General features: G+C 32.7%; 8 protein-coding genes and 4 long non-coding RNA genes across 14 annotated transcripts in view; 9 read left to right on the plus strand and 3 right to left on the minus strand.

Moving 5' to 3' along the window:
* Window positions 1-53024: 53024 nt before the first annotated feature.
* On the plus strand, window positions 53025-54108 carry LOC130900736 (uncharacterized). The gene is made up of 2 exons (XM_057811547.1): window positions 53025-53302; window positions 53455-54108. Exons 1-2 carry the CDS (start codon window positions 53084-53086, stop codon window positions 53554-53556), a joined length of 321 nt encoding a protein of 106 aa, XP_057667530.1. The 5' UTR covers window positions 53025-53083; the 3' UTR covers window positions 53557-54108.
* A 2434-nt stretch (window positions 54109-56542) lies between these two features.
* LOC130900734 (AP-3 complex subunit delta) lies at window positions 56543-68614 on the minus strand. 2 transcript variants are annotated; one of them, XM_057811545.1, is made up of 19 exons: window positions 68450-68614; window positions 68266-68368; window positions 68115-68210; window positions 67937-68065; window positions 67680-67820; window positions 67497-67626; window positions 67302-67441; window positions 65139-65212; window positions 64650-64798; window positions 63564-63709; window positions 62234-62435; window positions 62004-62175; window positions 61658-61935; window positions 61449-61605; window positions 60387-60534; window positions 60089-60324; window positions 59883-60029; window positions 59524-59822; window positions 56543-56778 (listed from the first exon to the last, which is right to left on the minus strand). In XM_057811545.1, exons 2-19 carry the CDS (start codon window positions 68359-68361, stop codon window positions 56699-56701), a joined length of 2820 nt encoding a protein of 939 aa, XP_057667528.1. In that variant the 5' UTR covers window positions 68362-68368; window positions 68450-68614; the 3' UTR covers window positions 56543-56698. The 2 variants fall into 2 exon arrangements, with proteins under 2 accessions (XP_057667528.1, XP_057667529.1); XM_057811546.1 differs by having other exon boundaries at window positions 68493-68610.
* A 708-nt stretch (window positions 68615-69322) lies between these two features.
* Window positions 69323-72174, plus strand: LOC130900825 (protein HGH1 homolog). 2 transcript variants are annotated; one of them, XM_057811719.1, is made up of 4 exons: window positions 69323-69482; window positions 69537-70290; window positions 71561-71722; window positions 71784-72174. In XM_057811719.1, the coding sequence occupies exons 1-4, from the start codon at window positions 69395-69397 to the stop codon at window positions 71887-71889; spliced, it is 1110 nt and encodes a 369-aa protein (XP_057667702.1). In that variant the 5' UTR covers window positions 69323-69394; the 3' UTR covers window positions 71890-72174. The 2 variants fall into 2 exon arrangements, with proteins under 2 accessions (XP_057667702.1, XP_057667704.1); XM_057811721.1 differs by lacking the exon at window positions 71561-71722 and having other exon boundaries at window positions 69324-69482.
* On the minus strand, window positions 71969-73510 carry LOC130900826 (uncharacterized). The gene is made up of 2 exons (XR_009060221.1): window positions 73220-73510; window positions 71969-72173 (listed from the first exon to the last, which is right to left on the minus strand). It is a non-coding gene; the product is annotated as an uncharacterized LOC130900826 (long non-coding RNA).
* Window positions 73511-74108: 598 nt separating this feature from the next.
* Window positions 74109-75345, minus strand: LOC130901236 (uncharacterized). Its single transcript, XR_009060255.1, has 2 exons — window positions 75270-75345; window positions 74109-74330 (listed from the first exon to the last, which is right to left on the minus strand). It is a non-coding gene; the product is annotated as an uncharacterized LOC130901236 (long non-coding RNA).
* Window positions 75346-77066: 1721 nt separating this feature from the next.
* Window positions 77067-77987, plus strand: LOC130901273 (uncharacterized). The gene is made up of 2 exons (XR_009060262.1): window positions 77067-77155; window positions 77740-77987. It is a non-coding gene; the product is annotated as an uncharacterized LOC130901273 (long non-coding RNA).
* A 3772-nt stretch (window positions 77988-81759) lies between these two features.
* LOC130901419 (uncharacterized) lies at window positions 81760-82173 on the plus strand. The gene is made up of 2 exons (XR_009060282.1): window positions 81760-81888; window positions 81942-82173. It is a non-coding gene; the product is annotated as an uncharacterized LOC130901419 (long non-coding RNA).
* Window positions 82174-85291: 3118 nt separating this feature from the next.
* Window positions 85292-91892, plus strand: LOC130901005 (polygalacturonase-like). The gene is made up of 4 exons (XM_057812046.1): window positions 85292-85652; window positions 90070-90281; window positions 90345-90669; window positions 91600-91892. Exons 1-4 carry the CDS (start codon window positions 85358-85360, stop codon window positions 91842-91844), a joined length of 1077 nt encoding a protein of 358 aa, XP_057668029.1. The 5' UTR covers window positions 85292-85357; the 3' UTR covers window positions 91845-91892.
* Window positions 91893-94115: 2223 nt separating this feature from the next.
* LOC130900795 (polygalacturonase-like) lies at window positions 94116-97660 on the plus strand. The gene is made up of 4 exons (XM_057811665.1): window positions 94116-94441; window positions 95713-95924; window positions 96223-96547; window positions 97366-97660. The coding sequence occupies exons 1-4, from the start codon at window positions 94150-94152 to the stop codon at window positions 97608-97610; spliced, it is 1074 nt and encodes a 357-aa protein (XP_057667648.1). The 5' UTR covers window positions 94116-94149; the 3' UTR covers window positions 97611-97660.
* A 1096-nt stretch (window positions 97661-98756) lies between these two features.
* Window positions 98757-105623, plus strand: LOC130901138 (polygalacturonase-like). The gene is made up of 4 exons (XM_057812250.1): window positions 98757-99059; window positions 102182-102393; window positions 102454-102775; window positions 105328-105623. Exons 1-4 carry the CDS (start codon window positions 98768-98770, stop codon window positions 105570-105572), a joined length of 1071 nt encoding a protein of 356 aa, XP_057668233.1. The 5' UTR covers window positions 98757-98767; the 3' UTR covers window positions 105573-105623.
* Window positions 105624-107594: 1971 nt separating this feature from the next.
* On the plus strand, window positions 107595-121293 carry LOC130902029 (cytochrome P450 4C1-like). The gene is made up of 12 exons (XM_057813829.1): window positions 107595-107703; window positions 109718-109936; window positions 110024-110221; window positions 110408-110593; window positions 111922-111988; window positions 112693-112819; window positions 112880-112955; window positions 118296-118396; window positions 119582-119650; window positions 119740-119905; window positions 120823-121002; window positions 121072-121293. The coding sequence occupies exons 1-12, from the start codon at window positions 107664-107666 to the stop codon at window positions 121230-121232; spliced, it is 1590 nt and encodes a 529-aa protein (XP_057669812.1). The 5' UTR covers window positions 107595-107663; the 3' UTR covers window positions 121233-121293.
* Window positions 121294-127600: 6307 nt separating this feature from the next.
* Window positions 127601-144179, plus strand: part of LOC130902190 (uncharacterized) — a 21891-nt gene continuing 5312 nt past the window's right edge. The window contains exons 1-16 of the mRNA XM_057814091.1: window positions 127601-127713; window positions 128768-128965; window positions 130757-130954; window positions 131867-132052; window positions 132256-132322; window positions 133564-133690; window positions 133753-133828; window positions 134541-134638; window positions 137210-137278; window positions 137393-137558; window positions 137854-138033; window positions 138084-138239; window positions 141471-141533; window positions 142906-143106; window positions 143179-143376; window positions 143874-144059. Coding sequence (XP_057670074.1) covers window positions 127674-127713; window positions 128768-128965; window positions 130757-130954; window positions 131867-132052; window positions 132256-132322; window positions 133564-133690; window positions 133753-133828; window positions 134541-134638; window positions 137210-137278; window positions 137393-137558; window positions 137854-138033; window positions 138084-138239; window positions 141471-141533; window positions 142906-143106; window positions 143179-143376; window positions 143874-144059 — 2209 coding nt within the window. The 5' untranslated portion in view covers window positions 127601-127673. The remainder of the gene's footprint in view (window positions 127714-128767; window positions 128966-130756; window positions 130955-131866; window positions 132053-132255; window positions 132323-133563; window positions 133691-133752; window positions 133829-134540; window positions 134639-137209; window positions 137279-137392; window positions 137559-137853; window positions 138034-138083; window positions 138240-141470; window positions 141534-142905; window positions 143107-143178; window positions 143377-143873; window positions 144060-144179) is intronic.

Here is a 144179-nt window from a genome sequence, read left to right on the forward strand (position 1 = left end):
CATGAACATTTATCTGTCAAAAATATTTATTCGCGTTGGATACCAAATAATGTGATAATCGCTCAAAAAACGCTCGTTTGGATTGGTTCAAACTGCCGAAAAAATCAATAGCGATGCTTCAAAAGACGTGACAGGCAATGAATCGTAGATCTATGCAGTATACCTCAATCGGAATGAAAAAAATACTTCGAAAAAGCATAGAAAAGTATATTGATGTTAATGGAGAATATTTTGGAAAACAATATCGAATAGTCTATCTCGAAACTTAAGTAGCAGCCCTCGTACAAGACCCCACTTAACCCTTATTAGGGTCAGGTAGATTCTATTCTTTTTTGTACTAATATGATGGGTTTTATTTGAAAAAAAAATGTAGATCTATTCGTTTTTCATCATATTCAAGATAAAACTTGTTAAAGAAAAAAACTTCTAAACATTTTTTACGATTTTGACGAAACTATAAAAAACAGTGTAATGAAATTTGATAAGAATTTGTTTTGTAATCTAATACATGAATTTTTTTTTTATATCTAAACCCCATAGAGAGCGTTAGTTACAAGGTTTTTACCGAAAAACAAAAGAAAAATACTAAGAGGGAATTTAGAAATAATTAACGAAGTTCAGTGAGTTAAAGCCGATTCATAAACTTGACTTTCCGTTTGTCGTTGCTATTCGCGGGTGACGTTTATCGTTTGACGTTTGACGTTGCTATCGTTAACCTAAAAATTTCGTCAATCTTCTTGACGTGTGTACTGGTTTGTGTTTTCGTTATATTTTTGTTTATAATCCGGTATTTAAAGACGATGTTTTGAAAAATAACAAACAGAAAACAAGCAAAACCAAATGATTACCATAAACAAACAAACAGAAAGAAAAATAACGTCAACGTAACGCTCTAACGTCAAACGTCAAGAATGACAAACGCAATTGTTGCGAAAATTGTTACGAATCGGACTTTAAATGTTTTGAGTATGTGTGAATAGAAAAAACAATGTTTAAAGTAACCAATAGGGCATAAAGGAATAGAAAAACGAAATGGCTGACAGATGACTTGGCAGAGCAGGACAAATAACCAGAAAGAAACAGGAAACAGGAAGTTGTGGTGGGAAATAAGGGAGAAAGTGTAGAGATAGATTATGGAGACTGATCCACCCCAACAAAATGATCTTTCTTTAATTAAAAGTTTCATAACAACACGAAACTAAATTTGGGATATTTCTCAAAACTGAGTTATCGTTCGAGCTCTACTATAAAGGAATTATTGATGGAAGCAGCAAGTTCAAATTTTGTATAAAGCTTGTTAAAACTTGTCATTCTCTATTTATTATACGAGTCCAAGAATTTTGTGTGAAATGTTCACGATCGACGTTTACCGTTTGACGTTTGACATTGGTGTCGTTAACCTAAAAATTTCAACAATCTTTTTGACGTGTGAACTGTTTTTTGTTTTCGTTATATTTTTGTTTAGAATCCGGTATTTAAGGACGATGTTATGAAAAATAATGAACAGAAAACATGCAAATCCAAATAATTACCATAAACAAACAAACAGAAAGAAAAATAACGTCAACGTAACGCTCTAACGTCAAACGTCAAGAATGACAAACGCAATTGTTGCGAAAATTGTTACGAATCGGACTTTAAATGTTTTGAGTATGTGTGAATAGAAAAAACAATGTTTAAAGTAACCAATAGGGCATAAAGGAATAGAAAAACGAAATGGCTGACAGATGACTTGGCAGAGCAGGACAAATAACCAGAAAGAAACAGGAAACAGGAAGTTGTGGTGGGAAATAAGGGAGAAAGTGTAGAGATAGATTATGGAGACTGATCCACCCCAACAAAATGATCTTTCTTTAATTAAAAGTTTCATAACAACACGAAACTAAATTTGGGATATTTTTCAAAACTGAGTTATCGTTCGAGCTCTACTATAAAGGAATTATTGATGGGAGCAGCAAGTTCAAATTTTGTATAAAGCTTGTTAAAACTTGTCATTCTCTATTTATTATACGAGTCCAAGAATTTTGTGTGAAATGTTCACGATCGACGTTTACCGTTTGACGTTTGACATTGGTGTCGTTAACCTAAAAATTTCAACAATCTTTTTGACGTGTGAACTGTTTTTTGTTTTCGTTATATTTTTGTTTAGAATCCGGTATTTAAGGACGATGTTATGAAAAATAATGAACAGAAAACATGCAAATCCAAATAATTACCATAAACAAACAAACAGAAAGAAAAATAACGTCAACGTCACGCTCTAACGTCATACGTCAAAAATGATAAACGCAATTGTTGCGAAAATTGCTACGAATCGGACTTTAAATATTTTGGGTTTGTGTGGAGAGAAGATAAAGTTTATAGTAAACAATATGATACAAAGGAATGGAAAAACAAAATGGTTGAAAGATGACTTGGTAGAACAGGACAAATAACCAGAAAGAAACAGGAAACAGTCGAAAAATAAGCGAGAAGAATCTTTATTATTATTAGTAATAATTTTTTTTTAATTAAAAACAGCACGAAACTCAATTTGGGACATTTTTCAAAAGTTATCAAAAAGATTTATCGTTCGAGCTCTCCTATAATGAAGTTATTGATGGAAGCAGCAAGTTTAAAGCTTGTTAAAACTTGTCATTGATTCTCTATTTATTATACGAGTCCAAGAACTTTAAGCGAAATGTAATTATTAACAATATAATCAAACAAGTATTATTCGATTTCCCCTCGTATTTAAACTTTGAATACACTACGTTTAAGCGTTAAAAACCCCTAAAGGGATCTAGTAGACTCAAGCTGAGAAGAAAAAGAATTAAACATATCAATTACCGCTGAAATACTATACATTTCAACATCGGTGTTCGAAAACACAAAAGAGGCAATCTCCATCTTTATTCATCTCGAAATATATATTACGACTCTATCCTTTTTTAAATACAATCCGAAATTGAAAAAGAATCTGTTCTATTGTCCATTCAATACATCAAAACTGATATAAGTAGGTCCTATCTGATTCTAGATAAGTTGTTTTATTTCTGTAAATGGTAGAAAAGGTTTTGTGCCCGGTAGCAAATTGGGCATCGGTAAAATACAATGGAACGGTTAGTGGTTATTTATCGAGATCTTTAGTGAGAATAATTGGATAGATTTATAGAAAAAAAAGTATTTTTTCAGTTGTTCCCAACAAAAAGTATAACTATTTCAAATTCTATTAGGTTTACAAGAAAAATTTCCTACTAATATGATAAGAAACCTAAAACCTTATCTCAGATTATCTATCCAGTTCAGCGGCACTGCATACTTATCAAAATGTTAACTACGGTCATTTTCATATACCAGACTACATGCGGTAATGATGCACACAAACTGATATTTGTACTGGGTGTTTCATTATCTTTACAACTTAAAAAATTCATAACTTCGAAAATGAACAAGGCACGCTGTAACATGTCGCCTGTGATTGTACTAAAAGCTTGTGTAATACGGCGTTTCAAGTCATCAATGTCATTAAATGATATCCGGAAAACAATTTCCTTTAAATAACCCCACAAGAAGAAGTCGAGGGATGTTATGTCCGGAGACTTTGATCCATGGAATTGGGTCCGATCAATCGGTTGCGAAAAGTTTCGTTGAGGTGTTCCCAAACTGCTACCAACCAGTGTGGTGGTGCTTCATCCTGTTGGATGGATGCAACTATTTATGAAGAACCTTTCGGATTTTGCTGGAATGTTTGCCGTATTCGCTCCACATTTTCTGGACTTGTGCTGGGTCGTCCGGCTCCACTTTTATACAATACTGATCCGGTGTTCATGAAGCTTGTGTGCCATGCCCAGATGGAGGGTCTGGATGGTGGGTCTCTTTGGAATTTTGTCCTAAAGTTCCATTGAACCTGTGTATCTGATTTCGTCTTTATGAACCATGACACGCATTGAGTTTTCTGTTGTAGTGTCCACATCTTCACTTATAACTCTTCAGTCTATTGAAAAAAAACTTTATTAGTTGCAATAATACGTGCAAAAGACAGAATATAAATATTTATGTTCCAAGTATTGAGTTTTTGAAGTTGTAAAGACAATTTTGGAACACCCTGTATTTCTGTTAGTCTCCAAGAATACAGGACGTTCCAGGACTTGATATAAATAATTCGAGAGTGAGTAGATGGCGTGAGAATGATTCTTTGAATAAAAAATTCTCATACGACGCCTCGTTTCTGAGTTATAGGCCTTTAAAGTGCGAAATCATTATTTATAGTGTGTTTGTCGGAATAAATAATTCTACACTACTATCTGAAGGCTAATGGCAGCTCATGCTCAATGGTTAACAATCCTACTCACTCCCGGAACACCCTGTGTATCAGCAGTCATTAGAATGATAATATTTTATGCAAGTACTTAATAAAGCAAGAGAAAACATCAAAAAAAACGGCAAAGAAAATGACTGTTTCGGTAGGATCACGAAGAGAAGGAAGACCAAAAAATGGTAACCGGAGGCACAAAGAGATCTAATGGAAAGAGGAATTCGAGACTCGATGGCGTAGTCAAAAAATAAAAAAGAAATGGGGATGAAACTATGAATGAAAGAGATTTCATGGAGAGGTATTAAAAAAAGAGTCCGTGCTAAAAAACAAGTCACGAAAACGACCAATAAAGTGATAGCTAAAATCTTTTGCTATTCCGATGGTGTCCTGTCAGTTGACTTCAAGGAATCAACCAATTATTCTGACCTACTAAGGCAGTTGCGTCAATAAATCACCCAAAAGAGCGATGAAATTATTTGATTATTAATTAATTGATGAAATTAAACAGAAGTTAAAGGAATTTGGCAAAATTGGACGAGGTATGCAATTACTTCATCACTAACCTTCAGTCTTGAGTGCTTCGCTTCCCTATACTACTCTACAACCACCATATAGCCCAGATCTAGCTACGTCCAGCATAACTAAAAGCAGTAATGAAATTAATTAATTATTAATTAATTAATAGAATTGAACAGATCGTATTGGCACCAAGATGAATCATATTTTTTTAGTAGCATTGAAGCTTTACGTTCTGATAAATTTGTTGGTATATTCATCTGGATTTAAGGACTTTTTGACAAAAAAGGCTTCAAAATAGTTTGACGCTTCGACCTATTCCAATGATTACCAAAATATTGATTCAGATTCCAAGGAATTTGGTAATTTTAAATTTTGATACATAGGTGGATTTATTTTTTATTTTGGATCCACAGAATTTACATTCGTGTCTTTCCTCAGAAATTAATTTCCTGATGGTGAAGCTAACTCATTCTAATCAAAATTCAGTAGAATCTTAGCCCTACCATTTTGTTAAAAATGATTTGAACTGGTCTAAAGAAACGTTTTTCTTTGTTATTTCTTCAGTTGTATAATTTTTCTCTTCTTTATCACCTTCATCTGATTTGGCTAGACCTGCGTGTAGTTTCCTCCCACGTCGAGCTATCTACAACGTTCTATCTTGTCTTGGATCTTCCATTTGATCATCAGGTGCAAATTACGTTTTGTGGACATTCATACCCAAAGTATGAATAGATAATTTCGGCCAGAGTTTTTAGACGAACAAAAGGCTGCAAGAACGAGATGAATTTTTGATTTCTCCACGATTTTTCATACATATCTTCAATTAGTTATTTGATAATCTAATAAATCTGATTAAAAAACCATCTGGTATCTTATTTGACTCGAACAATAACAATCTAATCCTTACGTTATCCTTGTAAGTTAACATTTATTTATGTTAACAATGAAATCATGACAAAGTTTATTTTTCCTTTAGTTGAAATAATCCTTTAAACCTACTACAGGTAAGGAGTTAGAAAACGATCCTTTTTATTTAATTGTGAAGGATTTTGAAGGATTATATAAGCTGCTTTTGTAAAATTAGATATCATACGTGGAGTGATATCAAAAACCAAGTAATTTTCACAAAAATCGAGAAAATTTTGATACTAAATTTAATAAATAAGACAGAAATAGAAACTAGTTTACTCAAGCTCTACAGTTTGGTATAATTCTGGCCGGAAACTCTTTTCAATAAATAGTTACAATTTATGATAATTTTTTTCAGACTGTTTCTTTATAGCGAATGATTTTCTAACCAATAACAACGATTTAATAATCTACATATTTCCTAAATCATAAATTTTATCGAGTTAACTTAATAGTATAGTTTTGTTAAAAAATCGATTCAAAAATTCATTTCTGGTATCTTTAGATTATACAGGTTGTCTCTGTAAAAATTGGTCTTCGGATAGTAGTGTAGAAATATTTATTACAAGACATACGTAATCATCCATTTCAAATTACTCCTAATAAATTGAGCCAATGGGATCTGTTTTTAGTAAAATATTATACTGAGTGGTTGTCTTCAATCAGATTTCTAATAGAGCGAAAATTTAGTTTTTATTGATGTATCCCTCTTCTTTTTCAAAAAACAAACTAGTATTCAAAATAAGAAGTTTTTCTAGATTCTAGTGGATCAGGGAACTGAATTTTTGTCAAATATTTTCAAGGAGACTTGTCAATTGTTAAAAATTAACCAATTCAATTCACGAAACCTTGGATACTTTGGAAAATTGGCATAAACATTTAACAGCATATCTTCAACCTTTTTGGTCTTTTTTCATATAATAATATACAAAATGTACAACATTTGAACTAGTTTTAATTATAATAATGTTAGTTATACAACCAATGGTGCTGTATGATAATGTATATCGGATCATGAACAAAAAAGAAGTAAACAAACAAGAAAAGTACTAAAGAGGCGTGCGAAAACAAAACGAGTGAAGCAGAAGAACGAACACAGGGATCAAAGTCCTGTAGAGTCAAGCTGAGTTGGGATATTTCGTTAGAGCATTAAGACTCTGTTGGATGGAGCGTACAGCCACAATGGACGAAGACATTTGGGTGGAAAGACCCTTGTTAAAGGGAGAAGAAGCGAAAAGAATAAGAGGACGTCCACGGAAAATATTGATAGAGTCATGTAGAGATGATTTAGAGAGAAAAGAAATAGAGAATTGGCGAGAAGCAGCCATGAACAAGAATAATTAGTAATTACTCAAATTTAGACTACAGAAGGCTTGGGATGATGCGAGACAAAATATTTTAGATCCAAAATGTAGAAAAAAGGAAATTAATTATCAACTAGGTGAAAAGGTTGGACACTTATCTTTTCATATATTTTTATTTTTCAAATTATCAATTATCTACAATACTTTGTTTGTTGGTTTTATAAAGATTGTGTTCACATTTATTTGTGATGAAAATATGATTTGTTTTTAGGGAATTTTTATATTTCTTTTCCCATAATGCAGTAGTGAGAAATCACCACGTGTGCAATTTTTTTTATCAGTCAAATCGGGGGATCTAGCCGACCATTCGATGGTTCTACGTCTTCAAATTTACAGAAAACCTTGTTTAAATTATTTCTACATCATTTGGATGATTAACATCAGAAGAAAGTGTTTGTATTGTAGACACCTCACCATTAACTGTGTCCTCAGAAAAATAATTTTATGGTTAATGATACCAGCTCAAACATTTACTGTTTTAGGATATTGAGTGTGAGCCTCATACATCCAGTGACGATTTTCTCTGCTCCAATATCTCCAGTTATGTTTGTTAATCGTTGTTAACTGCAAATCTACGTTTATTCTGACCATCATCACCTCGGAATACTTATCTTCCATCAGGATGGTCTTCATTCAACTCCTGAACCAACTGAATTTTGTAAAGTTGGTTTTTATTTATGCAAAACTCTCAAAATAGAGTCATTGTCAGAGAAAAGTTCTCTAGTTGTCTTATGCGGACTTTCCTCAATCTCTAGAAGTACATCTAATTTTTTTTCATCGGTAAATTGAATATTTCTAACTGGTATTTTAATTTTTTAAAATGTCCAGTTTTACGAAACGAAACTGTAGACTGCGAAACGTGTTTATCAGGGTGTTTATAATTGAAACTTTTACAAACTTTCTTTTGAGCTCTTGTTTCATTACAACAACTAACGGACAGCAGCGTACTAGTTAGGATAACGGAAGAAATTAATAAAATAACCCCCGAGGTTGTACGAGAATCCCAAATAGTGCAGGCATTCAAGTTCAAAATGGTGTCAAACCTCCGAATTCTTCAATGCAGCTTCCGAATATTTCGAATTGAGTTCATCTTACTCTCCATATCAATATCTTTATGGTCGCAAGGTGTGCAAATTGTTTTTAAGTGGTGAAAACCACCCCTTATCGAAAAATACTAATATTATAGTTTTACCTACTTTTTTTTCAATTCAAATGTTTTTCGTTTATGCAGCATAAATATTTTAACATGTATAATAGAAAATTTATATATTTTGAAGCAATCAACCCTTAAAAATATTTAAAAACTATCCTTATGATGAAAATAATGTAGGAAAAAATTTTTTAACGATTTAAAACATTGCAATTTAATTTTTACTGTGAAAAATTCATACCATTTTGATAAAATTTAATTGGTTATTAATTTTAATTATTCAACCCTTAAAAACTACCCCTTTGCAGAGAATAAAATAAAAATAAATCTAATGACTGTCAACTTTTAGATTTAGCTTTCTTTTTGGTATTAAAGTTTTTCGTTTCTACTTGAAGTAATTTTTAATTGTCTATTTCCTGTCAACCCTTAAGAACCACCCCTTTACCTCTTGGTACTCTCAAATGTACCTACAGGCAACTTAGCAACAACAGAAAATTTTATTGCGCCAAAATTTGAAACTTTTTCATATCCTATAATTCACAAAAAAAATTTCAAAATCTTATTTTTTTGTAACTCCATTAATTTTGAAGCTATCACATCCTGCAAAAAATCATTTTAAGGGTAATTTTCAGGGCTACAAGTCTATGTATGTTAAAAGGGCTTGAGAGCCTCCACATTTTATTAATAAAGGGTCAAAGGGATGTGGATCCTCGCACTGTAGTGACAGATTAATTTGGTTATAACTCCGTCAATTTTCGTGCTACAAAAAAATAAAAAGAATCAAAATAATCGTTATAAAAAATGCTTTAATTTGACTGTTTTTTTGATTTTGCATCTTTCATAGTTATGGAGAAAAAATGAGCAGAAAAATTTTTTTTTCAAAAATCAAAAAAAATGCTAATTTTTTTCAAAATTATTCATTTCTAATCAGTCAAACTTTTAGATGTCGTGAATAACATTCAAATAAAGTATTTGGTAAAAAAAATAATTTTAATTTTGATTTTCAATGAAATGGCATTAGTTTTAGTGCATTTTTTTTTGGCTTTTACTATTTTACATCATTTCTCACTGAAATTTAAGTCGAAACGATTTTTATCAATAATCATTTGAAAGGTCTTTTCAAGCTCTTTAAAAGGTATTCCATGACTTTTTGTTGGAAAATGTATCCTTTTCCTGTTATTTGAGGTTAAATGCTCAATTACGAAAAACGGGTATCTTATAAATTACTTTAAATAGAACATTGATATCTTAAAATGTAGCTTAATTTCTTTGTTTTTTTTATAAGCTTCATTTTTGTTAATTACATTTTTTCCGATAAAATGCATCATTACAGAGTTATACGGAAAATATTATTGAAAAATGCGGTTTTTTTGACGAAAAATCGTACTTTTCAATTGCGAATAACTCAAAAACTATTAATCTGGCGAAAAAGCTTTATATAACGTTTTTCACTTTAAATTTGCTTATATTTCGATTTCTGGGGTTGTTTTTGGTGAAAAACTTTCCATCCCCGAAAAGGGGGGGGTTTCACACTTTGACACCATGTAGATCTCGATTTTTGGATACACACCTATCATCTGTCAAAATTTCAAATATATCGGTGCTACATTGAATAATTCGGAGGCGAAATTCTTGAATACCTGGCCTAAAAATCGTCTCGGTTCTTGACAAGAAGTGAATGGTGGTCATTTTGAATAATTAATTTGGAGATATTTACAAAATTTTACATCTTAAAAATGAATTTTCTCAGTTATGATTTCACCAAATTTTGAAAACTTCATATTGCTAGATAGAGGACTAAAATCCCTTTCCAACCAGGTGCATTACGGCCCCCTTCCTTATTCAAAACTTTCGAGGGGGGCTCATAATTCACAGTTCAGTTAATTTAAGTATAAAAATCGACTTGTTCGAGACTTTTTTCACGAAGTGTTATCAATAAAGATTAATAAGAAGTATTAAACTATACCATACTGGCAAGTACGTCTGGTAGCTAGAAATTGAGGATGTTTAAAGTTTGCCAAACAAAAAATTTTGTTAAAAATCTTCAGTATTATTCGTTCTATATACAATATCTAAACAAAAACATTCTTGGGCTTTAACAACGGTTATAATAACCGGTATATTTGAAGAACAGTCAAACACAATGCGTACACAGATATATCTAGAGGCAAAACTAAACCAGCTGCTTACAACTAACACAAAAGGATGTGTTACGCGGAATCATTTCTTTTTACGTAATAAACTTTGAGTGGGGTATTTTATTTTACCTTTCTATAATATATATTGTTAAGAAATGTACCTAATTTAGTTAACTCGCGCTTTATGAAACGTACGGAAGCTTTTTTGATTTTTTGTCATGGTATAAAGTTTGAAATCCAATTAATTTCTAAAATGTATCCAAAGATAAATGAGCGGATTTGGAAAGTACAAAATTTTTTAGTATTCATTTCATGTTTTGTGATTTTGTGAACTTTTTCGACTGGGGAAAGTATAATATACGAAGAAAACGTGATATAAAAGGTATTTTTTTGTGTAGCGTGGAAAGTTTTACATTCTAACTCTGTAAAATAACTTTTTTCCAGGAAAAATGATTGCAGTTTTCCGGGATATTGTTTAAACGCATAAGCAAAGGTAGATATTCAATTTTTAAATCTTTTATCGTATAATAAAATTAAATTTTCTTTATAAAAAAATGCATTCAAGTGTGCATTGGATGAATGACACGTTCCTTAAACGAAAACGAATTTTTCTTAATTTGAAATTATACACAATTAAAACTTTATTAGCTATTGCTGTCCTATATGCTACCTTCTCCCTTAAGGGGATGCGCAACCCAAAATACTGAGGCCATAACCTTCCCAGCTGGCTGTTGTGTCTTTGGACGCTTAGAACGTGATTCATCGACTGCAGTCCACTCAGATGATGATCGTTTTGATTCCAGAGTGAAGAGATGGATCCATGTTTCATCCATTGTTACATATTGACGCAAAAATCTGATTCAAATACTGCTCTGAATCATCAACACGTTGTTGTTTTTGATCAACATTTCCTTCAACAACCGTTGATGACTTCCAACCATGAAATGTGTAATCAAGTCTCCCCCAGAGTCAACTAAAACTGCGGTAGACGATTTTCGACCTGTATAAATATTTTCCAATTGAAGAAAACTAACCTCAGTTTTATTAACCTTATAAAACTGTTTGTTATTCATAACCTGATTGATACATTTTCCATCGTAATATACTTAAAACAGACTGCTGCTGGACGTAGTGCAATGTTCAATTATGGTCTCAGAAGTACCTGGCCTGACCTAGAGATGGCGGTAGCTGCTCGGAACATACCACTCGGAATTAGAAAGTACACAATCTATAAAACATATGTTTCAAGTTTGAAGACGCCATGTTTTTTAGTATTTGTATGGCGGTCATCAATAGTTGGAGCATGGAAAAAAGTCGTGTGAATAACAACTATCCAATAATTCTAGTATTGTAGTATTCGCTATTGATTGTTTCTCCCTTTATGGGATGCGATTCCCAAAATACTGAAGCCATAACCTTCCCAGCTGACTGTTGTGTCTTCGAACCTGGTTCACCGGCTGCAGTCCACTCCGATTATGATTGTTTTGATTCTGGAGTGAAGTTATGGATCCATATTTCATCCATTGTCACATATTGACGCAAAAATCTGATTTATTATTTGTAAACATGTCAAATACTGCTCTGAATCATCAAAACGTTGTTGTTTTTGATCGACTGTGAGTAAACGCGGCACCCACTTTGAAAAAAGCTTTCTCATGGTAAAATATCCATGCATAATTGTGAACACTCTGCTTTCTGATATCCACACGACCTGAGCTATCACACGCAATTTCAATTTACGATTAGATATAATCAAGTTGTGGACTTTTTTGATGTTTCCTGGATTAACCACATCAATTGGACGACCAAAACTTTCACCATCATCGGTGTCTACGACGACGTTTAAAATCAGCAAACCAATAACAAAAGGTTCTTTTCGATGTAGCAGAGTCCGTATAACAATTTTGAAGCAATTTCTGAGCTTACAGTCTTTTTTTCATCAAAAAGCACACGGAATTGTTTTGAATCCAGAAAAATAACAAAATTAGCTTCATTTAAATGGCTGTCACTTTTTTCTGACTCTTCCAAATGTCTCAAAATTTCACACATAATCTTGAATGTTGCTACTTCATAAACGTCATATGGATTTGACAATAACAGCGCCATCTACGTGTCAGTCACACCACTTATTGGGTAATATAATACGTTCATTATTTTATTGGTATTAATCGATTTAATAACCGGTTTTATTCAATAATTCCAATTATATAATGTTGTATATCTATACTTTTACATGATTCACTGATTCTAATAATTAAATATTGTAAGGTGGGCTTGGATAAGTTGTTAATCTTGTTAAATATTTCATCTTTGTCGCCTGAATTTTACTTTTTTGTCGTTCTGAATAACATCCAAATAGTCTGCGTATTTTTTTAAATAATTTTAGTTTGGTAGCTCTAATTCATAGGGTAAAACATCTTGCAATTCTCTCATTTATCTTTCCATCTTGTGCTCCTAGGTATTGGTGGTGTTTTACTCTATCCAGTTTTTCTTTATCTATCCTTATATTAATTTTTTCCTTGTTTATTTTCATTCCTATATCTATTACCGCTGTGTACCAAATCGCAATGTTTTCTTGTAACTATTATCCATTTTATGGTGTGGATATTCCATGCAGAAGTCCACTATTTTCACATGAAGAAACATATTCCCAAGTATCCTCGATTAAATCATCGTTAATTGTCAATTTACCTCCTTAACTAAATTTTCTAGTCTATTCTGTATATATATTATAAAAAAAGGATCTAAAGAAGTATAATTAATTTTGTTAATAGTGTGTGATTAAAATCATCAACAACAATCTCTATAACTTCGATAAATTCCATTGTATTAAATCCTCCGCTACTGATTTCAACCCCCAGGAGGCGTGTTTTAACTTTCCCTGTGTGAGTAGTGATTCAACGAAGGGAATGTTTTCATCCCGAAAAAAAAGGGTGCTAATCTAGAGTTGCATGGCTCCCTTAGTAGCTGCCATAGCCTAATTAGAATTTTCATTATGTTTTGTCGTAATCTAAGTGCCTCGCTGGCATTCTATACATATTCTCCCCTATTTTGTAATGACGACAATGCCAATAATATGGCTTCTTTTAACCCCCGTTACTCTGTTCCGCCTTCCGTATTTTCATAGTTTCGTATTTAAACACTGAAAAGAGATCAGTAATTTATTCGGAACGTATACAGGATCATCTCTCTCATTAACGAGTTTAAAAAGGTTAAGAAATAACTCGGAATTCAGTTTTCTATCAAATTCTTCCATATATTTTATTCAATATGGTAAAAATGATTCTAACAAATTCGATTTAAGCGACTAAAATCTACAATCGGGAATGATTATCACACCTGGCTTTGCCAAAGCACCCAAATGACCTGGACCTTCACTCACCAGATCTTGCAGGACTCTAGCACAAACCTAAAGCTCCGGTTGTCGTGTTTGTTAACCAGCAGTGAAGTTGTACTTTGCTAAAATATCCAAATGAAGCTCAACCATGTCTTCTCCAATAATTATTTGGGTTCCTGAAGTCATCTTGCAAGCCGATTGGACATGATGCCTTCATTTATAGAGCAAATGGTTAATTACAGATTGGATTCATTGTCAAATGGTCCTTCTTTGAATGGTTTCCAAGTCTACAAAGTGAAAAGTCATCTTGCAAGCCGATTGGACATGATGCCTTCATTTATAGAGCAAATGGTTAATTACAGATTGGATTCATTGTCAAAAAGTCCTTCTTTGAATGGTTTCCAAGTCTACAAAGTGAAAAGTCATCTTGCAAGCCGATTGGACATGATGCCTTCATTTATAGAGCAAATGGTTAATTACAGATTGGATTCATTGTCAAATGGTCCTTCTTTGAATGGTTTCCAAGTCTACAAAGTGAAAAGTCATCTTGCAAGCCGATTGGACATGATGCCTTCATTTATAGAGCAAATGGTTAATTACAGATTGGATTCATTGTCAAATGGTCCTTCTTTGAATGGTTTCCAAGTCTACAAAGTGAAAAGTCATCTTGCAAGCCGATTGGACATGATGCCTTCATTTATAGAGCAAATGGTTAATTACAGATTGGATTCATTGTCAAATGGTCCTTCTTTGAATGGTTTCCAAGTCTACAAAGTGAAAAGTCATCTTGCAAGCCGATTGGACATGATGCCTTCATTTATAGAGCAAATGGTTAATTACAGATTGGATTCATTGTCAAAAAGTCCTTCTTTGAATGGTTTCCAAGTCTACAAAGTGAAAAGTCATCTTGCAAGCCGATTGGACATGATGCCTTCATTTATAGAGCAAATGGTTAATTACAGATTGGATTCATTGTCAAATGGTCCTTCTTTGAATGGTTTCCAAGTCTACAAAGTGAAAAGTCATCTTGCAAGCCGATTGGACATGATGCCTTCATTTATAGAGCAAATGGTTAATTACAGATTGGATTCATTGTCAAAAAGTCCTTCTTTGAATGGTTTCCAAGTCTACAAAGTGAAAAGTCATCTTGCAAGCCGATTGGACATGATGCCTTCATTTATAGAGCAAATGGTTAATTACAGATTGGATTCATTGTCAAAAAGTCCTTCTTTGAATGGTTTCCAAGTCTACAAAGTGAAAAGTCATCTTGCAAGCCGATTGGACATGATGCCTTCATTTATAGAGCAAATGGTTAATTACAGATTGGATTCATTGTCAAATGGTCCTTCTTTGAATGGTTTCCAAGTCTACAAAGTGAAAAGTCATCTTGCAAGCCGATTGGACATGATGCCTTCATTTATAGAGCAAATGGTTAATTACAGATTGGATTCATTGTCAAATGGTCCTTCTTTGAATGGTTTCCAAGTCTACAAAGTGAAAAGTCATCTTGCAAGCCGATTGGACATGATGCCTTCATTTATAGAGCAAATGGTTAATTACAGATTGGATTCATTGTCAAAAAGTCCTTCTTTGAATGGTTTCCAAGTCTACAAAGTGAAAAGTCATCTTGCAAGCCGATTGGACATGATGCCTTCATTTATAGAGCAAATGGTTAATTACAGATTGGATTCATTGTCAAATGGTCCTTCTTTGAATGGTTTCCAAGTCTACAAAGTGAAAAGTCATCTTGCAAGCCGATTGGACATGATGCCTTCATTTATAGAGCAAATGGTTAATTACAGATTGGATTCATTGTCAAAAAGTCCTTCTTTGAATGGTTTCCAAGTCTACAAAGTGAAAAGTCATCTTGCAAGCCGATTGGACATGATGCCTTCATTTATAGAGCAAATGGTTAATTACAGATTGGATTCATTGTCAAAAAGTCCTTCTTTGAATGGTTTCCAAGTCTACAAAGTGAAAAGTCATCTTGCAAGCCGATTGGACATGATGCCTTCATTTATAGAGCAAATGGTTAATTACAGATTGGATTCATTGTCAAATGGTCCTTCTTTGAATGGTTTCCAAGTCTACAAAGTGAAAAGTCATCTTGCAAGCCGATTGGACACGATGCCTTCATTTATAGAGCAAATGGTTAATTACAGATTGGATTCATTGTCAAAAAGTCCTTCTTTGAATGGTTTCCAAGTCTACAAAGTGAAAAGTCATCTTGCAAGCCGATTGGACACGATGCCTTCATTTATAGAGCAAATTGTTGATTACAGATTGGATTCATTGTCAAAAAGTCCTTCTTTGAAGGGTTTCAAAGTCTACAAAGGAAGAACGCTATCTTGCAAGCCCATGGGACGTAATGTCAGTCCACTTCATTTATGGAACAAATGGTTAATTACAGATTGGGATTCAATGTCAAAAAATCCTTCTTTGAAAGGTTTTGAGCACATAAAGTACTGAAAATCGGTAAAGGGCACACCCTGGGCTCCCCAATAGAACATGATATGAGCTGCTACCTATGAGAATTGTCTGATCATGCTTATGGGCAGCTGTATACGTTCTAGGGGTATAAGTAAACAGATCAGATTATCAGATCTTCATTTGCACCATACAAGTCCTTAATACAGAGTCCTGGAATTGGAAAGTACAACATATTTTAGGTTAAACGTACGAAGAACTCGGAGTTTCTGGATAAAGAACACGTTTATTTTAAGTTCGTTGTGACTCTTGTAGTTAAATCAATCCCAAAAATGTACACGAAGAAAAAAATTAGCATCGTTGAGTTCTTGATGCAACAAAAGGAATTTTTTAAATAAGTTAAGTTAGGATAGGCTAGATTTGATTGAGTTAAATGTGGTGTACAATATTTTTATTTTTGAATATAGCAGCCCTCATATTCTAATAGTTTTCGTAGCAGTTGATTTGTAAAGATTGGAGACCTTAGTACCTACAATCGTTCATTCCATACATAATAATTGAAATAATCAACCCTCCATGTTTGTTTTCATTTTTCCGGGCACTAAAAGGAACATATACAAAGTCAAAATAGGAAACACTCGAGCCATATTGAAGTGGAGGCTGCCATAATACGAGCCCCGCTTTATTGTAAGGTCCTACTTCTTTTTTTTTATTTTTGTAAATAAAGAAGCAACCGTATTAATTAGGGTTGTGAGAGTTTTGTTTGTTTTTATCTTTTAATCTCCGAATTGTCCACGGGTTTCCGCCATGGGGTTAATTTGATTAAAAACAGCGTTGTTTTGTTATCGCATTTGTTGTACGCCGCTGAAAAAGAAGAAGAGAAAAAGAGAGTGAATATCAGTATTGGACTCACGGATTGTTGATTTTTCTTTTCGTAGATTTAAAGTTCAATCAATTCACAGTAAGACAATCATTACACAGTACTAATATCGTTGGAGAAGCTTCATTTGCGGACAGTGCTGCAGCTGAAACATATTCAGAAGGATTTGCAAGCCTTGTAATAAAAATAACAAGCCTGAGCAAGTATTCAATGCATTTGAAATGGCGCTCTTTTGAAAAGTGCATCTTTAAACTTGAGGCATCAAAGATAATATTGGATTAGCTAGAGAAGCTGCATTTGTAGACAGAACTGCAGTAGAAGGTTATCCAGCAGGATTTGTAAACTTAATTGTTGATAAAGGCTACAAACCTAAGATAATATCCAAAGCAGACAAAGCTGCACTATTTTGAAAGACAATCCCAATCAAAACATTCTTTTCTAGAAGCTGAAAGTGTGTCTTTAGATTTAAGACACCAAAGATAATATTGGATTAGTTAGAGAAGCTGCGTTTGTAGACAGAACTGCAGTAGAAGGCTATCCAGCAGGAGTTGTAAACTTAATTGTTGATAAAGGCTACAAATCTAAGATAATATTCAGTGCAGACAAAGCTGCACTATTTTGAAAGACAATCCCAACCAAAACATTCTTTTCTAGAAGCTGAAAGTGTGTCTTTAGATTTAAGGCACCAAAGATAATATTGGATTAGTTAGAGAAGCTGCGTTTGTAGACAGAACTGCAGTAGAAGGTTATCCAGCAGGATTTGTAAACTTAATTGTTGATAAAGGCTACGAACCTAAGATAATATTCAAGGCAGACAAAGCTGCACTATTTTGAAAGACAATCCCAACCAAAACATTCTTTTCTAGAAGCTGAAAGTGTGTCTTTAGATTTAAGGCACCAAAGATAATATTGGATTAGTTAGAGAAGCTGCGTTTGTAGACAGAACTGCAGTAGAAGGTTATCCAGCAGGATTTGTAAACTTAATTGTTGATAAAGGCTACAAACCTAAGATAATATCCAAAGCAGACAAAGCTGCACTATTTTGAAAGACAATCCCAATCAAAACATTCTTTTCTAGAAGCTGAAAGTGTGTCTTTAGATTTAAGACACCAAAGATAATATTGGATTAGTTAGAGAAGCTGCGTTTGTAGACAGAACTGCAGTAGAAGGCTATCCAGCAGGAGTTGTAAACTTAATTGTTGATAAAGGCTACAAATCTAAGATAATATTCAGTGCAGACAAAGCTGCACTATTTTGAAAGACAATCCCAACCAAAACATTCTTTTCTAGAAGCTGAAAGTGTGTCTTTAGATTTAAGGCACCAAAGATAATATTGGATTAGTTAGAGAAGCTGCGTTTGTAGACAGAACTGCAGTAGAAGGTTATCCAGCAGGATTTGTAAACTTAATTGTTGATAAAGGCTACGAACCTAAGATAATATTCAAGGCAGACAAAGCTGCACTATTTTGAAAGACAATCCCAACCAAAACATTCTTTTCTAGAAGCTGAAAGTGTGTCTTTAGATTTAAGGCACCAAAGATAATATTGGATTAGTTAGAGAAGCTGCGTTTGTAGACAGAACTGCAGTAGAAGGCTATCCAGCAGGAGTTGTAAACTTAATTGTTGATAAAGGCTACAAATCTAAGATAATATTCAGTGCAGACAAAGCTGCACTATTTTGAAAGACAATCCCAACCAAAACATTCTTTTCTAGAAGCTGAAAGTGTGTCTTTAGATTTAAGGCACCAAAGATAATATTGGATTAGTTAGAGAAGCTGCGTTTGTAGACAGAACTGCAGCAGAAGGCTATCCAGCAGGAGTTGTAAACTTAATTGTTGATAAAGGCTACAAATCTAAGATAATATTCAGTGCAGACAAAGCTGCACTATTTTGAAAGACAATCCCAACCAAAACATTCTTTTCTAGAAGCTGAAAGTGTGTCTTTAGATTTAAGGCACCAAAGATAATATTGGATTAGTTAGAGAAGCTGCGTTTGTAGACAGAACTGCAGTAGAAGGTTATCCAGCAGGATTTGTAAACTTAATTGTTGATAAAGGCTACGAACCTAAGATAATATTCAAGGCAGACAAAGCTGCACTATTTTGAAAGACAATCCCAACCAAAACATTCTTTTCTAGAAGCTGAAAGTGTGTCTTTAGATTTAAGGCACCAAAGATAATATTGGATTAGTTAGAGAAGCTGCGTTTGTAGACAGAACTGCAGTAGAAGGCTATCCAGCAGGAGTTGTAAACTTAATTGTTGATAAAGGCTACAAATCTAAGATAATATTCAGTGCAGACAAAGCTGCACTATTTTGAAAGACAATCCCAACCAAAACATTCTTTTCTAGAAGCTGAAAGTGTGTCTTTAGATTTAAGGCACCAAAGATAATATTGGATTAGTTAGAGAAGCTGCGTTTGTAGACAGAACTGCAGCAGAAGGCTATCCAGCAGGAGTTGTAAACTTAATTGTTGATAAAGGCTACAAATCTAAGATAATATTCAGTGCAGACAAAGCTGCACTATTTTGAAAGACAATCCCAACCAAAACATTCTTTTCTAGAAGCTGAAAGTGTGTCTTTAGATTTAAGGCACCAAAGATAATATTGGATTAGTTAGAGAAACTGCGTTTGTAGACAGAACTGCAGTAGAAGGCTATCCAGCAGGCGTTGTAAACTTAATTGTTGATAAAGGCTACAAATCTAAGATAATATTCAGTGCAGACAAAGCTGCACTATTTTGAAAGACAATCCCGATCAAAACATTCTTTTCTAGAAGCTGAAAGTTTGTCTTTAGATTTAAGGCACCAAAGATAATATTGGATTAGTTAGAGGAGCTGCGTTTGTAGACAGAACTGCAGTAGAATGTTATCCAGCAGGCGTTGTAAACTTAATTGTTGATAAAGGCTACAAATCTAAGATAATATTCAGTGCAGACAAAGCTGCACTATTTTGGAAGACAAAACATTTATTTCTATAAGTGGATGTCTGCCTTTGGATTTAAAGCAGCATCCTTCTGACCAATAGAAAAAAAGTCGGTGGAGGCTAGATCTGGAGGAAACAGGAGATGCGGAAGCAATTCGGAACCCATATTATGCAGATTTCTGTATCTTTCTATGCTTTGGAGTCGATTCATCACGTGCAATGCACTCGTCTGAATATCGATGCTTAATTACTCATTTGGGATAAAGATTTTACTCACCCAAATATTCATTCATGATTTTCAAGTTGAGGTTTGGAAATTTTCAGATTCTAGGGGGAAATATGAATATAAAGTCAAGAAAATGACGCATTTTGGTTCGCATTTTTTTGATCTTACCTATTCACTCGACATTTTCACAGAAGGTATAAAATAGCCCAAGGATCATTTTCTATATCATGACATCGTACGCTAAAACCTTGGGGGTGGTTGCCACCCCTTCTCGGGGATGAAATAATTATAAGAAAAAAATGTTCCTTGCTTTTTTTACGTAAAACTGACATTTTTAGAGTCATTTGCGGTTGAATGTTTTCGACGAAAAAATTGATATTTTCAAAGGTTTTTTTGCGAATAACTCGGAAAATTTGCTTTTTAGGAAAAAAACTGCAAGAAGCAAAATTGTAGTTCTAGTAAAAAGAAACAAAATTCTTTTTTATCATTTTTCCACGACCAATACGAACCGAGATACGGCAAGTTAATGGTTAATTTTTCGTGAATTACATAATTTGAAATAATCAAAATAAATTACAAAAGGACTTTGATTTTTTCGGGAAAAATTCATACAATTTTCCTTAAGGTATATAATATGAACTTTCAAATAAAGAAAAAAAAGTCTCTAGCATGAAAATTGAGCGACTTATGATCAAAATAAGGTTTATTTCTACGAAAAAATCAAAAAAACGCCCCCCCAATTACTCCCCTAAGAAAAATAGATCTTCCCCCTCTGTGATTCTCTTTATATATTTATTATATATACACTCAAGAAGTTTGACTGTTTCGAAATGCGTAATTCTAGAAAAATTCGAGTTTAAGTATCAAACGATTTTTTTACAATATCGTATTTTTCACCCTTGACTTCAAAATATCTTCAAAAATACTAGAGATACGAAAAAAATAGAAGAATACTAAATTCCAGCCTTTTCAATGACTAAAATTTTTCTGTGTGTAGATTTTGTACACAGTACCTTATCCGAGCCCTCAAACTCACCCCATTAAAAAATTAAGAGATATTGAGGAATTCAATTAACAAAATCTTGTAGCTCTCGAAAACCCCTACAAAATCATGTTTTAAAAAACTTTCTATCACTAAAAATGAAGAAGCTATGCTTCAAAATCAATTTTTTTATTTTTTTTTCAAAAATTCGAATAGCCCGCTTCGGAGCGTAGTAATTTACATAACCTATATATTTGACAATTAAATCAATTCAATTATATTATAAAAATTGTTATGATATTAAGGGTAGTTTTTGAGGGTTTAAATAGAATGAAATTATATCCTACAAGATAAAACGATTCTTATTTAACTAATTCAAGCTTAATTTCACCTATGCTAAAGTTTAAAATGTCATTTTAAACTTTTTTATAATTAGGGGTAGTTTTCACACTTAAAAAACAAAACGAGTTCAACGACACAACATAGAAAAATGAACTACAGGATGAAATGAACCTTATGAGCCTTTTTTTGAACAATATTTCCTGGACTATATCCCGGCAATGATTCGGATGATTTCGCCTGGTTGGTTTGGAGATTTTCCTTAAAAAAATTATAAAAGAAAAGCTAATAGAAGCGATTTATCGAATTTTTCCAAAAAAAAAAAGAGTTGTGAACATCCCTGTTGGTTTATTTTATATTTTCTGATGTATTTGATGTAAAATAAACGAAGTCGATGGTAATTTCAACAATTAATATATCCAGAATCAATCTCATATCAAAGGCATCAAACTCACTTTTATTTTAGAACGTATTAGATACAGAATCTGTTCAAATTAATAAAATACCGCTTGATTTAATACCGAACCGTATCATATCCTTAAAATCCTTCTAAATCCTTGCAAATCCCTCTCTGCGTTTTCTCTATTTCACCCCAAAGGTACCGGCGTCATCGCCATATCCAGCTTTTCATTATGAATCCTCGAGGGAGAGACACACACTCTCATACACATTTACTAAGGGTAGATTAGGATCGCAGGGGTTGTTCTCATTACATTACGTCGCCATGATGGTTTTGTGACGCAACGGCGTCACTTGTACAGCCGCTGATTGGTGCTTCGGGCTTCTTCGCAATTGTCAAGTGTAATACGCCAGACGCTTTTCGGGAATATAACTTTAGAAATGGATTTTAGATGAAACGATAGGGATACTTGAAAGTGAACGTGTCTGTAACAGACATCTAGAAATGGTAAGATTAAAAAATGAAAAACACATAGAGAGGTTATGTTAAAAAGTACCAATATTGCATTCTGGATAGAGGATAATGTCCAAGTGGATTTGTTAAAACAAAATTAAATTTCAGATGGTTTGAATTGAGATATGTATTTTTGTTTTGCAGTAGATTCAATATAAGGAAACTCTATAGGACTTTTTAACTTATTTAGGTCATCTACTTGGCTTGACGTGGTCTTTTGGTTCTATCTTGTCACGGCTTATGTTAATGCCGACCACGCTCTACAAAGAACTTGAGATGTTTTTAGTTAAAAATACAATATAAAAATTAAAAAAAAGTTTGACGTTTTTAATGGTGAAAGTACTCAAAACATGCTGTCATACGAGTGCTATTTGAGTTGTTTACAGATATATCTTTGTCAAGAAATGATTTTCTATGACTTTCGACGTGGTGCCAATCAATTCGCTTCAACTTTGATGTTGCACCATCTCGAGCTACCGTCAAGATCGTCCAAAATCATAATGTGACATACCGTGAGATCCAGGCATTCTTGGCCATTATTTCCACTCGCAATTATTCAATATTTGGCTGGAATAGCATGTGAATTCCAAACTAAACAACAATGGACTCTATGGGTCTTTCAAGATGAGCCCAGTTCAAGAAAAGTTGTCCCCAACGCTCCATTGGAAAAAGTAGAATAGTTAATTTTAAATGAGTACATCAGTTTGTATGCCAGAAGTGTTCGAAAAACAAAACAAAAACGTTTTTAAATAATCCAAACAACGAATTGATGGGTCTTCCGATGTAAGTACAGTCCTTGTTTTGCCCCAATGATTTCCTCTTATTTTCGCAGATCAAAAATACGTTTTTACACATCTGAAGAAGCTCTAAATCACACTTTGAGAAAACCGTTAATCGGAAAGTGAAAAACGCTTCGACATACCCAATTATAAATATTAGTTTTTATTTATTTATCTAGAAACTTAGTAGCAATCTTTATATAGCAGAATAAAGATTACAAGATTGTTTTTGTAGAATTCAGCTTCAATTACTGATGGAAATCATATACGGAAAACATCAATTATCGTTAATGAAACTTCAAACCTTCAAACTCTAAATTTGATTGTGATTCGGACAAGGTGAATGTTTAATATCAAAAATAAAAACTTTTTCGTATGTTGGCAATCTTTAAAACACCTCAACGAGCTTAATATATCTTCAACTAGCCTTGAAATGAATAGGGCATCTTCAGCATCAAAACTGAAGGCCTCTTTAGTGCTTTTTCCAGTTTAAAGCTGGAAAATGATGATTTGTTAACATTTAAAATGATTACAAAATATACATCCAGCCTCAAATGGATTGTTACATATTTATTGTTAAATTCAATGACCCTAATGTATTTGGTGCAACTTCAACTAACTTAAGAAGAAGATGCTTATCTTCAGCATCAGAAGTGGAGGCCTCTTTAATGCTTTTGCCAGTTTGAAGCTGGAAAATGATGATTTGTTAACATTTAAAATGATTACAAAATATACATCCAACCTCAAACGAATTGTTACATATTTATTGTTAAATTCAATGACTCTAATGTATTTGGTGCAACTTCAACTAACTTAAGAAGAAGATGCTTATCTTCAGCATCAGAAGTGGAGGCCTCTTTAATGCTTTTGCCAGTTTGAAGCTGGAAAATGATGATTTGTTAACATTTAAAATGATTACAAAATATACATCCAACCTCAAACGAATTGTTACATATTTATTGTTAAATTCAATGACTCTAATGTATTTGGTGCAACTTCAACTAAACTTAGAAGAAGATGCTTATCTTCAGCATCAAAACTGAAGGCCTCTTAGTGCTTTTGTCAGTTTAAAGCTGGAAAATGATGATTTTTTAACATTTAAAATGATTACAAAATATATATCCAGCCTCAAACGAATTGTTACATATTTATTGTTAAATTCAATGACTCTAATGTATTTGGTGCAACTTCAACTAAACTTAGAAGAAGATGCTTATCTTCAGCATCAAAACTGAGGGCCTCTTTAGTGCTTTTGCCAGTTTGAAGCTGGAAAATGATGACATGAAGAGTTTGCAGACTTAATTATGTAAATATTTTACAATCAAAACGTATCCAAATTCTTTTTAAATAATGTTTTGTAAATCGGCATAATTGTAGATACTAGTCACGTAACAGTCCTCGTTAGATGCGTGAATCCCACACTCAATATCCCGAATAACTGAAGGGATGGGCTGGAATGATGGACGACGATTGGTAAGTTAAATGGTCAGGCTTTCTTAGATTATTGGAAGGAAAACGGTATTATACCTGAGTAGGCTCAGATATTTCCATATCCAAGAAAGTTTTTTAAATTACTCGATTAAAAAAAAACTTTGTCATTAGAAATTTTCACACAATAACAATACCTGAATAATGTTTCCCAAAGATGAATTGGAAGACGTGGTTTTATCTAATGGCCCCCGCGATAACCCCACTTGACTCTTTTAGACTTCTTCTTGTGGGATCACTTGAAAAACATCGTTTACAAAACAAAACCTGCCAATATTCGGGCTTGTTGTATTGAAGTAAATGGACATTGAGTTTTTTGATCATTCAAGGTTTCAAAGTACAAATTTCCACTCCGTACAGCACTACAGAAAAATAATCATTTATCAGTTATCCTTGAAGATTTTTAAAAACAAAAAATGTACAGGGTGACCATCCGTTTCACAAGACCCGAGATAATTAAGGCTTTCCATACGTAAATCTCACTCTGTATTTATCTTAACCTCAAAGCCTCAAAACTCAATTTCCATATTGTCTTACAGCGCTTTTTGGTGACAATACAACTTTTGTAAATAAACCGCGGAAGTTATTATCTTACGTAACAAATTTCGTGATTTTTCCTTGTTGGAAATCTCAGTAAATTCGTCAAATCTCTCAAACACAATTTAGATATAATGGATTCGAATTGAAACATATAGAAACTCGTCCGAAATCTGCTACAACGCAAATTTCACGTATCACCTTGTATTATTAGATAGTTTATATTTTAATTTGTGGTAATAGTCAAGTTAAAAATAAGTTAAACTAATATCAGAGACATGTAATAAGTTTAATCATTAGAAAATCTAATTTCTTTATATTTTTTTAAACGAATAAGCGCAATTTACAGCCGCCCGCTTTTGCGGAAGGAAGGAAACGAAGAATTGAAGAAAATTAAGTGTCTATGGGGAGTTTCCATGACTGGATGGTTGGATATTACATAATCAGACACTCCACGGAGTCAAAAAAAATTATTCAGGGATTCAATGTGTCTGTAATGAGAAATATTTTCATTATTCTATGAAAAACAACATGGAAATAATATTCTTAGAGATATTTTGATCAAACAATCACTCTAGTGTCCAAAATAAGTCCTTAATCCGGCACTGTCCGTCTACAATGGAATTTCAAAATTCGGCGACTGTTATTAGAAATATTTATTATAGCAGACGGTTTATTTACAGTATTTCTTCTAAATAATTTCTAGGAAAGTAATCGCAGATATTATTTAATAGATATTTATAAGTAAATTATTATAAGTGTATTGTATAGTGTGTAAATAAATTAAGAACTTATAGATAGGGATGTAAACATTGCCAAGAGTCTAAGTGATCTGGAAGTGATGGAACTGAAAGTCGAACTGGAGAATCGTGAGCTGGAAACGTCCACTTAGAAGAGCGAATTAGTAGAAAAACTCAAAGCGGCTCTGATAAGTGACGGATTTCATCCAGAAACTTGTTTATTCAAAGAGAAGTCTTCCACTTCAATATCTTCAATTTCAATTTTTGTTTATCTACGACCACTATAGAAATTAAGCGCTTAAAAACTTAAAATTACATATTAAACATACGTCTAAAAGCGTGCGAAAAAGTCGAGCCAATGTCAAAGAAAATCATCAAACTTATAGTCCCAATAATTAATTTTAAAAACTACCATAAATTTAAATCATATTTCTGATTTCAACATAAATATTTTTTAATGTAGTCGTAGATTAAATATTGCATGATACTCATTCGTGAAGTACTTTTGCGCATCACAATGATCTTCATCAAGAATTGAAGCTGATAGATTCCGACATACATCATCACGCTTATTTGTTTTCCAAGTACTAGCTTTCAAAAATAAGTTTCAAAAAATCAGTTGGAGCAAGTTCGTTCATCAATTTAAGCGATTCTAGATTAGTTTCCAACCTCAATTCGTATTTAAATCATCTTTCAACTATGGTTGCTCTAGGAAATAACAATGTTTAGCAGCTGTGTCTTCCGTTGAAATTTTCTCCAACCATATTCAAGATCTACTTTGAGCAGGCACCCAAGATGTGGAAACGGAAACGCAATGGGATGGGATTACCTCCCGGTGACGCTATATACGTTTCGCTTATAGAAAACTACAAGAAGTGGGGTTCCGGAATCAACGTAAAAAAACTTGGATGTATCTGTATCAGATCAATAGCAGAAGACGTTGACTTATGGAGAAGAGCAGTTGGAAAATTCAGGATGGTGAAGATAAGACAGATCCTAAAGTGAACACCACAAGGGAAAAGAAGAAGGAGGAGGTCACGAAGAAGCTGGAAAGTGGAAATCCGGAAGACAGAACTACAGGCCTATGACAGGATAGTGTAGTCAACTTTCATACCTATTCTACGAGGATGATTCCAGAAGTACCTGGTCCAAAATATATTTATTTTTATATATACACTTATTCCAGCGCGCCATTTTTTCCAGCCTGGGAACAGAAATAATCCGAGTGCGCTAAATCTGGCGAATAGGGTGCATTCAAACCTTAATTCGTCAATTTTGGTTATAGCAATAACGGATGTGTGAGCTGGGGCTTTGTCTTGATGTAACATCACTTTCTTCTTAACCAAATGCTGCGGTTTTTGCTTGATATCTTCGTTCAAATGTTGCAATAAATTTATATAATACTCTTCATTGAAAGTTTTTCCTTTTTCAAGTTAATCAATGGAAATTATACTACGCGCATCCTAAAAAAACGACGCCGTGAGCTTGCCTGTAGATGGATGGAACAATGACTTCTTTGGAGCCGGTTCTCCCTTTTCAAACCATCGTTTTGATTATTCTTTTGTTTCAAATGTGAAGTGATGGACCCACGTTTCATCCATGGTTATGATACGATGCCAAACACTCGATGGAAACATCTTCACAACGCTGTTTTTTTCCCATTGTGAGAAAATTACCCTGAAAGTTTTTTGGACATTGAAGTTTAGACGATTGGAAGCACTTCTTAGAAGCATTTTTATGCTCTTTCGAATGGTGTATACCACATATCAAAATTCTCATTAATTCTTGTGATATTTGGAATTATTTTCACAAATACCTCACGAGATTTCTTTCTTGCTAATTCCCGGACCAGACGAAGTTGGACATTGAAGCTTGGACGTTTGGAAGCCCTTCTTAGAAGCATTTTTATGCTCTTTCGAATGGTATATACCACATATCAAAATTCTCATTAATTCTTGTGATATTTGGAATTATTTTCACAAATACCTCACGAGATTTCTTTCTTGCTAATTCCCGGACCAGACGAAGTTGGACATTGAAGCTTGGACGTTTGGAAGCCCTTCTTAGAAGCATTTTTATGCTCTTTCGAATGGTGTATACCACATATCAAAATTCTCATTAATTCTTGTGATATTTGGAATTATTTTCACAAATACCTCACGAGATTTCTTTCTTGCTAATTCCCGGACCAGACGAAGTTGGACATTGAAGCTTGGACGTTTGGAAGCCCTTCTTAGAAGCATTTTTATGCTCTTTCGAATGGTATATACCACATATCAAAATTCTCATTAATTCTTGTGATATTTGGAATTATTTTCACAAATACCTCACGAGATTTCTTTCTTGCTAATTCCCGGACCAGACGAAGTTGGACATTGAAGCTTGGACGTTTGGAAGCCCTTCTTAGAAGCATTTTTATGCTCTTTCGAATGGTGTATACCACATATCAAAATTCTCATTAATTCTTGTGATATTTGGAATTATTTTCACAAATACCTCACGAGATTTCTTTCTTGCTAATTCCCGGACCAGACGAAGTTGGACATTGAAGCTTGGACGTTTGGAAGCCCTTCTTAGAAGCATTTTTAAGCTCTTTCGAATGGCGTATACCACATCTCAAAATTCTCATTAATTCTTGTGATATTTGGAATTATTTTCACAAATACCTCACGAGATTTCTTTCTTGCTAATTCCCGGACCAGACGAAGTTGGACATTGAAGCTTGGACGTTTGGAAGCCCTTCTTAGAAGCATTTTTATGCTCTTTCGAATGGTGTATACCACATCTCAAAATTCTCATAATTTCTTGTGATATTTGGAATTATTTTCACAAATACCTCACGAGATTTCTTTCTTGCTAATTCCCGGACCAGACGAAGTTGGACATTGAAGCTTGGACGTTTGGAAGCCCTTCTTAGAAGCATTTTTATGCTCTTTCGAATGGTATATACCACATATCAAAATTCTCATTAATTCTTGTGATATTTGGAATTATTTTCACAAATACCTCACGAGATTTCTTTCTTGCTAATTCCCGGACCAGACGAAGTTGGACATTGAAGCTTGGACGTTTGGAAGCCCTTCTTAGAAGCATTTTTATGCTCTTTCGAATGGTGTATACCACATATCAAAATTCTCATTAATTCTTGTGATATTTGGAATTATTTTCACAAATACCTCACGAGATTTCTTTCTTGCTAATTCCCGGACCAGACGAAGTTGGACATTGAAGCTTGGACGTTTGGAAGCCCTTCTTAGAAGCATTTTTAAGCTCTTTCGAATGGCGTATACCACATCTCAAAATTCTCATTAATTCTTGTGATATTTGGAATTATTTTCACAAATACCTCACGAGATTTCTTTCTTGCTAATTCCCGGACCAGACGAAGTTGGACATTGAAGCTTGGACGTTTGGAAGCCCTTCTTAGAAGCATTTTTATGCTCTTTCGAATGGTGTATACCACATCTCAAAATTCTCATAATTTCTTGTGATATTTGGAATTATTTTCACAAATACCTCACGAGATTTCTTTCTTGCTAATTCCTGGACCAGACGAAGTTGGACATTGAAGCTTGGACGTTTGGAAGCCCTTCTTAGAAGCATTTTTATGCTCTTTCGAATGGTGTATACCACATATCAAAATTCTCATTAATTCTTGTGATATTTGGAATTATTTTCACAAATACCTCACGAGATTTCTTTCTTGCTAATTCCCGGACCAGACGAAGTTGGACATTGAAGCTTGGACGTTTGGAAGCCCTTCCTAGAAGCATTTTTATGCTCTTTCGAATGGTGTATACCACATATCAAAATTCTCATTAATTCTTGTGATATTTGGAATTATTTTCACAAATACCTCACGAGATTTCTTTCTTGCTAATTCCCGGACCAGACGAAGTTGGACATTGAAGCTTGGACGTTTGGAAGCCCTTCTTAGAAGCATTTTTATGCTCTTTCGAATGGTGTATACCACATATCAAAATTCTCATTAATTCTTGTGATATTTGGAATTATTTTCACAAATACCTCGCGAGATTTCTTTCTTGCTAATTCCCGGACCAGACGAAGTTGGACATTGAAGCTTGGACGTTTGGAAGCCCTTCTTAGAAGCATTTTTATGCTCTTTCGAATGGTGTATACCACATATCAAAATTCTCATTAATTCTTGTGATATTTGGAATTATTTTCACAAATACCTCGCGAGATTTCTTTCTTGCTAATTCCCGGACCAGACGAAGTTGGACATTGAAGCTTGGACGTTTGGAAGCCCTTCTTAGAAGCATTTTTATGCTCTTTCGAATGGCGTATACTGCATCTCAAAATTCTCATTAATTCTTGAGATATTTGGAATTATCTATTGTCTAAAGTTATTATACCAGGAGATCTGAATATAATCCATTTAATAGATTAAATATTAAGCTTTCCTCGAAAAACTAGTAATTTAGAATAAGGCATATTAGAATAAAATTAAGAAGAAAATTAAGACAAACCGTATATATAAAATCGATCCGAATATATTGTAGTATATTCCATATATTTGTTACACACCATATAAAAACCGTCACGTCATCATGAGAAATATTAAATAAATAGATTTGACGTATCCGGCGGAGGGTGAAATGAACTATTGAATGATTTCCATCGCCCAGTGTCTGATATTCGTCAGAAAAAAAAAATAACAGGCTTTCAAATTCGAACCGTGTGGATTTTTAGTATTTGAAAGCGTATAGAGAACGTTAAATAGAGGCTTATCATGAACTCTATCGGTCTATTTATTGGCTGCATCGCGAGAACAATGAATGCCGCTTAAAGTTTTTGTAATAAAATATATTCGTCATTTAAAAAATTCCTTTATTAACGTGTTGTGATACAGTAGTCACTTCTGATTTATCCAATCTAATTGAACAAATTAATTTGTTGTCGTCCTTCCACACCATTCGAAAAATTCAATAAAACCTCGGAATGTATTCGAAATCGTCCTCTACCTAACTACCCTCCAGATTAAATTGAAGTACATAAATGTTACTAAATTTGTGATGATAGTAACAAATATATTTCTTTTTCATTATAGTGCTCACAAAAATCTCAGTATATATAAATTTTGTATAATAGTTTTCATTTAAATTCGAATTATCTACTTATTTGGGAAACATATCGAATAGAATACAACAGATTACTGTTTGGTTATATTTTAGAAAAACATACATTCACTTTTCTTTAAAGCATAAGCTCCTTTTTATTTAAATCTGTTCTACCTACTCGTTTCTTACCTAATTTTAGTTTTTTCCCGCAGTTCCACAGCCGCCTAACAGAAAACTAGACATTTTTTTTGAAAATATAAACTTGTATAAACAGATTAGTATGTTGAAAAACTGCATCAATTTAATTATTTAAATGAGACCTAGATTAACGCGGGTCATACTGTAAATAAAGCAGGAATAGACTAGGATGCTACAACTTCCAGAACAACCCACTAAAAAGCATTTTACATTAGATTAGAACAAACTTATTGATGATGGCTTGCTCATAAAATTAGAGTAGGTCAAAACTAACCATAAATTGGTTCAAAAAGTTTTAAGCAAGTTGAAAAACTGAGTTGAACAAACCATTGTATTAAATGTTGAAATAAGAAGAATAAAAAGCTGTTATTCAAAAATAGTTTACTATGAAAAATGAAGAATTTGAATTGGAAATGTAGTAGCAAAAATCGGATCGTTAGACAAGTTATTTTAAACAAAATAGGCTGGTAGCCAGAAGAAATAGTAAATTTACGAGAAGACGTGAAATATTATCTCATTGAGGACAAGAACTACGAATTCGTAAAGAAAATTCCCGAGAAGAAGAAGAAATTGATGCTTAATAAATTTAGAAAGAACCATATGCTTAGAAACTTGTCTAGCTTTTAATCTGAGGTTTGGAACGATGTAAATAAATACAGATTGTTTCTTATTAATGAAAATTACAACATTAAAATACTAAAACTTTCTCTTTCTATTTATATTTTCTTTAAAAAGCTTTCCCCTGTTTGAATGATTCTTCATTAAAAATTCTGTTTACGAACTTTCCTTTCAAAATTCCACCGCCATTTGCTGCATCTTGTCTTTTTGTCGCATCTACAACCCTCTATGATGCCGCTTGCCATTACATGACCAATTTATTTCCTTATTTTAAGCACTCTCTCCCCATTACAGCTTTTTAGACGTATCGTGTAAGCTTATTAACCAGTGACGTACCTAAAACATCCTAGATAGGTTTTAACCACTATCCCGATAAACCAGATCCAGTTATTAATGTTAACAAATATCAAGTTTTCTTTTCAAAATATCTTAAAGTTTTTAGTTTTAGTTTAAAACAAAGGTTCTAATGATGTTCTGATACTAGCTAACTCAGTAAAAGCATCAGATGTATCTTCTGGGGATAAATCTGTCTGCACGTCCACATAGAAATTCTCCTGAAACATTTTCTGTACTTTTTCTTGAAGTTTGAATATTCTCTAGCAAAACTTTAACATATTTTTTTTTATAAAAAAGGTAATTTAAAATACATTCCGTCCAATTAGAGTTAAAACTACGAAAAGAAGTAGTCTTTGGAACGAAGTAGGCTTCATAAAGAATATTTCCTTTCAAGACACGATTGATTATTCTATGTAAATTTCAGTTTATAATGTTTTGTACCTTTTAATGTTTTTCCCTCTTTCGTATCTTATTTATTTTGCATTTCTTATTGCCCAAGTTTAAATTTGGGACCCAATCAGGGCTTAATGTATCGGTTACTCAAAAAAGAATCATCGTTTTTTCTACTCTACCTAATAATATTTTTCTATGTTCCTTGGACAGCTGGTTGATGCTGTTGACAAGTGACAGCTATTTAAATATTTTAAAGATACTGATTGTGTATAATAACTTCAAAACATCTCAAAAATGTGTTAATAAACATATAACAAACTAATTTGGGTTCTAAAACTATCAGAACATCTTGTTATTCATGTTTAGTAGACTGGAAACATCTTCTTTTGTCCAAAGAGGCTTGGATCCAATTGGGAAACCCATCCACCAGAATATTTGGTAACTAGAATTTCACGAAGTTTTTCAGCTTAGAGACTAAAAGACATCAAGTACTCATAGAATACTTGATTCACGATTTGTCTTGGTGCAATCAACTCCTTATTGAATACACCACAGCTGTCAAATAAGTAAATGAACTTTGATTGACGTAGGATCATTTGGTGGTAGCCATTTCTAATTCTACGGTTTTCTAGTTTGAATTTAATTCTTTCTAATCGTTAACTGACGTTCTTACCAAATTAGAGCACGTAAATTATGTCTGTACCAATCAGAACTCACCTCGACGGGTCTATTTGTCTTCCACTACAACTAAATACTGTCAAAAATTATTTTTTGCGTTCGCTTGAACAATATTCGTGTCGATTGGTGCCTTTGAAAACTAGCCAAATTCAGTAAAAGTTGTTGAAGAACGAATCACTACTAAGCAAATTTTTGAGCAGTTAAAACATCGAATTGATGAGTCATCCGCCGTAAAATCTTTGTTTGGTACCCAATGATGAAGCGGTTCATGCATTCAGATCACATGTTTTGGATTTTCTTGCGTTCGAATCAACATACAAAAATGTATTAAAAAAACATTAAACTCATATTCAATTATAAATATTTGTTTTTATTTATCTACTTCAAATTTTAGTAGCTATATTTTAAAGTTAGAGTAGATACGTTTAATTGATACAAAATTATTAAAATTTTTTTTAGTTATATTTATATTATATAGACACCGCCACTGCGCCCCTAGAGACGCTTCAACGACGCCCTAGCTGTCCGTTACAGACGCCATTTTGGACGCCATAGCTTGCGTCCTTTGTTCGACGATAGAACTTTGTGGTAAACGGCATGACATGTCATCATGTTTAAATATGCCCCGGAGTTAAACCGGACTACGCTTTGTTCCTTCTACTATACAGGATGTATTCGTGAATTTGCGTCGTCAATAACCAAAAGTTAACGTAGAGAACTCATTAAAGAAGTAGTGAATAGTTTTAACAAATTTTTCGACAGTTAGACATCCAGATTACCAGATGATACGTTAACCTCTATCTCCAGACAAATAACGGACATAAAGTTCATCAATTCATATTTTAACAATAAAGTTTACTGCTAGAATCCTAAAAATCATTTTTTGGATCAAGGTTAGCTGTCTTAAGTCTTCTTCTGACTGTCCAGACACTTTTCGCGTTTCTCTGAGCTCTTCTTCGACTTGAAAACCAGTGAGGTGTCGATGAATTGGTCATCCCCATCTCCACGGTAAGCTCTGCAGACTTACTCATGTTTAGAGAACTGGTTCTCGCTAATTGTGGTCGCTTCAGCAGCTTTATCACTTGTTGTGTACATTTTCAGATAGAATTTTTGTTTGTTTCCAGCAAAAATAAGTATTGGATGACATTTGTCACCTTATCAAACAAAACAAATTCGTTCCCAGTGGACATAAGAGTTGGAAAAGTTGGAAAAATCTGCTTCAAGGCAATATAAAATACCTCGCAGGACTCTCAATCGTTATATTAATCAAAATATTCACAAAAAACAGTCATTGGGCCGAAAAAGTATTCTTACTAAAGAGCAAGACTCAGAATGCTTCGAAGATCTTTAAGTAACTATTGGTTGAAATCATTCTTAAATAAACACCCAGAAATTTCTCCAAAACGAGCTCAAAATATGAGCTCAAAACAGTGCTTCTAGAACTTGACTTAATGGATAAACCAAGGAGAATATACGATATGGAAGAATGCCCCAGAACACCCCGAACAGTCGTCGCTTGTGACAATGCTAGTGGAGGAAAAATTCCCCCAGCAGTTTTATTTGAAGGTCAAAGAATGAAACAACCTAACCACCGGGAATTATGGTCACCATGACGAAGAAAGCAAGCATGATCATTGAGACATTCAACGAATGGATAAAACACTTTGGAAAATTCAAGCTTTCAGAAAAATGCCTTTTAATTTTGGTGCATCTTTCCATTTAGATCCATCTATAGACACATGAGCTGCAGCCAATGGACAAGGCTGTATTCGAGCATCATTGGGATGAACTTTTGTATCGGACTCGCCACAAAGACCGAGCTATAGCTAAACAAACGTTTGGGGAACTATTCTGTATCGTTTGGGATAAAGCAGTAACTCCACAAAATTTCTCTTCAATGGGTATCTATACGTTCAATCCAAATGCTATTGAAAAAGTAGCTGTTGCGTGTTTTAACAGAAAAAAATGTTGAGGATGACAATAATATCGAAAAAATAAAAGAGTAGAAGAATACCAAGATTTTGGAAGGGAGATTACACCTCAATCTTTACCTTCCAATTGTCAATCGTAGAAAAACATATCGCAGATTTCTGGTTGCCATAAATTTGAATCGAAACGACACTGTAAGCAAAAATGGTCGTCATCATGTAGGTTTTCATCGGTAGATGACGATTTTGCTTTATACAGCGAGACTTTAATACAAACCTTTTCCTTTTTCCTAGTAAGACGAAGCAAAACACAAAATCGAAAAGAGAAGATCGGATGAAAAAGCTAAGAAGACGTGCATCAAAGAAAAAAGGGTAAGAAATTCAAATATTGACGTGGAAAACATTCTAAATAAAGGAAATGAAGATAAATACTAAGAAGTCCAAATTGGAATAGAAAAAAATAACAGGAAGACAAGTCACCAAAATAGAAAAAATCGATTCAGAGAACGAAGATCTGGGAGAAAAAATTAGGTACGAAGAATCATGGTACTGCAAAGCTTGCCAAGAAGACGTTAAAGAAAATTGTGCAATTGTGCTCGGTGTACTTTCACGAAAACTTCGTAGGGATCATCAAGAATGATAAAATCATTTTTGTCTGCTCAGATTAATGCTAATTCAATGTCTAAAATATTTTATCACTCAACATATTCTCCTCTTAATTGGACACATTTATTACAACGAACCTGCAACGTCTCTAGACCTTTCAAAAAAAAATGTTTCTTCTTGCTCTGCAAACTAGACCTTCACAACTTTTATTACCTTCTCGTTGGAAGAAAATTTACAACCTTTTAAACTTTTTTTCAGTTGAGGAAGGAAATGATGGACGGATGGAGCCAATTCTGGTGAATAAGGGGGGTGTTCTAGTGATTCAAACCCTAAATCACGAATTTTTTGTATTAGATTTGTGTGCAGGGACGTTGTCCTGCAAAAACAAAACACCTTTGAATAGCTTTCCGCGTCTTTTTCCCGTTGTAATGTGGAATAGTAATCTCCAGTTATTGTTCTACCCTTATGCAAAAAATCAATCATGATAACTCCATGGCAATCCCAAAAAACTGAAGCAAGAACTTTTCCAGCAGATTTTTGGACACGAAAGTTCTTAGGTCTTGGAGAACCAGAGTGTCGCCATTCCATCGATTATTGCTTTGTTTCTGGATCGTAGGAATGTACTTAAGTCTCATCCATAGTAACAATTCGGTTTAAGGAATCTACATCGTTTTCAAATCGAGCACAGATCGAACGCGATACTTCTACAGTTGCAAGCTTTTGGTCAACATTCAAATATTTGGGGATCCATTTTGAAGCAATTTTTTTCATGTCCAAATTGACGTAAACTATATGATGAACGCGTTCGTATGATATATTCAGTGCTTCAGATTCCGTTTTAGTCCAATTCGACGGTCTGATAAAATCATGTCATGAACTGCATCGATATTTTCGGGGATTGACACAAAAACTGGCGCCTTCCCGATCGGTCATCATCTTCAATGGAAAATTTACATCTTTTGAAGCTCGCAGTCCAATTTTTCACGGTGCCATACGAAGAACATTGATCACCAAGGGTATTAAGCATATCTTCGTAAATCTGCTTACCTCTTAACCCTTTTAAATACAGGTAACGGACATCTTTTTTCTTCTAAGTTATTGCGTAACTCCACCAGTTTACTTTTTTGACGTCAAACTTCACACTGACACTTCTAATAAGTTATTGTTCGTTGCTATGATAACGCAATATTTTGTTTATGCATGAAACTAGATATCGATACATCCTCGTAGGCAAGGTTACTAGAATAATAGAAGGTTTGTGACATGCGCATGCGCGTTTTGTGAACAAACGATCAGCTGCTGGAACACCAGCTACGTCATCATGTGTACATTTTTGTTTTGTTTATATTTTTGTTGTCAAACAGAACGTCACGAACATCATGTTATCTGGCTATACAAACGAATATAATTCTAACTAACGAATTTATTGAGACTCACAGCTGTGAAGAACCGTTGACGTCACTTGTCTACTGCGCATCTTGTTATTGTCACAAACCTTCTATTATTCTATTAACCTTGCTCGTATTTATCTTTTTTGTTTTATTGTGATACATTTTACTTATTTTTTCATAGCTTCTTTACGCACGTATGAAAATTTATATTCAGTTCTTCAGAATTATTACGTAGTTTAGTTTATTAGTTTGTTGTCATCATAAATTTGTTTTTAACGAAAAGTTTATGTTTTTGATCAAATAAATCCACTCTTTATATCATTAACATACATATTAGGCACCATATATGAGAATGAGGGTTTCTATAAAATATCAATATACATATTTACTTTTTTATTTACCTTTTATAAGGTATAACCTAATTAGTATAAATCATTTTGAAGCTCATGCCATTAGCTTCAAGATATCAGAGGGAAAAATATAGTTTTTTTGTCAGTGATTTGCTAATGCGATGATGAAGTTTTTCCGTTAAAACCAGCAATTACTTTGTTTTAAATTTAACGAGGTGACCGACAACCCAAAAGTAGCTTGTAGCGTGACGAAAAAAAAAAGGGTTTAAGCAAGAAAAAACTAGCTTTTACAGTTCTAAACCCTTAAGACGAACTCTATCGAAAGACCTCCCATCAATATTATTTATTAAGAAAATAATATAAATCTCTTTATGTTCAATTTGTTTTAATTTAATCTGACATATCCCACAAATCAATCTTACTAAATTTCTTTGATATATTTGAGTGGTAAGGGTGGTTTTATTATCCTTTAAACATACTATATACTTGATCTTCAATTTACAGGATCTATAAACAGGATTATAAATTGATTTATACCAAAAAGACGATATATTATTAAAAGTTATTAAATATATTTTCTAAATAATGGGTTATATGAATTTATATATATATAACGTTCACCCTGTAGGGTAAAACATTGCCGGGAGTGTAATGTCGGTAACAGAAAGGGCTCTCTGTGTTATGCCCTATTCTCGGTGTCTCCCTTTGGATGGATGACGTTCAATTAAGCAGCAATATCCGCATTTAATTAGGAAAACTGTATTACATTCATCCCTTTCTATTCCCGTGTGTATGTAATATAGTACTATGGGGATGAAATACGGAATATGTTTATTGAAACAACAAAGGAAGTTCTATATACAAAAAAATTCTCGTTATTTTTTCGCGATATTTGTATATTTTAAGAAATATCTGAAATTTTACCGTTTCAAAAAAAATATGTTCAGTAAAAAAAATTTCGTAACGCCATGCGTATTCAAGATAAAGGGCAATTTTTACGACTTTGCCGCTACTACTGGCAACATTGGCGTTATACTAGAGACAAAATCTCCTTTTTTGAAACAAGCTGTATATACGTGTTTTTTATACGACACCCTGTACATGGTGTTCCACGACGAGTTAAAACTATCTGGTAGAACCGGAAGTTGACTATAACTTTGTTATTTTAAAAGATTACCCTGTATATTAATACAGTTTTGAAATCTGCATGAAATTTAAGTATACTTTTGTCTACAAACTTTTTTAAAAAAATGCATACTTTTTGAGTTATTAATTTTTTTATAAAAAATTTCACTGTTGCAGACACTTATAAATAATTTTCTTACGAAAATATCCTTAAATATATGGAAATAGTTCATATTCAGTTACTTTAAGCAAGGTCAGTCGTATTTGAATCTATGTTGAACAATTTTTCATTTTATACAGGGTGTATATAAAAAGTGTTTAAATTTCAACTTTATAAATATCAATTTTTTTTATTTTTTTAAATAGAACCAGCCGGTTTTTTCTATTTTAATGCATTCGTGGGTAAAAAATAAGGCAAAACCTTACCGTTCTTCCGATATTAAATGTTTTCTGTAAATTTTTAGAAATGCGGTCTAAATTTTATTTATTCGTTATTAAATTGAGAACGAGAGAAGTTGGAATAGGATTAGTAAATACAATTTGATTTTATTTTTTCTACAGACCTTGACAAGATAAAGAAAAAAACTTTTTTATTTTTTAGTGCTTGTATCACCGGGTCAAAGGAAAAATTTAGACCACGCCTACATCTCCACAAATTTACAAATTTACAGAAAACATTTAATATCTGGATAACGGTAAGGCTTAGGTATAGGAAAATATACATGAAGTTGCCTTATTTTTTACCCCTGAATTCATTAAAATAGAAAAAATCGGGTAGTTCTATTTAAAATAATAAAGAAATTTGATATTTATGAAGTTAAACTTTGAACACTTTTTATACACTCCCTGTATAATATGAAAAAATTTTCAACATAGAATCAAATACGTCTGAGCACGCTCAAAGCAACCGAAGAGAAATAATTCTCATATCTTTAAGGGTATCCGCGTAAAAAAATAATTTATAAGAATCTGCAACGGTCAAATTTTTAACAAAAAATTAATAACTCAAAAAGTATGCATTTTTTGAAAAAAGTTTACAGACAAAACTGTACTAAAATTTCACGTAAAGTTCAAAAATGTATTAATATACAGGTTTTTTTTTAAATAACAAAGACATCTTTGAAAATATTTTAGTTAAAAAGATCGTATCCGAAATCCTTAAGGTAAAAATTTTCATGATTCTACTATATAAGTATTTTGGCATATACAGATAGCTTTAACGTCGTCGTGGGACACCCTGTATATTTTATTATAAATTCCTTCAATGTCTTATTTCTTAGACCTTTTGATTTGTTTATGTTTCCAAATGTTCTTGATTTTATCAAAATATAATAAAGACTTAAAGAAAAGTTGAAACGTCAAATTTTATCTATCTTTTAAAAATTATTAAAAAATAAAAAAATCCAGAACATTTAGAAATATAAAACTATTTTATTTTAAAGGATATTTACAGAAATTGCAAAATATACAAAAATTGCCATATATACAAACACTCCCTTCAAAGATATAATGGAGAAGGGAAATAATGAAGAAACTTGTAAAATAAAATGAAAAGAAAACGAAAAAACTGTCAGGAAGAAAAGTGTCATATCTGTCTAAAAAATCAATCAAATGTCAGTCAATTCCGAACCATGGAACAGTGTGTATCATAAATTTCGATAGTGCCGTGTCTACCAAACCGCCTTGAAGCAAAAATGATAATTAAATGTACAGTACAATTGTTAATAATTCGATAGCTCCTAAAAAAACACGAAAAGACAATATTTAAGGAATGTATGCAAAACAAAAAGTGTCAAATAGACTAACTTAAACAAGTTTGATGGTTAAAAAGATTGTTAAACTCCCACTCTTGAATCTAGCGGTACAATTCGAAGACAGTTTACAGGCTGAACATCCTCAACGAACTGTAGGCTAAATCAACCGGCCGTGCGAATATTTACTGTCATCTGTCAGTCACAAATAATTCATTATTCAATTGAGTTCAGTTGAATTAAAAGTGTACTTAATACCTTCTCAACTAAAATAAATTCAGAAAGCTGCATTATTGCCAAATTGAAAGATGGCTGGTCTATTAGAAAACTAGTAACTCATCTAGGTTTCAATGCGAGTACCGTGGCCAGAGTGACGTAACGAAAACTTGCACCGAAAGGTTCTGTCTTGTTGTTGGTGTGAATTAAAGCTTCGGATTTGATAAACTGTGCAAGTGCTAGGAAAGAATCGATCCGAAATGTTTGCAAGCAGTCCAGAGTTGGGTTTGCACTTAATTATGTGTATCGTGGTGTCGACTTTTGGAAACGAATTGTTCGGGTTTGGGCTTGGATGAGTACCAATGGGCCTGGCGTTTATTGGACGATTGATGCAAGATTCTACTCTGAAATTTAGTCACTATTCTACAGAGGTGGTGGTTGGTAAAAAAACAAGAAGAGCTATGGGAAGCCATTGAAACATCTTAATTTATCGGAATTCAATTCACTCCATGCCAAGTGATTCAAAAGATTCGTTTGTTTACTTTCTAGAATTCTTCGAGAAAACTTTTTTGGTATAAATACGTGTTCTATGGAGTTCAAGCATAAGAAACTGATAAATGAATCAGTTAAGCTGATGTTGCACGTGATGGAATGCAATGTCGTGAAGCGGAGTTTCAAATAACTAACAAATAAAAGTTTAATATAATTTTGGTTAACCTTATTAAACAACATTAAAAATTGGATAAACTCCTCCATTTTTCCATGTTTCCGGAAATTTACCAATCAGATGCGTCAACTTTAACAGATTGTCACAACAACAACCTGAATTTTTCGAAAATTTTCTCGGTCGCACGACCTAACTAAAAAATTAACAAGTGACAATTCTACTGACTTGACAGCTGTCACGTCGCATGTCATAATAGCAGAGATGTGAATTATTTTTAATACATGTTTTTTGGTAACATTTGAGCATTCCAAATATTTTAGAAATTCGATTTCTAATTCTTTTTTCGTCAACGGCGAATTAATTATCATATCGAATTTCTCACGAGTTAATCTCCGTGGAGATCTAATTAATTACTAACAAATTCGTCCTCCAGTTCAATTATTTATTGTCAAATGTCAAATCATTGTCATTGAAATCAAACGGGAAATCAATCGAATTCGCTGTTTTAGTATCAACCGATACGATTTGATTCAATGTTTGTGAACATTGAATATGAACATTTTTGACGTGTCTCTGAATATTATGACATAAAACACAAACTTCAAAATCCATTTTAATCTCAAATAATCGCCATATTGTAGACAACGCTATTATGGCTAACAAATGGTGGTTTTTGGTGATGCTTAATATGTTTGTCAATCGTGAAATAATTGATAAAAACAAATTTGGAACTTGTACATAAAAAATCATTTCAAATACCAACATACAATGTTAAAAATATTCTAAATGCCATTATAGACATTTATATGAAATTAGTTTTAATACGTTCCTGTTTATTGCAGTTTCGTAGTAAATCCGAAATTCCCAGTGGTTTGTTAATAACAGTGTACATAATAGAGCACCGCCGATAGTGTACAAGCTGGCGAATGTACACTGTGGGGCGGTAATTCTAACACGACCGACTTCGATCCTCGCCGCGGGTGCCGCCGTCGCCACCACCATCTCCCGTTACTATGGTAACCATTTCCAATATATCTTTCTCTCTATCTATCTCTCTCTTTCTCCTTTCGATTCTCTCTTGATTGGCAATTTTGCTGATAATACGAGGGGATGTTCAAGTCGAGAATTTTCTTCACAAATCCTGCTTTAGTATGTGTCGAATTTTATATGCAAAATTATCTACGTCTCAATTTGTCTTTTGAGGTTACAAATTGAGGTTATGTTGGTTACTGTTATTGTACAAATTCTTCAACTTGTAACAAAAATATTTTTACTTGAACTCTGAGGTACTGAAAGTAAATTAGAGCCAAAGACAAAACAAAATAAAGATATTCAATGAGTTCTGCATTTTTTTTATCAACGTCTTTTTACAGGATTAACCACGCAAAAATAACAATCGCCGGCGCGGTTTTTTGCACATAACATGGAAGAACTTGGTGGTGTTTAACTTCTACTACGATATCCAGCATTTAGTCCGGATCTTGTACCGTCAGATTACTATTTATTAAGATCCATAGCGAAAGAATGGTTTTATCAAAAGCATAGTCAAAAATCAGTTATTTTCATGATGATACGAAGCTTATCAATTCCGGGAAAATGAAATTCAACACCTAGGTTCAAAAAAGCCCTTTTTCATCTAGTTACACACAAAAAATTTCCTGTAACTTCTAGGGTCTCATTAGATATGAGTATAGAATAATATTCCATAACTTTTCTCAGTCTACAGCTGCAAGTTTTGTTCAATTTAAGTTAGGTTAGGGTATTATCATCCACAATTCAGAATTGGGATTAATATTTTGCTTTTTATGATTATTTTTTTAACAAACAAGTTTTGGTTGATCATTTTTTCCAATGAAAATTATATGAATAAAGTTGTGGAGATTGCGTGTTGGTTAGCAAAGCAAAACAAATATAAATAAAGCTATTCAATAATTTGTAAAAGTGCATGTATTTAAACAAAACTATTTTTTAGACGACGCCATCTGAAAGTTGTTCGTTCTGTAATCATTTACATAACGAAATCTGCGTTTTTAGTGTTCCATGTAGTGAAAGTGACAGTTCCGTACTGCAAAACAATTTCGGGACGCTCTGGAGTGACTCTAGCTATTTCAATGTTGACAGTTCTGTAATTATTTGGTTTGTCTAAATTAATGAATAACAATGAATGATGATAAAAAAGAAAACATCAGCGATGAAGAGTTACTCGAATCCACGCCACCTAATTTCACCGAAGAAAGCAATGCGGTCGTTCTTAATTCGTTGCCGGATAAATCTCGTGCAAGATACGAAAAACAGTACGAGCTCTTTATAAAGTGGTGTCACCAAAAAAAATTATGATAAAATGTTTATAATTCTCTATTATTTATTTTCTCTCCGCAGTGTAATTGAAAAAGTTTTCTCGTAATTTTCAAACTCGTCCAACAAAGTAGCACTGCCAGTCCTTGGCATACAAATAACTATTACTTTGTTATTGATACATTTAGATTTAGTGGCACCATGGACTCTTGTAGAAGGATTTAATTTTACATGACATCAAGGAAGCAGATATAGTATTCCACGGAATTTTATTATTGAGTTACAGAGCTGAAATATTTTACAGTTTTTTAGATACACACTCAGGAAATTTTCGGATCGATTTTTCGTGGAAATATTTCGACGTTTCACGAAGGCATTCTACATCTGCATTGCTTTCGAATCGCAATTCTCCAAGTGTCTCCTTCAATGGCGACAAATCGTGACTATAACGAGGATGTTTCGGCGTTTCTCAACCCAATTCGTTCGACGTTCGTACGAACACGGTTCCAGAAGTATCTGGAACAAAAAAGATTCAAAATTTTTGGAAAAAAGTATATTAATTTTTCAAGCTAGCTCCAAACACTTTTCCCAGCGATGTTTAATAAGCTGGATACCCTTTTTATAATAAGAATCTTTGACCAACGAGTCTGGCGATTGCAATAACGGATGTTTGAACTAGTGCATTGTTTTTGCTTGATTTTTCGCTCGTTGTTCGTTGCAATAAGGTTGTATAATACTCGTCGCTGATAGTTTTCTCTTTTTCAAGATATTCAATGAAAATCATCCCACGCGAATCCCAAAAAACCGTCCTAATGACCTTACTTGCAGATAGAACGATCTTTGCCTAGGACTAGGACAGATCAGGTACTTCTGGAACCATCTGGGTTGTCTTTCAGTTATATCATAGACACTAGTTCATCCTTCTCTCTCAGGGTTATAAATGAACTAAAAGGCGTGGCTATGCGATCCCTGCTTCATTAAAAACCAATGCAACCTCTTCCCCAACATCCAACCACCTTCGTAGAACTAAATAGTTGGTATTCATTGATTTGTAGCATGTCATACGATTCGCTGACACACCAATATTCAAAATTGTTATTTAGACTGTTGATGATGCTGAAGAATCTATATGAATACCATTCAAAACCAACTTTCATCAAAACTGAAAGAGAAACATGGTTTAGACAAAAAGGGTGATAAAAGTAGAAGAATGAGGTAAAAGAAGAAGAGAAATACCAAAGACAAGATGCAGTGTTGGGAGATTTGAGATGAGGTAGAACTAAATTGAAATGAGAATATACAGAATCGCAGCTTGTGAAATCAATTGAAGACAGTTAAAAAAAAATGAGTCATACAGTACTTCAGAAGGTACTAAAATCAATATTTTCAATAACTTGAGTTATTACCATTAAAAAAATTCTCTTTTTCGTTCATAGATAAAAATAAATCATTTATAACAGATCTTCAAGTTATTTTTAAATTTTATTTTTGTTTCAGTTGATTTTCGTTTTATTTTCTACAATTATTTTGAGAAAATCTTCCACAATAAATTCTATAGAATTTATAATAACAACCAACAGGTATGAATTTCATATAGTAGGCCGCGAATCATTTCAACTAAACCGACAAACAATAAAAATGGCGGCTTTTAACGTACCGCCATTATTGTACAACTTCCGGTAAATAAAAAGGGTTCATAGTGTTCGCAATATTTCGCTTTATATTTTTTATATAAGGGTGAAACTTAAGCAAGTCATTTATATAAAGTATGGTCAATATTAATAAGGGTGGTTAGATGAAAAATTGAATTCAACTACGATGATTTTAATAAAAAACAAACAATCAAAGAAACCGAGGAAAAGGTAAGTAAATATTGTTGTTATAGTGCTACGTCTTATTCATTGATTTTTTAGTGAATATCTACTTTTTAAAATGTTTATATGCAAACGTATACGTCTAATGCTGATTAAAAGCTCCGTGCCAATGAAAACGTAATTAATTTCTATTAATCAAAATAAATAGAGCTTATTATGGACAAAATATACTATTTCCAATGTCTAGATTTTTTATTCGGTACCATAAATAAAAATCTGAGCAATGTTTTGAGATCAGGATGGACAAATAAATAAATTTCATCAACCTATCCATCTATTAGGGTATGTTTGATCTAATATGCGTTTAAAATCGTTGACAATTCGTTTCTTAGAAGGTCTAAATATCTTTTCCTTGTTTGAAAATGTGGCACGATTATGTGTCCGCTTAGAATCCCGTACCACACATTAACAGATCAACGATCCTGATAAAATCATGAAAATCATTCATTAGAAAATGGAGCAATGTCATGAAAAAAATCTAATCAATTGATAACATTTAGTAATTTCGCGAAAATATAAAAATTTTTATATAAATTGTGAAAATTCGATATTAAGAATTAGAATTCATACGTAGATTTCTGCAATTTCATGAGAATCATACAAATTCATTGAAAAATTGAAGGTTAATAACATTCAAATTCATTGAGTAAAGGAAGCAGTTTCGTAAAAAAATAAAAATTTTTTTATAAATTGAAGAAATTCAATGTTAAGAAAAGAATTCTTGAATAACTTTGTACAATTTCATGAAAATCATTCAAATTCTCGATCAATATGTGACAATTTCATGCAAAAGAATCGAATTTATTAATAAAATTTCAAAATTCCATGAACAATATCGGAAGTTGTGAATAAATTGTAGAATTCAATGTTTAGAAGAGAATTCTTGCATGAATTTGTACAATTTCATTAAAATCATTCATATTTGTGATTTATATGGGGCATTTTTATTGAAAAAATCAAATTTATAAATAAAACTGAGAAATTTCGTGAAAAATATCAAAAGTTGTGAATAAATTGTAGAATTCAATGTCAAGAAAAGAATTCTCGCATAAATTTGTACAATTTCATGAAAATCATTCAAATTCTCGATCAATATGTGAGAATTTCATGCAAAAGAATCGAATTTATTAATAAAATTTTGAAATTCCATGAACAATATCGGAAGTTGTGAATAAATTGTAGAATTCAATGTTTAGAAAAGAATTCTTGGATGAATTTGTACAATTTCATTAAAATCATTCATATTTGTGATTAATATGGAGCATTTTTATTGAAAAAATCAAATTTATAAATAAAACTGAGAAATTTCGTGAAAAATATCAAAAGTTGTGAATAAATTGTAGAATTCAATGTCAAGAAAAGAATTCTCGCATAAATTTGTACAATTTCATGAAAATCATTCAAATTCTCGATCAATATGTGACAATTTCATGCAAAAGAATCGAATTTATTAATAAAATTTTGAAATTCCATGAACAATATCGGAAGTTGTGAATAAATTGTAGAATTCAATGTTTAGAAAAGAATTCTTGTATGAATTTGTACAATTTCATGAAAATCATTCATATTTGTGATTAATATGGGGCCATTTTATTCAAAAAATCAAATTTATAAATAAAACTGAGAAATTTCGTGAAAAATATCAAAAGTTGTGAATAAATTGTAGAATTCAATGTCAAGAAAAGAATTCTCGCATAAATTTGTACAATTTCATGAAAATCATTCAAATTCTCGATCAATATGTGACAATTTCATGCAAAAGAATCGAATTTATTAATAAAATTTTGAAATTCCATGAACAATATCGGAAGTTGTGAATAAATTGTAGAATTCAATGTTTAGAAAAGAATTCTTGCATGAATTTGTACAATTTCATTAAAATCATTCATATTTGTGATTAATATGGGGCAATTTTATTGAAAAAATCAAATTTATGAATAAAACTGAGAAATTTCGTGAAAAATATCAAAAGTTGTGAATAAATTGTAGAATTCAATGTCAAGAAAAGAATTCTCGCATAAATTTGTACAATTTCATGAAAATCATTCAAATTCTCGATCAATATGTGAGAATTTCATGCAAAAGAATCGAATTTATTAATAAAATTTTGAAATTCCATGAACAATATCGGAAGTTGTGAATAAATTGTAGAATTCAATGGTTAGAAAAGAATTCTTGTATGAATTTGTACAATTTCATTAAAACCATTCAAATTTATGATCAATATGGAGCAATTTTATTAAAAAAATCGAAATCATTAATGAAATTTCCGAATAATTGTGATATTAAGGACTGGGAAGTTAAATTTGACGTCTGTAGACACAAATTTCAATGGTTTTTGTTCCTTTGGGACCACATAATACGATAAGTGCCGCTTTAAAAACAGCTTTTGTTTCAGTGGTCTGCATCTGACTCCAATATATTCCACGATGTTAAAAAGGGTTACTTGAATTTTCGTTATTTTTAAACCAATTCTTAAACACGACTTTTTCTTCTAACCACGCAAACAAACAAAAAAAATCGAGAAAATTCTACCAAAATCACTAAAAAGACATAAACAACTGAACCATCAAACACATATGGTGGTTCACTGCTATAAAAACCAAATTCAGCGACATCTAGCGACACGTGGTTTTCGCCAATAGATTTCTTAAGATATCTCGGGACAGATAGAAGATATCGAGATGCGGTTTTAGCTATTTTAATGTAGCCGTTCATTTATTTGCCCTCCCAGTACAAGATTCATAAAAAATTTAGTTATTCGTAGATATAAGATTGTTTTCAGAACGAGATTCAATAAAAACTTAGTTATTCTTGATATTCTAATTATGTGACGCCTATGATTACGAAAAAACCTTTGTACCTTGGAGTTTTAGAGAGAATGAAAAAAAAGAGAATGGTACATATTCCGATAACAAGAAAAATCTACTGTAATCTTGCGGAGGCTTTCATCAGAAAACAATAGAGGAGATACCACTTGAGTTTTTTCATCTCTCTAAAAGAGAGCTCTTTCTACTTTCATGATGGATGGATGGAGTTAGAGGAATTACTTATTTTTTTCAAACTTTTTTTTGTTATGCACCGATGCGTTCTTTTGAATAGTAATCGTTTTTGTTAATGCTATTCTGTAGAAATTAATCCCGCACTTTCAGTCTTTACAACTAATAGACACTAATAAAGACAAATTGATTTCATCACAAAATCCAATATTTCATTATTTAGAAGTATATCACATTAACCTTAAAAATATCTTTGAAACGACTCCCAAAATTATAGTTTAAATATTTCTCATCAAATTACGCGTTTACGTATTTGTTTGATGGAAATATTTCTCTCTGTTGGTGCCCCTGAATAATAGTTTCATTTTGACATTTTGACAGCTGACTGGACGATGCATTATTCGGTGTGAGCTAAATGTAAGGTTATTTCAATTTTAAGATATAAGGCAGTTTTTAGATAAAGTAAATATAGTCACAAATCTAGTTAGAAATTTCTTGGAAAGACCTAACCTTACAATGAATATATTTTAATTATTATGTATCAATCTCTGAAGAGTTAAATTATTTATAGCGGTAGAGGCCACGTCCCGCAATTCTGGTAGTGTGAAATTCGACATTTCGCTTACAGAATGAGTTTTTGTAACTTTTAAATCCAAATAATATTTCAGAAGTCAACTGTCAAACATATATGTTTATGTCAAATCAAGGTGAAACAGAAAATCGTATAAAAGACTCGTAACATATTCCAACATTCATTCTTTGGAACTTTTTCTGGAATTAAAAGTTTTTTTTCATTTGTATGTTAATATACTATTCCTGTAAATGAAACTTTGAGGCTAGAAAACGGGAAAAAAGACCTGGAGAATGGTACTGAACTATTTGGATTGAAGTCGCCTCTCTAATAATAGACGTATGGAGACAAATCGGGACTATACGGAGGGTGTTTCAATGTTGTCTAACCCAATTCCCAACATTTTACATTTAAATCCAAATATTTCCAAAGTCAACTGTCAAACATGTATCAGTACTACCAATCGACCACGTATGTTACAGCGTAATATCACTAATGTGAATTTTGAACAATTTCTAAAAATAGATTATGTGAAATAAAGGCGAAATAGAGAAAATAGTATAAAAGACTCGTAACATATTCCAGCATTCATTCTTTGGAACTTTTTCTGGAATTAAAAGTTTTTTTTCATTTGTATGTTAATATACTATTCCTGTAAATGAAACTTTGAGGTTAGAAAACGGGAAAAAAGACCTGGAGAATGGTACTGAACTATTTGGATTGAAGTCGCCTCTCTAATAATAGACGTATGGAGACAAATCGGGACTATACGGAGGGTGTTTCAATGCTTTCTAACCCAATTCGTAACATTTTAATCGTAAACCGAGATGTATACGGTCTAGCGTTGACTTGCACTACGGATTGGAATATCGCGTCGTTTTGATCTGTAGTAAGTTTCGACGTGTTTTTTAGAAGGCTATTCTAACACTGCGCGGTAACAGTTCGTTGTTCAGTGGGAAAATCAACTCCTTTCATGTCCCAAAAAACACGGTACACAACACCTACCCCATTGATGGCGTAACTTCCTCTCCATACCGCTGAAAGAGACGCGTGCAAAACTCAGTCTCGTCACTTATCTGGCTGTAATTTTGCATGAATTCTTCAGCGTACATCACTGCGTCGCTCTCCCAAAATGATTTTTTCTACAGCGTTGATGTCCTCATCGGTAACACCACCACCACTTTTAAGACAATCAGATCACCATTGATACACTTGAGATAACCTAACCTAACCTAACCTAACCAAAGAAACGAACAGACATCGGTACATCATTCTCGCTCATTACTATAAGTAAACTAAAAGGCGAAGTTACACAGATTAAAAATCAGTTTGTAGGACTCCAAATTTTACATATTTCAACCAATTCAACTCCATTTTTTTCAGCATTTAATTCTATTTAAATATTTTAATACTTTTGCTCTAAAAATTCATGCTTACTTGAATTTTTTTGCCCTAATCATGACTCTTTAGTCTATTTTTCAAATATCATGATGTTTGTCTTATGTACATAGCTCATTATTCAGGTTTTCATTGTCATATTGCTTTGAACACGTATTTTAACTATTAGAGAAAATAGGACATAAATCATTTTTGGTATTTCCGTAAAAACAACACGTGTATTTATGTCAAAGGCGTGTAAATAACATTATAAGTTATTTTGTGGAGCTGAAGTTGTAATAATTGAATAGTAGTATGCTATAAAACACGAGTTATTGGTCGTTTGGATAACTGATTGCGTCGCTACAGAATATCATCGGTTTTTATACACCCTTTGCGTCCATTTTGTGTTTTTTTCGTCCTTTTACTGTCAAATTACGTACCCAAACAAACAATATTTCTACTAATTTCTTTTACGTGATTTCAAATCAGCAAATTTGATTAAATACAAATCAGTGGTATTCAAATTATTCATACATCAAACAGAGAAAGTTTCAGCCCCTTTAGAATTGTTTTATAAGTACTTACTACTAATTTCCTTCAATCTTCACATTTTTAAACAACACGAAATGACATTTTCAATACGTAAATAAGGGATACTAACAATTTTCATTATATTTAGAAAGTTAACGTTATATTTTCATCTAATATGAAGTCAAAAACTGTAAAAAAATGTTTCAATATAGTACCAACATCTTAGTATATCAAAGATAGATTAAAAAGTCATCAATACGATTGAAAATAATAGATTATTGATTAATCGATTGGGAAGGGCTGAATTTGTGAAAATATATTAATTCGAGAGAAAAAAAATCGGAGAAACGTTTGCCTTATATATATTTTCAAAGAAACATCGATATTTTTCATTTGAAATTTTACACGAAATTGAATTGGTGCTCGGGGGGAATTAACTACCGTCCCATATAACGTCGACCATCTACCCCGTCCCTCCGGCGACTTCCACCCTGCTAGCGACAAATTGCACACATCCACAGGTCCAGGATATACTCTGTGTAAACATTGATCTTGAGATGGCCTGTGTTGATTGGACCTCGCGACACCTGGGCGTTGCTAGGCAACGTTTGGCCTAGAGCGACCGCGTTGCTAGGTTACCTCGGCGCTTACGAGGGGCGCTCCTTCGTCGCCGTTCCCCTCACAATTTTTACTGATAAAGGACGACATGTGTGTATGATTTATGCGTGTGCGTATGTAAGTGTATATGTCGGTTTATTAATTGCTTTTCTCGACAAAAATTGGTTTTCATTTAACTAAGGGTAGCTGCGTTTTAGGGATTTTTTTACAGGGATGGACTCACGATTCAATTCCACATTAATATACAAAATTTGATTTTTAATCGTGTGTTTTATATTATTTAATAATAGAAATGCAAATAGAAGCGGTTTATTGATGAAATAAATCTTTTAACAAACAAAAAAAACTGCAAAAGGATCTTAAATTTACTTAAAAAGTAAATTAACTCAGCAAGTATGGTTTTTGAATACGTATCAAATATATATATATATATATATATATATATATATATATATATATATATATATATATATATATATATATATATATATATATATATATATATATATATATTGATGTTTAGTACACGCCATCTCTTTAATTACTCTATTAATTATCTCTGTATTTTTAACATCTACCTTGATTCTGGTTTTTCACAAAATCCAATAATAAGAAAAAAGAATTTAGCTTTACATCCACGTACTTACTACTTTTTTTCTCTTCCTGTTTATGAATTTATGGCCTCTTTCTATGATACTACTCAACAAGAAAGTTCAATATTTATAATATTACTTCCTTGATGTTTTCACAAAATTTACTTTTATTAATCTTATTATTAAATAAAAACAGATAAATTAGAAAAAAATTTTATTAACGTATCAAACTTGTATTTATTATAAAGAGATTTTCAATTATGTTTCTTAGATGGTTTTTATTCCTAAATACGTATTTACACTGATCCACAAAAAATGAGACCACTACTATATTAAATATAGAAGAATGAAATTTCGAGGTTATACATTTTCATCGCATATGAAATTTATTTTAAAAGAAAAAAAAAATAAAGTTTGATATATTGTTATACTGAATAAAGTGGAAGTTCACCTCCTTAAAGTTCCTGATAAAGATTACTCTATAAGTAAGTGAAGAGGAATGTTTAAAGTAAGTAACATAATAAGAATTTTTCTATTTGCATTAATAGGTATAATTACTGATTTATTATAAATAGCGTTTAAGATTTAATGTATTGTATTCCTAAATTATTTAAAAAGTATGATAATAAAACTTTGTTTTCTATTCAATTTATATAATTTAACTATTTTTACAAAATGTCCATTTAACGGCAGTAATTTACGCAAATTTTGATTGTTTATTATTTATATGGAAATATTTTGAAAAAACTTCTTTTTTAACATTATATCCATTACGGTTTATCTAATACTTGATTATGTAGATGTCTTCGTATTGTGGGTAAATGATCTACTAGTGTCAACTGTCAAATATATGACATTTAGATTTTATTTACTTATAACCAAAATATTAATTCAATTTCTCACAAAATAAGTGATAAATGTTGATGTGTGGTAAAAATGGGTAGAATTTGTGCAGTACCTCATTGTTACACAGGATACAGAAAATGTACAGATAAAGTTTCATTATATAAAGTTCCCAAAAACGATCTCTTCTTAACTAAATGGCAGGAAGCTATATCTCGTGAAGATAGACCAATTACACCAAAAGATTACGTATGTGGAAAACACTTTAAAGAAGATGACATTCTCAGGAGAAGGATAATAAAGGATGTTGTAGTGAGTACTTGAAAATTTTGTTTATTATAGTTCAATATTTCTTCTGTTATCGATTATCGTCTACATATCTTCAGTTTTCCTTTAGCGGATTTAATAGTTGGTTGTGTTTCTTCCTTTCTGGGAGTACTGCTTCAGTGCAGTTTGTATTTTAGGAAGAATATCAAAGACCGAAATTAAAACCTGACGCTATACCTTCAATATTCCCAGAATTACCCGAGTTTATATTAAAAATGACTAAAAAACGTCGAAAATAGCAGTTTCCGATGAAACTGGCAAAGAATTAATTATAAAAACTAAACCGGAAATAAATATACAAGAATTTGGGAATACCATTAATACTGGAGAAATTGATATAAAAACTGAAGTTGAGGATCTGCAGGAATGGGAGGAGGATGTTTTGAAAAAAACATAACCCCACAAACGACGTATCGATACCAAAAAAACAAAAATTAAGAAGTTACAAGGCACTTTCAAAAAGTTCTGTAGTTGTATGCATTAAAAGTGGACTTGATGTGAATCAAAGATTAAAAAAATATCTTAAATGTACCAAGTGTTACTATAAAGCGTATTCGAAAGCTTTACTGGGTAAACATTTAATGAAACATCAAATTACATCTGAAAAAAATAGTACAAAGGATGAAGATGTAAAACCAGTTGAGAATTTTAGTTCTGTGGTTATCAAAAAAGAATATAATGAAAATTTCACTGTTGGTAAACAATAAAAGTATCAAAAGTAGGTTATTTTCTGTATTTAGTGTGAAATAATGTATACAGTGTTATCGAAAAGTAAAGAAATTGATATATTCGCCATTTCTCCTCATTTTACCACAATTTCCATACCTGTACTAATAAAATTATTAAAACAAATCTAAATCGAGAAAACGAAAAAAATTTGAAAAATTTTCAGGGGAAAGACGAAAAATTGGAAAGTTTTGAGAAGAACACAAAAAATTTGGAAAGATTTGTGGGGAAAACGAAAAAATTTGGAATGTTTTGGGGGGGAAAATGAAAAAATTGGAATGTTTTAGGTGGAAAAGGAAAAAACTCAGAAAGTTTTGAGGGGGAAACGAAAAGAATAGGAATGTTTTGAGAGAGAGACGATAAAAATTGAAAAGTTTTTAGGGAAAAACAAAAGAAATTGGAGGAAAACGATAAGAATTGAAAGTTTTGAGGGAAAAACAATCATTTGTGGTGAAATAATTGCTAAAAAACCTCAAGTCGTTAAATAGCTACAAAATAAACAACCTGTATAATAATTTGATGAATATTGTCTTGTTCTGAAGTTTGAAATATCAGAAACCATCAAATGAATAATTTTTTAAAAAAATGAGAAAATCAATTTTTTGCTCACCTCGTATACAGATTTTATTATTGAAAAATATTTGAAATTTAAATACGGAGAGCCACCCTGCATATATTGGTATATTTTCTGAATAAGGAGAAAATTTTCCTTAAAGTTTTTATATTACGATCCCCTCGTAATTTATTATTAGTTATATAAATACAGTGTTTTATTTCATAGTTGTTTCAATATAAAATTGATCATATCTTTTTTAAATACCCTGTATAGTTAATTAAAACTGCATTTTGTTTAAACGAATATTATAGCCGAAATATAGGGAGCCAACCTGTATATGTTTCTTAGATAAGGAGAATATTTTTGTTAATTTTTTCTACGTTATCGTTGAAGTAAACATCTTGTACATTTGCGAAAATTTTAAATTGTGAAGTACACGTCTTATATTAATGACTATTTTGCATTAGTCACAACGTATAAAAACACAAAATCAACATGCAAGATAACAAAAACAAGAATCTCAATCAAGGTCTCGACCTTACTAGAATATCAACAATTCAACCACGTGTTGTTTTAAAAAATGTAAAAAACCATTTTAAAAATAAATATTCCATGTTACTTTGTTACAAGATGCCTTTTGTTACATAGGAAAACATATTTGTAACAAATGGGTAGGGATTAGGTAACATTTATACCATGAAATTCAATGTTATCCGACTTTCTATTTACGGCATTGTATAGATTATTTACACTTTTTTTTAATCAAAAATAAATATCTTTACGCTAATATGGTTAGTAAATATTTTTATAAAAATTTCTCTTCGTTACGTAATTATTATTCAATAAACTGTTATTCAGAAATAACTCCCAACTCTACACCTACTGGATATAATATAATCAAAACACAGTTATTTTTAAACTGACAACGATACATTTCGAAATTTCCATCTCTATATTAATAATGAATTAAAATGAGGTAATAAAAAAAAATCTGTAAATCCCTCTATACCCGCTACTGCTTTTGATAATATTCAAAATGTATATATTAAACATCATTGTTTAATAATAATAAATTCAGTAGATTGTTTCGTTAAGAAGTAATAACATCAATTTAGTGGAGAATCATTAGTAATAACATGAAGTTAGCTGCGTTATTAGTATCAGCCATGTTGTTCCTATATTTTGACATGTGCGCGGCAGGTCCGGCTTGGAAATTATTTAGTTACTACGGGAACCAAAATAACGGATATCAGAATAACGGTTATCCTTATGGTTACAACGGGTATTATCCTCAAAGGACGAGTCGCGGTAGGAGTTATAGGGAAAATGGCGAAGAGAGATATAAATCGATATGTAGAATCCACGCGATTGATTCGCTAGCGTTTCCGGGACAAGTGGGAAATCCAGTTTGTCCTTAATTTGATCTTAATTATTAATTTTTGTGAATAATAAATTATTTTATTGGAAAAAACCATTTTTTTTATAATTGTTTATTACGAATTTATAAGTCTTGATAATATACATGTACACAGTGTGTAAGAAAATATAAATTTTGATAAACCATTTTTTCAATCTTTTTTTTTCATTTTTAAGGTAAATTTGTTGGAGGGTATCTAAATAAAAAAATTTTATATTAAACAATATAATTTATTGATCTCATTTTTAATATACATTTTTTTAAAATAAACTATACAAGGGGAGATTACAAAGTAATTTATAATAATAATATTATTGATTATTGATAAGTCTTTCATTTATTTTTAAGATACATACATAATAAGTTGTCTTAAAGACTTTAATAAAAAAATAATGGAAAATGAATTTATAGTAAAATTTGTCCAGAACAAAAATGTATTCAGCAAAAAATGAAGTTTTATTTCAAATTAATAATAAACAAGAAAAAAAGAAGTAAATGGTTTGAGTCCTAAGTGTAAAGTTGAACATTTTTATCTTTTTATTTAGAGTAAAACAAAAAAAATAATTTTAAAAGAAAATTCTGATCAAGTGGCACGACTTTGAAAAAACCTGCGGTGTATTTTTTTTGTTAATCGATTCAGAGTACTCGAAAAAAATAACAATTTATGAAATATTTAACAAAGTTATTGGAATTCCTTGCTAGGGGTTGATATACCTAATGCTTCTTCGTAACCCGAACTGGATTTTTTCTTCTTTTCCCTTCCTAAAAGGAAGAAAGTTAGTTAGTACTAGGAAATTGTAAAATTAATTTTACAAAATTAACTATGACTATAAAACGTATAAATAAATTCTATCACAATTATTTGAACTGTCGAATATAACATCAAAAACTAATGGAATTATTCATGAATGAAAAATTTGACCTCAAATTAAACTACAATTATTTACTACAACAATATCTAACCTCAAATTCCATTAAAATTGATTACCACTGCAAAATATAACCTTAAATTCGACTACAATTATTCACCACTGCAAAATATAACCTCAAATTTGAATAAAATGCATCGCCACAGCAAAATGATCTCAAATTTAATTGAAATTAATCACCACTGCAAAATATAACCTCAAATTCGATTCAAATCTTTCACCACTGCAAAATACAACCTCAAATTCGACTACAATCATTCACCACTGCAAAATATAACCTTAAATTCGATTAAAATCTTTCACCACTGCAAAATACAACCTCAAATTCGATTACAATTATTCACCACTGCAAAATATAACCTCAAATTCGATTAAAATCTTCTACCACTACAAAATACAACCTCAAATTCGACTACAATCATTCACCACTGCAAATTATAACCTTAAATTCTATTAAAATCTTTCACCACTGTAAAATACAACCTCAAATTCGACTACAATCATTCACCACTGCAAAATATAACCTTAAATTCGATTAAAATCTTTCACCACTGCAAAATATAACCTCAATTCGATTACAATTATTCACCAGTGCAAAATATAACCCTTAAATTCTATTAAAATCTTTCAAAACTGCAAAATATAACCTTAAATTCGATTAAAATCTTTCACCACTGCAAAATATAACCTTAAATTCTATTAAAATCTTCCCTAACTGCAAAATATAACCTTAAATTCGATTAAAATCTTTCACCACTGCAAAATACAACCTCAAATTCGACTACAATTATTCGCCACCGCAAAATATAACCTCAAATTTGAATAAAATGCATCGCCACAGCAAAATGATCTCAAATTTAATTGAAATTAATCACCACTGCAAAATATAACCTCAAATTCGGTTAAAATTCGATTACCCGCCTTTGCTTATCGTATTTTTTTTTCTTCAAAATTATCAACTGCAGGTCAATGTCAACATAAACAAAAGTAAATTTTATAGAAAAAGTTCAAGTTTCATCAACAAATCTTTCAAAAACATCTTTAAATAGTATAAGGACAATCGTAGGGTCAGAGATTGAAAAATAAATTTATATTAAAACTAATAAACCAATGAATGAAAATAGAAAAACAATCAGAGAAGACGATAAAGAGAACATATGAAGAAATTAAGAAGTGAAAAGAATAAATAAAAGAATACAAAGATGGAATGGGCAAATGAAGAAATAAAAAAAGGTAACATAATAAGAAAATGAATAAACAATTTGAAATAATATGTAAAGAAATGAAAATAAATCTAATAATAAAAAGACGAAACAAAGGAATAGAAAAAAGACCAAAATAGATGAAGTATTGAAAGGAATAAGGAGAAGAAATTGATAAATAAATACAAACATGAAAGAATAAACAAAAGAAATGAAAGAATACAAAAAAAATATCAAAAAGAAGAGATGGAGCCATAAAAAGGAATGAATCGGCAAAGAACATAAATGAAGGAACAACGAGAATAAATACAGAAGAAAAATGAAAAAAAAAATCGAAATGAATCGAAAATGAAGGGATATCGAGAAAGAATGATTTAGAAGAAATGAGAAGAAAGGAGAGAAAACGAATTGCAGGAATAAAGGAAAAGGAATGAAAGAATGAAAAGACATGTAACACTAAAGGAATGAAGGGATAAAAAAAATAAAATGAAGAACATAAATAAAGCAATAAAAAGAGAAAAAGAAGGTACAATGATATGAAATCAGCTATGGGAAAAGAAAGGAATAAATTAATAAAATGAAGGAATAGAGAAGAAATTCATGAATGAAAAGATATAATGAGAGAGTAAATGAAGAAATGACTCGATAAAAACGAAATGAAACGAAATGGAAGAATAACTAGAAGAAATGGAGACACGGAAAGAAGTGAATGAAAGAAGAAGAATGAAGCAATAAATAATAGGAATAAAGGAAGTAATCATGAGAATTGAATCGATAAAAAATAAAATGGAAGGAATATAGAGAACAAATGAAGGAATATATAGAGAAAATTGAAGACTAGAAGAGAATAAAGGATTGAAGAAATAGAGAGAAAATGATAGAATAAAAAGATAAAAATTAAAGAACGTGAATACAGGAATTGAAATGAGGAAATAGAAAGAAGAAATGAAAAGCAAAAATGAAGGAATGAAAATAATAAACAAAAAATAGAAAGAATAGATGAGGGAATTAAAAGAATAAAAGGATTTGGTAAAGGAATAGAGAAAAGAAATGAGGAAATAAAAGGAATAAACTAAGAAAAATTGTAGAATACTGAACCGAAACGAGAAAATAAGAAAGAGGAAACAAAAAGGGCAAATGAAAAAATGAAAGATAGAAACGATAGAACCAAGAACCGATATGAGGGAATAAAAATGAGTTACGGGATAAAAAGAGCAAATGAAGAAATGAATGGATGAAATTATAGAATCAAGAACCGAAATGGGGGAATACAAAAGAATTAAGGAAAAAGAAGGAAGAAACGATAAAATAAAGAACATAAATGGAGGAATAGAGAAAATAAACGAAGGAATAAACATCCTACATGAATAACCCACCTTTTTCTTTAACATCTTTGGACTTTTTCTTCTCCTTTTTAATATGTTTAACTTCCTCGTAATCCCTAACGACGACATCCTGATCCAAACCCAATAAATTCGCTTCGCCACTTTTATCCACCTTTATCCCTTTACGCCTATCGCTTTTTTTCTTCCTATTTTTCTCTCTATCTCCGCCGTTACCATCATCTTTGGAAATCGTTTCGTTTTTATCGGATTTTTTTTTCGATCGTTTCTTCTCTTTTTTAATTTTCTTTTCTTTGATTACCACCGCTTTTGATGTGTAATCGTATTCTGGCCTAAAACACATCAATCATTATATTAAATAACGAATATTCGATTAGAAACGATTTAATTACAAATTCAAATCGATATTTAGGGCTCGATGGGGATCGTCTTTCTCGGATCGATCACTACCAGCGTCGGATAACGTCGCCCCTTCCGGTAATTCCATGTCCCTTTTTATTTCGATCACCGGTCCTTGATTCAAATCGTCATCGGAAGAACTTAGAATAAAAAAAATATATATAGAACAGTTAGTCGTAGATTAAATAACGTTTCTAACCTGGCGGATTTGCGTTTCTTCTTTCGATTCTTCTTCTTTTTGTTGGTTAATTTATCGTTGCTGGCTTTGAGATATTTGTCGGATCGTTTTTGTCCGATTACTTTCAGAGGTACATTGAGATTTAATTCGGCTACGGGGACGTTTTCGAAATTTTCGTCACCGTTTCGATCAGGGGTGTCGATACTTTTTAAATAGTGAGGGTTGTTTTGTTGTTCGTACTTTCTTGCTTCGCGACTCTAAAAAATAAAATGAAAATTTCAATTAAGCAATTTTTTTTCTTCTCGATTTGGTCGCTCACTTTTCTGATTTCCTCTTTGGTCGGTTCCGGTTGATATTTGCTTATATTTTCTTTGTCCGTTTTGACGAATAGATTTTCCTCTAATTCGTTTTCGCTGTCCGAATCTGATTCGGTCGGCGGTTCGTTGATCCATTCGTCCAAATTTAATCTAAAACAAACATATAAAAAGGTCACGAAATGTATGTAGAAGTGTAGACGGATAAATGAAGAAAGTTAGAAGAAAATGGATAAAGATTCAAGAAACAAACGAAGAAAATGGAGGGAGATAAATAAATGAAGAAAGGAGGTAGAAAATGGATAAAAATAGACAGATAGTAATACAAAGAGAATTAAAAGAAAACGAGGAAGATAAATATGAGATAAAAAAAATAAAGATATGTTACTGATATGGATATATAATAAATGAAAATGTAGAAAAATGGAGAAAAGTGAAAAGAAATGAAGGAAAATAGAGAGAAACAAATAGGAATTATTTACTAAATATGGAGAAAAATAAGTGGAAATAGGGATAAATTGCTGAAGATGAACATGAATGAAGATGATAAATATATGGAGACAAAGCAAAATAGAAGAAAATACAAAGAAATTAGTGAAAATGAATGGAAATAGAGAAAAAAGAAAAGAAATTGAGGAAAATAGAGATAATTAAATAAAAATGAACATAAATGGAGATGATTAATAGATGGGGTCAAAGAAAAATTAATAAAAATGAATAGAAATGAAAAAAAAAAAGGAAAAGAATAGAGAGAAACAAATGGAAATAGAGATAAGTTACTTAATAAGGAGAAAAATAAGTGGAAACGGGATAAATAATTAAAGATGAACATAAATAGATGGAAATAGAGGGAAAAGGTAGAGATGGGGGTAAATAGAAAGAAACAAATGGAAATAATTAACTAAAAATAAACACAATAGAAGATGGATAAATGGATACAGGTAGAGAACAAAATAGAAATTAGAAAATGAATAGAAATAAAGGAAAATTGATAACAATGGAGAGTAACAAGTAAAAAAATAGAAACGAAAATGAAGATAAAGAGAAAAATGAAAATAAATTTTTACCCTTCCGGTATCGGCACCTTCTTCTGAGCTTTTGGAGCAACTGGATTCAATTCGCTATCAAAAAAACTTCCAAGTTCATCTGCTATTAACGGATAACTAATATTCTCAACTTCTCCATCTCCGTTATCCATAAGTTTCGAATTTCCATTGGATTTTCCTTAAAAATTAACTTCATACAATACGTTTCGATTAAAATTAAAACGACTTACTAGCCAAAAACTCTTCCTGTACGATTTTTATTATCATTATCGACGTACTGGCCCTTTCTTGTACCTCCAATTCACCAGATTTAATACTCTCGGATAATTTTTCCATAACCAAATCGCAAATACGTAAGACGTCGTCGTACTGTTCGTTAATTTCGTATTTCTTAACAATAAAAGTGAAAATTTTAAGGATGTTTTGTAGAAAAACGGATTCGATATGTTGCGGAAGCATCTTATATTTCACCATCGACCGGAGAGTTTCTTCGGGGTCTTTTAATTCACTAATAACACAAAAAAAATAAGAATAACAAACACGGTTATTGTTATTATTGTTATATCATCTATTTACCCTGCAAATTCCCCGCATAACCACGCCGCTGCATACAAGACTTCTTGCATTATGGTAAACTGCGACGTTGACGCGTATACGTCAATGATTTGAGCCATTTCTGTCACTGTAAAGGTTCGTATCGCTTGGACTCTTATACAAACATCCATTAATTGAGCCCCGATTACGTGACCTTAAAACAAGGTAAATATCAATGATGGAAACATTTTTTTTTATCATTATTCATTCACCTTGTTTAGATCCGAATTCCATTTGGGCGAGTTCTACTAAAACGGTTACATACCATTCGAAATTCGTAATAAACTGATAATTATTTTGGGAACAAATTAAAATGATTTTACTTAATAATTCGTCGCGGTATACGGTCCCTTCGGCTTTATCCATGTGTACCATCAATTTTTTCACTATTTCCATGAGGTTTTTCTTAGATACCTCGAATAAAAACAAACATTTCGGTAAAACAATTCATATTTATAAAATGTGATGTAGAATTAAACATTTCCAGCAGAACTAGGTTTTGAAAATGGAAAATAACATTTTGAAAGTCCTAATTACTGGTATGAAATTGACTAAAATTGATGTAAAATTATCTATTGCTTTCATTATATGAAAACTTTTTAAAACGAAAAAATATGTGTGTTAAAACTGCAAACTTCATATTAACGTACTTTATTTCATATAAAAATGAATTTTTTACGCATTTTTCATAGTATTTTCATTATATTTGGAACTATTTATCATTATTTTATCGAAATAATAAGTTAGGTTATGTACTAATTATTAATAGTATATTAATTGATATTAAACAATAAATAAAATAATTTTTGATAAAAACTTACATATTATATATTTATAATTTATTAAAACCCACAATAAAGTGTTTATAAAATTTTTGTTGCACAACAAAATATTTAAGAAACGATTTATTCATTTTTTAACGATTTTTATCAAATTTACTCATGAAAACCAGATACCTAGTTTATGTACAACGTGAGATTTGTTTTCCATTAATTGACATTTGACTTAAGTCAAAGTCACGTACAAAATGGTATACGTTTAAGCGGGAATTTTGAAAATTATTTTTGATTAAACTTTATTTTCGTCGAAATTAATCAAATTGTAATACAAAATACAATATTTTCATATTTATATACGACAATATTTATATTATAAAAATTGCTAAATCAAAATATATATTTAAAAACCATTTAATTGCTTACCAACTAAATAAATAAAAGAAAATACAAATAAACGTTAATAAGGTATTTTAAATTGAAAAATATCTACTAAAAACCGAAATTTTAACAGGATTTAATAAATTAGTAGATCTAGTACAACAAATTGAGCATAAAAAAATCTGTGGTTAATTTTCGACGTTACCTCTTATATATCAAACCAAAAAACATATCGAGACCACCACATTCGTAATATAAATCAAATTATACAAAAAAATCCATTATTATGATGAAAAATTGAAAAACCGACCTGAAATATGGTAGAAAAAACTTACAGATTGTTATTAAATTCAAAATATATATTTAAAAAATAAAAATAATTTACCATTCCGTATAACAAATCCAATGCTCTCAATCGTATAGACTCGTCTTTATCTTCGAGACATTGCAAAATCAAATCCTTGTGAGCCTGCACACTTTTCGGGTGTGTTTTTAGAATTTTCGACATCGCCAATAATCCCAAATATTTCACTTGAAACAAAAAAAAAGCGATACTGAGATTTATTATAAATGGAATCACCGAAAGAAGATACTCAATTGCGTAGCACCAAGAGCAGACGTTATAAAATCATTTTTTAACTGTGTAATATTTGAATAATTCATGCAAAAGAAGGACTTGACAAATCTAATACCATCTGAACGACTGAGAAGTATTTTTTACTGTGTAAAATGTTGAAAATTGAAGCAAAATAAGAATTACACACCTTCTGGACCTTATTTGGCATTATAAAATAATTTTTTACAGTGTGGTACATTGAAACTTGTTGCAAAAGTGGAATTTGACCACCTGCACCACCTAGTCGTTGCACAAGCATTTTTTACTGTGTAAAATATTGGAAATTAAAGGGAAAGAAAGAATTGACACTTTCTGGACCATTCAGACATCATGAAAGCATTTTTTTTACCGTGTAATTCGTTGATACCTCTTTCAAAAGTGGAATTTGACACTACCCACACCAACTAGGCGTTGTAAAAGCATTTTTTTACTGTGTAAAATGTTGGAAATTGAAGGAAACGAGAGAATTGACACTTCCTGTACCTTACTAGACATCATAAAAGTATTTTTACAGTGTAATTCGTTGGAACTTGATACAAAAGTGGAATTTGACACCACCTGCACCAGCTAGGCGTTGTAAAAGTATTTTTTTACTGTGTAAAATATTGGAAATTGAAGGAAAATAGTAAATTGACACTTCCTGGACCTTATTAGACATCATAAAAGCATTTTTATAGCGTAATATGTTAAATATTGATACAAAAAAAGCATTTGACACTTCCAACACCACCTAGACGTCATAAAAGTACATTTTACTTGGCAATGTAACATATTAAACAGTTAATATCGTCGTCCCTCGGTAAAACTACGCTACTGTATCCATTTTTAATAACAAAACGTCATGAATATACTAACAATTTTGATCTGAATCTTCGATAAGAATCCTCAATTTCTGGACGCACAGTTGTATGCTGGCAGCATGATTCGGCATACCAGAAGAAATACTTATAAGAACAGCGATGACGGTATTGATACATTCGTAAAGTAAACTCATCGCAGACGTACTAAAATCATATTCAAATTCGAAATTCAAAACTTTTTTTCCAAAAAAATTGATAAAATAATCTCTACGGTATATTTGAACTACTATTAAAAAGTTTAAGCATATGATAACATAACAGTAGCTATTTTGATTAATTTCGTGTATGACGTCATAGTATAGTTAAATTTGGTGGAGTATATCTGTTATAATGGACAATAATAAAAAAAATGATAAAATAATTCAAGAAAAACAGAAAAACACAAAATTTTGAGAACAATACCAAAAAAAAACATGAAAAACAAAATTCTGAACAAAATACCAAAAAAACTTTTCAACGAGATGGGGTAAAACGTTTTACATACCTGTGTATAAGATTTGTAAGGGGTTCTATTAATTTTTTACCTAGCCTAGGTTCTAAAGGCGTAAGGGCACCGAACTAGAAAAAAATGAAATGAAAATACTAACTAAGCATGTTTATAGCACTAATTAGCCCGATTATACGGAGTGTTTTCAAAAAATACGACGAAATATCTTATTAAATATTAAATAAACGAAGATGTAAATTAAATTTCATACATTTTCGAAAAGACCCAAGTAGTATAGTAAATAAATCGCTCTTAAACTATGTTAAAGTGATTAAATCATCACCTTAAACGATTTTTGATGTTGCTTAAGATTATTCAACACGTTTTTCAAATTTAAACAAAACTTGAAGTTGTTCGAAATTCATGTTCCACAATAGACACTGTTAACACGAATAAAAATTTATCCACCATATGTTTTTGACCACACTTCGTATTTAAATCTTCTTGCATTATTGACGATACTTTTATACTACATTTCCAAGAATTTTTAACTGTGTAATACGTGGAAAATTGATTCAAAACAAGGATTTGACACCTCCAGCACCACCTAGTCTTTTTAAAAGCATTTTTAACAGTATAATATGTGAAAAATTGATACAAAATAAGAATTTGACAGCTATTGCACCATTTAGACGTTTTAAAAGTAGTTTTTACTGCGTAATGTCTCAAGAATAATTATAAAAGTAGAATTTTACACCCCTAGTATAAAAGTATTTTTAACTGTGTAATACGAAAAAAAAATTATTCAGAAGAAGGATTTGACACCTTCAGCATGACCTAGACGATATAAAAGTATTTTTTACTGTGTAATGAGATGAAAATTGATGCAAAAGTAGAATTTGACAGCTTCAGCACCTCCTGCACGATTTGGGAGTATTTTTAACTATGTAATTACTGAAAAATTGATACAAAGGAGGCATTTTACACCTCCAGCACCACCTAGACGATTTCAAATAATTTTTACTGTGTAAAATGTTAAAAATTTAAGCAAAAGTAGAGTTTGACACCCCTAGTAGTAGTCGACATTATCAAAGTATTTTTAAGTGTGTAATATGTGAAATATTATTGTGAATATGTTAAAAATTTCTAAAAAAGCTTATTTTTGGTAAAATGATGGAATTACTTGACTTAATTATCGATTTCATTATTTCATTCGACGCTGCAAGAAGATTTACATCGAATAAACAAATAGGCCAACCCCTTACAACGAGAGCCCTTTCATTTTACACGAAATCATCCAAAATCTCAGCTAATCTAAGTTGACATGATGATCACAACTCAAAATGAAAAAAATAAAAATATCGCCATGCTCAATTTAGCCAAGATCGGGAAAGAAAAAGTGCAAAACGAAAGCGACTATTGTGTAATATTGCGATATATACCAGGCGTTAATATACATATTTCTATATGAATCAATGAGTATTTAAAAAAAAAACAAAATTATATATATATATATATATATATATATATATATATATATATATATATATATATATATATATATATATATATATATATATATATACATTGTTAACATTGTTAAACATTTTTTGCGACGCCCTTAAAAAGCTTCTTTTCGATGAAAAAACTCGGGAATTTTTTTTAATCTGAAACAACTACAGATCTTAGTTAATTTTTTGGAAGTTTTTCAGGAAAAAAAGAATTTCATTTGAAATATGAAAAATTATAGAACTTAATTCGGAAAATTTTGAATTTAGATTCTTGTTTATTGTTATTTTATTCAAATTTTGTTTATTTTATTGATTTGTGTATTTATATTTCGAATGAAAAGAAATTCCCAGTGTTTTTCCATAAAAAAAAAGCGAAATTACCAGTGTTTTTTCATCAAAAAGAAGCTTTTTAGGGGCGTCGCAAAAAATTTAATTGTTAACAACCACCCTAATAAACATCTGGTACCATCACTTTCTAATTTAAAAATACCTTGCTATGATATTTAATAGAGGTTGGCTCAATTTCAAACCCACCGCCGGTTTTACCATGGTAAAAGCCGAAAACTATTAAATAAAAACAAAATATCAATCAAATTGTAAGACAACACGAACTTTTCGAGTTTATTTTGTTTAAAAATTGAAATTTCCAAAAAAAATCGAATTTCATAAATTTACTTCGATATTTACCAAAAAAAAGAATCCTACTCACCAATTTAATTATTTTAATCAACATCCAATTATTTGAACTTGTAGTCATCAGTTTGAAAAAAACCGGAGCTAGACTGAGATAATTTTTAGGATTTTTTCTTGCTAATTCACATACAACGTTAACTGCAGCCGATTGAACACCTGAAATATCGTTCTCACCTGAAAATATGAATTTTTCAGTATAAAATCGACTCACCCGGATCAGGATCCTCAAGTTTCTCCTTTAACCTAGGAAAAGCTGGTCTCAAGGCATCTGGATACTTTAAAAATACTTTATACATCATTAAAACTGCTTTTTTTCTTATATAAGGTTTAGTAGAACTGAGCTAAAAATTATAATCAATAATTTAAACAATTACATTTTTATTGAATCACTTACCAAGGTTAATATATCGTTTGATAAATCCCTTGCTAAATCCGTACTAATATAACAACTCAAAGAAGTTAATGCTAGACCCGCTTCATATTGATTCTGAGAATTCAATTCTTTTCTTATCATATTTGTGGTAAGCATTAGTAACTATAAGAAAATGAAAAAATAATAATCAAGACAGTAAACGTGTTAATATAAACAATACAGTAAACGTGTTAATAAAAACAAGGCAGTGAACGTGTTAATGAAAATAAAATTCTAACCTCTGAATCACAGTGGAAAGACTGACTGGCGGCTAAATATCCTATTCGTTTCAAAGTGAATTTACTAGAGCTCATAACTTCTATAATATTAAAACCGGCCCATGATATATCATATCCCAACATTTGTAACTAAAATAGGAGATTTAAAAAATTGTGATTCATAACAAAATTTACTTACGTATGTTAGTTTAGCAATTGCGTTACTTTTAACCGACAGATTATCCTGTCTAAGCTCTTGTTTGATATCTTCCATGCATTCCGAAATATATTTGGCCTAAAAAAAAAGTTGATTAACGAAAATAAGAACATAACCTTATATATTTACGTACCTCATTTTCTTTATTATTTCGTATTCCTCTAACCAGATCGGTTAGATTCTTATCAAACATTCGTTCTATATTTCCTTTTACTTTTTTTAAAGCCATTTTTTAGCTGAAAAACCATTAAAAATCGATAAATAATACTAGCAGATTTTTAATTCTGTTATCTGGAAACTTTTAAATATCATCTTACAGTTTTGATTACAATTGAAATGTATAAATTTTGAAATAAATACATGAAGTTCATATCATATCACAGATTCTCCGTAATTGCACAGTTATAACATCAATACAGATATATTAAGGTACAGAAACATACAGATTAATTAGTGTCAGCCACGTTCAATCGTCACATCTGACAATGACATTTAGGATCGTTTTGCAAAACTAAAATTGGTGAATATATTTATTGTTGGGTAAAAAAGAGTTTAATACTTCTTTCCAATTAATTAATGATTCAATTGAAAATCCCGATTCCAAAATTGAAAATTTGTCATCAGAAGAATTTTTTTTAAATTTTAAACTGATTAATTGATGTTGTGTCAGCACGTTCAATGGTCACACTGACAATTACATTTAGGATCTTTTTGCAAAACTAAAATTTGTGAAAATATTAATTGTTGCGTAGAAAAGAGTTTAATACTTCTTTTTAATTAATAATGAATTAATTGTAAACTCTGGTCCAAAATTAGAGATTTTTTATTACTAAAAATTTTTAAATTTTCAACTGTCTGACAATGACATTTAGGATTGTTTTGCAAAGCTAAAATGTGTCAATACATTTATTGTTGAGTAAAAAAGGAGCTTAATACTTCGTTAATCAATTAGAAAATCCGATTTAAAATAAATTAAAGATGTTTTATTGGTAGAAATTTTAAAATCAATAAGAATCAACTATTATAAAGACGAAATATATTAACATTAATTGGGCACTCTTAAGTTGTTTCAATAACATTTTCTAATCCCTTATTAAAGATAATCTTATATTTCGAAATTTTAATTTATCTCACTTTACTGAACATTTCTCTACTATTCGTTTGTTTATGTTACCCGCTGCCAGTGTTGAACCTTGAACAGTTACATTAAGTGACAACGTGAGATTTGTTAGGTTATGTTTTCATTATTTTAATTAATAAATATGAGTGAAGCAATAGAAGAATTAACAAAATTTGTGCAAATTGGTGCAAGATTAGATTTAAAAGCTATAGCAGTAGAACATGTTTTAGGTAAAATAAATAATTAAATTATCTATTTGTGTATGTTATGTAGGTATGTCTTAGGTCTGACTGGTTCGGAAGAAGGTTTAAATCTTATACTACAAAAACCAGAACTGCTTACATCTTTGATAAGTCTTTTGGAAGATAAAACAGTGGCTATAGCGAAAGATGCAAGTATGTGTTTGGTGAATATATCCGCAAACGAAAAAGGAGCCGCAGCACTAGTTAATTTGAACACTAAAGAATATTGTCCTCCCCTACAAAAACCCCCGGAACATGTGATAAAAGAAATTTTAAAACATATTTTCAACGTTGAAAGTTTTATAGCTGACCAGTGTTGTATGATCCTTTCAAATTTAACCAGACCTTCTTATTTAATAGAGAAAGTAATTGATTTTATAGAAGATAGTGGTAAAAAGTTCGATGATATTATAAGTGTTTTTACAAAAGTGGCTTATAACAAAAAAGGCGCTAAACTGCATTATCTCGGTCCAGTTTTATCAAATTTATCACAAAACCATAAAGTGCGATTATTCATTCTAGATAAAAATAAGTGTGTTATTCAACGACTTTTACCTTTTACTGGATATGCTTCGTCTTTAGTGAAAAGAGGCGGGGTAGTGGGTACTTTAAAAAATTGTTGTTTCGAGGAAGATTACCACGAATGGTTATTAAGTGAAGATGTAGACATTTTACCACATTTATTATTACCATTATCTGGTAATGAAAACTTCGACGAAGAGGACAATGATAAATTACCACTTGAATTGCAATATTTACCAGAAGATAAACTTAGAGAAGAAGATCCTGATATAAGGTTAGTTAATTTTTTTATTTTATCAAATAATTTCTTATTATTTATTTCTACAACAACAAACTTAATACCTACTTAATCGATTTTTTACGTATTAAAAATCAACACAACCTCATTTTGTTATATTTCTTTAATCTTTATATTACTTTCTAAATTTGGCAACGTTGTTTAAATATGGGAGGTTATACATAAGTCATTTCGAGTAATGTGATTTTAAACGTCGGCCATATTGTTGTGATAGAAGATTATATTTCTTTTTATAATTGATTATGTCGAATGTTTTTATCATTAAAATTATAACCTTTGATCAAAATAAAAAAGAAATGAAAAGCTACTACTAATAATAATTTTAATGTAAATACCGCAATATTCCTCCCCCTATACAATATGGCGGCAGGTTATGACGTCATCTCGAAATGGCTAATTATGACAATGTGACGTCTTAAAATAAGTTGGTAACTCTGGTTTGTACCACAATAATGTATTTTATGTACATTTTTTTATAATTAAAATAATTTTATCATCAATTTTATTAATTATAAGTGATACAGTGAATATTAACTTAATTTTTTTGAAACTTGAAATTGAGTATAATCAAATCTGGGTATATTCTAATTTGAATATTCAAAGTGAGGTTAGATATGAAAATTCGTATTTTCCTTACCACTTCTTTCCACCAGAAAAACATTTATATTATAAAAAAGTTTTGATATTTTTTATTGTAAAAGATATAAATTTCAAGGCGAAAAATCGCCGGTTTTTTTATAAGTTGGCCCGCTAACTTGACAGACCTCAATTAAGATTATGTGTATTAGAGAACCAGCGTCATATGCACGTTGATTCTGTGCACAGCTTGAAATATTGACTTTAGAAAGACCATATAATGAAGAAAATTCTAAATTGAATCCTCGAGTCATTTAACGTGAAATCTGAAAAATATCTGATTTGTGTTTGAAATACAAGGTGTCTCAAAAGAAGTTCTCCTTTGTATTGCTTATTTATTTATCGAGGTAAATTGATTTCCAGGAGAGGTGATATAAGTTGGCTTCTTGATTTAACACCTATGAAATTTTTCCTGCGGGGTTATGTCAAATCTAAAGTTGAGACTTGAAACAAACCGACACAATTGAAAATGAATTCCGCTAGCGCAATGACTTACATTTGGTCGATGTTATTTTTAAGAAATAAATGCCCAAGTTCTATAAGTTTCTTAATTTTTTTTAATGCAATCTATATGTTTGATTCTAGTATGAGTTTAGAATATTTTTTTAAGGAATATGTTAATAGAGGCTCTAACACAATTGGTGACAAAAAAATCTAATAGAGAGTACATAAGGGACAAAAATGCTTATATTATACTTAGAGAACTTCATAAATGGGAAAAAGATAAAAAGGTTTTGGCGGCTTGTGAAAACCTAGTTGATATTTTGATAAGGTTAGAATTTTTATCGATAAAAAAATTTAAACACTACCCTCACGGAAATATCGTTTTTTAGAACAGAAGAAGAAATCGGATTGGATAATTTGAAATCCGTAGAGGTACCTGAAGATTTTGCAGAAAAATTTGATAAAATGAACCAAGAACAACTACAAGATACATAAATGTGTTTAATATTTTTTCTCCCCTATCTCAAATGGATCTTTTTCATCATATTAAGGGTGGAAGGATGAAAGAAAAAACTTTTGAAATGAAATAAAATTTATTTTTAACAATTTACGTTTTATTTTCCTTTTTTAAAATCTCCTTGTCCTTCACCGCTAGCTCCAAGTCCAACTTTCTGGTTTTCTTCTAGACCTCCTTTAGTTTTTCCCGAAGCACCGCCACTTCCTGATCCCGATCCACCTCCCGGCATTCCACTAGGTGGACCTTCTGCATCCACGTAACCCTGGAAATAAAATTATTAAAACAAACTAGATTATCACTTTGGATATACCAAAAAAAGATAAAGAAGGCCCAAATAAAGACACAACAACATCTAATACCCCCCTCAAGGAGCCGCTGGATCTCGAGTTTGATAAGGAATACCTCAGCCTTAATCAGGTGTCTAAAGACGAAGCAAGAGCAGGGTCATTCATCTTCCCGCCAAGGGCTCTAATCAAACAGGGACCACGGAATCTACTACCTCTAAAGCATCTTCATATCTTTGTCGAAGCTCTCACTGGCGCCATTAGTGGATAGAGGCCCAAAGCTGTGGAGACGATTCAAGGTTTAACGTCCCCGGAACCTAAGATTGCCTCGACCTCCTCCACCTAGGGCTTCAAGATAAAGCCTGTTTAAGGGCCAAGAATTCCCCTGAACAACGAGTTGGCTTTAAAAAATAAGTAGTAGTTACGCGAAATCGGAAAAGAACAGCTTCAGGATTCTACTGACGTGGAGTCTATCTGGCAGTGGAACCAAGCCTCCGCAGTTTCTTCGGTGGTTTAGAAATCACATCTTAATTCGTCAAAAAATACGAGTCGAAGTATATGATTGGCTTGTCACGGGAAACGACGGGCCTAATTTTTAATAAAAAATATAAATTATTTAATAATAGGCGAAAATTTTCAAAAATTCAATTATTATTTTACGATTAGCTGATTTTAAATACCGATTTTTTAATAAAAGACAGAACGATAACGCTTTCTCTATCCTTCGAGGTTCCAGCTCGGTTCTGAACATTCCCAAGCATGCGCAACTTGAACAACGAGAGAGAAGGAAGTTCAAAACTTGTTATTCTCCTTCTTTACCATTCTTCTCAACTAAAATTTTTGGCCTCGACATTATCGGTTATCAGCCAGATATGAATAAGCACGAACTTTACAGCTGAAAACGCTGTTGTCATATTTCCTTTCGTATAAATTAAATTAATCGTATTCTTATACGAGTGAATATACAAAATTGAACATTTTTGATTTTGAATTTAATAAATTATATAAAATAAAATCAACTTACCATAAAAAGCAACGTAGCACAAATTAGGAAAATGGTAAATCTCGTCATGATTATTTTTCTATGTTTTATTAGAGACTTTGTGTCGTATTTATATTAGATTCAAACTTAATTAAAACATGTAAGTGTCACGGTATTGTAAATATCCTGTTATTAAATTGTACCTGATCATTATTATTATCACCGAAACTAATTTACGTTATATAACAATGCTTATACACAGGGCGTTTATCTTATTTTCCCTTCTAGAGATTTTTTGAACTATTATTGACAGCTTATACCTTTCAAATTCTTCTTATCTACATCCCTACATATTGTCATAAAAATTTTCTTCTTCTATTTCTTCTCTTTTTGAGTTCCTGTTTATTTAACAGCTCCGAGATGTTTGCTAGAAGTAGAGGTAGATATCATATACACCGCGATCAAAACGATTTATTGTGTCCCCCTTTCTTCTACGATAATGGGGAACCCGGTGTTTACAGCTGAACTCTTAATCCCACTCCTTTTAGAATGTCCAGAAGATCTTCGTCGTTGTAGGTTGTCCCAATAGTTGGTTTTGCTCCTATCTATCAGCTTTTTCTATAGTTCTGTAGTTTATAGCACGGAAGGGTTCAGGTCTCATGAAGGATTTGTCTGTCCCCGCTTTAGCGAGCTTATTAGTTATTTCCTTTCCTTTCAGTTTCGGTGTCCCATAAAGGGGCAGTCAAGTTGCATCAATACCATCGAAATCGACGTAAATGATCATGTTTACTACACAAATGTCAAAATTTAACTGTCATTTAATACGGTTTGAAACGTTGTCAATTTGCGCCATCTACTGTTTTAAATCTCGATCTAAACGTAAATTTCCATGGAAATCAATAATGGATTGAAAAATAATAAAGAACCAACATGAATTTTTAATTATATTACGTTATTTCATATGTAAATTAACATTTCATCCATTTCCGGTTTTTATATCTTATTTTGATGATTCAGTTGTTGGTGGTGGTCCAGGTGGAGGACCGCGTTTTGGAGGATCTGGTCCTGGCGATGGGCCGCGACCGGGAGGTCCTTGTCCACCAGGAGGTCCTCCAGGGAAACCACCTGTCGAATTTTGCGCTTCGATGAGTCCCTAAAAAATAATTTATATCAGTTATTTCATATTTGTAACTCCCTTTTGCTTTTATTTTGATTTACAGTTTTGGCATTCTCTGTAGAGTTTCGATAAATCAATCGTCGTCTATTTAGTTCCATTTAGTGTTTTTCAGGATATTTCAAAAAAGTGAATTGGAATTCGGACACTGCTTTTCCGATCGATCGATCGTTTTGAGATTGGGGGACTGTGACGGCCAAATCATAATCAAAATCCTTCTATTTTTACCAGGTCTCCAGTCGCTCTTCTTCCAAAACATTCTCAAACCATCAATGCGCCTCCGACGTGTTTTACAGTCAAGATTACACATGGATCTAACTTCTTTTGACCTACGCGCAAACTCTCTCCCTCTGCAACCTCTTAATTTTATTTTGGCGTCTTAAAAGAGGTTCCTTCACTGTCATTCTCCTGAAAAGGTTATTTTCTGTCAATTTCCTTTTCATTGTAGAAGTACTCAAAGGCAGATCACTAGATTCATCGATCTGAGGTGTTATCTCGGGATTTGCGAGTCGTCGATCACGTTTACTGGTCAATAATCAAGCGTTTATCTTCAGCTGTTGCGGTTTTTAGAGGCCACCCTGAACGTTTTCCATAGCTTTTGCCTAGACTATGAAGACTTGCGCTTAATGTACAAGTTTCAACTGATAGTGCCTTGGTTTTAACCATTTTAAAACTCGCAAGTCGGAATTTCTCGAAAATATGACTCGGTTCAAAAAATATAAACCACAGTATGTCCTCGCGTCTCACAGGACTAAACTACAATCATAAACATCGATGAAATAATTGACAACTAAAGAATAATAAACAAATCGTTCGGTACTTACAAGTTTTAGCTTGTAGTACACACCAAAAGTGTACATATATGCAGATTCATCAAAATTTGTTTATAAAATAGTTATTTTTATGCTTTATACTTACCAAAAGAAGAAACACACTCAATATCACTAATGTCTTCTTCATAATGCTGTAATGTAATTATTTGGATATGATGTTGACTTTTATACCGAAATATCAAACAAATATTTGGGTATTGGGATGATAATTTAATATCATTTCCTGTAATTACATTAGTGGTGTGAAAATATTAAAAAATTTGAATGTAATTTTGTAATAATTTATATTACTACTATACAGAATGTCCAGTTGAGTGTACCGATCAATTACCGATTAATTTGACATAAATAAATTTAGAAAAAATAAAAGTTTTATTAATATTCAAATAAAAGTGATAATAATTTACGTAAAAGTCAATATTTAGCTATTGAAGCTTCAATTCTAAGCGGCTTGCTATCAATGCAAGCTTGTACAACTCATGCATTTGAGTATTGTGATTCTATACATGAATAATTATTTCTAACAGCTAGGATTTGTTGGTAATCAAATCTTTAGCCACTTCTCCTTTCATCAGCTCCCAAAGATTTTCATTTTGGTTCATATTGGGGCTACTAACCGGTCAATTTAATCTATAGAAATATTTTCTTCTACCAAAAAAGCTTCAACAGACCGAGCTTTGAGACAATAAGCTCCATCTTGCACGAAACTGAATGCTACCCCATTTGGACATCATTCTTTGAGCTGAGGAATCAAGTGATTTTGTAATAATTCTTTGTACTCATATTATCAGTGCCCTTTGTCGCTGATCACCGACCATTTTCCATTCTATAATTATTTCATTGCTTGCAACAATCTATGGTATGTTTGAAGGTATTTCTTAAGACGACAAAGTTTATCTGATTTGAGTTTTTATCAAACCATGGATTGATGTCTGCGAAGCCCTTGGAGGAGTAAGGAATATGGGCTTCCATACTGTTGGATCGACACAGTCGTGATGATCATTGCAACTGTTAATTTGGATCTGACGGGGTGACAAGTCTTAAAATCTAATTCTTCGAGCAGTGCGTTCAAAAGCATTCACTCTAGCATCCCGGAGATGTGAATTTATCACCTTTGTGATATCAAATCTATTTTCTAAACAAATTTTCTTCAAACATCCCTCGGAACGTGGAATGAAAATTGGTTTTACACCACACCTTCAGAAATCTTCAATCTTCGTGATATTTACTATACGATGCTATGCTGGTATGACGCATCGTGTGGTCGAATGTGATCGAATGTTTTGCTTCCGACGTTGCCATGGAAAGTCGTGCCAAAAGATTACCCAACATTGGAACGAAGTTGGAATCTTAGTTGTACAACTACACACGCCTCTTGTCCTCTCGCAACCAGAGTGGCCAGTACCACACAGTACTGGTATCGTGTAGTTGCAGCATTGCATCTAGTCTTCCTTCAAATGTTCAGAACGCGAATGTGTGTGTAATAGCTTAAGAGTACGAACAAAACAAGTGACTCGTGGTGGAGGTGTAGGTCGCTGTGGATGCCTCAAGTTAAGTCGCGGTCTATGTCGTCTGCACAAATGACCAGCGCTGTCAGTACAGCTCAGATCATTGGACAGTGATGTGTTTTATGCTTTAATCAAAATAAAAAATCCTGTATTTCGTGCAATGTTGTTTGATACGAGAGTCCCTCAAGAGATGGATGAAGGTTATATACTATTCCTACGAGCTTATGAGGCTCCAGGAAAATCCATGTATATATAAAACGACACCTGGTATATCACGAAATAGTATACCGTTATTTTTTTTATTAATAATTTCACACTAATAGTTTAATTGCAGGAAATAGTGAACATTTTATTATTAAATTATCAAATTTTTGTGACATTTGGGTATAAATATCTTTGTGATGATGAATATAGCAACAACATGAAAGCAAAATTGGTATTAGTTTGCGTACTCCTAACTCTGGTAAGCTTCCAATATCAAAACTTTATTTTTTTTATATAATTCAAAAGTATTGCATTTTCTTTAGCTTATAGATCATCCACTCCATCATGTTTTAACCATTTTTAACTTATAGTTCGTTAGTACCTGTTTTTGAATTTGAATTTCTAGCAGGTTTATTACACCAAACTCGAAATTACACTTTTTGGTCCTTCGAGTCGGGACAACTATCACTATACTACACTAACAATCATAATCGCTAGGTTTTCGAGCCTGGACAACTTTTACTACATCACACTAACCATTATACCTCTTGGTCCTTCGAGCCTGGACAATTATCACTACACTTCACTAACAATAACAATTGCTGGGCTTTCGAGCCTTGACAATTATAATTACACTTTCTGGTCCTTCGAGCAGGGACAATTAATGCTACATCAGACTGATAATTACACTTTATGGGTCTTGGAGCCGAACATTGGCCGCTGGTTTATTCCTATCTCGAAGGACTATACAGTAATTATGCAGTGGTAGTAGTTACTATTGTTTTCTTAAATACCTGACTATATTTTATATTATTCGATGTGTCTTTATGGGATTCTTTTTAGGGATTGATTCAAGCCCATAATTCTACAGATAGTGGCAGTGGTTTTCCTGGAGGACCTCCAGGCGGACCTCCCGGTGGACAAGGTCCTCCCGGACGAGGTCCTTCGCCTGGTGCGGATGGTCCATCGGGACGTGGTCCACCGCCCGGGCCACCTCCAACAGAATCATCAAAATAGATAAAATGACAAAAAATATGTTTGAATAAATAAATTGTACGAAAAAATTTGTTTTATTATAATTTGAAATGACAGGACTGACAGTTGTGAGATAACCAATTTATTCCCTGCAAAACCTTCTCATTTTTTTATTAAAAAATTTGATAACATTCTAAATATCCGTATTGTGAAATCGTATAAACAAAGGCCGTGTTATAGGGAAAAGAAGAATAAACTAACCTAATTATTCTTGTTGGAATATTAATCAGTTTTTGTTTTGTTTTGAATGAAAAATTATCGGCGATATTGTAGTTTTTTTGCGGTTTCCCTGTATTCTGGTGAACCGATTCACTAGCCAAATGGCCGACGATAGGGAATAATGCAGCCTCGGCTGTACCCACCTACCCCCCATTCAAATTAAAAATAAATGAAAACAAATATTTTCCCAAACCGAGAAGAACTAATTTTGCTTAACCTAAAGCTTTCTTTTCATCTTCTTCTGTCCTTTTAAGCCAGGTCAGCAAAACCTCAATGCAATCACCACAACCCCAGCCCTGCCGAGGAGCAATTCCTACATCAGAGCCAACTCCAACAATCACCTGCAGATTGGAAACTATATTGAATCTACTGACATCAATACGGTTTTCGTAAACAAGGATTAACCAAGGATCCCCTTGCAAATGTCACCAACGCACGGACGGAAGCTATGGAGAAATGTGATGAATCTCGAACAATCGTACTTTTGACAGAGTTAGGCAGGACAACTTTCTAAATAAATTAAAAACGCGGGGTTTGTCGTCCTCACGTATCGACTGGCTTAGAGTAACTTCCTCAAAGACTGATCCATCCATGTCGCTATCGATCATATCGCCCTCAGAAATGTTTGAGTTCAACGCTGGCGTTTTCCAGGGATCCATCAACGATCTACTCGACACAACTGCAAACCTGTATATTACCACTATCAATAGCAATCTTGAAAACATTCTGGAGTGAGGTAGAGGCAATATAATTGAGTTAAATGAAGCAAGGAATCAAAAGCAAAGAAGGCTCTCACTGCGGCTCGGGTTTTGGTCTTGTCTGGATATAAAATATTATATTACACAGCGCAAATTTGCTCGTTGGGGGTTGAGGTTAGAAGAAATATGTCTTAGCATAGACCCGTAGTCGAATTAACTAAGACAGCTTCGATCAAAAAGCTATATACTTCGTAATAGCGTCTAAGGCTTAGATTCGTCCATCTTTGGAGTACGGCTCCAAGCATACCCTGAGGATGCTCGACTTATAGGCGATCTAGAATTAAACAGAAACTTGGACAGCTGAAAGCTTGAAAGAAAGGTCGCTGAATTGACTCTGTTTTACCGATACTATCACGGAACTGTCCAGCATAATCCCACCTAGACCAGTATTTGTAAAACCTATTCGACAAGCAGATCGCCCAGAATGTCAACTCCTTTCTTTGGAAAAGTGCAAGCCTGTGAAATCAGCGACCAAGACACGTTTTTCACGAACACCACAACCTACAGAAGTTCAAAATCAATATCCACAAGGGTGTAATTTATTATTATATAATTTTAGTGACAAAAAAATGGACGAAAGTTTCAAAATTTGTTTATTATGAAGAAATTTCCATTGTTATCAAAATCATTTCTCATAATTTCCTTGGGTATTTCCATTAGGATTGTATCCTATGCTTCCACTAGCAGAAAAACCTGCAGAAACTTGACCAGTTCCAAAGAATGTCCCGTTCGGGAAAAGTTGTAGCGGTACTGCTTTCACACCTCCCTTCGTGAACTATGGAAAAAAATAAACAATTAATTTTAAACCCCCTTTTTCTACTTAGTTAATTTTACAAGGTGTCCCCAAAAGGAAGTTCATCTTTGTATTGCTAACTACGTGAACGCGGCTATTCGGAGGTGCTTGGAAGATATGTCAATCGGTAGCCACGCGCTCGATTAATTTGAAAATCGATCGAAAAATTTTTGAAGAGACCTTATCAACATTGGATAAACCAACATCCTAGCTTCCAAGGACTTCTAGAACGGTCGAAAACGTAGATGTTCGGTCTGTTCGCGACGAGCGTGGTGACTTGTCTATTCGGAAGCGTGCTGTTATTTTAAACGTGCATAGATCAATATTATTACTTTGCATTTTATACAAAGATCTAGAGCTGCACCTATACAAAATCAAGAATTGAAGATTCACGATGCTGGTCAGAGGCTTTACTTCGTAAATCAGTACTTCCTGAACGTTTACCAACAGATAATTTTCGGATGAAGCTTAATTTCATCTTAACGGACATCACCACAACAACAGCGAGATATTATAGGTCCTCATTTTTTGAAAATGAAAGGGGACGCGCAGTTCCAGTCAATTCAGATGTTAGATGACTCCTTCGTGCCTGAACTGCACAACATTAAAGTTTATAACCAAAAAACATGGTTCCAGTAGGATGGAGTAGATTCAGAATAGATCTTTGTCAAGATTTATTAAAATTTTTCCTGGCAATTTCTAGGAGAGGTGACATAAGTTGTCCTCCATGCAGTCCCGACTTAACACTCATTAACTTTTGTTGTATTTCAAATGTTTTTTTGATAAACCGTGCTCACAAATTTGATATGAATTCTAATCTAATAAACTTATTAGACAACGTGCGGTAAAACTAACTCACCAAAAAAATCATTATTGAAATTAGTAAAAACCACAATTTCATTGTTGGAAAAAACGTGTTCTGTATAAGATGAAAATTTATAATGAAAATAATAATTTGAAGTATGAACGTATACGTTTTGTATAGAAAACAACCAGGAAGTTCACGTCACATTTAACTTTTTTTCTCATAAATAATAATCATAATAAATAAAAATTAGGATCATTTCCGAAACAGTGTTTTTTATTTATTTAAAAAACATGCGGAAAATATTTATATAGCAAATAATTATACGAGGTTTATCGAAAAAAAAAAACAACTTTTCGACTGGAATGTTATTGATTTATTGTATACCAGATGTATGCGGGTACACAACCGCACGTCATTTGATAATCATAACTAGAAACTATGAAAAATGTAGTTGTATGAACCATAGCTCAGTTACTGGAATCTGTTTTACGAGTTGTTTCATATTTTTTTGTAAAATGAAGAATGATATTCATATTAGAGATGTTAGAGTCAATAGGTATTAAGTAACGAGGCTAGAGGTGCCTCTCTTTTGAATGCGATGTCCACCGTATCTGTAGACAAACCAGCGTAGCCGTAGCACCGTATATTATAGTAAAAATAGAGCAACGGATTGTTAAGAAATTTCTAATGAAACTTGATAAAAACTGTAACTGAAAATTTATCATAATTTATCGAAACAAATGTATGGCATTGAATGTTTGTCATGTCCACGTGTTTTTGAGTGGTTTAAGTGTTATCAAGATGGCCGAGAGTCTGTTGAAGCTGTAAAAGAAAGGAATTGAGTAGGGTTACAGGAGGAATGTATATTGAGGGTGATAATAATTAAATAAACATATCGAAATAAACTTTAATACCACCAGTCTCGTTATTTAATAGCCGCAACTTCGTATTGATTTGATGCAGTTATAGAAGACGAATGTTTTCGATTCAAAATTAAATGTTTGTCATTTAGATTCCGTTTAACGATCTACCCAACTGTACTGATTGATTTTGCTGTGATTTGGATAGGTATTATCGTTTTTCTTTCCCCTTCAGTAAACATATGTTAGAATATAATTAAAAACTCATTAACTTTTATAATTTTATTATTATAATCACTATAATTGACACTAAAATCATTTATCACATCGGATATAAAAGAAATTAAAGTAAATTTGACATAATTATGTAATTTAATTCAACTAATATAACCGGAACTTACTGGTATCAATTTTCATATAAAAAAACGAAATATTTTACACATTAGGCATTGATTTACTTTGAAAATCATATTGAAGATGAAATATATCGTTTTTATATCTATTTTTTGCATATTAGTGGTAAGTAGAATAACTAAAAGTCTAATTTTTGTTTATTTTAATGATATAATTAGCAATTTAGCGAATTAGTCAGCGGACAAGGGGCAGATATGGGTAATCTAGCTAAAACGGGGATGAACACAGCTTCTGAAATGGCAAAAATTCCAATGGATGCAATGAAAAATGCAATGAAATCGGCCAGCGATATGGCATCAATACCATCACAAGCTATGAGCGGTTTTGGGAAGAAAAAATAACGTTTCGTACGAAATTATATAATGTATAATAAAGGCATGTAAAATTGAACTCCCTGTACGTTTTTTAACACTAATCCCTCACTTATTTCGAATGGAAAGACAATTCATCATTCTGCGCGCTCTTTCCATAACCTTCGATCATATACGTTTGTCACGGCAGACTTAAATAGGTAAGTTTGAAATGCAGTCGATAATTAAATATAAGAATCAAATTTTCAACGTTTCATATGTTACCATGATTAAAAAAAATTTGTTAACCCACCCCCCGGATACAATAGATAATAAAGTGTCCCACCTCACTCCAGGGACGGCTGAAACACTTCTGATACCTTGATGAACAATTTAGTGAAATCTACTATTTGAATAATCCTTTTATTTTTTCAAATCATGCAGTATTATTAATCTGGGATATTCGAACTTGATCTGCGCGCTCTTTCCATAATCTACGATCACACACGTTTGTCATTGCAGACTTAAATAGAGATTTAACTAGGGAAGTTCGGTGCATTTAAAAAAGTGTCCCATTCCACCCTAGAGTCGGCTGAAATCCTCTAAGAAGAAAAGGTAATTTTACGATTTCTATTATCCAAATGAAAATTTTCAAAACTTCGCAGTCGCTTCCTGATACCTTGATGAACAATTTAGTGAAATCTACCGTTTGAATAATCCACTAATTTTCTAATTCACGTAGTATTATTAATCTGGGATATACGACTGTGCTCTGCGCGCTCTTTCTTCAACAAAAGTTAAGTTTGCAAAGTCCTTAAACTTTATCACCACGAGCCGCCACTGTCCTCCTCCTTGTTTACAGGGTGTCTCATCACATTATCGACACTAATTTATTAAAAGTTAACCACATTCTTTTACCTGGAACTTTTAAAGATGTTTACCTGGATTTTTCGAACAATCACACAAAAAATAGCGTCATCTTTAGGAGTTAAATATAAAACGAATTAATGGTATGTATTATCTTCCAAAACATATTCTCTAAATACATTGTTGCCAGTAGTTTCGACAAAATCGTAGAAAATACGTCGTGCCAATAAATTGATTATTTTCTTTTCTAATAAATCATATATTTTAGTCTCGTAATCATCACAGTGGATAATTAAATATAAAAATCAAATTTTCAACGGTTCATGTTACCATGACTAAAGGAAAATGGGATGTTTTTCTACCATAGATACTTCCGTGTCATGGTAATTATAAATTTTTTAGACTATATAAACAAAATGAAGTCACAGTTTTATAGTCCATAACCAAAAATGAAACATATTCTGATTTTTTTAACCGTTGCTCTGCTTTACGTAAGTGACATTTTTTTTTCTAATAATTTCGTATCCATTATAGATATATAGAGTGTTTCAAAAACACACAACATACCTAAATCAGAATTTTTTATGGGGTTTATAGACCCAATGCTTGGAAACTCTCTACTGTTTGTTTGTGTTTATTTTTGTTCATGGTTGCTTCAAGCTAGTTTTTATATTCCTCTACTTTCTAAATATTCTCTACATGCTTCTATCAATTATTTTCGTATAATACGAGGGGCGCTACTTAAGTTTTGAGATGTGCGAGAGGTCGTATTGTCGTGGGGGAGAATGATTCGTTTTCAGCGATTAGTTTCCGTGATTTCCTCGAACATTTCTGGTAGCCAATCAGAATTGACCGTTCTACGTTGCTCTAATGAAACGGCGACGAACAAATGCTCAAGTAAACCTCAATAGTATCACGATATGTCACAAGACGATCTTGAAATAATAATTTAGACACGGCATCGATTTTCATCTGTAAACAACTCAACTATTACTCGTGTATCAACACGTTCTGAGTAGGTTTATCATTAAAACTGCCAAACTTTATGATGGCGACGTCAGAATTGACATATTCGCATCAGTGTTGCCATATCTCGAAACTTAGTAGCACCCGTCGCATTATTTCTAATAAACCAACCGTTAACAAAATTTTATTGAACAATTTCCTTTATTTAGGACGATATAGCTGGACAAGTAACGGATGAAATGACAGATACCGACGTAACAGACACCGAAAGTTTGACAGGTGTGACAGATGGGGCACAATCCGTTTGGGACGCAGCTAGACAAGCAGCCAAACGAGGAATCGAAGCTGCGAACCAAGCGGCGTCTCAAGGAATGCAAAACGCTTTTAGTGCAATGGAAAATGCGGGAAATAGATTCGCAAATACGCTAGGAGGAATTGGGAGAAGAAAGTGAATGATTTAGTCATAATATCATTGAAAAAATACTGATGTTGTTATTAGTTTATATGAAATGAAAATTCTAATCAGAATTGTCTTTTTATTTGTGGTTTGTTGTTAACTCTTAATTAATTCCAATTCGGAAAGGTGCGTGGTCTTCTTACGAAAACGCGGTCCTTGAGATGGCCCCACAGAAAGAAGTCACAGGATATCAGGTCACATGATCGTTCGGATCATTCAACGAATCCTCCTCTACCTATTCATTCATCAAATTGAGCATTAAGGTACTCCCGAACACTTAACGCACTGTAGTTTGGTTCGGCTGCTCAACTAACGCCAGAACGCGGCGCGTCGACAACAGAGCCCGTTCTTAAGAATTTCTGGTACGTCTTTCACACTGTTGAACGATTTGGTAGTGGCGAATTCGGAAATTGTTGGAATTCGGTTGGTACGCAGATATTTCTTGAAGCGTGAACTTGTATCGTGTCTACTCGACGAGTAGACGCAGATAAAACCGTCTGAAGCTTCGTTTTAATATTTTTCGACATGAGAAGTGAGTTATCGAATTAATTTGATCTCGGATACCTGGTTAAATATTTTTGTTTAGGACTTTATGGTATCGATTCCAGTAATTGCAAAGTTTGGATCTGATATGTTAAAATATGTTTAACAATAAATAGATTTTATTTGGAGAGAAAATGTGTTTTCCAAATGCTTTCGTCCAAATATTGATTTTCCATAGTTTTTTGGACGAAAATGAATTTACTAAATTCAATTTGGACGACAATTTGCCTTTCAGTTTGGTTACAAAAAGATTTTTGTACCAGACATCATCAAAAAAAAAATATGCGTTGCGAGATTTAAGCGCCATCTTAAAGTTCGAGAAGGTATTTCGTAAGATTTGGCGATATGATCTTTATCAATCTTGAAAATGAAATGAATTGATTATATTTTCATCATTTCGTGTTTTTACTTATACTATTCTGTATTTGCTACTGAAATTCAATTTATAATAATGAATTTCGTAATTAAATTAGCGTTTTTACCATTAATATTCAAAACTTCGTTTTCTTTTGTTTCTAATAATGATTGTAAAATCACAGATTTTAATCAAGTCTCGAAAGTCATTGAGAGATGCACTGATATCATTATTTCGAACCTACTAGTTCCCGGAGGAGAAACCTTGAATCTGAATTTGACTAAAGGTACAAAGGTAACATTCGAAGGTGTTACCACTTTCGAAGTGGCTTATTGGAATGGTTTCTTGGTAGAATTTTCTGGAGAAGGTGTATACGTAGAAGGAGCTCCAGGTAAATATCTATTATATGTAAATATAAAATTGAGAAAACCGTATTCTTTCAAATTTATCCAATTAAGTGGCACTTTATATACAATAATCGAATTCTTCTACAAATTCTCCGTCCGGTTCTGCTTAGTCGATTTTTGAAAACTTAATGTTGTTTGATCTTTGATCTTTTGTATATAAATTCCAAGCAATTTAATAAGAAATGTGAATGATAGAGGGCGTTGCTTGATATATTTTTGATATCGATATAAATTCAAATACTTGGGCCGCTACTTAAATTTTGATATATTATGTCAAAACTGATGCGAATATGTCAAATCTGATATTACCATCACACAGTTTGACAGTTTTAATGGTGAACGTTCTCAAAACGCATGTTGTTCGAAATCAGCTGCTTTTCCAAAAATAATCGATGATGAAATTGTAAATTCGTCATGTGACATACTTTGAGATTGAGGTATACTTGGGCATTAGCCCCAGTCGCATAAATTCGCGCTGGAAACTGCATAAATTGCTCAAAAAAGCTCATGTCGATTGGTACAAAGAACAAATCCTATCGCGGTGCCTCAAAAGCACTCCGAAATATATGCTCGGACTTTTTTTGGAGTAATTGGACTTGTAGCCTCAATTCTGAATGGTACACCAGCATTTATTTGCCAGAAGTGCCAGACAATTCGACCTCTCATACATAATATGAAATAAAAACAGTTAAAACATCGAATTGATGGGTCATCCACCGTATAATCCGCGTTTAGTACCCAACGATTTCTTCTTATTCCTGCAGATCAAAAATAAATTACGAGGTTAAAGTTTTTCCATATCTGAAGATGCGTTCAAACACATGTTTTGGAGCTACCTCAATCCGAATGGAAATTGGTTCGATGGAGAATATTTTGAAAATCATTAAAGCCATATCCATTTATAAATATTTGTTTTTCTTTGTCTACCTCGAAGCTCAAGTAGCAACCCTCGTTAGTTTAAAAAGTTTAGTAGATCTTTCAAAAGTAAACCAAACTCCTGAGTTCGTGGATTGAGCTATTTTCTGTTAATGTACGAAGTTTCGTGAAAGCTATTTTTCAGCACTTCCACTATATTTTTTATTAAAACCGAATTTAAGTATTTTCAATGTATTACAACTGAATAAATTAATAATTATTCATTCATACATGGAAGAAATATCTTCAGATTTGGCGCATACTTCAGAAGGCATTTGATTGGTGCAATTTCGTATCAGTAACAACATAGTAAACGAAGCTTTTATAACCTCAAAATTCTATGACGTTAATCCAATCATTTGCTAAAAACAACATAGTAAACAAAGCTCTCATAACCTCAAAATGCGATGACGTCTAATTCAACCTTTAGTACGTTCAGTTATTGACGTTACGTCAATTATAGCGTTGTCTCTTTTCACGAATACTGCTGTCAATTGAAAGAAATTATAGCGCATGTCTCGTAATTGTTATTGTGAAGAGGACAATCTATCTTTGTGGTTAGATTTGATTTTAATTTAGAAGAAGATACTATTTAGAAAATATGTTCGATAAATCATTCGTTGTGTCATTTAATGGAAGAATTCTATCGTTTCTACTTCATTTTTCTTTTTCTTTTTGTCTAATCCTTTTTTAGAGAATCATTTCAACATTAAGTACGAAGTCAAATATTTTCTGGAATCTCCATATCAACTAGTACTAGAAAAATTTACCCCAAACCAGGTCGAGGAATTAATACAGCATATATATCCAAAGAAAACTCCCCGATATGAGGTAGCTCAACTTCTAGCTACTGATCCCCAAGCCAGGGAAACCTCCTGAAGAAACTACATCTTACAAACCAATCATCTTATCACCTGTTATGTCAAAACTTTTAAAAAAGTTACTTATAGAGAAAATAGATCCTAAAACCAAATACCAAACTACCAATTTGGATTTAGAGAGCGGCATGTCCCCATAGAACAAATCTGAAGATAACGAATACTGTTCGGCTGCCTTTTTAGATATCGGCCAGGCATTCGACAAGGTCTGGCACCACGGACTTCCATCATCAAATGAAGCGTTCCACAGCGAAACGCACTTGGCCCCATCCTCTATTTGACACTGCTGCGCTAGCACCACATCGGGAAGCTAGTGCCTCTCATATATTGCGGAAAAACTTCGGCGCCATTTCCCTGTGGCTGAAAACTGTGCAGAATGAAAGTAAATTAAAATATATTTATTTATGTTTCGTATACACAACGGAGAAGGTTCTGTTTAACTGTAATATTAAATTGGCATCTTCTGCGGTAAAAAGAATGTGCAAAATACCTTGGAATCCATCTGAACGACGACTAATTAACCAAGAAAAAGCAATTGGATGTAAATCTCAGCAATCTGTACTGGTTAATAGTTTGAATATCACAACTAACATTCAAAGAGTTTCTGCCATACTAAAACCCATCTGGAGTTATGGTATTCAAGTATGAAGTACTGCATTCAACTCAAATATAGCAATTATAGAAAGATTTCAGTCAAAAGTACTTAGAATTATTGTAAATGCTACGTGGTATGTACCCAACACCAGCAACATCCCAACGGATTGGCTCAATCCCTAATGAGTCCTTCCACCAAGCGAAGGCTTAGAAAAAATGTTCCGTGTGATCTGCCTGACAGTTTTAGTGTGGTGCTATGGCACTAAAATCAATCAAACTATATTTGTTTTGCACCGGGAAATCTTGTTTGATCTTGATTGTTAAAAAAAGTCTTCTTTGTACGCTCTGTGGTTTAGTGAGCAGTAAACAATTAATTTAAGCAAGTTTCGTTTCCTGAACATTTTTATATTATTTCTATATAACTATTATCTGAAAATGTATCGATATCGAAATAGAAAAAACGCGTTTATCTAAAATTATGTAAATATCAAATATTTGAAGGTTAACCTCTTAAAGTGTTTTTCATATATATTTTTTTAAGAGTTTTATAGTGGATTAACATGAATTAGAATATTAATCAATTATTTATGAGTTCACATATTTATATTAGAATTGATTAGATATTTTATTTATAAATATTTCATATCAAACGGTTGCTATCCATATTTCTTTAATTTCGTACTTCTTAGAACTTTTTTTATATTAATACTTCGAAATGTTCTTATTTTTAAATCTCTTAAATCTTGAAATCCTAAAATAATGTAATCTTGAATTTTTTGGCGCTTTTCGTAATCTTCGCTTTTTTTTGCCCGACTCCTCCTTTCCGATGTCAATCCATTGATTCTCCTTTTGATGTCGAATCATAATAAACGACAATAGTTTAAACACTCTTTCTATTGATCTCGAAAAATCTCCTCACAACATTTTAATCGAAGCTGCGTAAAAAAAACTACGTTCAGAATTAGAGGCACCCATCTTGTACTAATTTTGGTCATAATTGTGTTTGAAATGCCAGTCTGTGCAGTGATTTATTTTGTTTTCAGGATCCGGTCATTTCTATTTTTGATTTGTATCGGTGTCAATCTATTTAGTCAAAAATTTTACACTCAATTTGAGACAGTTTTCAAAAAAACTTGACTGAATGGTCGATCGAGCTCTATTATAATAAAATAATTGATCGAAGCAGCAAATTGTGTAGAGCTTGTTAAGAAAACTTGTCACTGACGAGTGCATAAACATATTTACTATACGAGTCCAAATTTACAACATTGCTTTGAAGTTGGGCAAGGACTACTCGTTATTGGTTCAAAATATTTGCAACACCCAAAAAAACTTTGATCTGTCCAATGTTTGATATAAGTATTCAAAGGTTGTTTCCTTGCCATTGAAATAGAAATCACATATTAAGTGTAATATGTAACATAATTCTGTGTAGCATATCTCGCCTTGTTTGTCCAGATATAGCGTATATTTTATCTTTATTATTTTATCTTGAGACTCCCTGTACGCTACAGAATTACAAGCCATAAAGAACCAAACGTAAATAAAAGTTTAATTCATATTTTCCTAAACGTTTTAACGTTTTTTTTTTTTCAAGTATGTTGGGTCAGTATCTCAAATTTATAATCATTAAATTTTTCGGATTCGGAACATAACTCTTTAAAAAAATCTTCTTCTTCCTCTTAGATCCAATAATTTGGTCTCTTTCTCTATAAAAACCAATCGACTGATAAGTCTCACTACGATTCTTCGTAGTCTTTCTATTTTATATGATTATTTCTTACTTTTTATTCAGTCACAATTTTCCATTTTCCAATTTTATTCTAAATCTGTACATAGTTCTGATTCTAAATCATTTAAATATACATTCAGACCTACCAGGAAATAATCTTCATATTTTGGTCCTTGTCTTCTGTATTGTTCAAAGCTTTTTGGAGAGTCGTAAGTCTTTTTAATATCAACAAACAGAAGGTACAGTCATAAATTCGTTGTAATAGATTTTGCTTAATTTTAGGTAGCATTTTATACGCTAGAGGTGAAGAATATTGGGACGGGCAAGGTGGATCTGGTGGAGTCAAAAAACCGAAATTCGTTCATATAACAACAACTGGAGGGTCAGTTTTCAAAAATTTATATTTGTTGAATTGCCCTTTTTTCTGTTTAAACGTACACGCTTCTGATTTAACTATTTCCGGATGGGTCATTGATGTAGTGGCAGGAAATACGGTAATTTTTCTCTTTCAATATTTCTAGTAGCTTTGCCTTGACGATTCTTTCTTTTAAATCCAGAGGGGAGGTCTAAACACCGACGGTCTTGGTGTTGGATATGGTCGCAACATCCTCATAGAAAATTCAATTGTGTTAAACCAAGACGATTGTATAGTGGTTAATGGTGGTTCCGATATGGTTTTTAGAAATATCCAATGTTATGGTACCCACGGTTTGAGTATGTCAGTTGGAAATCTTGCTAATGAAGATGAGGATGAGGGCGTTTTGAAAAATATCACTTTCACCGATTGCTTAGTAGCCGACGGCCTATACGGGATACATTTGAAGACTAAAAAAGGACATGCGCTTATAACCGATGTTACTTATCAAAATATCGCGTTATCAGGTGAAATTAATCAATTATTATCTTTTTCATCTTCCTCATTTAGCCTTTCCACTTCCTTATCGATCTACCCCTTCTGTGTCATCTTTAATGTGCTCATCTTCTTTATCGACCTTCAATTTTCACTTGTATAAGTTTCTATATAATCGCTCAATAACTCGTGTGACTGACACATAGATGGCGCTGCCATTGTCAAGTCCATATGACGTTTATTAATATTTGACCACGAGTAGGTGTCGCGTTTACTTATAATCGATCAAAAACAACAACGTTTTGATGATTCAGAGAAGTTTTTGGCCATGTTTACAAGTAATAAATTAGATTTTTGCGTCAATATGTGACAATGGATGAAACATGGATCCATCACTTCACTCTAGAATCAAAACGACTGCAGTCGGTGAACCACGTCCGAAGACATAATATTCAGCTGGGAAGGTTATGGCTACAGTATTTTGGGATGCGCATCCCCTAAAGGGAGAAACAATCAATAGCGAATCCTACAAAATTGTTGGATAATTTGATTGCAAAAATCAAGAAAAAACGATTTTATATGTTGAAGAAAAAACCACTGTCTCACCAAGACAATGCACCGATTAACAATTCGATGGCAACGATTGTTAAATTGAACGAATTGTTTCCAAATCCACCGAATAATCCAGATCTGGCTCCCAGTGACTACTGGCTATTCGCTGATCTCAAAGAATACTCGCTGGTGGGAAATTCAGTTGAAATAAAGAAGCAATTGCTGAAACTGAATAATATTTTGAAGCAAAAGATAAATCCTTCTACAAGCAAGGCATCGAGAAGTTAGAGAAGCGTTGAAAAGGAATAAAATCGATACTTGGCGAAAAATGTGTTTGTCTTAGTTAGTCACACGACGTATTGAGTGTTAGGATATTTCCATGTACAAGAAAATCTTTTTTTTTTTAATAGGAATACAAGAAGATGGAATATACATCAACCAAGATTACGGAGATATTGGAAATTTATCGGCACTGATCGAAATTACCGATTTGAAAATGATAAATATATATGGGTCCGTACAGGGTGAACTCACCAGACCTGTTCATATTGTTTGTAACGAAAATAAGTGTTCAAATTGGACATGGTCGGACATCAACATTTTAGGAAGCGGAAGTAGCTATTGCAATTTTATACCATCCGGATTTTCTTGTTGAAATAATTCTAATATGAAACTTTAGTTGGAAATAAATGTTTGCATAACATCATTGCATTTCGTAAAACTTTTCCATACCTCCATTTTCAAAACGAAAATAATTTATTATTATGGTTAAAAACTTTGCAGAATGTTTCCACTATTCCATTTACAAAATTTTGAAAAAAACGAGTCCTTATTTACTTTAATCGTCAATTAGGTGAAACCGTGAATTATAAGGTTAAGCGCAGTGCATTAGTCGAGCGAAATTTCAAGTCAATGAAACTTGTGGATTTCTAGAACCACAAGTAGTGATTGTAACCGAATATCTCAAGTTTTATTGTGAATTATCATACCGGGAAAATGAAATTTTACAATTAACTAACAATACTATCACGAAAATTCAACTTGTATATACGAGGAGTGTTCAAAAATGAACCTACACTGTTTTAAATCAAAATTAATTACCAGCAATCTAAACAGAACTATCTCATTGTTAATGTTTGTTATTCTTGACTGCTTTATCGTGTCTAATAGAACAAAAGGAACTTTCAAGTTATTTCTACGAACCTTCTAGAATCTGACTACGGTATTACTTAGTTGTCAAATTTTGAAAAGAATGAACGCCACGATGTTATCGTGGAGGGAAATCGTTCCATTCCAGACAAGGTTCTCCTCGTGATTCTGTTTTGTTTACAGAACATATTTTAGTACATATTTCAGTGTATCGAACAAAAGGAGGTCATAGAATAACTTCTCATGGTGCTGCATGTGAATACACCTAGTGAACTTCACGTAACCGCGGAGATGTTTGGAAGCGCGTTAACGCGAAGCAAAACAGTTTAATTCTAGATAATTTTCATTTCCTCGTTTTGCTTTGTCTACAGAATGTCTTAAGATACAAATTTCAGTAAATCAAATAAATGAAATTCATAGAATGACATCTCCGAGTGGATGCTCCACGTGAAGTCAATCAGTGAACTTAACGTAGCCACGGAGATGTTTGGAAGCGCGTTATCGCGAAGCAAAACAGTTTAATTCTAGATAATTTTCTTCTCCTCGTTTTGCTTTGTCCACAGAATGTCTTAAAATACAAATTTCAGTAAATCAAACAAATGAAACTCATAGAATGACATCTCCGAGTGGATGCTCCACGTGAAGTCAATCAGTGAACTTAACGTAGCCACGGAGATGTTTGGAAGCGCGTTATCGCGAAGCAAAACAGTTGAATTCTAGATAATTTCATTTTCCTCGTTTTTCTTTGTCTACAGAATGTCTTAAAATACAAATTTCAGTAAATCAAATAAATGAAACTCATAGAATGACATCTCCGAGTGGATGCTCCACGTGAATTCACCTAGTTATCTTTACGTAATCGTGGAGATGTTTGGAAGCACGTTATCGCGAAGCAAAACAGTTGAATTCTAGATAATTTCATTTTCCTCGTTTTTCTTTGTCTACAGAATGTCTTAAAATACAAATTTCAGTAAATCAAATAAATGAAACTCATAGAATGACATCTCCGAGTGGATGCTCCACGTGAAATCAATCAGTGAACTTAACGTAGCCACGGAGATGTTTGGAAGCGCGTTATCGCGAAGCAAAACAGTTTAATTCTAGATAATTTTCTTCTCCTCGTTTTGCTTTGTCTACAGAATATCTTAAGATAAAAATCTCAATAAATCAAACAAATGAAACTCATAGAATGACATCTCCGAGTGGATGCTCCACGTGAATTCACCTAGTTATCTTTACGTAATCGTGAAGATGTTTGGAAGCGCGATATCAGCATTTTATCTTGTAGCAGAACCGCTTCCTCGCTGTTCATTTCTTTTTTGTTTTGGGTAGTTTATTAACAGAACCAGTGCCGTTATCGCCGTGCACTTCTGGCTTTTTCTTCGACTTTTTCTCTTACACGTGTTTTTTAGATTGTTTTCTACACGCTGTCCTCGCCATTCATGGTCTTCTTTCATCACTTATAAGAGGAAATTTGTCACAGCTTTCATCTTTTCATCTATATAAAACTTTTTCTATACATTTTACTAGTCAATTGTAATTTTGTAACTGTTTCTTTTTTTCTTTTTGTCCCATCTCTACTCTATACTACAATTCTTCTTACACGTCTCAGTCTTATGTATTCTCTGCATGATATTTCTTCTAATAAGTAAATTTCCACCAAAACAATTGTGTTACTTTGTATATATCCCTCGTATTATTGAATGGAATATTTGTAGTATTAGATACTACAAATATGTTATCTCCATATCTCCATCAAGTATCGATATTTTATGTTCTCGAATTGAAATCACACAATAGTCTTATTCGAAATGATCAAGCTACAAACCAAAATACAGTTTTTCTTATTCGTTTTCACCCTTGGAACAAGGGCTGACAACACCTGTAAAATAACACATTTCAATCAAGTTTCGACAGCCGTAGAAAGATGCACTGATATCATTATATCGAATTTACTGGTTCCCGGTGGAGAAACCTTGAAATTGAATGTCACTAAAGGTACCAAAGTAACTTTCGAAGGTGTTACCACTTTCGAAGTTGCTTACTGGGATGGACCCTTGCTAGATTTTTCCGGAGAAGGTTTACTGGTAGAAGGAGCCCCAGGTAAATAACATTTTACCAATATTAAATGATTAAATATATTTAAAATTTTACAAATTTTCTCTATCACTATCACTAGCGAAGTTCGTACTCAAATTCTTTAAATGATTAGATTAGATAATGCAAATTGTTATACTTGTCAAGGACAATATACTAATTTAATATTAATGTTCAATAGTCTTTTTCAGAATTATCAGTAACGTACTTAACATTTTCTACCGTGAGCTAGGTATCTTTTATTATGATGTCGTTAATCTATATTCTTGTTTCTTCTACTGGACATTCTTATGTAGTAGCACTTAGCCAGGGCAAATCAAGAAGAATTGATGTTATGTTAAGAATAAATCTGAACTATATCGATCAATATATGCTACTGAAAGTCTTATAGAATATAACCAAGACCTATTTTCTAGTTTATACAAACTTTTGAAGACCTTTGTGACATTTTTCGCTTGTATATGTAGCCATAAAGTACTGTTTTTTCTCTGTAAAGCCTCAAAATTTGTTTAAGAAGTTCTATCAGCCAAAAAAGAACAAATGAATTGGAATTAACGTTAATTTCCGACGGAATTGTTTGCTGCTGGAATATCTTATGTAGTAGCACTTAGCATGGAAGAATTTTTATGATATTCTCTATGTTCCAGGCAGTATTTTATACGCTTTCTTTGTCACTATCACTAGCGAAGTTCGTACTCAAATTCTACTCACTTGAAATGATTAGATAATGCAAATTGTCATACTTGTCAAGGACAATATACTAATTTAATATTAATGTTCAATAGTCCTTTTCAGAATTATCAGTAACGTACTTAACATTTTCTACCGTGAGATAGGTATTAGTATCAGTTCTATCAGCCAAAAAAGAACAAATGAATTGGAATTAACGTCAATTTCCGGCGGAATTGTTTGCTACTGGAATATCTTATGTAGTAGTACTTAGCCAGGGCAAATCAAGAAGAATTGATGTTATGTTAAGAATAAATCTGAACTATATCGATCAATATATGCTACTGAAAGTCTTATAGAATATAACCAAGACCTATTTTCTAGTTTATACAAACTTTTGAAGACCTTTGTGACATTTTTCGCTTGTATATGTAGCCATAAAGTACTGTTTTTTCTCTGTAAAGCCTCAAAATTTGTTTAAGAAGTTCTATCAGCCAAAAAAGAACAAATGAATTGGAATTAACGTCAATTTCCGACGGAATTGTTTGCTACTGGAATATCTTATGTAGTAGCACTTAGCAAGGACGAATTTTTATGATATGTTGCAGGCAGCATTTTATACGCTCAAGGTGAAAAATATTGGGACGGGCAAGGCGGAGGCGGTGGTGTCAAGAAACCAAAATTTGTCCAGATCTCGACAACTGGGGGATCAATTTTCAAAAATATTTATTTGTTGAATTGTCCGTTCTTTTGTGTGGGTATGCATGCTTCGGATTTAACAATTACGGGATGGGTAATTGATGCTGTGGCAGGAAATACGGTAAGGAAAATGGTTTTCAATTTTTGTTTTCACTTATTTCATCATGTTTTTCTATATTTCTTTCAAAATTCTCTCCATTTCTTTCCATATTTTGTTGGTAGTAGCTTCCCGTGTTGTTTCTTTCCTTTATTGTCAGTAACTTCGTTTATTTAGTCCATCCAGATCTGCCTTAATCTTCCTCTACTTCTGGTTCTTTTTGTATCATTCTTTAGTTAATTCCTTTTGCTTTTTGTTTCATATCTACCTTAATCTTCTAATTCTGGTTCTCACTTTTCACCTTTTTGTTTCTAAATTTCAGCAAGATGGTTTGAACACCGACGGTTTCGGTGTTGGACATGCTGAAAACTTGTTAATCGAAAATTCCGTTGTGTTAAACCAAGACGATTGTGTAGTGGTTAATGGTGGTTCCAATATGGTTTTTAGAAACATCCAATGTTATGGTACCCACGGTTTGAGTATGTCAGTTGGTAGTTTCACTGATGACAATACAGATGGTGGCGTTTTGAAAAATATCACTTTCACCGATTGCTTAGTAGCCGACGGCCTATACGGGATACATTTAAAAACTAAAAAAGGACGTGCGCTTATAAGCGATGTCACTTATAAAAACATTGCGTTTTCAGGTATAATTAATATCATCGTCATCTTCCTCATTTAGTCATTTCGTTAAGTGTTTTTCCAATTTATCTACATCGTCGTCATAAACATTTTTGCCTTAAGTGCTTTCCATTCTACGACAACGTGCAGAGGATCAAATCTAGAACGACTTCACATCAGTCATAGCACCTTGCAGAGGTTTCTTCAACAGTTACTTCAGTTTTATCTGCTCTATCGCAGTATACGGAACCTAAATCTCCACTAATGCTATTCCTCCGTACATCTCGTAGTAATAGAAGAAAAAATAGAATAAAAAGAAGGTAGCGATGAAAATAATGAAGATCAACGAATTGAATATTTGATTCGAGAAGTTTAGTCCATAAAAGAGGTCTTATCATACATTTACCTTGTCCAAAGGGAGCTGTTGATGATGATAGATCACCTTAAGATGCTTCCAAGCTTCTTATTCATGATACTATCATGAAAAAGATTATTATAAGAGCCAACGAAGATTTAGACAAGCAGTAAAAAGGAAATGATTGCTTATATATAGCTCATGCACTTGGTTGGGGTGTACAAAGATGAAAAAAAGAATTTGGAAGGGATTTAGGGGTTACCTGACATGGTATTCTATATTTTAGAGCTACTACGTTTTTAGCACGGCTTTTTGAGTACTTCTTTGCGTTTTGATGTTTGATGAGAGATAGAAGATGATCGTTTGGCTGCTATAATTTTCATTGCTCTTTGTTTACATGCCTTAACATGTCGAGTGTCCATTTTTCATTGTGTATCTTCATGTTCATATCTCCATGTCTTGTAGTACGGAAAAATCTTTTTTAAATAGGTATTCAAGAGGATGGAATATACATCAACCAAGATTACGGCGATATTGGAAATTATTCGAGGCAAATCGAAATAACTAATTTGAAAATGATAAATATATATGGGTCCGTACAGGGTGAACTCACCAGACCTGTTCATATTGTATGTAGCGAAAATAAATGTTCGAATTGGACATGGTCGGACATTAACATTTTAGGAACCGGAAGCAGCTATTGCAATTTTATACCATCCGGATTTTCTTGTTAATGCTTATAATCAAATGTGGTTTGAAATAAATTCCTAATTGATTCTCGTCATTATTTTTTTGTTCCACCCACATTTTCAGTACATTGTACAATTTTAAATTCTAATCTTCCTCAATAATTGGTTGTATAAAACATAAAAGAACCGAAAAATCAAAAGAAAAAATGAAGAAGAAGCTTGCCTTGGCTGAAAATCCAAAATAAAAAAAAGAATTTTCAGTTTTTTTTACAAAATCTTTATCAACATTTGATGAGAAATGTTTTAAATTCTAATCTTCCTCAATAATTGGTTGTATAAAACATAAAAGAACCGAAAAATCAAAAGAAAAAATGAAGAAGAAGCTTGCCTTGGCTGAAAATCCAAAAAAAAACAAAGAATTTGAAGAAGAAGAATTGAGAAAGATCGAAAAGGAAACCGAAAAGCAGTAATGCTAAATAGAACATGATGCAGATAAATCGGAAGTGAGTAGATGACGTGATATAAAAAATTTCCCTCATACGACAGCTCGTTTCTGAGTTATAGGCCTTTAAAGTTGTTTAAAGCTAGTGGTGGCTCATGCCAATAGCAAAAATTAATTTCTCAATTGATTTTTTAACAAAAAGGTTCTGTTTGTTTAGCTTGATAAAATTTACGGTTTAGGAGATATGTAGATTTCTAGATCGATGTACATGCCAAAAAAACCGTTCGCCATTAAGAGAAATTCTGAAGAAAATTATTATAAATGGTAATTAAGGCGACCTGGGCGATGGTCATCTTCAGTGCTCTCTCGGAACGCGCTAATGAGCTTAAGCCACTCAAAATCACGCGCACGAGATAGAGAATTGTCCCCATAGGCCTCTTGCAACAATTTGGAGGACGTGTTTAGCTGTAGCACAACGCCGACTGACGCCTGAACGTCAACAATAGCGGAGCGAATATTGCAAGACCTTCGCAGTCGCCTACGGCGCATGCCCGTTTTCTTCTGCTCGCGTATCGTCTGCACGGAGCGATCGGGGGTTGAAAAAAAAACGGCCCTCATAAATATGATTAACTGCAACTATCTTCCGCACATACCTCGTATTATTCCAAGGATTTTTTCATTTTTGTTATCACCAGACTCGGTTAACGATAAGTTTTATCAAGTGTCCAATTATCAAATTGAATGTAAATTGTCATCAAAAATGATCGAGTTGAAAATAAAAAATTTGGTTTTCTCAATATTTTTCATGTTAGTCACCAGCGATGAAAATAATTGTAGAATCACAGAATTTCCACATGTTTCGACAATTGTTGAAAAATGTACTGACATAATTATTTCCAATTTGACAGTTCCCGCAGGTGAAACACTTAGATTAGATTTACAAAAAGGTTCAAAATTAACTTTCGAAGGTATCACAGTTTTCGAAGTTGCCTATTGGCAAGGTTATTTACTACATATTACTGGAGACCAAGTGTTGGTACAAGGCGCACCAGGTAATTATATTTCATTAGTACACGTGTGATTATTATTTTTAGTGGATTTTCATGAACCCAAGTATCATTTAGTATAAAAATAAATTATTTCTATCTTATAAAAGATGTATTTTAAATATACATATGATTTCATTAATAATTGAACTAATTCAAAGCGTCGTATTTTCAATACTGTGGAACCCACAGACGTTTAAATTTTTTTCGATCTACTGTCATATTTAAGAAATAATCCTTCAAAATTTCAGCTTCATCCTTTGATTATTTTGTCGTGAGTGAATTTTTAAATATGTATATATTTTTCGTTAATAATTGAATAAATTCAAAGCCTCGTATTTTTAATACTGTGGAACCCACAGACGTTTAAATTTTTTTCTATACACTTTCATTTTTAAGAAATAATCCTTCAAAATTTCAGCTGCATCCTTTGATTATTTTGGCGTGAATGAATTTTTTAATATGCATATATTTTTCATTAATAATTGAACAAATTCAAAGCCTCGTATTTTCAATACTGTGGAACCCACAGATGTTTAAATTTTTTTTCCATCTACTTTCATCCTTGAAAAATAATCTCTCAAAATTTCAACTTCGTGCTTTGATTTTTTTGGCGTGAATGAATTTTTAAATATGCATATATTTTTCGTTAATAATTGAACAAATTCAAAGCCTCGTATTTTCAATACTGTGGAACCCACAGATGTTTAAATTTTTTTTCCATCTACTTTCATCCTTGAAAAATAATCTCTCAAAATTTCAACTTCGTGCTTTGATTTTTTTGGCGTGAATGAATTTTTAAATATGCATATATTTTTCGTTAATAATTGAACAAATTCAAAGCCTCGTATTTTCAATACTGTGAAACCCACAGATGTTTAAATTTTTTTCTATACACTTTCATTTTTAAGAAATAATCCTTCAAAATTTCAGCTGCATCCTTTGATTATTTTGGCGTGAATGAATTTTTTAATATGCATATATTTTTCATTAATAATTGAACAAATTCAAAGCCTCGTATTTTCAATACTGTGGAACCCACAGATGTTTAAATTTTTTTTCCATCTACTTTCATCCTTGAAAAATAATCTCTCAAAATTTCAACTTCGTGCTTTGATTTTTTTGGCGTGAATGAATTTTTAAATATGCATATATTTTTCGTTAATAATTGAACAAATTCAAAGCCTCGTATTTTCAATACTGTGGAACCCACAGATGTTTAAATTTTTTTTCCATCTACTTTCATCCTTGAAAAATAATCTCTCAAAATTTCAGCTTCGTGCTTTGATTTTTTTGGCGTGAATGAATTTTTAAATATGCATATATTTTTCGTTAATAATTGAACAAATTCAAAGCCTCGTATTTTCAATACTGTGGAACCCACAGATGTTTAAATTTTTTTTCCATCTACTTTCATCCTTGAAAAATAATCTCTCAAAATTTCAGCTTCGTGCTTTGATTTTTTTGGCGTGAATGAATTTTTAAATATGCATATATTTTTCGTTAATAATTGAACAAATTCAAAGCCTCGTATTTTCAATACTGTGGAACCCACAGATGTTTAAATTTTTTTTCCATCTACTTTCATCCTTGAAAAATAATCTCTCAAAATTTCAACTTCGTGCTTTGATTTTTTTGGCGTGAATGAATTTTTAAATATGCATATATTTTTCGTTAATAATTGAACAAATTCAAAGCCTCGTATTTTCAATACTGTGAAACCCACAGATGTTTAAATTTTTTTCTATACACTTTCATTTTTAAGAAATAATCCTTCAAAATTTCAGCTGCATCCTTTGATTATTTTGGCGTGAATGAATTTTTTAATATGCATATATTTTTCATTAATAATTGAACAAATTCAAAGCCTCGTATTTTCAATACTGTGGAACCCACAGATGTTTAAATTTTTTTTCCATCTACTTTCATCCTTGAAAAATAATCTCTCAAAATTTCAACTTCGTGCTTTGATTTTTTTGGCGTGAATGAATTTTTAAATATGCATATATTTTTCGTTAATAATTGAACAAATTCAAAGCCTCGTATTTTCAATACTGTGGAACCCACAGATGTTTAAATTTTTTTTCCATCTACTTTCATCCTTGAAAAATAATCTCTCAAAATTTCAGCTTCGTGCTTTGATTTTTTTGGCGTGAATGAATTTTTAAATATGCATATATTTTTCGTTAATAATTGAACAAATTCAAAGCCTCGTATTTTCAATACTGTGGAACCCACAGATGTTTAAATTTTTTTTCCATCTACTTTCATCCTTGAAAAATAATCTCTCAAAATTTCAGCTTCGTGCTTTGATTTTTTTGGCGTGAATGAATTTTTAAATATGTATATATTTTTCGTTAATAATTGAACAACTTCAAAGCCTCGTATTTTTAATACTGTGGAACCCACAGATGTTTAAATTTTTTTCTATACACTTTCATTTTTAAGAAATAATCCTTCAAAATTTCAGCTGCATCCTTTGATTATTTTGGCGTGAATGAATTTTTTAATATGCATATATTTTTCATTAATAATTGAACAAATTCAAAGCCTCGTATTTTCAATACTGTGGAACCCACAGATGTTTAAATTTTTTTTCCATCTACTTTCATCCTTGAAAAATAATCTCTCAAAATTTCAACTTCGTGCTTTGATTTTTTTGGCGTGAATGAATTTTTAAATATGCATATATTTTTCGTTAATAATTGAACAAATTCAAAGCCTCGTATTTCTAATATTGTTAAATCCACAGATGTTTAAATTTTTTTCTATACATTTTCATCTTTAAGAAATAATCCTTAATAATTGAACAGTTCCAAAGCTCCTTATTTTTAATACTGTTAAGCCCGCACATTTTTTTTTTTTTCATATACTTACATCCTTGATAAATAATTCAAGGATCACACATTTCGTAATATAATTATTGGAAGATCATAAAGTCAAAATAAATGATAAATTAGAAAATTTCTCAAAACTATCTACTGTATACATGAATTCAATTGACGCGAACGCAATTTTGAGTATTCAAATTTAATTAAAAAAACTTTTTCATCAATATCTCGTTTATATTTCCAGTAACTATTCGACGACATAATCAAATTTTCTGTTCTAAACGTCAAATTTTTAAGGAAGTATTTTAAACGCCCAAGGAGAAAAATATTGGGACGGTCAAGGTGGAGACGGTGGAGTCACCAAACCAAGATTCCTACACGTAGTAGCTACTGGAGGATCAATTTTCAAAAATCTATATTTATTGAACTGTCCAAGATTTTGTGTAGGAGTAGGAGGTTCAGATTTCACCATCACCGGATGGACCATTGACGTCGTAGCTGGAAATACGGTAAAAAAATCAAAATTCCCTCTTCTACTCATTTCTATCGGAAGTTGTCTCAATTTATAGAGAGGAGGCCTCAATACCGATGGATTTGGTATTGGAGGTCACAATATCCTCATAGAAAACTCGGTGGTTATGAACCAAGACGATTGTGTTGTGGTCCATTCAGGTTCTGGGTTGTTTTTCAAAAATTTACAATGTTACGGTAGCCACGGGTTGAGTTTCTCAGTTGGGAGTAGTACCAACGACAATACCAAGAATAGTGTCATTAGCAACATCACTTTTTCCGATTGTTTAGTAGCTAACGGATTATATGGGATCCATATTAAAACAAAAAAAGGCGTAGGAACCATTGAAGATGTTACTTATCAAAATATCGCATTGATAGGTAAGTTTTTCTAAAAATTATTTAGATAAGATATTTATAGAAGCTTAAATATGATCCCTTTCGAAATCAACTCAGTTCCAAAGCTTGTAGCTTCAGAACTAGAAAGCGAGCTGATCTTGATGCCCAACATAAATTGATGAGTGACGACTACCAAGCAAGATCTCAAGCTTCAGGATGTACGTCATGCTGTTAGATCTGGAAGAAATATGAAACAAATTCTGCTAGGAAGAGATTGAAACTCTGAAACATCCAGTTACATAATGCTCTAAACGTAGAAAATTATTTGGATGAGACATTTATAAGAGCGTAGATATGATCCCTTTTGAAATCAACTCAATTTCAAAACTTGGAGCTTCAAAACTAGAAAGCGAGCTAATCTTGATGCCCAACATAAATTGATGAGTGACTACCACCAAGCAAGATCTCAAGCTTCAGGATGTACGTCATGCTGTTAGATCTGGAAGAAATATGAAACAAATTCTGCTAGGAAGAGATTGAAACTCTGAAACATCCAGTTACATAATGCTCTAAACGTAGAAAATTATTTGGATGAGACATTTATAGGAGCGTAGATATGATCCCTTTTGAAATCAACCCAATTTCAAAACTTGGAGCCTTGATGATGACTACCAAGCAAGATCTCAAACCTCAGAACTAAAAGAATGCGACTGTGACTGATATTAGATTATAATGGTTATATTAATGATTCTTCTTCTTTCTAACATCTATTACCAAATAAAGTATTGTGCTAGGTGAACGTATTGACTTCGATCCACAAGTTTTTAATTAATTTCAGTCATTAAAAACTGCTTGATAATTATTTTAGTTTACAAACTAGTTAGATGAGTTAGAACATAGGTGTGGTGAAACTAGATTATCAAATAGTGCAACAGAAGCCTGAGTTTGTTTGTATTTTCAATTACAAGGTCAGTTAAAACTAGTTAATACATACATATTACCCCCACCATGACCAACAACTGTGCGAATTGTCCCAAGCCGCTTGTCGATCGATAATCAAAAATTCAGTGTGATGCTAAGATTATATACTCGATCTCTAAGGCCCCTTTCACACCAAACGAATCCGAATCAATCTGGATCACTCCGAATCAACCTAACCTAATCTGAATCTATAACAATCCTTTCATCTTCTTTTTGTTTTCCTTCTTTCAGTTGCTTTTGAGCTATCATCATAGACGCAGATGTTTTAAATGCAATAGTGTTTCGTAGGAGGCAACGGCGGAAACAGAAAACAAGAAAAGTGTGGATACATCACATAAATAGGAAAAGGCCGGATTTTGGTATGTTTCATCATTTACATCCTGACCTACAAAATGATAAGAAGAAATTCTATGACTTCTTCCGAATGAGTGAGGAATTGTTCGTAATACTGCTGGATTTGGTGGGACCTGAAATCTCGAAACTGGATACAAATTATAGAAAGATTTCTGTTGCTGTGATTTTTATCATTGGCGTCATAAATCGCACCATTTTCTTTAACTTTTAAAATTAATATCTCCACGTCCATCTCGTATGGTTGTTGATTCAAGACTGACCGGACGAGGAATCTGACAGGTTGAATCAAGTGCGACCTCGAATCAAACCTGATTGAACCAGATTCGTCCGGTCTGAAGGCGGGAAAAGAGTCCTTTCACATTTAAACGGAGCGCTCGAAGTCGAATCTTGGTCAATCAGATTCAACTTGATTCGGAGTGATTCTGATTGATTCGGATTCGTTTGGTGTGAAAGGGCCCTAAGTGATGCTTAGACTGGATGTTGCCTCTCAATGCAGATAAGTGTGTAGGCAAAAACAATCCGAGATATACATACTTCTTAAACGATCACGCCTTAAATGAAGTGAATTCTTATAACGATCTCGGTGTTACTACGGATTCGAGTTGGTCCGAACATGTTATAAGTATTGCCAACAAAGCAAAAAGTAAACTGTATCTCCTCCGCAAGTCTTTCGGAAGGATATCATTACATAATTCAACTCGTTTATATAAAACTTATATTCGCCCAATTATGGAGTATTGTGGAACTGGGTGGTGTCCTCAGCTAGTGTACTATCGGTTCTTTAGACGTCACTAGGCATTTGGTCTTCTCGGTATTGATTAGTTGTTTTTCTTTAAGTGTTAAAGTTTTCAGAATCTCACTGCTTTGGGCAGAATTAGTTTTATTCTATCTATTATCAAATTTAATATGAAAGGACTAAATGAATCTCGTTGTCTGATTCCTGCGTTTACATTTATACCTTTTGTTGTTTTACGTGTCACTCGGAATTAATGATTCAATGGGAAAACAATTCGAAGAAATCATAAAAAAATCTTTTATGATCAAACATAACCAATTTTGAAGCTGATATGTCAAAATTATTGGCCTTGTTTACTTCTGGATAAATTTGAGTCTTTTAAGATGTAACTTGGGTATCGAAACGAGCGTCACACAGTGTAATTGTGAGTGTTGGTTTAGTGGTAGTATGAACAGTGTGTTCAGAATGATTATTACCAACGGTTCCAGAAATTCCAACTTACTAATAATTTGATTTATTGAAGGAATTCAAGAAGACGGAATATACATCAACCAAGATTATGGTGATATTGGAAATGTTTCTCGTCAATTTGAAATTACTGAATTGAATATGATAAACATATATGGATCTTTACAAGGCCAATTTACTAGACCTGTTCACATTGTTTGTAATGAAAATAAATGTTCAAATTGGAATTGGACAAACATCAATCTAATAGGAAGCGGAAAAAGTTTTTGCAGCTTTATACCAAGTGGATTTTCATGTTAAAACTTGCATTATCTTCAATGAAATATTGCTAATAAAGAGTTTTTGAATATATTATATTTTTTTAATCAGTATGGCTTGCCTATTACAATAAAATAGGGTATTCCAAAAGTTTCAATATCCTATATAAAATAAAAAAAATTCGAGAATAAAAATCTGTTGCTATTTGCTAAAAATTTTAAGTACAACATGTACAGGTATGATAATAGCCGTTGTTGGCGACAATAAAACAGATTTGAAAATAAAAATCTGTTGCGGCGAAAACATTAAAAAATAAAGAAAATTCTGAAAAATTGTTATAAATTAATCATTATTAATTTAACAAAAAGAAACTATTTACTAAAAATGTTAAGTACAACATGTACAGGTACGATAATAGCCGTTGTTGGCGACAATAAAAACAGATTTGAGAATAAAAATCTGTTGCGGCGAAAACATTAAAATAATAAAGAAAATTCTGAAAAATTGTTATAAATTAATCATTATTAATTTAACAAAAAGAAACTATTTACTAAAAATGTTAAGTACAACATGTACAGGTACGATAATAGCCGTTGTTGGCGACAATAAAAACAGATTTGAGAATAAAAATCTGTTGCGGCGAGAACATTAAAACAATAAAGAAAATTCTGAAAAATTGTTTTAAATTAATCATTATTAATTTAACAAAAAGAAACTATTTACTAAAAATGTTAAGTACAACATGTACAGGTACGATAATAGCCGTTGTTGGCGACATTAAAAACAGATTTGAGAATAAAAATCTGTTGCGGCGAAAACATTAAAAAATAAATAAAATTCTCAGAAATTGTATATTTGATTATTATTAATTTAACAAAAAGAAGCTATTTGTTAAAAATTTTAAGTACAACATGTACAGGTACGATAATGGCCGTTGTTTGGGGGAGTTCACAACACGTGTTTATTCACATGGGAGTAAAAACTGTCTTTTCAGTTATTAGTAAAAATAAATAGTTAATGATAATTTTAGGATGAGAAATGCACAAAAAAATTAGTCACTGCACGATCGATACACAAATAAAACTGTATAGTGAGTAAAACAGGAAACCGGCTTCGTTCTCACCCCTACTGGGGGATTTTGAGGTTTCATGCCCTTCAAGACTTTGGATTGAGTGAAATCAATTGATCAGTTATCGATTGGCGATATTGGTGATATATCAAATTAAATTGAGAAAAAAAACATATCTTAGATTGAAATTATAAATTCTGAATAAAAATTTATCGTACTAAAATTGCCATCTTACAACCCTATTACAGATCTGTAGATAAAACAAAAAAAAGTTAAAATCGTGATGGAAAAACAGGGGTTGATCGTGGAAGACATTCCAAGACATGACAAAATAAAAATTGATATCTTACCAAAAAATTAAAGTTTATAATTAACAAATAAAAAATAAGGGTTGATCGTAGAAGGGTAAAAATTTAGGGTTCTATATATATTCAAATGCTGTATTAAAAAAAAATGAAACTAAAAATTTCATCTCAAAAATAAAAAAGAAATAAGGGATGGACTCCCTTTAACATTTAAAGTTATAAAAAATAAATATTGACCTATTCTCAGATCTACTCAATATGCATAAAAATGTCATGAAAATCTGTCAAGCCGTTTCGATGGAGTATGGAAATTAACATTGTGACACGAGCATTTTCCATATTAGATTTTCCAATTTTTTTCACTGATGCTCCGCTCCTATTGATCACAACGTAATTTAATGTAGTCAAAAACCTTCCTCGATGAATGGAATGTCCAATACAAAAAGAAATTTTTTAGTTAGAAGCAGTAGTTCTTAAGATGAGCGCGTTCAAACAAACATTTTCAATACTATGTAATACTTTTTACAGTTTTTTATGTGTTAGTTTTTTATGTACAATTAAAAATTGATGAGCGTTTTCTAATTAGATGGTAATTTGTTTATTTTATTATCTACTAAACTTTAATTAAACTACCCCACTATTTATTTTTCACTTGGATTTTTTATATTAAATAAACAACCTTCTTATAAACATTATACAAGATCTAAATGCATATTGTGAAAAACTTTTTTCAAAATAGTGTTTTTTCTATCATCAATTATGACTATAACCGATTTTTTTTTGAATAATTCAAATATTGGTGAGTGTATCAGAATATTTTTATTGAAAAACCCCGAAACACCCAACACCGTCAAAACTACCCTTGAAGAGAGGTCTCGGCCAGTGTTCCTGAAACCCCCCTTTCCATAGTACCCTCTGACAGTTCAAGGGTTGTGGAGGTGTTGGGGTCTCGACTTTAAATCACTTTGCTTTGAACTATCATTGCGCTAATTTTCATAAAAATTGGCCGAAACCTATTCATTTCCTCCCAGGATATTTTCAGACATTTCAGGAGTAGTTTTGACGACGTCGAGAGGGGGATTTATAGTTTCGTCCCCATAGAGACTTTAAATCATCTCGTTTTGAACTATAATTGCGCCAATTTTCATAAAAATTGGCCAAAACCTATTTTCTTCCTTCCAGGATACTTTCAGACATTTCAGGAGTAGTTTTGACGACGTCGAGAGGGGGATTTATAGTTTCGTCCCCATAGAGACTTTAAATCATCTCGTTTTGAACTATCATTGCGCCAATTTTCATAAAAATTGGCCGAAACCTATTTTCTTCCTTCCAGGATACTTTCAGACATTTCAGGAGTAGTTTTGACGACGTCGAGAGGGGGATTTATAGCTTCGTCCCCATAGAGACTTGAAATCATCTCGTTTTGAACTATAATTGCGCCAATTTTCATAAAAATTGGCCGAAACCTATTTTCTTCCTTCCAGGATACTTTCAGACATTTCAGGAGTAGTTCTGACGACGTCGAGAGGGGGATTTATAGTTTCGTCCCCATAGAGACTTTAAATCATCTCGTTCTGAACTATCATTGCGTCAATTTTCATAAAATTTGGTCGAAACCTATTCATTTCCTCCCAGGATACTTTCAGACATTTCAGGAGTAGTTTTGACGACGTCGAGAGGGGGATTTATAGCTTCGTCCCCATAGAGACTTGAAATCATCTCGTTTTGAACTATAATTGCGCCAATTTTCATAAAAATTGGCCGAAACCTATTCATTTCCTCCCAGGATATTTTCAGACATTTCAGGAGTAGTTTTGACGACGTCGAGAGGGGGATTTATAGTTTCGTCCCCATAGAGACTTTAAATCATCTCGTTTTGAACTATAATTGCGCCAATTTTCATAAAAATTGGCCGAAACCTATTTTCTTCCTTCCAGGATACTTTCAGACATTTCAGGAGTAGTTCTGACGACGTCGAGAGGGGGATTTATAGTTTCGTCCCCTAGAGACTTTAAATCATCTCGTTTTGAACTATAATTGCGCCAATTTTCATAAAAATTGGCCGAAACCTATTCATTTCCTCCCAGGATATTTTCAGACATTTCAGGAGTAGTTTTGACGACGTCGAGAGGGGGATTTATAGTTTCGTCCCCATAGAGACTTGAAATCATCTCGTTTTGAACTATCATTGCGCCAATTTTCATAAAAATTGGCCGAAACCTATTTTCTTCCTTCCAGGATACTTTCAGACATTTCAGGAGTAGTTTTGACGACGTCGAGAGGGGGATTTATAGCTTCGTCCCCATAGAGACTTGAAATCATCTCGTTTTGAACTATCATTGCGCCAATTTTCATAAAAATTGGCCGAAACCTATTCATTTCCTCCCAGGATATTTTCAGACATTTCAGGAGTAGTTTTGACGACGTCGAGAGGGGGATTTATAGCTTCGTCCCCATAGAGACTTGAAATCATCTCGTTTTGAACTATCATTGCGCCAATTTTCATAAAAATTGGCCGAAACCTATTCATTTCCTCCCAGGATATTTTCAGACATTTCAGGAGTAGTTTTGACGACGTCGAGAGGGGGATTTATAGTTTCGTCCCCATAGAGACTTTAAATCATCTCGTTTTGAACTATCATTGCGCCAATTTTCATAAAAATTGGTCGAAACCTATTCCCTTTCTTCCAGGATACGTATATACTTTAAAATGCTCTTATAAAAAAAACTTAAGTGATGAAATCAATAATAGTTTAAAAAAAATGGATACTACTTAGAATCAGGATATAAATAAATTCAGTGCTTATTTCCAGACTCGAAATCAAATTTGAACGCATCCAAATATACGGAAAAATCAGATCATTTTATTAGATTATACTTAGTTGTTATTTGCTGTATATTTTTCTTCTCATGGTACGTCAAATGGTTGTGGAATAGAAGGTATCTTTATATTCATTCCAGAAATGTACCAGGACCCTTCGGGTTACCATTTATAGGATGTGTTTATCTACTTTTCTTACATGAAAAAGACGGTGAGTAAAATGTGAAATAAAAACACTGAGAAAAAGTGATTATCAGCATAAACGACGAGGTTATATGAAAAAATTGGTAATTTTTAGATATAATGAAAGCTATTACCGATTTACAAAAAATATATCCTGATATAGGTGCTTTATGGTTCGGTACAAGGCTTTATTACGCGGTGTCTAAACCAGAACATATTGAAAAGATTTTAACGAATTCCAAAGCTTTGGACAAAGATTTTCTTTACAAGTTTATGACATTAGCAATTGGTAAAGGTTTATTGACAGCTAAAGGTTAGTAATATCTCCTTTTTCTGTTTATTCATCTAATTTACCATCTCCAATACTGTCTTATTCTTATCAATTATTCTCAGATCATAAATTTCCGCTTCGGTCAACGTATTTTCCTGATTTAGCTACACTTTAAACGAAATACAATATTGGTGTGTGCATTTCTTTTAAATAAATATGATGTTGTAGTACAAAAATGGAGAAAACACAGAAAAATTATCAGGCAAGCTTTCAATCAAAGAATTCTTAATTTTTACCAAGCAGTTTTTTTGGAAAAAGGGGAAATTTTTGCCAAACAATTGCAAAAAAATGTCGGAAACAAAGACTTGGACTTTTTTGATATGATTTCCAAATGCACCTTGGACATTATATGCGGTAATTTTCAATTATATCATAATTATGTGAACACAAAAACAAAATAATATATAGAGAGTGTCTCATGAATAATGTCGGGTTTCAATATTCACTTTGATCATTAAATCGTAATAGGAAAAAAAGTATTCTACGGCCTTAACCCAATTTTCAGCAAGCTCTTTGAGACATTGGAGAAACCATTCTTTGGGGATAAATGCGACCCAAAGGATTTATTATGTCACCTTTTTCTTGCAGCCATACACCTCTTTTTAAAAATTTCAGAATGTTGAATGGCCTAACCAAAGATCTTCGTCTTCTATGTCAAGCGATTCGAGGTGTAGTGCTCTGGAGCTCGGTAGTGTTTCACACTTCGTGAGAATGTGGATAAAGGAAAAGTTAACCTCAACTATCATTAACAGCTGATAAAAACCCTTTTCCACCACTTAGTTGTCTTTTTGTCCATATATCTATGTGGCAACCATCTTTTTCACTCCAATCATTTATCTCTATGACAATTAGGAAGTACTGTACACGTACCAAACAGATTGAGAATCATTTCGTTGTCTTTTTTGTCTATAACCAACCTTGGTATGTTTTTTCTGCTGATTATTGATGTACCAACTGCTGCAAAAGGTATTTCAATAATAAGTTTTGTACTTGACGTCATTCTCTGGAATGGTTCCTGCTAACTTTAGAGCAATATCTTCTAATAAGTCGTGTGACTGACACACAGATGGCTCTGCCATTGTCAAATATGACGTTTATGAAGTACCAACTTTCAAAAGACTGTGTGTAAGATTTCATGACATTTAGATTAGTCAGTAAAAAGTGACAGCCATTTAAGTGAAGCTATCATTTCCCTCCGAAATCAAAACGATTATTATCTGAGTGGACTGCAGCTGGTGAACCATCTCGGGAACGTTCAAATGCTCAATAATCATCTGGAAAGGTTATGGAGTGTTAAAGCAAACATCATTCATAAATCTTGGAAAGTTTTGCTTCAAATAAATAAAGAGTCTTCAGGTGGAGAGAATTGAATCCCTCAGCACCAGGTCACTTCAGTTGTTACAATATGTACCGAGTTGCGAGGACTCAACAGAAAAGGAAGTGAATGAGTGGTTGGCCCAAGAATCTCTGGAGAGAATTTCCAGAAGGAGACTGAATCCTTTAACACCAGGTCACTTCAGTTGTTACAACAAGTGCCGAGTTGCGAGGAACCAACAAAATTTTCCGTGTTGGCTGAGCTTGGTGCGGTAGGTTTAGGATCATTGAGACTCTACTGTTTTTAAATATTACTCATGAGACACTCTTCATAGATCATCCAATGAACTAAATGTTTTTTTTTTTAGAAACAGCAATGGGATTAAACATGAATACACAAACTCAGGATTCAGATGTATGTTATAATATAAACAAGTAAGATATTATAATGTATTTTGAAATTTCCATTTATAATACCACAAAAAATTACTAAAACCAATGTTTAATGGTATTTTGAGAATGTACTGATAATAGTATATAACTAGCAATTGATATATTTTGTTAAATTTCCTTCTTTATAGCAATCCTTAAGAATCTTGGCATTGCTTCGAATCGTAGACCACCAATTGACTTTTTCGATAGATTAAATAAATAATAGTCGCATGGTGGTAAATCGGAACTATAAGGAGGCTGTTTCAGTGTATCTCAACCCAATTCTTTAACGTTTTCATCGTTAGCCGAGCTGTGTGTGGTCTGGCGTTGTTTTGCAGTTATAGCGCGGATACAGATTGAAATATCCCGTCGTTTACAGTTCGATGTTCGGGAATATCTTTAGTAAATATTCAGTGCAAGAGCACGAGCACGAGCAAACTTCTCAGCGCGTGCATTCCAGCTCAAAATTCAGAAGTCTTAGCACCCATGTGGCTGAAATTTTGCAGTAACCGTAAAGCAAGTCATGAATTTCTGTTCAGTTTTCGTATCACCCTTCGTATATTTATACATTTATTTGATTTCCAAAAACCAATCGAATCTGTCACATTGCCTTAAAATTCATCGATATTTCGAAGATTTGTCGCGTAAACTTCCAAAATAACAAAAATATGACGTTCGTATAATATTTTGTCAATTTTTTTTTGTAGAATGTTTGAAATAATAAATTATAGGATGTTCAACCCATGGTACCATTTAGAATTTATATGGAAATTGAATCCATTAAGCAAACAGTACGACAAAGCTGTAAAAATATTTAAAAATTTCACATCGACAGTAAGAAAAATAAGTTTTCGAAACTAGTTACGTTTTTTTTTTAATTTTTCGGATTTTCAGGTAATTAATAAAAAACAGGAAGCGTATAATAACAAACAGAATTTGAAAGATTCGATACCTATCTCTGGAATTGAAGGTATATTCACAATTCCATTTATAATTTCATTCCTTTGATATTTCACTGGCTAATTAAAAAACTACATTATATTTTCATGAAATAAGCTAATTTTTTCCAAAACTGGCTAGAAATTAGTACTTTCCGGTTTATTTTTAGGTCAGAAAATCTCATTTTGTCGGACCGAGCCAGAAAATTTTTGTGATAGTCCCGTGAAAGCTTTTACCTACTACCAATATGTAATAACAAACCTCATTTATTATAATAATTAAACACAACACCTGTACAATTAGTGATGTTTATTCCCAGCTAACGTGGAGGCAATTAAATTTTTTGTAGAAACGATTTCTCCTCCCATTATTTTAGTAGCTATATATTTTTTGTGTTTTCTAAGGATGTTTCTACATATCCTTCAGCGACACTACAAGGATTTCCATCCATCATGTCTCTTCAAAATGTACATATCAACACCAAAATCAGCAAGTAGGGATGCTGATGATGTTCTAAAACAGTGACCTGTATATTGTGATGGATTTGGTAGTTCCAGAAACGTTGCTATTTCTTTTGGAATGCGCCCAAAAGTATTGATACCAATTGGTTGAGAAAAACATTTTCCATTTTTATATAAAATAAAAAACCAGTCATGGACATATTTTCGGACGTTATTCAAGCAATCAAAACCAGCGATGTATCCTCTAGTAATAGCAAATTCTCTTTGAATTTTAGTTTTAGTAATCGGTATTTTGATCGTTATTAACGTAACTTCGTCACCAATTTTTAACTTCATCAATTCTTCTCTTAGGCAGTCGCCAAAACACACCCACGATTAAGGAAGCTTATAAAAATAATATGATACATGGAAATGTCACCATATTTATGTATAATCTTACCTTCATCATCAAGAATTGATCATTATTGGCTTCTCTCAAAAATCTGTGTATATTTTCCTTTGAAAATAAACTGGATTTTTGGCTGTGACCTTCACTTTTCCGCTTCAAAAAAGCCAATAGCTGTGAATATTTACTTATGTCCACATTTTTCTTCACAGATATCATTGTTCTCAGCATACTATAATGTGTCCACAATGATAATGCCTTTTCTTTTTCAGCTTTCGCAGCAAAATAAGCCAACAAAATTTTCTCCGATATATCACGGACTTTTTTCGAACTGCATCAGTCTTCGAATCGCTTATTTTCTTTTTCGTATCTATTGCGGAATTTAGCGGGTACTAGGGTTTGTATTGCGTTATTTGCAGCAAGTTCTATATCATGATCCACACTCTCATAGTCGGAACGCATGTCGATACAATTGTACCAAACTGAAGTGAACGCGTCAAAATTGACAGTTCGCAAAATAAATCAACGCTTGCTTGTTACATGATTCTAATATCATTAATTTCAGGAATATTGACTAATTTTTAGTAAATAATTTTATATATTAAAAAAATTGATGATTTCCATTCCAGTCCGTTCAGGCGTTCTACCCAACCGATTTGCTTAATTTTTTTTTTTCAATGAAAGGTATTGATGCACAGATCAGCCATCAACCATCGGATTTCATCTAATTTTCACCATTCTCAAGTTATACTCAAATGTGATTTCCCCATGTACATTACTTATGGGAGTTTTTCACATACACACGTTCTATCCTCAATATCTCAGGTTCTATTCAAGATAGAGACTTCGTTTTGGTTTAAAAACACTCGCTGAAACACCTTCTTTCTTTTGAGTTTTTACACACTTAAATCGGTTGATTTGGAGAGAAGCTAGACGCGGACATTCAATGTGGAGTTATGGATTTTTGTAGGTTTTTGGCAATTTTTCTACATTCAGAGATCTATATCTCAGGTTCTGATATAGCTACAGAGTTCGTTTTGATTTAAGAACACTCGCTGAAACATTTTCTTTCTTTTGAGTTTTTAAACACATAAATCGGTTGATTTGGAGAGAAGCTAGACGCGGGCATTCAATGTGGAGTTATGGATTTTTGTAGGTTTTTGTCAATTTTTCTACATTCAGAGATCTATATCTCAGGTTCTAATATAGCTACAGAGTTTGTTTTGGTTCAAGAACACTCGCTGAAACAGCTTCTTTCTTTTGAGTTTTTAAACACTTAAATCGGTTGATTTGGAGAGAAGCTAGACGCGGGCATTCAATGTGGAGTTATGGATTTTTGTAGGTTTTTGGCAATTTTTCTACATTCAAAGATCTATATCTCAGGTTCTAATATAGCTACAGAGTTTGTTTTGGTTCAAGAACACTCGCTGAAACAGCTTCTTTCTTTTGAGTTTTTGAACACTTAAATCGGTTGAGTTGGAGAGGAGCTATGCGCGGACATTCAATGTTGAGCTATGGATTTTTGTAGGTTTTTGGCAATTTTTCTACATTCAAAGATCTATATCTCAGGTTCTAATATAGCTACAGAGTTTGTTTTGGTTCAAGAACACTCGCTGAAACACCTTCTTTCTTTTGAGTTTTTGAACACTTAAATCGGTTGATTTGGAGAGAAGCTAGACGCGGATATTCAATGTGGAGTTATGGATTTTTGTAGGTTTATGGCAATTTTTCTACATTCAGAGATCTATATCTCAGGTTCTGATATAGCTGCAAAGTTCGTTTTGATTTAAAAACACTCGCTGAAATACCTTCTTTCTTTTGAGTTTTTAAACACTTGAATCGGTTGATTTAGAAAGCAGCTAGGCACGGACATTCAATGTGGAGTTATGGATTTTTGTAGGTTTTTGGCAATTTTTCTACATTCAGAGATCTATATCTCAGGTTCTGATATAGCTACAAAGTTCGTTTTGATTTAACAACACTCGCTGAAATACCTTCTTTCTTTTAAGTTTTTGAACACTTAAATCGGTTGAGTTGGAGAGGAGCTAAAGCGAGCTGAGTCAAAGCGATTTTTGAGTAAAATCAAAAGATACATTTGAAACTTCATTGTATGTAGTAATTTTTAAAAATCGATAATACTAAACAAGCAATAAAATAAAGTTATCATATTGATATATTTCTATTATAATGATTTCTGATACTTATTTAATGGATTCGATGCGAGCGAAGCCGCGGGTAAAAGCTAGTTAACATTATTGGTAGTAGGTAAAATAATGTACTATATTCGTATCGTAAATTCATATTACGATATTCAATGGGTTATCAATTTTACAATTTAGGTAACTGAAAAATTGAGATTATTGCTATAGCAATCTATAGCAATCAACCTATCGGCATCTGAGGGTGTAATTGTATCATGTTTTCAGAAATAAAATAGTGATATTTTTTTTCTTGTAGTTCGATCAATTTTCATGCAAAAAACTCAACAAGTGCTCACTTTAAAGGGATTTCTATTCTCTTTAAGAAAGAGATCTCGAGTTTTTCCCAAAAACTCACGAGTTTTTTAGGCTTAATGGTTTTAACCATCCCTCAACGTTCAATAACTCGTTTGTTTTTCTGTCATCTACATTTTTGTTTCAAATTAGTTTTATATAAAGTTAAAACTTGTATTATTCGTGAAAAATGGTTAAAAAACTGCGTTTTTTCAGTTGATAATACAATTTCAATTTCTAATAACTTTGAGGTATAATATTAAAAAAAAAATCGGACAAGTTGCTTCGAATTAGACAGTCTACCTAATTTCGAGGTAACATTAGCCATAAATATTCTCATCCCCTAGGGCAGGGGTCTCCAAACTTTGAAGCCTTCGGGCCAGGATAATTTTTTTCGTTACATCCCAAGGATCAAAACAATTGTCGGTGAAAAATCACAATTCCATAAATCTCATTAGTGTTTTTTTTGTTTTTGTTTCATTAGTTGGGATTAATTCCATATTTGTTATTTAATATAAATATATAATATAATAAATATGCTTAAGTTTAGATATTTCAGTTAAGTTTTCTACGTCATCAAAGATTTACCTTGCAATTAAATAAAGTAATTATCACTCTGTGTTTTCATTCTATTCCATTCAACTTATCACAGTACATACATAGTACATAGTAACACATTAGTCTGAAGCTGTCGCGGGCCGGATTTGGCCCGCGAGCCGTAGTTTGGAGACCCTTGTTCTAGGACAAAAGCACACTTCGTCACATGCTGCTACCAAAGTTTTAAAATGGACAAATACAAACAAGTATTTATAATTGGACATGGCTTTCGTGATTTTCAAAATATTCTTCATTGAATACAGTACACTTTTGCATTTGTTTGAACTAAATTTCGAAACATTTTTTCCATTCCGATCGAGGTACCTCCAAAACATGTAATTTAACACATTTAACACATAACAAATTCCCATCTCATTTCGTAATATGAATCTTTACGATACTTATATCGTAAATATCTAATACCGGACTCATTTTTATTTACTTTCCGGCCTATCTTTAATGAAAAAAATAATAAAATAGTTACTCTAAGATAGTGGTCAATTGTTATTGTACAATTGTACAACAATGCCCGTTTAAAAAAAAATATTGTACGTAATACGACCCGAAAGTGGTTTTTTACTGGACGATTGGGCAAATTGCAGGACAAGCAGCGGGCGAATCCAGCAAGCCTGCGAGGGACTTGTTACGTAAACTACTATTTTGAGGAAAAAAACGACTTTTTCAACTCCATATTTGTATTTACAACTCATCCTCTAGTTTCAAAGACATTTACAAGTTTTGGTATCCGGGTTTTGAAGTTTCACGTCTAAGAATCCAAAGCATTTTTTAATTTCGTTTCTTTCTCATACAATTCGATTTCTATTAGAACATTTAGGTGCTTCTAAAAACTCAAAGATTCAGATTTATTGGAAAGCTTTTGCGCGTTTGATCCTCCTCGTTATGTTTGGCCAGCTACCCCGATAGACGACGTTCTATCCTAACTATGAATATTGAATTGATATACTGGAGCTCATAGCTCTAACGGCTACTTGGCTGTCAGACAGAAAGATGATTAAACTGGACACATTCTTCAATTGCAGGATTTTTGGCTTGAAAAACGCCTGGTGTGTTGTCCAGGCTTTCAGAGTTTTTGCTTCTGGACCGGTACACTCCTATTCCAGGTCTGCTGCTCCGGATACAATCCATGTGTTACATTTTTAAACAGCCTCGCAACTTTGGCACTCAAAGTTCATTGGTCCAATAGTAATGATGTGTTATAATTGAATTCAGCTCGGTAGCAATTGAAGCAACATTTTTTTGTTGCTGATTTCCATTTCTTTCAACTCCGCGCTTGTCGTTGATAGTCAATTTGAATTGTTTTTGTACATCTTTGACTCTCATTTTTACTAATAAAAATTTGTAAGTCCATTTTTGAACAAACAGAAACCTAATCAAGTCCAAGTCCAAAATATACTTGTTATGGTTTCCATTTTTAGAAACTATAAAAGGAAAAATAGCATTTCTGGATCTTATATTGGAAAATACGAATTTTACTGAAAAAGAACTTCAAGAAGAAGTAGAACTTTTCTTATTGGCGGTGAGTATTAATAAAAATTCTTTGATTTTCTCAATGTTTATCTCTCTTCAGATCCGTAGAAGATCTTTTGGTTTCGTCTTGCTTTACACCCTTGTCGCTTTATAGATTAGGAAACTACCCGAGATGCTGATCGTTTTCTACCGTGGTGTGGTTTACTATGAATGTATCCTCTAGTGGATCATCTCCTAGATGTTTTTTTAACTACTCTTTACACTATTTTCATTGGTCATATATCAGTTTCCACCACTGAAAGGAATGGAATGAGGTCTAGGATACATGAAGAAAAAAAAACCAGATGGTGGTCAAAAGAAATAAGGAAGAAGATAATAAAAAATGAAATTGAAAGAGCAAAGCAAAAAGTATGGAGATAATTTGGAGAAGAATTAATAGAGGCAATAGAAGAAAATCTTTTGGAACAAAATTGAAGCAATGGAAAAAGAAAAAGAAAGAATAGAGAAATAATAAGAGATAAAATAAACATTATAAAGTGAAGACAGAAGATATATTAGAGATATGGAAAAAATTTGTCGATGAAAAAAGAATTATACGACATAAAAGAAGAGGATGAAGATTATAGAAGACTTGAGAATGAAAGTAAACATCAATAAACGCAAAAGGATGGTAGTGAATCGAAGAGAATAAAGAACTGGATACAAATTTGAATAACAAGAAAAGAACACCACAAATCCTAATGAGAAAATAGACGCAAGCAAAAAGATATTAGACAAAAAGGAAATGAAGACCCAGGAAAATTTGGCTGCAACAAATAGCATAGAAAAGAGGAGGAAAGAAGAAAACGATACAGCAAATGAATGAAGAAGGAAAAGATCAGGAAAAAATGGATGAACTGGGAATGAAAACTAAAATCTCGATACTCTCATGCTCGAAAGGGGATAAATGATTCTAGAGAAGAAAAAGAAAATAAAAATTTGTAGCTCTCTGGATAGTCTTAGACCTCTTGCTATTCGAAGTATGATTTCTCGTAATTTATGGTCTTAAGAACATTCATCCCTTGTCTTATTGTGTTTAATACTCTCCTGATGATTGTTGTTTGTTTGTTTTACCAAAGTTTTCTTCAAGTAACGCATTTCTTCTTGGTCTACTTGATGTTCCGATCGATTCGTAATTCTTCTCGTAAAATAAACGCAATCTATATCGTAGTTTTATTGGGGGTTTTATTTTCAGGGAACAGACACAACTGCAACAGCGCTTAGTTGTATTTTCACGTTATTAGGCATGTTCCAAGATGTACAGGTAAATAAAAATAATTAACCTGGTTGAGTTTCGAAGTTTATAGCCTCAATTCGATCGCAGGTATCAAAATTTTTATATTCGTTCTTTAGCAAAACGTTTTGGAAGAAATCCTGGCGATTCTAGGACCCGATAGACCAGTATCTCCATCAGATTTATCCGAATTGAAATACACTGAAAGAGTTATCAAGGAAAGTTTGCGATTATTTCCGGTAGCAGCTTTGTTTGGTAGAAATATAACTGAGGATATTGATGCAGGTGAGTATGTAGTGAGTGATTACAAAAAAATTTACTTGGTACCCTGGATATTGCTACGAACTCGTACATTGATGTAGACCGTGAAGCCGGTTCTATCCTATTATGTTAATCGATGCTTCTTTGGCGAATACGCTTATTTTTTACTTGTTATGAGGTGACTATTTCTTGATATTGTTTTTGTAACCTGTTTACATTATATTGCGACAAGTTTCTTCACTCTCAGACCTCTTAACGAACAGAATAGGAGTTGTTATATTGGTAAAAAATTTATAACCTCTTCGATATATGTAAACAAAACGTTTCAGGCAATGAACTTCATCTGTCGTGTTCAAAATACTTACAGAAACTTATTTTGGAATATTTTTGTTTGATTTCTGGATTTGACCTAACCAAATAGGCTTTATATACTAGAATTTTATTTTGGAAAGACAGATGCGACTGTAATTATGCAGTTTAATCCCCTCAACTCCAATTACCCTGAAATTTTAATATGTTGTACAGTTTTTCATTTTCAAACGTCATTTATAACATTTCTATTCCATAGATTTAAAATTAGAATAAAATCAAAATAGAAAATGTTCTAATAAGAATACAAAATAGGTTAGGTTAGGTTAGGTTAAGTTAGGTAAGGTTAGGTTAGGTTATGAACACACCTCCCCGCCCCTACTTACAACTTCCTTTTGCATCAGACATTCATGAAGTATAAGTACCACACTATTGCTTCCTCTCATTGAATATGTGTGTTTTCCAAGTTAATATATTGAGATTTTAATTGGTTTTTATTTCACATACCTTCACCCACGTTTTATTTAACCGCCCCTTGAAATCTGCCGCCCCCTAGGCTACATCCTACTAGTAATTTATTGGTTTTAAATTAAAAGAAACAGTAAACATTTTATGTGTTATGAATATTTTAGGTGATATAGTTTTCCCTGCGGGTAGTTCTGTTTTTTTTTGTACGTTACATATACAAAGGAATCCAAAATATTGGCCGGATCCACTTAAATTCGATCCTGATAGGTTTCTACCAGAAAATGTAGCTAAACGACATCCTTGCACATATATACCTTTCTCTTATGGTCCTAGAAACTGTATAGGTAAGAATAAAGATACGATGATGATCTAAATGGAATTTTTTGTTTATTTTTTTTTATTTATGTTAATAGGTGCACAGTATGCTATGATTAATATGAAAACTATTTTGGCGACTATTTTGAGAAGGTTTAGGATTTATACAAGCTATAAAACCATTGAAGAAATCGAATTGAAAATCAATTTGTTACTAAGAATGAAGGAAGGATCTAAAGTTTGGGTGGAAGCACGTTAAAACTGATATATCTTGATGTAAACTCCGTGGAAATTATATGAAAATAAATCACTCAACTCAATCATAGCGTTTTATTGATATCAAAATAAATTCTGTCTTCATCGTTAAATAAAAATAAGGCTGAACTTCCGAAAAACGCCAATGAAATTTTACAGATGACTTCGATAAATTTGAAATTCCCGCGACAACGCAAGGTCGAAAATCGCTGTCATTTTGTGCGCAGGTAAGTAGGAGCAGAAATATCCGCCATTTTGCCCGTTCATTGAATTAGTGGTAAATAAAACATTGCATGTTTAAAACATTTTTTGTGGTTTGGGTTTTTGAGTTAAAATTAAAAGGAATACTTTCAAAAATGTAAGTAATTATTAAATAATCCAATGTTTCGTCAATTGATGATTGACTTTTTGTCCACAAATAACATCATCCCAGACAGAGACCCTCCCAAACTTTTTAAAATAACAAAATTTGAGCCATTAATAATAATCTTGTGCGAGTCAATAGATGGTGCAACAAGCACAACCAGTTTGCTAAATGGTATGATGATGGTACCGTTTTTGGCCACTTCAGATCTTTCGGAAAAATCAAGGGCAGATCGTGCGACCATAAAGGTTCAGCGGCAGAAGGCACATGGTCTAACGATTGCACACTAACGTCCATCGAAGGATTTTCATTTGAACAGACGATAAACAGCAGTTTCGTCAGAATCAGTCTTCAACTATGGTGAAGTTTGTATGGCCAGTTTAGACCGAGCACATGAAGATGAAAGCCAAATTGGTGAAGATGTTTGAAATAGACAAATGTAAAATCGGACGAAGAAAATACAATAAAAAGCGCATGGTCGAGGGTCAATGGATATTAGGAATGATCGAGCTTGGCGATTGGAAATATGTCCTGATTACTGTAGAAGGGCCGAAACATTGATGGAGCTGATAAAGAAACATGTCAAAATCGGGACTATCATTTATACTGACTGATAGAAAGGATATTTGGCGCTAGAAAATGAAGGCTACCAACACTTTACAGTCAACCATCAAAAGCACTTTGTTGACCCAGAAACAGGGGCCTACACCCATAATATTGAATCCAGCTGGAGGCAAATGAGAAGAAGAATATCGAGGAGGAGAATAAGGAGTAACTTGGACCTGCATCTTTGTGAATTTCTCTGGAGACGGCGGGTTCGGCGAAAAAATGTGGATCCTTTCGATGCAATATAAAATGTTTGTATCCTGGAAAGGATGATCGACCTCCAATTGAACAGGATGATTGAACAGGAGAAATAAAATTGCTTTTCATTTATTTCTATTGTTTCTATTGCTCTTTTGGGATCGGGAAATTCGTCGATGCTATCGATTCGGTGAGGTTAGGTTAAGTCCGGTTACTATCGTATTTCTATTTTTTTTTTCCTTTTCATTCATTTTTAATTCATGTTTTCCACGCACGCGCACGATCCTAGGTATAGTTTCTTAGTTTTTATTCGATTGTGACCATTTCCTATCATTTTCACCTTACAATTCCTCTTGGGGTTTTTCAGAAGTTTATCCAAAAATAATAACTAAACTAATTATGACAAGTATAATTAGACAACTATGATTATGGTTCCAGAAGTACCTGGTCCAAAATATATTTATCTTCTTTCAGTTCCATAGACTTTTCCCAGCGATGTTCATCGACTTTCGTTATTTCAAACCTGCGATAATTCGAACCTCTCTATAATTCAAAATTATCTGCAAAATCTCTTTATATTTCGAATTAAGTCAAGAAATTTTTATACACTTGTTGATTCGAATGAAAAAATGATTGCAATATAACAAAACGACGCGTTAATTCGAATTCATAACCGTCCAACACTCGACAATTCAAAGTTGTAACAAGTTCAAACTCGTATGAACGCACACGAGCCTTTGTTTTTGTTATGATCAGTTTGACACACACTTCCCACCAATGGGTTTATTTAGTTATCATTCAGTTGGTATACAGATAAAAAGTTGTTGTTTGTTGAAGAAAAGTGAGATTGCAAAAGAATTTGAGATTACTCTGAGTACTCTCTCGATCATGTTAAAGCACAAGGAGAAAATTAATGCTGATCAAACTACTGAGTGCGGACTACTAAAGGTGAATTTCCTCGTCCTTGTCGTTTGGTTAAGACAGTGCAAAGGACAAAAAGTGTCTATTAGCGGAAGCTTGTTAAAGAAAAAAGCAAAAGAGTTCGCGTCTACTCTAAGCATCAAAAACTTTGCGGCAAGTAAATGTTGGTTTACAAATTTCAAAAAGAAAAATGGACTTTTGTTTAAAAAAGTTGTTGAGGATGTAGTTAGGCACGATAGATTGAGGACTTTGATTAAAAACTATGATGCCCAAGACATTTTTAATATTGATAAAATTTGTCTATTTTTGAAATGTTTAACGGACAATACGCTTAGTTTTGATGTTGAAAAATGTCATGGAGGAAAACATAGTAAAGAGAGGTTGACAGTTTTCCTTGCAGTAAATATGGACGGATCGGAAAAACTTAAGCTCTTAGTGATAGGAAAAGCAATGAAACCGCGATGTTTCAAAGGAGTGAAATCGTTTCCTACTGATTATCGTGCTAACAAAGAAGCTTGGATGACGACACAACTTTTTAACAATTACCATTTATAAGTTAATGGGGTCATGAAACGATGAAAGTGGAGAATTTTACTATTTTTAGACAATTGCCATGTAAGATCATCCATAATTTTAAGACATTCTATCTTAATAAAATTATTAAGATCTTTCCTCCAAATACAACTCAAAAATTGCAAGATTGGACTAGGACATCATCCATAATTTTAAGACGCTCTATCTTAATAAAATTATTAAGATCTTTCCTCCAAATACAACTCAAAAATTGCAAGATTGGACTAGGACATCATCCATAATTTTAAGACGTTCTATCTTAATAAAATTATTAAGATCTTTCCTCCAAATACAACTCAAAAATTGCAAGATTGGATTAGGACATCATCCATAATTTTAAGACGTTCTATCTTAATAAAATTATTAAGATCTTTCCTCCAAATACAACTCAAAAATTGCAAGATTGGACTAGGACATCATCCATAATTTTAAGACGCTCTATCTTAATAAAATTATTAAGATCTTTCCTCCAAATACAACTCAAAAATTGCAAGATTGGACTAGGACATCATCCATAATTTTAAGACGTTCTATCTTAATAAAATTATTAAGATCTTTCCTCCAAATACAACTCAAAAATTGCAAGATTGGACTAGGACATCATCCATAATTTTAAGACGTTCTATCTTAACAAAATTATTAAGATCTTTCCTCCAAATACAACTCAAAAATTGCAAGATTGGACTAGGACATCATCCATAATTTTAAGACGTTCTATCTTAATAAAATTATTAAGATCTTTCCTCCAAATACAACTCAAAAATTGCAAGATTGGACTAGGACATCATCCATAATTTTAAGACGTTCTATCTTAATAAAATTATTAAGATCTTTCCTCCAAATACAACTCAAAAATTGCAAGATTGGATTAGGACATCATCCATAATTTTAAGACGTTCTATCTTAATAAAATTATTAAGATCTTTCCTCAAATTACAACTCAAAAATTGCAAGATTGGACTAGGACATCATCCATAATTTTAAGACGTTCTATCTTAATAAAATTATTAAGATCTTTCCTCCAAATACAACTCAAAAATTGCAAGATTGGATTAGGACATCATCCATAATTTTAAGACGTTCTATCTTAATAAAATTATTAAGATCTTTCCTCCAAATACAACTCAAAAATTGCAAGATTGGACTAGGACATCATCCATAATTTTAAGACGCTCTATCTTAATAAAATTATTAAGATCTTTCCTCCAAATACAACTCAAAAATTGCAAGATTGGACTAGGACATCATCCATAATTTTAAGACGTTCTATCTTAATAAAATTATTAAGATCTTTCCTCCAAATACAACTCAAAAATTGCAAGATTGGACTAGGACATCATCCATAATTTTAAGACGTTCTATCTTAACAAAATTATTAAGATCTTTCCTCCAAATACAACTCAAAAATTGCAAGATTGGACTAGGACATCATCCATAATTTTAAGACGCTCTATCTTAATAAAATTATTAAGATCTTTCCTCCAAATACAACTCAAAAATTGCAAGATTGGACTAGGACATCATCCATAATTTTAAGACGTTCTATCTTAATAAAATTATTAAGATCTTTCCTCAAATTACAACTCAAAAATTGCAAGATTGGACTAGGACATCATCCATAATTTTAAGACGTTCTATCTTAACAAAATTATTAAGATCTTTCCTCCAAATACAACTCAAAAATTGCAAGATTGGACTAGGACATCATCCATAATTTTAAGACGCTCTATCTTAATAAAATTATTAAGATCTTTCCTCCAAATACAACTCAAAAATTGCAAGATTGGACTAGGACATCATCCATAATTTTAAGACGTTCTATCTTAACAAAATTATTAAGATCTTTCCTCCAAATACAACTCAAAAATTGCAAGATTGGACTAGGACATCATCCATAATTTTAAGACGTTCTATCTTAATAAAATTATTAAGATCTTTCCTCCAAATACAACTCAAAAATTGCAAGATTGGACTAGGACATCATCCATAATTTTAAGACGCTCTATCTTAACAAAATTATTAAAATCTTTCCTCCAAATACAACTCAAAAATTGCAAGATTGGACTAGGACATCATCCATAATTTTAAGACGTTCTATCTTAACAAAATTATTAAGATCTTTCCTCCAAATACAACTCAAAAATTGCAAGATTGGACTAGGACATCATCCATAATTTTAAGACGTTCTATCTTAATAAAATTATTAAGATCTTTCCTCCAAATACAACTCAAAAATTGCAAGATTGGACTAGGACATCATCCATAATTTTAAGACGCTCTATCTTAATAAAATTATTAAGATCTTTCCTCCAAATACAACTCAAAAATTGCAAGATTGGACTAGGACATCATCCATAATTTTAAGACGCTCTATCTTAATAAAATTATTAAGATCTTTCCTCCAAATACAACTCAAAAATTGCAAGATTGGACTAGGACATCATCCATAATTTTAAGACGTTCTATCTTAACAAAATTATTAAGATCTTTCCTCCAAATACAACTCAAAAATTGCAAGATTGGACTAGGACATCATCCATAATTTTAAGACGTTCTATCTTAATAAAATTATTAAGATCTTTCCTCCAAATACAACTCAAAATTGCAAGATTGGGCTAGGACATCATCCATAATTTTAAGACGTTCTATCTTAATAAAATTATTAAGATCTTTTCTCAAATTACAACTCAAAAATTGCAAGATTGGACCAGGACATCATCCATAATTTTAAGACGTTCTATCTCAACAAAATTATTAAGATCTTTCCTCAAATTACAACTCAAAAATTGCAAGATTGGACCAGGACATCATCCATAATTTCAAGACGTTCTATCTCAACAAAATTATTAAGATCTTTTCTCAAATTACAACTCAAAAATTGCAAGATTGGACCAGGACATCATCCATAATTTCAAGACGTTCTATCTCAACAAAATTATTAAGATCTTTTCTCAAATTACAACTCAAAAATTGCAAGATTGGACCAGGACATCATCCATAATTTTAAGACGTTCTATCTCAACAAAATTATTAAGATCTTTCCTCAAATTACAACTCAAAAATTGCAAGATTGGACCAGGACATCATCCATAATTTCAAGACGTTCTATCTCAACAAAATTATTAAGATCTTTTCTCAAATTACAACTCAAAAATTGCAAGATTGGACCAGGACATCATCCATAATTTCAAGACGTTCTATCTCAACAAAATTGGTGGGTATTGATGGATCATCTGTAAACACTGGATTCTTTAGTATCGCAGAAAGAAATCCCAAATCCATGAATATATACATATTATCTCAGGTACAATTATGAAAATTTCAGAAAATATTTAAATAATGATACTTGGTGAGTTTTGCATTGAATTTTATTAATATCTGGTACATAAAAATAAATTATACTAAAATTTTTTAGTGAAAACTAAATTTATATTCTGATTTATAGCTAGTAAATTCCAGTATTTTCTTTTTTTTTATAAATAAATTATTCAAAGAATACTTTGTAACAAAACAACCATAATACATTAATAATCGTTTGTTTGTTTGTACTACTTTGTACTAAATATAAAATGGAAAAACAAACTTGTAAAATGAATAATTATCTAGATACTAAATGTATACATATAATTATAAATTAGACTTTAATAGTGCGACCCCACTCCGTAGGTAGCCAGGATAAAAATCGGTATCATCATCAATAAAAACTAGTCTGATTTAAGTTTACATTAGTTTAAGTTTTCTTAGAAATACTGATAGTATTTTGCAACTCGACATTGCAAAATTATGACTACCGTCGATAATTTTTTGAAACACCTCACTACTGGTAAGTTTATTAAAATAAATTCTTGTTTTTGAAAATTTAAAAATTAATCATTTATTCTTGAAGCAACAGTGTTTTTTGAGAGCGAAATATTTTAAAATTATTTTAAAATATTTAAATAAAATCCTTTTACAACCGTATCGCTTCGATTACTCGACTCAATTGACTCACGTCGCGCTGACGCAATCGTTTTATATGGTTAAGAAAGGTTCTAGTCTTGACTCGAGGCGCCTGGAGGATTCTATCGTTTTCGACAAAAAATTAAGATATTTACGCTTGCTACTAAGAGATGGCGATACTGTCTTTCTCTCTCGCCTGTATAGGCACGCGCTGCCTTTGAAATTACTTATAAACATCCTTAGAGGAATCGAATGAAGTCTACCAGCTCTGAAAAACATGATTATTCTTTCTGCTACACATTGCGATCGCGGGCCTTATTGATACGGCCCAAGGGCCGAAAGTGTCCCGCAGGCCGTATCTTTGATATGACTGGTCTACTCTAAACATTATAGTATATCTTGAAAGTCAAAATAAATAGATAAACCAAAAAAAATACTCAGTAATTGGGAAAATAATCATTTTTATTGAAACAATAATGATTCGTCGTTAAAAGCAATGGATAATTGGTAATACAAACATATTTTGGATCGATTATATAAAATGGCACAAACTACCATAATTTAACTTCTTAGGAATATCATTAGCTCTTAGTATCTTTATATTAATAAAAAACTATTTGTTTTTCCTTGAAAACACTTATTAGTTTGTGACTATGAGGTTATATACCGCAAGCGATTCACTACGTAATTCATAAACTGTCAACCACTACAAAAATGGACGCTCCTGGCATCGAAATGAAGTTGCAGTTTTATCTGTTTCCTAACCTAATATTGGCGCGAAATTTAAACTCTTTCGAACGAAATTTTAATGGTGGACCACATTTGTTTTGTTTGTTTTAATATTTCAACAGGAAAAGTCTTCTTTTCCTTTTTCAAAATTGAATTGAATTGAAGATAATAAGTAATTCAATTCTTTATATATTACTGTTTATTTCTAGAGTCGAAATATACGGATAAACCAGAAAATTCTATTAGATCCTACATAGTTTTTGTTTGCGGTGTAGTTTTCCTAACATGGTACGTCCAATGGTTGTGGAATAGAAGGTATCTTTATATTCATTCCAGAAAAGTACCAGGACCGATTGGACTTCCATTTATCGGATCAGCGTATTTATTTTTCTCATCTCAAACAAGCGGTGAGTAGAATAAGAGAAGATAATACAACGAGGCTATAACAATATATTATTTATTAGAATCGTAAAGTAAGTATTAAGTTACAGAACTAATTTTTTTGGGAGTTTTTCCTCTCTCTCCTCTTCAGAAGCTTTCGGATGCCTTATTCGTCACGCAACCCTTCGTGCACGAAGGATTCTATCTTCTCGAATCGCAGCCAAGACGCATGGTGACAAATCGGGAGTATAAGGAGGATGTTTCAATGTTTCCCAATCCAATTCGTTTAACATTTCCATCATAAGCCCAGCTGTACATATTCAGAAATATCTCACCACGAATTGGAATATCTGTATACAGGTTTCAGCTCATTTGTCAGTGAGAAAATCAACCGTAATCACTTCTCTCATGTCCCAAAACACCTTCCCACTTATAATGTAACCTTCAGCTTAATTGGCGCGCCTTTCTCTTGCCTTTTCCACTCAAATTCTTCTTCTTGCCACTGCAAAAAATGCGTGCAAACTTCCCAGTGTATGAATGAAATGAGTTTTTCAAAACATCTTATTCTGAAGCGTCGCATATGTTGTAAACTTGCTACCAGCTCTCACCGAATTTCACGAGTGAATTTTCTCGTTATTTTACACAATATTTGACCAAAAAACTTATAAAGAAACGTTGCACAACAGACACTGATATAACATCCTCGCCTGTGGCTATAAGTACACTAAAAATACGAGGTTACCCGGTTTTCTACGCCTCGTAACAGCCCAGTCTAACAACAATTTATTTTTTCATGATATCTAAACGAAAATTTTGCTTCTTTCAACATTTTCCGAGGTAACTGGAGCAAATTTAAAATGAATTGAATCTGAAAATTAAACCTACATCAATTTCAAATATTCTATTAGATATTTTTATATCAACTGAATTACCAATTATACCTGAAACTTTTGAAATATTTGCTTTAAATTTTGATAAAGATTAGTTAATTTACTAATGAAGATTTGGAGAGACTGGCATGCATCGAGGATGGTTCAAGAAGTACCTGGCATTACGTAGAGATGTCGGTAGTTGCTTGTATTAGTACACAATCTGTATAGCGTATATTTCGAGTTTGAAGCATAGAGATATTACCAATAGAGTAGGCACGCCTACAAGTGATAGCGTCTTGCGAATGAAAAGAGAAAGAGTGTCAGACGCTCCCACTTGTATGGGCGCCTATAGCATGCCTACTCTATCTGTAATATCTCTATGGTTTGAAGACGCTACGTAGAGCTAAGCAAAGTAGAGCTAAATATCTCATAAAACTGAAAATTTGGACATGAGAAAGCTGTGATCAAGATGGGCGCCGCGTTTACTCGAAATGGAACAGAAACATTCTTTCTACCCTTGGCGACCTATTTACAACGTTTCTTTTTGTCTTGGTAGCCGTAAAAGATGGAGTTTCCATTTAATTCTCATTCTAAATGTGAATAACGCTCTTTGATTCGTTTTTCGTGTAAATGCACCAAGCAGCTTGGTGAGAATTCGATTTCCAATGAGCATGGAAACCTGCCACAAGAATCACATTCCATGATGCAAAAATATCTTGTTTATTGTGTCAGCTAAATTTATTGTAGTTCGTAGAAAACATTTTACGCCTCGTAGGCAAACAAAATCCTATTGATTTGTGATTATGGCTGGGTGACATTTAGTGGAAATCAACCGCAATTGTAAGTGGTAAAGTCTAACTATGTCAAACGCGAATATAAAAAAAGTTGTTGTTGGTTATCATAATATCGTATTTGCTTATTCAATAATACACTATTTTTTTTTAGATATAATGAAAATTATTATCGATTTACAAGAAAAATATCCTGATATAGGTGCTTTATGGTTCGGTACTAAGCTTTATTACTCGGTGTCTAAACCAGAACATATTGAAAAGATTTTAACGAATTCCAAAGCTTTGGACAAAGATTTTCTTTACAAGTTTATGACATTAGCAATTGGTGAAGGTTTACTAACAGCGGGAGGTGAGTACTGCGATGAAATACTTGTCCTTAACAACTTCAAAATATACATTACAGTTCAAATGTTTTTTCCCGCTCCCAAATCTATTCATTACACATTTTTTGGATCAAGACATTTTTCTGTGAAGTTTGTATACGACTCGCTTTAGACTTGGTAAGTTTTAAAATTAGTAAAACCAATGAACTATATGTTGAAACTCGTTAAAAAAATATCTACCATCTACCAGGAGCTTTGGTCGTATAAAACGTTAAGTGCGGCATCGAAAAACGACAACAGCAGCTCAGATCAATGAATCTACGGATCTGCGTTTGAGTACGAGAAATAATCATCGACAAAATATCCATTAACTGCCGACATAATCTCTTTATTGTTGGAAAATCTTCGACCACCGAGCCATTTTTTCAAGTCTGGGAACAGAAAATAATCCGAGAGGGTTAAATAGGTGTGTAAGGTAGCAATTGAAACTTTGATTTTCATTAATTTTGGCTATTACGATAACGGAGATGTTTTTGAAGAAAAAGTGACGGGAGCTGGTAAAATTTGAAGGGATTTTGAGGAAAGTATTACGTTCTGGTCAACGCCTTATCGGCATTACAACGATCCCCAGCATTCCTTGGGGATGTACAAAGCGTATTTGAAAGAATTGGAAACGAAGAATATACTGAAAGTGATGATTCAGCCGTCACAGTCGCCCGACCTCGACCCGATTGAAATATTGTTGGTCAAATTGGACAAGGAAACAAGAACGCAGTATCCACTTCAGTGAAACACCAATAAAATCAAATAGACCACGATTATTTACCAAAATTGCACGTCGTAAAAATAAAAGGAAAAGGCGGAATCAAAAATTTGACCGACGGCGAATATGAGTATTTATTATCTGTTTATATCTGTTGATTTAATCTTTGTTGTAGTTGAAAAATGGAGGAAACATAGAAAAGTACTCAGGCCAGCCTTCAGTCAAAAAATTTTGAATGCTTACCAGGCGATTTTTTTGGAAAAATGGGAAAATTTTGCCGAACAATTGCAAAAAAATGTCGGAAACAAAGATGTGGATATATCTAAAATGATCGCTGATTCTACTTTGGATAGTATATGTGGTAAATTTTTATATTATTTTCATCACAATTGTATAAACTTCTGTCTTCTGCCCATTGGTTGCCCATTGATTTTTTCGAACACTTCTCACCAATATAAGGAATAATAGGAATCAGAAGATGAACCAAAATACAAAAACCCAAATAAGTTCTATTGATCTTAACTCACAGTTGTATCTAAGTACAATTCAAATATATTTTTTCAGAAACGGCTATGGGATTGAAAATGAGCGAACAAATTGAGCTAACAAACATATCGGAAACTATGAATAGGTAAGATATTATACTATACTTCGAATAAGGGTGCAGAGATTTTATAATTATTTCACTTAGTTCAATATCTAACAATATAAAACATTTACATCAAGCACCTTGAGCTTAATTACGTCTCTGAAGACGATAATTTCGTTATCGAAACGCACGTCAGACAGTGTTGATATGAGTGTTGATTTATTGATTATTTTAACAAAACATCCCAACACTCACTGTGATCCTGACAAGTTGTCATCGTGTTTCGCGTCGCGGTTTCGCGCGAAGCCTCCTTTCCCCCCTCCCTAGTTATTTGGAACGTATTTTCGTTCCGTTAAAATTTAACTTCCTAACCAGGGGTTTGTCTTCGTGGTTGTTCGGTCGTCGTAATTTTTGTGTTCCGGAATCTCGGAATCTGAGCCTTTTCAACTTACTTCGGCAAAGATCTAATCAATTTAATACATTGCCGACAAGTATTTTACGGGATAATCGCCATGTCGTGAGAATTATTTCCTTTGGATTGTACCAAGAAAGTCTGTTTGTTAACGTAAACTTTATATTTAACATAACTCCACAGAAAAAAATCTATAGGTGTTAAATCGAGACTGAGTGAAGGCGAACATATCCCACATCTCTTTGAGATCAATGTACTAATCGTGTGTGAAGTTCTTTCTACTGGAACCACATTCTTTGGTTATAATCTTCAAAGATATGCAGCTTAGGCACGAAAAAGTCGTCTAACGTTTGCACATAATGCTCCAAATTCACTGTAATTGTGCACTCCTTTCCATCGCAGCTTATACTGATTATAATTGATTGTAATAATTGTGTAAAGTGTCTCGAAGAGACTTAGTAAGACTGCCCACGTTTTCGACCGTTCTAGAAGCTCTTGGACTCTCGAACTTCTCGACCCAGGGACGCACCTTGCATAACATACACTTCGCTACATAATGACTTAATTCCCAAGAGCCAGGCTACCGATTGACATACCTTCAGCGCCTCTCCGAATAGCTGCATTCATATAAAAAGCAATACAAAACGCTCGTCAAACAGTGTTAGTGTGAGAGTTGATTTATTGGTTATTATAATAAAACATACCGACACCCACTGTGATCCCGATAGGTTCTATCGTGTTTCGCGTCGCGGTTTCGCGCGGAGCCTCCTTTTCCGTTTCGTTAAAACTTAGCTTCGAGGGTTTGTTCTATCTCTTTTTTTTTTCGAATTTCTATTATTAAAACTAATTATTCCTTTATTATTTTTATAAGAATGATGGAGATAATAACGTATAGGGTTATATACGTATGGCACCATCTGGTATTTACGTGGAAATTGTATCCGTTAAGCAAAGAATACGATAAAGTTGTAAGGAAATTCAAAAATTTCACATCAACAGTAAGAACATAAATTTTTCGAAAATATTTAATTATTATTTTATAGTTTTCTTGAATTTTTAGATAATTAAAAAAAAGGGGCAGGCGTATAATCACAAACAAAATATTGAAGATTCTGTAGCCATCTCTGGAAATGAAGGTACGCAAAATTTTCGCTTTAGTTTCCATTACATTACGAGGATGTTCCCAGAAGTGCCTGGCCTGACCTAGAGATGGCGATAGTAGTTTACAGTATATGTTTTTAAGTTTTAAAACACCACGTTGTTTAGTGTTTATTTGGCAGACATCAATAGTAAAAGTTTTCAGTGAATTTGTAAACAAGGAAAAAACTAATCATCGTTATATGATACAATACTTTCATTTGAAAGTTGATCTAGATTTTACTCTGGTTGAGATTATTCCTTAATTATCAACAGTAAAATATTGATTTCAAACGAGGCCGTACGACCTGCAAGGACCAGCATCGCAGTGATCGTCCAAATGAGGCGACGACTCCAGATGTATTGAAGAAAATCCACTTCAAATAACAAATCTAAATATTTCCGGCCGCAAACGATGATAATCTTGAAATAGACATTAAAACGAACAAAATAAAAAATATTATGTTACTTAATTAGGGAGAAATTTCCTCCCTCTTCACATACTGAAAAAAAAGGCTCGTCCAACTCTCCCGGCCAAAAAAAATGGTTTGAGTAATTTTTTTCCGAAAAACAATGAAATTTTTTATTAATTTTTTCAAACATTCAATACAATAGGGTCGGGTACATGAAGTTAATAAAAAAAAGTACATGTAATCAACACTACAATCATTTCTTAAACTCTAATTTGTTAATACGGTTTTCTATGTTTAGAATCTTCAAAAACACACTCATTTTTGGATCTCATATTGGAAAATACGAATTTTACAAAAAAAGAACTTCAAGATGAACTAGAACTTTTTTTAAGTGCGGTAAGTATTTTTCTCCTCCTAGTTCTATGGGAGATTCCAGAATATCTTCTTGCTCCGTGGTAGCTTTTCGTTTACAACAATTTCCGATTTAACTTCAGTATCTATCTTCAATTTGCTATTCCTATCTCATAGTTTTATCTCAGTTTATATGCTTTGTAGATTACGAAAAAGCTTTTGGCAAACTACAACACCATACACTCGTTCAAACACCGAGAAGACTTGACATCAACCAGAAAGATATATATTGGAACCAATCAGTTGCAGTTGGAGTTGATAACGAAGAAAATCCTTAAGTGTTAAGCGGGGATCAACTTCTGCTTAACATGTATTCGGAAAACATATTTCGAGAAGCTCTTGACGGTCAACAATTAGGTATCAACGTATTTGATACATGGATCAACAATATATGACACAATTCTGACAGGAGATAAAATGAATGACCTCAAAAAGCTCCTGGACATAGTTGTAATCATTATCAACATAAAAAAAAGAAATTTCTACATACAATAGTGAAGGGATTGAACGGGTAATAATCTGGAAGCTTGTTTATGTGAAGACTGGTCATCAGATCAAGTGGCGGGAAGAAAATTCATGGAAAACGTGATTACGAACTCTGACTTTGACCTCAACCAAGAATATGAGAATATTGTGTGGTGTAGAAGGCTTAAAAGTTAAGACCATGAACATATTGGAAGCACTTGGATGTGGATCTATCGAGGAATTTTGGTTCCAAGGACGGCCAGAGAAATCAAAGAGGAAATTCTGAGGGAAATAAGAAGAGAACGTGAATTGCTGGAGAAGGTAAAACGTTAGAAAACCTGGGACATGTGATAAGGATCTGGAAGCTTGTTTATGTGAAGACTGGTCATCAGATCAAGTGGCGGGAAGAAAATTCATGAAAAACGTGATTACGAACTCTGACTTTGACCTCAACCAAGAATATGAGAATATTGTGCGGTGTAGAAGGCTTAAAAGTTAAGACCATGAACATATTGGAAGCACTTGGATGTGGATCTATCGAGGAATTTTGGTTCCAAGGACGGCCAGAGAAATCAAAGAGGAAATTCTGAGGGAAATAAGAAGAGAACGTGAATTGCTGGACAAGGTAAAACGTTAGAAAACCTGGGACATGTGATAAGGATCTGGAAGCTTGTTTATGTGAAGACTGGTCATCAGATCAAGTGGCGGGAAGAAAATTCATGGAAAACGTGATTACGAACTCTGACTTTGACCTCAACCAAGAATATGAGAATATTGTGCGGTGTAGAAGGCTTAAAAGTTAAGACCATGAACATATTGGAAGCACTTGGATGTGGATCTATCGAGGAATTTTGGTTCCAAGGACGGCCAGAGAAATCAAAGAGGAAATTCTGAGGGAAATAAGAAGAGAACGTGAATTGCTGGACAAGGTAAAACGTTAGAAAACCTGGGACATGTGATAAGGATCTGGAAGCTTGTTTATGTGAAGACTGGTCATCAGATCAAGTGGCGGGAAGAAAATTCATGAAAAACGTGATTACGAACTCTGACTTTGACCTCAACCAAGAATATGAGAATATTGTGCGGTGTAGAAGGCTTAAAAGTTAAGACCATGAACATATTGGAAGCACTTGGATGTGGATCTATCGAGGAATTTTGGTTCCAAGGACGGCCAGAGAAATCAAAGAGGAAATTCTGAGGGAAATAAGAAGAGAACGTGAATTGCTGGACAAGGTAAAACGTTAGAAAACCTGGGACATGTGATAAGGATCTGGAAGCTTGTTTATGTGAAGACTGGTCATCAGATCAAGTGGCGGGAAGAAAATTCATGGAAAACGTGATTACGAACTCTGACTTTGACCTCAACCAAGAATATGAGAATATTGTGCGGTGTGGAAGGCTTAAAAGTTAAGACCATGAACATATTGGAAGCACTTGGATGTGGATCTATCGAGGAATTTTGGTTCCAAGGACGGCCAGAGAAATCAAAGAGGAAATTCTGAGGGAAATAAGAAGAGAACGTGAATTGCTGGACAAGGTAAAACGTTAGAAAACCTGGGACATGTGATAAGGATCTGGAAGCTTGTTTATGTGAAGACTGGTCATCAGATCAAGTGGCGGGAAGAAAATTCATGACAAACGTGATTACGAACTCTGACTTTAACCTCAACCAAGAATATGAGAATATTGTGCGGTGTAGAAGGCTTAAAAGCTAAAACCATGAACATATTGGAAGCACTTGGATGTGGATCTACCGAGGAATTTTGGTTCCATGGACGGCCAGAGAAATCAAAGAGGAAATTCTGAGGGAAATAAGAAGAGAACGTGAATTGCTGGACAAGGTAAAACGTTAGAAAACCTGGGACATGTGATAAGGATCGAGAGATAGCATTTGCTTCAACTCTTGAAAGAGTGGATTGGACAGAATATTAAAAATCAGGGACAGAAGAACCAATTCACACCATCAGAGACAAGATAAAATTCGTCGGTATCGTTTGCAACGTTTTAGAACTATCAATAACTTCTGTTATTATATATAGTGTCTCAAACAAAATTTTCTTCTCCGTATATTGGAAATTTATCATTTTTCAGGGTACGGACACGACTGCAACGGCAATTAGTAATACTTTCACAGTTCTAGGCATATTTCAAGATGTACAGGTGAATAAAAACAATACTATTTTTTATTTAGATTTTGAGGGATCCAAACCTTGTAGTAAGTTCAAATCGTTCAAAATCAAAATCAAAATTTTAATTTTAAATTTCGCCATCCAGCAAAAAGTTTTGGAAGAAGTCCTGGCAACTCTAGGACCCGATAGACCAGTATCTCCATCAGATTTACCCGAATTGAAATACACTGAAAGAGTTATCAAGGAAAGTTTACGATTATTTCCGGTAGCTGCTCATTTTCTACGAAAAATATCTGAAGATATCGATGCAGGTGAGTTTATTAAACGAAATGTTTGGAGTAATTGAAAATGCAAGCACGCGCTCAAGCGATTTGATATTGCTGTTTGTTTATTCCACGTGGAACTTTCAATGTTTCAAATATCTGTGAACAAATCGTATAACATATTTCATATTTGTGAAAATTGAAGCTAAGGAAAAATTAAATCGTATTCGATTGAAAAATACAATCGAAAATTTTATAAATCGTCAACTTGGCACTCTCGAGCAACGTAGCTTTTACTTTATTGTTTGTTATATAAATATGTTATTTGTTATGGATATTTTAGGTGATATAGTTTTCCCTGCGGGTAGTACTGTGTTTTTCGGATTGGTTCATATACAAAGGAACCCACAATATTGGCCGGATCCACTTAAATTCGATCCTGATAGGTTTCTACCAGAAAATGTAGCTAAACGACATCCTTGCACATATATACCTTTCTCTTATGGTCCTAGAAACTGTATAGGTAAGAAAAAATTTCTATTTTTAGAAAACGTGGTATAAAAAATGTTGTAGGTGCGCAGTACGCCATGATGAATATGAAAACTACCTTGGCAACTGTTATAAGAAGGTTCAGAATTTATACAAAATATAAAACCATCGAAGAAATCAAATTGAAAATAAATGTAGTACTTAGAATGAAGGAAGGACCTAAAGTTTGGGTGGAAGCACGTTAAAACTGACTAAAGAAAATAGAGATATAAATACTATTCTTCTCTTTTTCGTCTATCAGATTCCCTTCCAATAATTTTCGAATCTTTATAATTGAATTTATGTTCGATGTATCGATTTTTTTTATCGTATTGATAACCTCTTAGTCTATTTTCCAAATACTGAGATGTCTGTCCTATGTAACACTTGATGTATAATATTACTTCTTTTGTTTCAATTTAGTAAAATATTTCATTATATATCAGCGTTTTATTACCATTAAGTTGATCTCATCTCTAACAATGGTCGCATTCAGAAACGAAACAAGCTTAACACGTTCTGGAACGGCCGCCATGTTTCGGAACGTTACAATTTGTACTAGGTAAACGTTGCAAAACTGAAACGTGAAAAAAGTTAACGAAAATTAAGACAGAACAAGACCAGAAATTTGTAAAATCAACTACGTCCTTTGATCGAACGTTAATTAAAAGAAAAATAATTGAATTCATTAGCTCAATAGGTACGTTTTTACATATATGTACACCTGTCAAAAACGTCTTTTCAACGATCATTCTACTGTCATAACCTAAAAAAACATAGAACACGAAGAAGTGTTGACAGCGAACGCTCAACATGTTCGTAGCCGTTTCCGGTAGGTAGAAGTAGCGCTAAGCGCTGCGTCAGCTGATTGGGACCAATTTGTGCCAGGTAGCGGTACCTGTCATAATCTAAAAAAACACAGAACACGAAGAAGTGTTGAAAGCGAACGCTCAACATGTTCGTAGCCGTTTTCGGTAGGTAGAAGTAGCGCTAAGCGCTGCGTCAGCTGATTGGGACCAATTTGTGCCAGGTAGCGGTACCTGTCATAACCTAAAAAAACACAGAACACGAAGAAGTGTTGACAGCGAACGCTCACATGTTCGTAGCCGTTTCCGGTAGGTAGAAGTAGCGCTAAGCGCTGCGTCCGCTGAATGCGACCAATTTTTACTAGGTAGCGGTACTTGTCATAACCTAACAAGACACAGAACATAAAGAAGTGTTGACAGCGAACGCTCAACATATTCGTAGCCATTACCGATAGGCGCTGTCGCTGAATACCATCAATAATTGGTTTAATGCCTATACTATAGAGGGACTCAAACGAAGATCAAAATCGCAATGGGAAAGTCAAGTAAAAAGTGATCTGAACAAAATGGTGTCTGTGGATGGTCGAGTAATATCCAGGACAGGACATCTTTAGTTTAAAAAATGTTTAGAACGTGAATTCACTCAGAACGATGAATAAGACAAAGAGCTCTTGATTGAGCGGTTACTATACCTATTGGAAGGTACAACCGAATAAATATATGTATGTATAGTCTCTCAGGAGTGTATTTGTCTGTCTCAGCCCCTGTAGGTTGCTTCTATCTATCTTATTTTCCAATGCTTTTTCTATAGTTGTGTAGTTTATAACACAAAAGGGTTCAGGTCCCATGAACGACTTGTCTGTCAAGCAATTGGGTTTTGTGATATTGGAGCTTAGAGCTGTAATGACTGCTTGGCTATTGGACAAGATAATCATTTCCTGTTTGCTATAGTTTCGTTATATTCATTATGTAAGTGATTATTAATATAGATACGCGAATTTCCAGTGTCAAATCACATTTTTATAAAGACTGAAATTAATGGAAACGTAAAATTCTTATCTTTCAAAAATTATGAAAAAAAAACTAATTTCAAAACAGAAGAGACTTAAAATCAAATCGATTTTGAAACACAATCATCTATATCCCTTTGATATCGCATAATTTGTTGATGATCTTTTAATCGATTTTCTAAATACTGAGATGTCTGGCCTATGTAATCAGCGCTATAATTATTACAAAGTTTCAGATTTCAATAGAATATAAATAATCGCTTAGAACTTTGTACTACCTTTGGTTATATTTTTAGCATTTAACATGAAAAAAATTATTATGTAATAGATAGTTTTCCTTATTGAATATTGTTGTATAAATTTAATTTGGTTGAACCTCCCCACTCTCTATATTTTAAACACGAAAATCAGTTTAACTAAAACCAGTACGTGTTAATTTCTCAATGATAAACCTCTTCGAAATCGTATTAAAACGAATATTGTTAGTCTGACCTTGTAGAATTGATTATGACTCTCGATGACCTTTTTTCTAGAAATATCACTACTGGTAAGTCTATTCAAATATATTTACATATATGTAGTTATTTACTAAAAAAAATTGAAAAAATGCAAAAATACACGTGTATGCTTATACATAAGTGGTTTAAGATACAATATTTTAAATACCGTTTTATTGAATTTTCAAAAACAGCGAAAACTTGTTTCTAAAAAAAGTATTACTCCAATCAATTTGGGTAGATTTAGACAAGAATTTCGAAAAATCGAGATACACATCTATAAAGTCGTTTAAACTTGTTCATTTGACATCATGAAAATCCTCTCAAAACTCACATATAATTCGATATGAACAACTTTAAAAATGGGGGGTCAAAGGTGAGAAAAAAATCGTTTTTTTGCACATTTTTTGAAAATGTTTCGTTTTCTATGGACTTTACGCTATTAATTAATATTGTAGAACATTAAATTTTCTACAACTTAAGTTGATGATTCTTGTCAAGGAGGTTTTCTTGCTGGAATTAATTTTCGCGGGACAAGGTTAACAGGTATGTCAAGTTAATAGGTATTACTTTACATTCAGTCTCTTATCGAAACTGTGAGTGTTGGTATAAATAGTATACTCAGGATGTCCACTCGATATTAATAATTGATTTTAACTCATGGACATTTGTACTTCTATAAAGTCTCTGCATAATTTGCGCACAGAGCGTGAGAATCAAATACAAGCTCGAACTTTCAAGGCTACCAAGACAAGAAAGAACGTTCTAAACAGCTCGCCTTGGCGGGAATTGGGAGAAAGAGCGCCAAGCTACACGCCATATCCCGCCTAAAAGCATTCCTAACATCCACAGTTCTTTGGGAATTTTTTTTATTAATAATCCTCGTATTAATTGATTAGATATCGTTCATTCGTGATCTTTATATACTTAATATAGGATTATAAAACTAATCTTGGTATATTACAATATAAAATAATTATTCTAAAAGGTCGTACTCATTTCTTGACCTCTGGACTTAATTATAATTCGTCATGTCATTAAATCAGCAAACATTATTTACATTGAAGTCGAAACAGTGAACGTTTTTTATGTGTTCAATCAATATTCGAAGATAAATCTGGCGTATCGGTCTCACATTGAAAACGATGTCGAAGGAATCAATAGGAACGTCGATTACGATTGGTAGGTCTATAAACAAAAATTTGTTGTTATTGCTTTTATTTATCATTAGAATTTAATAACCGTCATCGATGATGTTGTCCTGCCGATTAAATCAACATCTTTTCTACGTTTAACAAAGCTGTTTCCAAAGAAATCCGGAAAAATGTTAAGCAAACACAACAGAGAAATGAAACAATGGAGGCCACCACTGGAAAAGATATTTTTGCCAAAATGCAAAATACTTTTTAGTAATATAGTTTACAGTAAATACCTCCAATGATCGGTTCACGGCAAGGTTTCATCTTAATTTTGAAAATAAGAAGAAAGAAAGTCCATTTCATTGAAGAATGATGAACCAAGATTGTTTAGACATTGATGAAACTATTATTTAGACTTGGACGCAAGAAATTGGATACAATTTTGTTTCCATGGATTTGGATTAATAGAAATCTGACGATACGAAGTGCGGACTAAATGGATGTGGTAGGAGATCAATACCACCGAGTTTGTTTTTAATCTTTTTGTACTAAAACATCAGCTGTCTACTTAATACTTCAACATCTGAACAGGCCTTAGAAGCGCAAGGTTTGGAGTCGCTGTACTGTTTTCCTCCATCTATTTTTGTTGTTTCACGCCAGTTCTCTTTTCCTATTCTTTCTAAGTCTTCTCTAAACCCTTCTATTCATTTTTTACGTAGAGGACCAATGTTCTGGTAAGCTTCCTTCGACAACTACGTCATCCTCGTTGTTATTAAGTGTCATTTTTACCAAACGTAATATTTTCTTAGGTATTTCGAGTGTTGTTAGCACCTGGAACAAATATTTAATCCTCGGTCATGTCCTGGATTGCCTATAGAATGAAAATTTGTTCACTAGTTGACTTTCCCTTTTTAAATCCCCCTGATACTCACCAAATTTTTCGGCCAAGTATTTGCCCAATCTATTTCTTATGATTCTGGCGAGGACTGCTTTATCCCATTGGTTTGGCATCTGCTCTTTTTCCCATATGTTTTTAATCAAATCCCTTGAGGGTTCACCAACATATTTAATAACTTCTATTGGAATCCCATTCCTACTGGCACTTTTACCATTCTTCATATTAATACTTCTTGTACTTCTATTTTCGCGTTTCCTCTATCGCGACTGGTTCATTCACTGTCTCCTCTTCTTCAAACACGTCTTCCTTGTTTCCTCTTATTCTATATTTAAGCAGTTCTTTGAAATATTCCTTCCACCTATCCAGCTTTCCTTTTCTATGTCTGTCTTGCTTGGTTTCTTCCTGCTCGCAGTCTTCATCAAACTATTCTTTCTTTATCTTCTTCCTCACTCTTCCTAATTCTTGGTGTATCATTGTTTCTAATATATCGTTGTTTACATCCATTAATTATTTTTAGACTCAACAAGTTATACGGAAAAACCAGAAAATATTGTTACTTCATACATAATTGTTGTTTGCGGTGTAGTTTTCCTAACATGGTACGTCCAATGGTTGTGGAATAGAAGGTATCTTTATATTCATTCCAGAAATGTACCAGGACCGCTTGGACTTCCATTTATCGGATCAGCGTATTTATTTTTCGTATCTAAAACAAGCGGTGAGTAAAATGAGGCATATACACACTAAGAAAACATCATAAACAAATAAAAGTTATTGTTTTTTTTTTTAGATATAATGGAAACTCTAATCGATTTACAAAAAATATATCCTGATATAGGTGCTTTATGGTTCGGTACAAGGCTTTATTACACGGTGTCTAAACCAGAACATATTGAAAAGATTTTAACGAGTTCCAAAGCTTTGGACAAAGATTCTCTTTATAAATTTCTTATATTCGTTATTGGTGAAGGTCTCATAACTGCAAGAGGTAAGTATGTACGTCCAACTCCTCTGGGTTCTCGCAATTTGTTACTTTATTTCTCTTTAGTCTCTTTTAAAGCTGATACCTCATCATTGTTATCATATCTCAAAAGTAGCAGCCCTCGCGCAAGTTTCTTATATCTTGTTTGTTGACCATGGATGAAATTTGCTCTTGCAGTAGCCTTCGTCACTTCTTCATATCTGTCTTTTCTCTCTATAACATGCAGCTCCATAAGAGCTTCGGCAGACACAGTCCGTTAGGCACTGCATATGAAGATAGCGAGTTTCTGTTGGTGTATCATGTCTCATTGCTGATTTTTCTGATCTATAACTCCAATATAATTTTTCTTTTGTCTATTCTTTCGATTGAAACCCCAAGCGACGTGGAGTACACCTCAAGGTTATAGTGGAACGAGCAAATGCGCTGTTTGGCAAACATTGCGATGAGCTAACGCAGATAAAGACGTTGAAAAACTTCTATACTTGATTCAATATTTGTTGTAGGTCAAAAATGGAAAAAACACAGAAAAATTATAAGGCCGGCTTTCAATCAAAGAATTTTGAATGCTTACCAAGCAGTTTTTTTGGAAAAAGGGGAAATTTTTGCCGATCAATTGCAAAAAAATGTCGGAAATAAAGATATGGATTTATTTGAACTGGTTTCCAATTGTACTTTAGACATTATATGTGGTAATTTTTTTTGTACACACTAATTAAAACCTTAAATTAATTTGGGTGGTTTTGGAATACTGAATAAATCTTGCAGCTCTAACAAAATTACGGTAAGGGATTTTCCAAAATATGCTAACT

Source organism: Diorhabda carinulata, chromosome X, assembly GCF_026250575.1.
Source record: "Diorhabda carinulata isolate Delta chromosome X, icDioCari1.1, whole genome shotgun sequence".
In the NCBI taxonomy this organism is placed as follows: Eukaryota; Metazoa; Arthropoda; class Insecta; order Coleoptera; family Chrysomelidae; genus Diorhabda; species Diorhabda carinulata.

What these genes read in the sequence shown, in the direction of transcription:
- LOC130901005 (XM_057812046.1), top strand. Translation starts at nt 85,358, where the DNA reads ATGAATTTCGTAATTAAATTAGCGTTTTTACCATTAATATTCAAAACT. An exon ending in ATACGTAGAAGGAGCTCCAG is followed by an intron (nt 85,653 to 90,069) that starts GTAAATATCTAT and finishes GCTTAATTTTAG; the next exon opens with GTAGCATTTTATACGCTAGA. An exon ending in TCAAAATATCGCGTTATCAG is followed by an intron (nt 90,670 to 91,599) that starts GTGAAATTAATC and finishes TTTTTTTAATAG; the next exon opens with GAATACAAGAAGATGGAATA.
- LOC130900736 (XM_057811547.1), top strand. Translation starts at nt 53,084, where the DNA reads ATGGGTAGAATTTGTGCAGTACCTCATTGTTACACAGGATACAGAAAA. An exon ending in GGATAATAAAGGATGTTGTA is followed by an intron (nt 53,303 to 53,454) that starts GTGAGTACTTGA and finishes TTTGTATTTTAG; the next exon opens with GAAGAATATCAAAGACCGAA.
- LOC130902029 (XM_057813829.1), top strand. Translation starts at nt 107,664, where the DNA reads ATGACTATAACCGATTTTTTTTTGAATAATTCAAATATTG. An exon ending in CACCTTGGACATTATATGCG is followed by an intron (nt 110,594 to 111,921) that starts GTAATTTTCAAT and finishes TTTTTTTTTTAG; the next exon opens with AAACAGCAATGGGATTAAAC. An exon ending in TTAAAAATTTCACATCGACA is followed by an intron (nt 112,820 to 112,879) that starts GTAAGAAAAATA and finishes TCGGATTTTCAG; the next exon opens with GTAATTAATAAAAAACAGGA.
- LOC130900734 (XM_057811545.1), bottom strand. Translation starts at nt 68,361, where the DNA reads ATGGCTTTAAAAAAAGTAAAAGGAAATATAGAACGAATGTTTGATAAG. An exon ending in TGATTAAAATAATTAAATTG is followed by an intron (nt 65,213 to 67,301) that starts GTGAGTAGGATT and finishes ATTTTTTTCTAG; the next exon opens with TTCGGTGCCCTTACGCCTTT. An exon ending in AAGGTGCCGATACCGGAAGG is followed by an intron (nt 60,535 to 61,448) that starts GTAAAAATTTAT and finishes TGTTTGTTTTAG; the next exon opens with ATTAAATTTGGACGAATGGA.
- LOC130900795 (XM_057811665.1), top strand. Translation starts at nt 94,150, where the DNA reads ATGATCAAGCTACAAACCAAAATACAGTTTTTCTTATTCGTTTTCACC. An exon ending in ATGCTGTGGCAGGAAATACG is followed by an intron (nt 95,925 to 96,222) that starts GTAAGGAAAATG and finishes TCTAAATTTCAG; the next exon opens with CAAGATGGTTTGAACACCGA. An exon ending in TAAAAACATTGCGTTTTCAG is followed by an intron (nt 96,548 to 97,365) that starts GTATAATTAATA and finishes TTTTTTAAATAG; the next exon opens with GTATTCAAGAGGATGGAATA.
- LOC130901138 (XM_057812250.1), top strand. Translation starts at nt 98,768, where the DNA reads ATGATCGAGTTGAAAATAAAAAATTTGGTTTTCTCAATATTTTTCATG. An exon ending in GTTGGTACAAGGCGCACCAG is followed by an intron (nt 99,060 to 102,181) that starts GTAATTATATTT and finishes CAAATTTTTAAG; the next exon opens with GAAGTATTTTAAACGCCCAA. An exon ending in ACGTCGTAGCTGGAAATACG is followed by an intron (nt 102,394 to 102,453) that starts GTAAAAAAATCA and finishes CTCAATTTATAG; the next exon opens with AGAGGAGGCCTCAATACCGA.
- LOC130900825 (XM_057811719.1), top strand. Translation starts at nt 69,395, where the DNA reads ATGAGTGAAGCAATAGAAGAATTAACAAAATTTGTGCAAATTGGTGCA. An exon ending in GAAGAAGATCCTGATATAAG is followed by an intron (nt 70,291 to 71,560) that starts GTTAGTTAATTT and finishes TATTTTTTTAAG; the next exon opens with GAATATGTTAATAGAGGCTC. An exon ending in CTAGTTGATATTTTGATAAG is followed by an intron (nt 71,723 to 71,783) that starts GTTAGAATTTTT and finishes ATCGTTTTTTAG; the next exon opens with AACAGAAGAAGAAATCGGAT.